Raw genomic sequence first — 144,179 nt, 5'->3', positions numbered from 1 at the left:
ACACATAAGCACCTTGCCCCCAGAGACCCTGACTCACGGGACACATGGTTCCCCCCGAGGAACACTCACCTTGCTCTGCCCTATTCCATAGAGCCTATTCCATGTGCCTGGAATGCTGCGATGTCCCCTCAGCACCTCCCTCCTCACAGCCCCCTCCATTGCCCTAACCACAGGAGCAGGCACCGTTACCCTGCCCTTCCTCCGCTAGGGGGCTCCACCCCTCTTGTGCCCCTCTTCCTCTGCTAGGGAGCGCCACCCCTATCCTGCCCTTCCTCCAATGGGTGGTGCCCTAGCTGACCCTCCTCCGCTATGGGGCGCCACCCCTATCCTGCCCCTCTTCCACTAGAGGGCGCCACCCGTGTCCTGCCCCTCTTCCACTAGGGGACGCCACCCCTGTCCTGCCCGTCTTCCGCTAGGGGACGCCACCCGTGTCCTGCCCGTCTTCCGCTAGGGGGCGCCACCCGTGTCCTGCCCGTCTTCCGCTAGGAGGCGCCACCCCTGTCCTGCCCCTCTTCCGCTAGGGGGCGCCACCCCTGTCCTGCCCCTCTTCCACTAGAGGGCGCCACCCGTGTCCTGCCCGTCTTCCGCTAGGGGACGCCACCCGTGTCCTGCCCGTCTTCCGCTAGGGGGCGCCACCCCTGTCCTGCCCGTCTTCCGCTAGGGGGCGCCACCCCTGTCCTGCCCCTCTTCCGCTAGGGGGCGCCACACCTGTACAGCCCCTCTTCCGCTAGGGGACGCCATCCCTGTCTTGCCCCTCTTCCACTTGGGGGCGCCACCCGTCCTGACCCTCTTCCGCTAGGGGGCACCACCCCTGTCCTCACCCTCTTCCGCTACGGGGCGCCACCCCTGTCTTGACCCTCTTTCGCTAGGGGGCGCCACCCGTGTCCTGCCACTCTTCCGCTAGGGGGCGCCACCCGTGTCCTGCCCCTCTTCCGCTAGGGGGCGCCACACCTGTCCTGCCCCTATTCCGCTACGGGGCACCACCTCTGTCGTGCCCTTCCTCCGCTAGGGGGCGCCACCCCTGTCCTGCCCTTCCTCCGCTAGGGGGCGCCACCCCTGTCCTGCCTTTCCTCCACTAGGGGGCGCGACCCCTGTCTTCCCCTCTTCCGGCAGGGGGCACCACCCCTGACCTGCCCCACTTCTGCTAGGGGACGCCACCCGTGTCCTGCCCGTCTTCCGCTAGGGGGCGCCACCCCTCTCCTGCCCTTCCTCCGCTAGGGGGCACCACCCCTGTCTTACCCCTCTTCCACTAGGGGGCGCCACCCGTGTCCTGCCACTCTTCCGCTAGGGGGCGCCACCCGTGTCCTGCCCCTCTTCCGCTAGGGGGCGCCACACCTGTCCTGCCCCTCTTCCGCTACGGGGCACCACCTCTGTCGTGCCCTTCCTCCGCTAGGGGGCGCCACCCCTGTCCTGCCCTTCCTCCGCTAGGGGGCGCCACCCCTGTCTTCCCCTCTTCCGGTAGGGGGCGCCACCCCTGACCTGCCCCACTTCTGCTAGGGGACGCCACCCGTGTCCTGCCCGTCTTCCGCTAGGGGGCGCCACCCCTCTCCTGCCCTTCCTCCGCTAGGGGGCACCACCCCTGTCTTGCCCCTCTTCCACTAGGGGGCGCAACCCGTGTCCTGCCCCTCTACCGCTAGGGGGCGCCAACCCTGTCCTGCCCCTGCTCCGCTAGTGGGCGCCACCCCTATCCTGCCTTTCTTCCGCTAGGGGGCGCCAACCCTGTCCTGCCTTTCCTCCGCTAGGGGGCGCCACCCCTGTTTTCCCCTCTTCCGGCAGGGGGCGCCACCCCTGTCCTGCCCCTCTTCCACTAAGGGGCGCCATCCCTGTCCTGCCCCTCTTCCACTAGGGGGCGCCACCCCTGTCCTGCCCTTCCTCCGCTAGGGGGCGCCACCCCTGTCCTGCCCTTCCTCCGCTAGGGGGCGCCACCCCTATCCTGCCCCTCTTCTGCTACGGGCGCCACCCCTATCCTGCCCCTCTTCTGCTAGGGGGCGTCACACCTGTCTTGCCCCTCTTCCGCTAGGGGGCGCCACCCCTGTCCTGCCCCTCTTCCGCTAGGGGGCGCCACCCGTGTCCTGCCCCTCCACCGCTAGGGGGCGCCACCTCTGTCCTGCCCTTCCTCCGCTAGGGGGCGCCACCCCTGTCCTGCCCTTCCTCCGCTAGGGGGCGCCACCCCTATCCTGCCCCTCTTCCACTAGGAGGCGCCAACCGTATCCTGCCCTCTTCCACTAGGGGGCACAACCCCTGTCTTCCCCTTCCTCCGCTAGGGGGCGCCACCCCTGTCTTGTCCTTCCTCTGCTAGGGGACGCCACCCCTGTCATGCTCTTCCTCCGCTACGGGACGCCACCCCTGTCTTGTCCTTCCTCTGCTAGGGGACGCCACACCTGTCCTGCGCTTCCTCCGCTAGGGGGCGCCACCCCTGTCCTGTCCTTCCTCCGCTCGCGGACGCCACCACTGTCCTGCCCCTATTCCGCTAGGGGGCGCCACCCCTCTCCTGCCCCTCTTCTGCTAGGGGGCGCCACCCCTGTACTGCCCCTCTTCCGCTAGGGGGCGCCAACCCCGTCCCGCCCCTCTTCTGCTAGGGGGCGCCGCCCCAATCCTGCCCTTCCACCGCTAGGGGGCGCCACCCCTGGCCTGCCCCCTCTTCCACTAGGGGGCGCCACCGGTGTCCTGCCCCTCTTCCACTAGGGGGCGCCACCCCTGTCCTGCCCCTCCACCGCTAGGGGGCGCCACCTCTGTCCTGCCCTTCCTCCGCTAGGGGGCGCCACCCCTGTCCTGCCCCTCCTCCACAGTTAGGGGGCGCCACCCCGGTCCTGCCCCTCTTCCGCTAGGGGGCGTCACCCCTATCCTGCCCTCTTCCGCTAGGGGGCGCCACCCCTGTCTTGCCCTTACTCCTCTAGGGGGCGCCACCCCTATCGTGTCCTTCCTCCGCTAGGGGGCGCCATCCCGTCTCGCCCCTCTTCCGCTAGGTGGCGCCTCCCCTGTCTTGCCCCTCTTCCGCTAGTGGGCGCCTCCCCTGTCTTGCCCCTCTTCCGCTAGGGGGCGCCACCCCTGTCGTGCTCTTCCTCAGCTAGGGGGCGCCAACCCTGTCCCGCCCCTTTTCTGCTAGGGGGCGCCACCCCTATCCTGCCCTTCCAGCGCTAGGGGGCGCCACCCCTCTCCTGCCCCTCATCCGCTAGGGGGCGCCACCCCTGTCCTGCCCTTCTTTCGCTATGGGGCGCTACCCCTGTCCTGCCTTTCCTCCGCTATTGGGCGCCACCCCTGTCTTCCCCCCTTTCCGGTAGGGGGCGGCACCCCTATCCTGCCCTTCTTCCACTAGGGGGCGCCAACCCTGTCCTGCCCCTCTTCCGTTAGGGAGCGCCATCCCTGTCTTGCCCATCTTCCACTATGGGGCGCCACCTCTGTCGTGCCCTTCCTCCGCTAGGGGGCGCCACCCCTATCCTCCCCCTCTTCCGCTAGGGGGCGCCACCTCTGTCTTCCCCTCAGCCGGTAGGGGGCGCCACCCCTATCCTGCCCCTCTTCCGCTAGGGGGCGCCACCCCTGTCCTGCCCCTCTTCCGCTAGGGGTCGCCACCCCTATCCTGCCCTTCCTCCGCTAGGGGGCGCCACCCCTGTCTTGCCCCTCTTCCGATAGGGGGCGCCACCCCTGTCCTGCCCCTCTTCCGCTAGGGGGCGCCACCCCTGTCCTGCCCCTCTTCCGCTAGGGGGCGCCTCAACCCTCTCCTGCCCTTCCTCCTCTAGGGGGCGCCACCCCTGTCCTGCCCTTCTTCCGCTAGGGGGCGCCACACCTGTCCTGCCCCTGTTCCACTAGGGGGCGCCACCCCTGTCCTGCCCCTCTTCCGCTAGGGGGCGCCTCAACCCTCTCCTGCCCTTCCTCCTCTAGGGGGCGCCACCCGTGTCCTGCCCCTCCACCACTAGGGAGCGACACCTCTGTCCTACACTTCCTCCGCTAGGGGGCGCCACCCCCGTCCTGCCCTTCCTCCGCTAGGGTCGCCCCCCCTGTCCTGCCCCTCTTCCACTAGGGGGCGCCACCCTTATCCTGCCCCTCTTCCACTATGGGGCGCCACCCCTGTCCTGCCCGTCTTATGCTAGTGGGCGCCTCCCCTGTCCTTCCCCTCTTCCGCTAGGGACCGCCACCCCTGTCCTGCCCCTCTTCCGCTAGGGGGCGCCACCCCTGTCCTGCCCTTCCTCCGCTAGGAGGCACATATGCTGACCGTCCTGTGCTAGGGGGCGCCAAGCCTTCCCGGCCCTTCCTCAGCTAGGTGGTGCCACCGCTGCTCTGCTCGTCCTCCGCTAGGGGGCGCCTTTGCTGACCGGTCTCCGCTAGGGGGCGCCATCACTGTCTTGCCCTTCTCTGCTAGGGGGCGCCACCCCTGTCTTGCCTTTCCTCCGCTAGGGGGCGCCACCCCTGTTCTGCCCCTTCACCGCTAGGGGGCGCCACCCATGTCCTGCCCTTCCTCCGCTAGGGGGCGCCACCCCTGTCCTGCCCCTCTTCCACTAGGGGGCGCCACCCCGTCCTGCCCCACTTCCGATAGGGGGCGCCACCCCTGTCCTGCCCCTCTTCCGCTAGGGGGCGCCACCCCTGTCCTGCCCTTCCTCCGCTGGGGGGCGCCACCTCTGTCCTGCCCCTCTTCCGCTAGGGGGTGCCACCCTTGTCCTGCCCCTTCACCGCTAGGGGGCGCCACCCCTGTCCTGCCCCTCTTCCGCTAGGGGGCGCCACCCCTGTCCTGCCCTCCCTCCGCTAGGGGCGCCACCCCTGTCCTGCCCCTCTTCCGCTAGGGGGCGCCACCCCTGTCCTGCCCTTCCTCCGCTAGGGGGCGCCACCTCTGTCCTGCCCCTCTTCCGCTAGGGGGCGCCAACCCTGTCCTGCCCCTCTTCCACTAGGGGGCGCCACCCCTGTCCTGCCGCTCCACCGCTAGGGGGCGCCACGCCTGTCCTGCCCCTCTTCCGGTAGGGGGCACCACCCCTGTCCTGCCCCTCTTCCGCTAGGGGGCGCCACCCCTGTCCTGCCCCTCTTCCGCTAGGGGGCGCCACCCCTGTCCTGCCCCTTCACCGCTAGGGGGCGCCAACCCTGTCCTTCCCTTCCTCCGCTAGGGGGCGCCACCCCTGTCCTGCCCCTCTTCCGTTAGGGGGTGCCACCCCTGTCCTGCCTTTCCTCCGCTAGGGGGCGCCACGCCTGTCCTGCCCCTCTTCTGCTAGGGGGCACCACCCCTGTCCTGCCCCTCTTCCACTAGGGGGCACCACCCCTGTCCTGCCCCTCTTCCACTAGGGGGCGCCACCCCTGTCCTGCCCCTTCACCGCTAGGGGGCGCCACCCCTGTCCTGCCCCTCTTCCGCTAGGGGGTGCCACCCCTGTCCTGCCCCTTCACCGCTAGGGGGCGCCACCCCTGTCCTGCCCCTCTTCTGCTAGGGGGCGCCACCCCTGTCCTGCCCCTCTTCCGCTAGGGGGCGCCACCCCTGTCCTGCCCCTCTTCCGCTAGGGGGTGCCACCCTTGTCCTGCCCTTCCTCCACTAGGGGGCGCCACCTCTGTCCTGCCCCTCTTCCGCTAGGGGGCGCCACCTCTATCCTGCCCATTCTCCGCTAGGGGGTGCCACCCGTGTTCTGCCCATCCTCCGCTAGGGGGCGCCACCCCTGTCCTGCCCCTCTTCCACTAGGGGGCGCCACCCCTGTCCTGCCGCTCCACCGCTAGGGGGCGCCACGCCTCTTCTGCCCCTCTTCTGCTAGGGGCACCACCCCTGTCCTGCCCCTCTTCCGCTAGGGGGCGCCACCCCTGTCCTGCCCCTCTTCCGCTAGGGGGCGCCACCCCTGTCCTTCCCTTCCTCCGCTAGGAGGCGCCACCCCTGTCCTGCCCTCCCTCCGCTAGGGGTCGCCACCTCTGTCCTGCCCCTCTTCCGCTAGGGGGCGCCACCCCTGTCCTGCCCTTCCTCCGCTAGGGGGTGCCACCCGTGTTCTGCCCATCCTCCGCTAGGGGGCGCCACCCCTGTCCTGCCCTTCCTCCGCTAGGGGGCGCCACCCCTCTCCTGCCCCTCTTCCGCTAGGGGCTCCACCCCTGTCCTGCCCTTCCTCCGCTAGGGGGCGCCACCTCTGTCCTGCCCCTCTTCCGCTAGGGGGCGCCACCCCTGTCCTGCCCCTCTTCCACTAGGGGGCGCCACCCCTGTCTTGCCGCTCCACCGCTAGGGGGCGCCACGCCTGTCCTGCCCCTCTTCCGCTAGGGGGCGCCACCCCTGTCCTGCCCTTCCTCCGCTAGGAGGCGCATATGCTGACCGTCCTGTGCTAGGGGGCGCCAAGGCTTCCCGGCCCTTCCTCAGCTAGGTGGCGCCACCGCTGCTCTGCTCGTCCTCCGCTAGGGGGCGCCTTTGCTGACCGGTCTCCGCTAGGGGGCGCCATCACTGTCCTGCCCTTCTCTGCTAGGGGGCGCCACCCCTGTCCTGCCCTTCGTCTTCTAGGGGGCGCCACTCCTGACCTTGCTCCGATAGGGGGCGCCAACCCCATCCTCCCTTCCGCACCGGTGGGTGTCGGCGCTGCCGGGGCCGGGGATCAGCTCCGGGGCCCTTGGGGCCGGGCCGCGCTGCCAGGACCTGACTGAGCCGGGTCCGTCCCTGCGCAGGGATGGACACAGGGCCCGGCAGAGGAGCCGCAGCCGCGCCGGGAGCTGTGTGGAGCCCAGCAGCAGCCGCACTGCCCGTGCTGAGGATGATGTGGGCACAGCCACAGGCTGGGATTTGGGCCCAGTTTTGCTTCTGGGTTCACTTTTGGGTTGGGTTTGGGGTTTGTTTTGCTGTGTTTGATGTTGGTTGGTTGACTCAGGTTGGGGTCTGGGTTGGGTTTGGTTTGTGTTGGGTCATGACCCCATCTCTTTCAGGTCCAGTTCTGTTCTTTTGCAGCTCTGGCTGGTTCCTGCTGTGGGTTCAGCTCCAAATCACAAACAGCTCTGACCAGTTTGAGCTCCACCACTGCCAGGAGCTGACTGTGCCACATCTGGCCCTGCACAGAGGAGCCCCAGACGCAATGTGGGGGGTGTGAAGCCCCAAGAAGCAGCTCTGGCACGGCTCCAGGTTGGGGGCTTGGGTCCCCCTTTCTTGGGGTGGGTGGGGGTGTTCTGAGGTGGTGTTTGGTTTGGGTTTGCTGGTTTCATTTTGGGTTGGTTTGGTTTATTTTGGGATTTGGATTTGGTTGGGTTTGGTGTTGGTTCAGCCACAGCTCCTGGACATCTCCAGTTTGGTTCTGGCTCTGGGTTCAGCTCCTGGCTGTCGTGGCTGCAGCTCATTTGCAGCTCCAGGGCTGTGGTTTCTGTCCCCACAACAGCTCCAGCTCATGCCCGGCTCGGGCTCGACTGCAGCCTCAGGTCTCTGCTCGTGGCCAGGTCCTAAATCAATCCCTGTCACGATGCAGATGAACAGGAGCTGTCAGAACTGCTCATGTCCAGCCCTAGAGTAACAAAGAGCTGGCCCCAAGCACACTGTGAAAAGCTCCTTTCGCCCCAGAGCTCCTTTCTCACCCGTTCAATTCGGCCTGGTGCATGCCAGGGTCCCGGCGTTGGGGACACCCCTCCGGAAGGGACCCATGCACCAGCCCCGTCCCCCCAGCCCATACCCCTGCCCAAGGCCCCAAACCCCCCTCCACAGCCTCACCCTCCCCAGCCCAGGCCCAGAAACCCCCAAGAGGGGCTCGTTTCTGGGCCCAAAGCCGCAGGACTCGGGCTCTGGCCCAGGCCCAGGGCTCCATCTGCGGCCAGGAAATTGCCCCTGGGACCGTGCTGCAGAGACCCGGCTCCGGGTCCCGAGCACCCTCGTGAGCCCCCAAGCACCCTCCTGTGCACTCAGACACATTCCAAAGCCCGCAAACCATCTCCTGAGCCCAGACCGGCACTGACTGAGCCGCGAACCGGCCGCGGCTGACCCCGCACCCCGTGCGCTGTGGGATGGCCCCGGAGACCCGGCGGAGCCCGAGTGTGCTTGGGAACCGCGTGTGGGACCTGCACCACGGGCCCTGCCCCGGTAGCCGCGGGCGGGGCCGAGGGGCGCCAGCGCGGGTCCTCGGGACTTTATTCCACGGCGCCCCGAGCCCCGCCACTGCTCCGAGCTCTCTCCGCGGGCCCGGCCCTCCCCGCTGTGCCCTGACACACGCCAGGCCGCAGCCCTGCCCCGGCTCCAGCTCTCAGCGCCAGCCCCGGGCCAGGTCCCCCCCCGCTCCTCACCTGGCCCCGCCGGGGGAACCCGGAACGGCCGCTGCAGCATCACCGGGAAACAGCTGGAGCAAGCAGAACGACAGCGGCCGCCGCGGCTCAAATCCCCTCGGCCCCGCCCCGCACAGGTGAGCAGAGGCCCCGCCTCTTCCGCCGGCGGTGAAGGTGGCTCCGCCACTCGGGATGCGGGGAGGAAGCCTCGGCGGGTTTGGGGCTGTGCCGAGCCTGCGGTGGTGAGCGGCGACCGGGGCCGGCTTGGTGCGGGCACCGCGGCGGAGCTGGGCCCAGGCCCAACCTCGCTTTCTCTGGCCCGGTGCCGGGCCCGCAGCAGGGAGCGGGGCCCAAGTCCCGCGCTCCCCGCTCCTGCTGTCTGCACCGGGCCTGGGCTCCCTGAGCAGAGCCCGGGAGCGGGCGAGGGCTCCGGCCGGTACCGCCTGTCTCGGTCCCCCGCTCCCCGTAAAGCGGCTCCGCGGTCCCGGCCAGGGCTGGGGCTCTGCCCCCCGGCCCCGAACCTCTGCTCGGAGCGTGGCCGCACGGGGCCGGCTGCTGGCGCCAAACGCAGCGCTGGGGCCCCGCGCCCGAGCCCTGAACGCGGCCGCATGACCCGGGTGTGAGCCCCCGGAGCGCGGGGCTGGTGCCTGGGTCAGGCCCCGTGCAGCAAGACCCAGATCCTGCTCTGGGCACCGGAGCACAGCCCTTGGTTTCTGTGCTTACTTCAGGTCCGGCTGCTCCTGCCCAGCTCCCAGCACACACAGAGGACGCTTGGTCTCTGTTTCAAGCCCCCCAAACGCAGCTTTGGGCTCTCCTGGGGAGCCCCAAAATGGACTGAGGGACCCTGGTGCTGAGCACCCACAATGCAGCGCTTGGTCTCAGTTTCCAAGCCCTAGGATGGGCCACATCATCCTCTTCCCAAGCTCCAAAACACAGCACTTGGTCTCCATTTCTCAGCTCTAAGACCAGCCCCAGGAACCCATTTTTAAACCCCCCAAACCACAGCATTCAGTCTCATTGTGTGCCCCAAAATGCAGGATTTAGTCTCTGTTTCTCAAATAAAACACTGGCCACCTGAGCCCAGTTCTGAGGCCCCCAGTGCAGCACTTGGTCTCTGTTCATGAGCCCTGCACCTGGCCCCCAAAATGCAGGACTTTGTTTCTGAGCCCTAAAACTGGCCAAATGAGCCTGGGTTTGAGCCCTCCAAACACAGCACTTAGTGGTTTTTTTGTGTGAGCCCTAAAACTGGCTGAGTGACCCAAGGTTCACACTCCAGAAACACAGCACTTGGTCTGTTTCTGAGCCCTGAACCTGGCCCACAAATCACGGGACTTAGTCTCTATGTCTCAGCCCTAAAGCTGGCCATATGAGCCCTCAAAATGCAGTACTTGGTGGGTTTTTTTTCTGTTAGAGCTGGCCAATGAGTCTAGTGTCAAGCTCCCCAAACTCAGGACTTGTTCTCTTTCTGTGAGCCCCAAAACTGGCCAAGGGAGTGTGGTTTTGAGCCCCCAAAGTGAAGGACTTGGTTTCTGGTGCTGAGTGCAAAAGGCAGGACTTGGTCTGTATTTCTGAGCCCCAACCTCAGCACCAGCTTTTGGTCCGGGCACCTGAGGCTTAGCACCAGGCTCTGGACCTTCACACTCAGGGAGCTGATTTCTGGGGCCCTTGATGATGCTCTCCAGAAAGGCTTTACCCGGATGCAGGTTTAGCGACTGGTGCCAGGGCTGCGAGAGCAGTCGGGGCCACATCGGCTCCTCACTGCCATGGGAAGCATCATCCCGTGCCCACCATCCCCAAGGAGCAGCTGTGGGCTGGGTTCCAGCGCTGGGACACTCCAGGATCCCTGATCCCCTGTGAGCCATCTCTAGAGTGTTAATTCTGCATCTGTAGGGCTGGGCTTAGGTTTCATGTGCCTGAAAAGGGTGGCTCCAAGTGGCAAAGGCATAATCAGTGTGTTCCAATCCAGATTTTCCTAAATGTCTCGTTCACCTCCACCCTGTTTGAACCCAGGTTTCACCCAAATTTGAAGGAAAAGGCACATGCAATTTGTTAAATCTTCTCTTTGCTAACAATGAAAAGCACCAGTTGGAGCAGCTCAGTGAGGGCTGGCAGGAGGGGCAGAAGCAGCTGTGCCCCTGAACACTCCTGTCTTCCATTCAGCCTCTGCTTCCCTGTGCCGGGTTCTCCCTGTCCACTTCTCAAGCACTGCTGGAAACAAGGCTCCAGCTGACAATCCAAGAGGCAGCAACAAGTGCTTCTTTACCCGGTGTTTGCACAGTGGGGTTAAAGCCTGCAGAAAACCATTCTCCCTTCTCCTGACAAAGTCCTCCTTCAAGCTCAGAACACTGAGGAGCAGCTGAGAATTGGAAGATTTTCACACCCACTTTTAAGCTTCTTACCAGAGCTTCTTCCCTTGCTATGGTTCAAACAGAAAACAGATTCCTCTTGCTGCTGTTAACTCGTAAAGGAATGGACTGAGCACCTCAGGGAAGGGACTGAAGGTTTCTAGGAGCACTGGAAATGGGTTACCACTGCACGTGTCCAGCTGAGCTGTAAAAGTCCTCCGAGTCATGCTGAAGTACAAGCTATGTTTGGAGCTGTGATAACCTGCTATCAGTCCAGCACCAAGGAAAAGAAAGGCACGGGTGGGAACAGCTAGAATGCAGCCATGTTTGTAACGGGGGCTATTTGGGGCTTCACGTGCTCTGAGTTCTTTTGAGAGTGTGGCCCTGCACTCAGGGACAGTGACGGGCACAAGAGTCGGAACAGGTCCCAGCGGAGGGGCTGCTCCTCTGCACTGAGTCTCTCAGGTGGTCACTACGCTGTGTGACAGCCTCAGGGACAATAACACACATGGTGTACACAGGGATTACTACTGCTCCTCAGACCCACCTTCTGTCCCACCAGCAGGATGCACCCCAGCCCTTCAGAGGCGACTCCCTGAGCACGAGGAGATTTCTGTTAACACTGAAGCAGTGACCTCAAGCAGCCTTTCCACGTTCCCTGCTCAGGACTGTTATAAATACAACATTTCCAATAAAACAAAACCCTACTTTAAATGGTTTAATGACCTGGCTGGCATTTGTGGCTTAAAACAAGGAAAGAATGTCCATGTGCAGATTTGACCTTGGCCTTTAATTCCCTCCTAAGCTCCAAAACAATGTGCTAGCAGCTCCTGGCTTTCCAGAAGTCCTGTTGCAATATGTGAGATTGCAGCTGAGTTTTAAGAAGCCTCTCACACACTTGTCTTTCTTGTTAACCACTGCTTTCCCAAATCCATCTGCTCATCCCCCCCTCTGGAGATACTTCATTATCTGTCAGTGTTCTGCTGAGTCTGTCACACTGGCAACTTCTGGCACAGTCGGTTTTAGCGCTGTTGCTTTTATGCCAATACATTCCTGCAGCAGAACACCACAATGAAGGAACTAAATAAAGGCTTATTCACAGAACTCACCTTGTCATGAGTCACCCCAATTAAAATTAGCCAAATGGAGCTTAGCACCTGCTCAGCCTAAGGAAATGGTGTATCTGGTTACATACATCTCTTCAATCGCCTCTGTGGAGGGTCCTTTTCCAGAGCAGCATTCCCCAAACTTTCTATTATCAAGCTTAAAAAAATCAGCTTTGATTTGTGCCAAACTCTAAAGCTATTTTAAAGCAGAAAACTGGCTCAGTCATGGAGGTAGAGTTCCCTATTTCTACCCAAGTAAACCAATCTCAGCAGTCTGAGTTTTGTCTGGACAGCATTGACCTGGATTTTCCAGTTCTGTTCTATTTTGGTGCAGCATCATGTAGGGATGCCACTTGTTGCCCAGAATGAGGGAAGGGTGGGTAAGAAGGATGTTGGTTTGTGGACAAGCAGAGTGGGGAATGGGCCTGGGCACTACAGCACCAGAGCTCCTTCTGCCAGGAAAAGCAATTTCTTTTCCTTTTCTTTTTGTATTTTGTTTCAAGATGAAACCAGTTTCATTTGATCCTTGAACATACGTGACAGGATGGGTTTCACAAACAGATTCGAGGAACCTGTAACATGCACAGCGATCCTGACCTTCCAAGTGAAGTTTAAGGCATCATTAATACAGGTCTGTCCGTATCCAGAGCACAAGCAAAAGCCTGGAACCCCAATACGGGAAGGGAAAACCAACCAACTGAAAACTCCTTGATCTGAGTAAGCATTATGTAGCAATATCTAAAACACCAGTGTGTTATCAACCCTGTTCTCAGGCTAAAGCCAAACCACAGCACTGCACCAGCTACTAGGAAAGAGAAAAGTAATTGTGACAGCTGAAGCCAGCACAATAAGAAATTAAATTAACTTTAAGATGTGTTACATAAATACATTATTTTGTAATGTATAATAAATTATAAAATTGGAAGTATCAATGATGAAAATATAATTTTACATTCATTCCATAAGAATATATTAGAAGGAATCTGAGCAAGTAAGAATGAACTGCAAGTGATACCATTCTAACCAGTCCATAGGCTCTTCACTGACTGCATCATCACAGAAAACAATGACTAAGATCCAAAGACTGTACACCAGGTATTTAAGAAATACTATTAAAAAATTACTTATGCAACATGAGGAAAGGGGTTCAAACTTTTCCATCAAAAGACTGTATTTATCTCACAGCTCATCTGTTCATAGAGCTACACAGAATTAACATTGTATGTAGAATTAACATTGTACCCCTTGTAGGAGTGATTTAGCATGACAACTTGTGTTCCCTTAACTGCTCGAGGCACTACCTTTGGGAATTACTCCTACCTACTCAAATACATTTCAGAGAGCAGAACATGTATTAGTCCAGCAACAGCTGTAAACAGGATAATCGGAAGAGGTTCTTAGCAACAGTCTCCCTGCTGGCAGCTCGACAAATAAGAGGCAAATTCTCCAGTGCCCTGATAGTCACATGGAGATTACAGTCCTCACTGAGGAAACGGCAGAGATGCAGAAACATCTACAACATGAAGCATGTTAAGAAAATAAATAATAATAGCAAAAGAGGAAACTACCAAATGAAACCTCCCTCAGTATCCTCAGGCCCTGTGCATTTTCCCCATCAGTTCAGAGTGCTTTCTCTTCCTGCGCTACGAACTTGGAGCTCTCCTGTTTCTCATGCAGCAGCTCCATCTGCTGTCCAAAAGGAAAGGCGGACTTTGCTTTCGGACTACATTTACAGGATAAAACAGGAAACGGACTTGACTAATTTGAAGTAACCCTAGAAAGTTTCCAAACGCTCCCCCAGTCAGTCCTCCTGCATAAACAGAACCAGCAGCCAGACTTCACCTACCTGTGTAAACCAACTAACCAAAACGGGTATGAGAGGAAATAACAGTGATGTGAATGTTGGGATTTTTCACTTGTACACCCTTCAGAACTAGTCTTCTCACAGCAGACTCTGATTCTTCATTATCTGCAGTCATTTAGTGCTGTGCTGCCCAAAGGTACCATGTTAGCAAATCACACTGGTAAGGCACTGACAATCACTTCACCCTATAGTAAATGTACCCAGGTACTCACAAACTATAAGATACTTATAGTGAGTCTTAGTTACTTAAAGTGGATTATGTCAATTGCATAAACATAAAACTATTCTGAAGATCAGCTCAGCTGCTAAAAATGAAAATTCTGTTTGTTTTATGCAGTGCAAGGCCTTGAGAACTTACCAGGAGCACTATGAAGAGTTCTGTCCATAACAGAACAGTTGTGGTAAGCCCATGGGGACCTAGCGCTTGTAAATGCAACCAAACCTGCTCTGAACCTTGCCTCATATTCTTGTCTTCTGGGGTTTCTAATATGCCTGCTCTTGCTTTAAAAGAAACAAAGACTTGTTTCAGACCATAATCACAGCTTTCAAGGAAAAATCTTGTTTCACTGAATCCACTGGGGGTTTTACTGTGATTTTAGAACAGATACAGTGCCGTTATTGCTCTCTTTAATGGATTTAGGAATAGGCATTCACAGTACTCGGAATAATGACCCCAGTAATACTGTAATCCTTTCACCCACATTGAAAATATTGTCACATAATAGAATATTATTTCTCTGATTTATTTTCCTTTTTTATTCTTTCCATTTACAAGAGGTTTTTAGTGTCTCCAAACTATTAGCAGTCACTAATTTCCAGGTGTGATTCCCACATCTTATTTCTCTACCTGTTGACTCATATAAGTTGTTGCAGTATCTAGCAGTGATTGCATAGATACAGTTTTACTGGTCACCTACGTCATGCCTTCCAGATTCCCAAACAGCATTTTTGTGCTGATGGCACTGGAAAGGCAGCAAAACGCTGCAGTGCATGGAATGCCCCATAAATATCACATCTTTCTAGGCTCCTTTCATTCAGATGCTGTTGTTTAACATACACACACCCCTCTTTAGACCATCCCTAAAAACCTACAGTGCTGGAAATCACCAATGTTACAATAATTTGGTTTCCAATAACTTTGGAACTGAAGCAGTGTTGTTTCTATATCTCCGATGCTGTGAGTGAAAGGTGGGGTTTTTTGCCTGGAAAGTTCCCCTTTACTCTGGGAATGGAATGCTCTTAAAAGCACATTATAAATAACTGCAATATGAGAAATGTTCGTATTTGTTAAAGCAAAATCATTTTATCTAATCCAGCAATGTTATCACCTTCATCTGTGTAACAAGGCTCAATCCTGTGGAGGAATTAAATCTTGCATAGAGGAATAAATCCTTATGCAAATTCATGACATTTGAACGAACAGTTCCCTATATAATGCAATTGTGGAATATAATTATATATATCGAAAATGCCAAAGTGAGATGGCGACGAATACTTTGTACTGATTTACCGATGAACGTAAAACAGAAAGTCAGTCTCTCACAAGAAATAAGGACATAGCCCTGTGGTGAGCACCTACCAGCAAGCTGTGGACCCCCCCGGGGGCAGAGCTCACAGGTGCACGCAGAGGCTGCCTCCAGACGCGGTTTAAAAGACTCATCCTATTCATACTGTTAAAAAAGAACCCAAAATAAAGGAATAAATAAAAGGAATAAGGAGAAAGCGCTCCCCACTCAGGAGTCAAACATGGCTCCCCTCAGCGAGGGTCCGGCCGCGCGCAGGCTCTCTGGGCGGTGCGCAAAGACTCCAACAGGTGGCTCCGTGGCGCAATGGATAGCGCATTGGACTTCTAGAGGGTTGAAGGGATTCAAAGGTTCCGGGTTCGAGTCCCGGCGGAGTCGTGTCATCTCTTTTTACCTTTTCTTCATGTTTTCCCCCCGCTTTGCGGCAGAGCCCCTTTTACCCCTCACTCCCGTCTCTTACCTCACTGCCGGAGTAATCCTGTCCACCGGCCTGGCGCTTCCCGGCGGCTGGCTCCCTCTCTCCAGCGATGCTCTGCGGTCCCGCCTCCCGGTGTGTCTGTCACAGAGCGGGCGGAGGAAACGAACCCGCCGCCTGCGCTCCGACCTCTGCGCGGCCCGGCGACGTCACAGGCCGCTCCGCCGCCAGCGAGACGGGCGCAGGGGCCGAGGGCGGGCGCGGAGGCGAGCGGAAGAAGGGCTCGCCTTATAGCCCCATGGCGGTTGTACGCGCACCAGAGGGCCGCCACAGCGACAGCCCCGAACCGGGCCGCCGGGCCTCCGGCACGGCCTGCAGGCAGGAACCGGGCTGTGCCTTTCCCGAGGTGCCGCAGTGAAGGTCCGTGCTCCGTTTATGGTTATTTTCAAGCCACAAAACAAGGCGTAGATAAACCTGAAGCATTTAACACCGGAATGAACACCATCTCTACTCCCTAACTTACCCGTGCCTATGGGTAGAAGATGAAGAGCAGTTTTAGCATCGGCAATCAAATAAAATCGGGTGGTAAAACACAGAACAGTAGCAGCACTGCTCGAACCCCCTTGATTTTACTCAGGGTTAAATCAATTATAAATGAATCTGAATTAAATAATTAATGAATAAAAAAATGAACCAATTTGGGTTTGGGCTTTGGTTGTTTTGGTTTTAATAAATTGATTTTCATCCTGTATTTGTGACTATTTAAAAGCAATGAAGGAAAAAGACGTAACTGAAACGGACCCATAACAGAAATTTCAGTCCGTGATTGAAAATGAAACACACCACCTCGAATATTAACTACCACTGTTTTGCAGCACAATAACCCACTCAAAAATGCTATTTAGCCATAACATATACAGCCCTTTACAGAAACATCTTTATCCTAATTTGCAGATAAACAGGAAACCCAAAACCTCTCTACACTAACACCAAAAAAGCAAGACAAAACATACCTCCTCATTCAGTCACTTTCAGTAATGTATTGCAGTCCAAATTCTCCTTCTACTTTTTGTATTTAAGGCTAGGTTCATAAGGTTTGCTTAGCTCCTAGTTAAAAAACATTTGAAGACAGAGTGTTTTACATACACATTCGCATGTTGCAAGTAGTATTTACACAATCAATACTCTAGAAATGCATTAGTTTGTTAAGGGCTTGTAGTAATAACGATTGTATCCAAAAGAGAAAACTGCAGGATCAAGGAGCAGTCCATTTCCTAGAGGTAAGCACAGGGGCAGCATCCTGCAATGCCGCCTGTGTAACAGATTCTAATGTGAACTCAATCCTTCAAGACCTGATTGTATAAAGCCCTGAGCACCCTGGTCTCACCCTGCCTTGAGCAGCAGACTGCGCAGGACAAGCTCTCGTAGTCCCTTCCAGCCTGTGTTATGTCAGGATCCCAAGTCTCAGCAGGACTTACCTAGGAAGGTGCCTGTGATAAAGACAGGACTTGTTAAAAAGTAAGAGATCAGAAAGTTTTATCATATAGCAATAGTAATGATAAGAAGACACCTTCAATTTCAAGGAGACCAAGTTGATGGTAGAGAGAAAAGATCCCTAAAGGAAAAATGATCGCACAACAGGGAACAGCGAGAAGCATTTTACTTCTGTTCCTAAACTAACCATGCCTACTAGGGGCAGCACACCAGCAACACCTCAGCCACTGTCAGCCTACTTTTCATTGTCTTTTGGATGTGACACCTAGGAGATGGACTGTGAACGCAATGGGCTGTACAACCATTGGATACTCTCTGCCCCAAAGGCAAGAGAAAAGGAATATTGTCAAGACCAAGGGGAGCAGAAAGGAATTATTACCGTCCATACAAAACATTCCAGTGACATCCAAAACAGCAGTAGGTGTATATATAAAAAACCCAGCATGGTACCTACTGCCCTTCAGTCTTAGGGAAATTTCTTGTTAATAACGATTTACGTCAATAAAGGCAGCATTACAAACTAACACAAGTATTTGTGACAGCCATTAAAAGAAAATATTCCTTGCAATTGACAGGCAAAGTTTCTGAAATGATGCTAGTATTTCACAAACCATTTGCTGATGGTTTTGAGTATTTTCAGAGAAATCTGACAAGCTTAAGCAACAAATACTGGGTTGTTACTTGCTGCTTAACACCAAAGCTTTTATTTCTCTTTTAAGGTCTTTCAGAGTTGTAGATTGCTTTCCCAAGTTGCACGTGAACATCCAGGACGCAACAGAATGACAGCTACTGTGGTGCCTTGTTTTCTTTCCTCGGCATCCAGTATTAATCTTTCTGTGCTTCCATGTCTCATCCACAGAACAAGACACCAGAGTTGGTTTTATTGGCTTTTGATCATTTACAGAGAATCGAGATACTAGCATACATGTCACTGCACTAGAATAGCATCTGCATGTCAGCTGAGACTTGCGGATAGTTGGTTCTACTTGTATGTGTTTGATACTTCTCAAGGAATTCACTTTACTTTGCAAACCATTCATCTCCAGGCAGTCAAGACTTCTTAAGGAATCTAGAATCCCATCTGGCAGCAAAACATTATAATCAACTTCAAAAGAATATAAAAACCCCTAGTGATCAGAGGAAAATTTCCTTCAAGATTCAGTTGGTGATCAATGCATACCATGATGCTCGTTTCATTTGAGCTACTTCCAGCACAAATAGCTAATCCTTAAAAAAACCACCACTTCTCAGGAATAGAAAATGTCATGGTCAAACACTGCTCAAGAGCATACCTCTCGCTTCAGATCTACAACCTGTAAGGTTCGATGTTTGTATGATAAGAATACATTCAACATCACTGGTCCTCCAACAATCACTTCTAAATTTCACCCAGTGCACCTGAGACAATGTAGTGACAGTTTTATTTCTTCTATTATGCATCTTTTCTGCTATCTAAGGGCAGTAACCGAGTTACACCAATTGTAACAGCAATATAATAACCAGGTCATTGAAAACCAATCAAATGCCACAAGAGTTCTAACTATCACAAAGGTTATGAACTGTCACTAAAGGGGAAATGAGCTATCTCTGGTTCTGTAATGGTAGCAGAAGCCTTCAAGCTCACTCTGTTCATTTACGTGAAGAACTACTCCAAGTCAGCTACCAGACTACAACCTGCATACTACAGCCTAGACAATGGATCCTGCTGCCCAGTGATTTTCTGAAAGCTCATCAGACAATAATTAAATGGCCCAAACTTATAAAAGCAACATGTGACAATGTAAAAATTGTATATATTACATATTTTGTTGTTTTATTCATTAAACAATATGTAATTTATATATTCTTTATTACTTGCCTATATTTATTTATAAATTATGTATCTCTACGTATTTGAAAGCAAGCATATGTGTATATGCTGATTCCAGGACATTCTCAATCCTATTATGGTCAGTGTTACAATAAACCTTTCGCAGCCAAACTATTTCTCAATATTTCCTATTACAGAATTGGCCAGCAGCACCTCTGACAAGACATGGAAAAATCTGTTCCGATATGTAACTGGTGCCCAGGTGAATTATGAACATGATTTTAAACTGAATATACCAATTCACTGATGTAAAGACTGAAGGCTGCAAAGACCACAATCCATGCAGTTGGGTTTTGTGCTCAGATTTAACCATAAGCTTCCATATCATTACCTTTCCGACAAAAACATTAATTTCAATAAAAAAAATTTTGATTTTTAAATCTCAAGTAATTTCAAATTTAGATATCTGATAACTGGATAAAGCTCCCTAACAAAACATTCTCACTGCAGGAAATCCCTTGACCCTCAATGTGCACATGACCTGCAATCTTCAGAAAGAAAAACCACCACAAGAAAAGCATTCTGTAAAAAGTTTTATACCAAGAAGTTGTTCCACCTTTGTTATTTTTCTTCAAGTCTTAATTGTGAAATTTCTTCTTTTTCCGATTCCTCTTCCCTGCTGCAAAAGCTGCTTTTTCACTCATGATCTCCTGATACTTCTTTTTATTATATCTGAACAAAATAGATAATTTACTTTTAAGCATGGTAAAACAAAGTTCAGGAAAAAAATAACAGGGAAAGTACTCTACTTTCATCATTTGCCAAACTCAGTTGTCTCATGTTTTCCAAGTCAGATTTGTTTAATTTTATACACTTCTGCATAGGTAAAAGGGAATCAATGCTTGGATTAATGCTAAATATGGGTAAATTTGTCGTGGAAGTAAATTTGAATAAAGGATCATTAATTTTGCAGTAACCAGGGCGTTGTTCATTGCACGTACAACCACATTTCAGAGAGTTACCCAAAACACTGCTGCTGCTCATCAATTCTGAGAATACCATGGACAAATTATACCCGTCTTTATACTGCCTTCTCAGCAAACTTAAGATAATCAACTTTACTCAATACTGAAAACACTAAACAATGAACAGGACATATTTACTGAATATGAGCTGCTAGCCCCTCTAATGCAGCTTCTTATGTACCTGTACCAATGACCACAATGGATCACTGCACAGTACTTAGGCTTTGAATCACAACACTGAAACCTGACTAACACCTGTACTAATGCTGACATATCTGGTGAAAGCCTTTAATGAGCCACACCATAAATTAACTGATCAAATTTCAGAGACATCAATTGTTTAAAATAGTTTCTAACAAATCTCTTATAAATCAGGTCAAGCTAGCTCAGTCAACTAGGTAAGAAATAGCTATACAAACTTACCTTCCTAACATAAATAGTTAATTTACAAGCCTGACAACATTAACCTTACAATCCCAAATCAGGCACTGCTTCCAAGACACACGTTCTTACGTGAGAAAAAAAAAATGCATGTTAACATCACGTAATAACCAGTGTAAAAATGTATCAACTAAGGGACCTACTCCAGAAATTGTAGGTTGGGAAGACATTAACAAATCCAATCTCTTCCTTCAGTAAGTTTTCTAGTGCAGTTTTGATTCCTATGACAGATGGCAGACTGATATGCTTATAAAAGGAAATCATACCAACTCTCATAGAATTACAGTCAACACTTTTCATTTGGATCAATTATGCCAAGAAAAACTGATCTTTAAACAATGAAAACAAGTGCATGCACAGGCATAAATCACTTAAGAGCCCTTGATCTTTGGTGTAAGCCTGTGCAGACACTTATTTTAGAGGTGAACCAGAATAGGGCTGATATGTTATCTCATCAACACTGATGGTATTTTAAGAGTGGCTGCCAATAGTGATGGCCTGTGTCGGAGGAAACCCTTTTTTGAAGATAAAGTATGCTGTCTCAGTCTAATTATCCCCTGTCCCTTAGATCTTCTCAATGGCAGTGCTGGTGAAGTGCTAAAACAGACTAAAAAGTTTTCTTTGAAATATTAGAAAAACCCATATAAACTGAGTAAACCCAAGTTATAGTTAAAAATACTCATCTCTTACACAGGATACTAGAACTACAAACCCATGCTTAAATACCTTCTGAACTCAGAATCCGCCAGCAGCTCTTCAACAATCGTTCTCTTCCTTTGTTTCTTAGGGATTCGACTATGGTAAAAGTCTATGGGAGAATCAACCACGGTTCCAACCTAGAAGGCAGAAACGAAACATTCGCACTGTACAGCAAGATGTTGATTATTCTGCCCTGTTGTTTTTTAATCCTCCATGACAAGTATAAAGGCACCTCCAGAGAAGGTCATTCTAGTAACATAAGGAAGTGCAAAATAGCAAAATCAAGAAGTTTTGGTTGCAGTATCTTTTGTGTCATTGTTCAGTGCACAGAGGAAGGTCTGAGCTTTATAACTCTACAGTTTTTAAACACTGGACTGCTGCATCAATGCTTGTATTAAAAAACAAACCCAGTTCTGAACTTTTAAACGTTTTCTCAAGGAGGGAAAGGAAACCCTTAACAACCATCGCAACTGTCTCTGTCACTGTGGTGAGTTTGCCTGATGGCTACATAGCAGTTAATCCAGCTCTAATACAAGGGCTTCATTCTGGAACGCATCACATTGTTTCCAACCAGCCATTCTGATGACTCAGGTTGCGAGTGGAGACAGATGGAGACCGTGTTCCATGCAGTGAAGGCAGACCTGCACAGATCTCATTATGTGGAATACTTCCACGTTAAGTTTTATTATGTCCAGAAATGTCAAACCATACATCAAGACCCACCATTCAGAGAGAAGTGCTAATATTTTGACAAGTTAAACCAATTTCCTCAAGCATGCTCCCAATTCAAACAGGCCTGAGCCAGTGGAAGCCCATTTCTATAGTTTCTTCATGTAAACCACCTCAAAGCTCTCAAGTTCCAGCAGCAGCAATTCTGGCTGATCACAAAGCTAGCTGTCTCCATTCAAACTGTGTTAGCTAGTAAGAAAATCAAAGCTACTTATTTTCTACACACTGGTTAAAAAAGGCTAATACTTGAAAAATCTAGTCCACTGAGGCTTCAGAATACAGATTAAGTCAGATGTTTGTTCTCTGCTATGAGATCAGCTGAAATTAAAAAACCCAGCATATACACATATGTAATACAGAGTTAAGAAGTTTTAAACTGCAGCCAAGTAATGAAAATACCTTAAGAATTAAGCTATGAAATTGTATCACCATGAAGGCTACCTATAAAATAGGCAGGGAAGAAGAACAGCTGTTTAAAACATCAGCAGTACAATGCCACCTTCTGCTGCTTCCTTACCTGGAAGTACTTGGGTAGACCATCTCTATCATTCTTCTTATAAAAATGCTTCGGATCCAGCGAAGCTCTCATCTTCAAGACTTTCAGATCATTCTTCAGTTCAGTTGTGATTTCTGGGGCTTTCATACCAAACCAACCATCACCTGTGGTCTTCTCTCGCTCTGCCTAGGATGCAATACCAAGAACAATAAATGTGCATTCAGCAACCAGGAGATGATAGAGCAGGGAACTCTCTCCTCCAAAAGATATTTAGAATATAGCTCTGTCCCTTTAAGAAGTATTTTTAATGGCCATTATAATAAGGTTATTAATGACAGATTTGTACCATCTGAGCACTTTCACTTCACTGTCCGTGCTTTTCACGGGACGGCTCAAGAAGACATTAAACTGCACCACTTCCAGTGTATGCACACAACCCGAGCATGGGCTTTCTCCCAAAGCTTGTGTTGTAATTTGAGGCATGATCAACTCTTCACTTACCCTGCGCTGTTTCTTTAGCTGGTGAAGTGATTCCCTGTAGGGTGGGACACATTCTTTCTTTTCAAAATCTGGAGTTATTACACTCTTCTGCAAGAGCTGTAAGATTTTTAACATTAGACACTGATACAAATCTACTGCGTAACAGTGGTACAGAACCTACTAAAGGAATCATGCAGAACCTAAGCAAGCATTGTAATACAGCACGTGAACTTCTTCTATCTACAATGAAAGTAGTAGGGATCTTCCCAACAGAACCCTGGCCAACAACAGAAAGCAGCTGGCTAGCTCTGGAGACAGCAAATGCTCTACAACAAACAGAGCTATCACAGTTGAGCCTACGAAGACCACCCTCACAAAAATAACATGTTTCCTTTATCTCAAAGGGTGCTTTTGAAATAAAACTGCTCATTCCAGACTGGGAAGATTACAGACCTTTATTTACTGAAATCCATTATTTCTACAGAATAAACACCTTGTTAGGAGACAGCCCATGTACCACTAGGCAAAACAGCAGGAATAATCAACTTGGGTTTATTTTACAAGATAATGCTGGTATTTGCACTGCTTTCAGTTTCCAAAGTGTCACATCTATTTAAATTCTTATCAATAAAAGTAAATGTAAATCCACACTTTGGCCAAAAAGAATGAAGTTCTCAGCAAACCATAAAACAGGATACTTCTTTAAATACAAGTAAACCCACCTTATTAAACGAACATCTTTGTGTTACTGTAGTCACATTAACTGCCTCAATTGCAAACACATTACCTCGTCCTTCTTTTTCTCCTTCAGTTGTTTAATTGTGCTCAATTTAGACTTCTGGGTTTCTGCATCAAAACTAATATATAAACCTCCAAGCTTCTTGATATTCAAACCAGGGTCTATGCTGCTGGAAAGATGTAAACTGGAAGAGAAATAGTTAATGATTAGTACATTGTAACAAGCATGCACCTGAACCTCCTACTGTCCTCTAAGAAAGATAAACTCATTCTTCTCACTTAGGTTTAGTTCTGCAATGATTTTAAGTCTCACTATTTAGTAAATAAGGTGACAGATTTCGGGGAGGGGGGTAATATAAATTGAGAAGCTATTCAAGAACAGTATCTGTGGAATCACGCCCACATATCTTCCCTATTAACTCTAATGCTGCATTCCTATCTTAGATATTACTATCTCCTATAAAAGTGAATTCTTCATTAGCTTCACTTTGCCAAAAGAACTCATGACCAGCATACTACTTCTATACACTGAGAAGCTTGCAAGCTAAAACTAAAAGGAAAACCACCACAAAAGCACAAACATATGGGTGGTAAAAATGTAGTCAGCTCTTAAGAGGAAAAAAAAAAGCAGCTAGATTTCCTCCTAAGAATGTTTATGACCTTTATTGTTTAAGAGTACCAGGAATAATGTCATTAAACATTTCAAAGCTGGTTTGTTTCAGTTTCTCATTACTTCAATTAGGCAGCCAAAGGAATGCATTCACAAAAAACAGACAATGGCTGACTCAAAAGGAGGTTTTTGATGACAAGAATGCTTAAAAGCTATAAAGTATTACAGGGAAATATGGCGTGGCAAATATTTCTTGTAGCCTGAATGCTTATTAGTACAAACATTAGTAGTACTTATTGAATGCTTATTAGTACAAACCCTTCACAACTTTCTAGTAAACTGTGACTAATCTTCTATAATGCCTTTACATTGAGTTTTTGTAAGACTTCCGGCCTACCTGAAGGTTTTTAGAAGCCTAATAAATAAGACTTATTTATCCAACCTAAACAGAGTATTATGCTTTAAATATATAAAGAATATAAAGAGGTTTTAGCAGGAGTTGGACTACAAGAGCTCAAGAGGTCTCACCCCACCTAAATTATTATGTGCTAGGCTGATTTCACTTGAAGTGTCATTGTTTCACAGCACAAGAACTGAAAACATTATTAAAGGATATGCGACTATTTAGGACTAAAAAGCATGACAGAATTAGCCAATGTGTAAGGAATTTACTGGACTTTTTGTTATTGATATCCAAACTAAACACACAATTAAGAAAACTGCAACCCAAACAAGCAATTAAGTCAGCCTGAGCAGTCTAACCCAGTTTCACATTCTGGTTTCTAAGCTGAACAGATACGATTTCAAACACTTCCGTTCTGCTACACACAGCACTGAAAAAAAACCCCAAACTCTTCAATTATGGACTAAATCGGTACGTTATAATCTGTTCAACCCCACTTCACACATCAATGACTTACATGATGAGACTACTCCCTCATTTATTCCACATCATTCAGCACTTAATGTACATCTCTTGCGCATATGCTTGAATGAAATGCGGATGCTTAAGTTATTGCCAAAAAGATACTTACACATCAGTCTTATTTTTCAATAAATCATCATCTTCTTCTTTCTCATCTTCATCTATCAATTCCTCTTCAGCCTCTTCCAGATCTGACAATTCTTCACCTTTTTTACTTCCTTCATGCTTACTTTCAGCATCACTACCTTGGTCTATCTGATCTAGGTAATACTTTCGGTCAGAACTTATGCCAGGCTTGGTATCAATTACAAAAAGCCCTTCAGCATCCAGTGAACTGGTTTCTAAAGATTTGCTGAGGGAAGGAGTCCTCTTATCTGCCTCTTTACAATACAGATTCTCTTCAATTGTATCTATGTCTGCCACATCACTATCTTCAAATTCATCACTTTCATCTTCGGCCAGAAACAATGCAAGGGAATTGCTTCCACTGCAGTGAGCTACAGGTTCAGCATATTCTCCTGGTTGATCTTCAGCACTGTCCACACCGCTTTCAGGCATCCCGCATCCGCTAATGCTGTCAGTTCCTTGTGCAACAGCTTCATCTTTTTGTGGGCTCCTCACTTCAGCAGCTTCCTCATCCTTTCCTAAGTTATCAGCATGGGTGAAAGGCTGCTGTGGAACTGCCTCAGCACCTTCTCTTTTGCATTCTGGATCTTTTTTATCTTTATTTTGTGTTATTTGCCCCTGGAATTCTACAAGTTGTTGGGGACCCATGCAATCAGAGAAATTAATGTGCTCTAACTTTTCCACCCTCACGAGGATTTTACTGTAGTCTTCTTGTATTTGGCCACGTGCTTCCTCTGAATCGTCAGCCCCAACAGACTGTGTATTTTTAATTGCCCTTTTCTCAGGCGATTCACTGTCACTTTGTTTCATTTCTGTAAAACTGCTGGGTGTCACATCATTCAAAGACTCTTCTTTCATGTCTTCACTCTGGGTTGTATTGGCAGATTTGAAGGAACATTTGCTTTTAGGTGAACTGGGTTCTTCATTTTTCTCAGTGACATGGGAAGCATCTTCTGTGTCAGAAACAAGCTCCGCAGCTGGTCTAGAACTGGAAATGACAGGCTCAGATTTAACAGTGTGCTCAGTTAAATTCTCATCTTCTGAAACAATTCTGTTTCCCTTCTCAGCCTGCTTAATATTTTCTGCTTGTGACCTGATCTGCATGCTCCTAGTAACTCGTCTGTTAGTGATGGATGATTCCATATGGGAGCTTAAGCAGCATGAGTCTGCATCAGAAATATCTTCACTCTGGGCTTCATGAACTGTATCTGGCTGCAATTCCTTTTTGCTTCGCCTGCTTCTCGTAGTTCTAGTAACACCAGAAACAGTGGAGGAACAAGACTCAGCTTCAGAAACATCATCTTCATCCAGAATCCCATTTAACTTATTTAGAAAAGCTGTCTTGTTATATCTTCTTTTGTCAGGAGAATCTGGCTGATAAGGAACTACAATTTGTCGTCGTCTTGTTATCCTTATAAACAAAGGTGTCTGAAGACCAGACGCAGCAGAGCAGTTCGATTCTGCTTCTGACACATCCCCATCAGCCTGCGGTTCAGCAACTGATTGTACTGAATGGACAGTTGTGTTCTCATTTCTAGTCATTTCCGCCTCTAAGCTATCTCCGACATTTGACTTTGTTTCTGCATGTTCCAGCTCTTCAAACTGAGATTCCTGAATTACCTCTGGCTTACAAACTGATTTAGTTCTTCTCCTAGTCATCCTCACAGACACAGGAGTACCGAGTTCAGCAGCTGCCATCTACAAAGGGAGTAAAAAAACATAAGTGCGCTATTAACAGATAAAATAACCCTATAAAAAGGATGCTATGCAAATCACTAATAATCTTCTTAAAGAACTCTGCTCAAGCTGACAACATATTGCATGTATCTATGTGGATGAAGTACTAACAAACCATCCTGTGCTCATGCTTGTCTACTCACTTTTGGTCGAAGCAGAAGAAACACATTTTTCCATTAAGAAATACAGACAAATATCTTCTAATTCTACAAGTTCCTGCAAGCTGTCAAGGGAAGGAAATTCAGAAGCCATGTGCAGAAACGTTACAAGACTTGCTTAACTATAAAACACTGAAGCCTAGCAAATGGCTGAATGTGCCCCAAAATGGTTTCTATAATCAGTTTTAGGCATAGACTGGCATCTCGACAACCGCAACACCAGGTACAGCCCGCTTCTTTAACGATGCTTCTAGCGCCCTGGAAAGCAATTCAGAATCTGGGAAAGAAAACACCGGCGACAGCACGCTCTTCCCAAAGCACAGAACCCCGCTGGTTCAACACACACCACGCTGCCTCCACATCAGTATTTACCAAGTGGAAAAGCCCCAGAGAACTGCTAAAACAGCAACAGTACAAGGCAGAACAACGTCATCCCCTAACCTTTACCCCTAAACCGCGCTAACAGCTTAACAACGCACCCGCTGCGGCTCCAGCCCCGCTCCGCAGCCACCCCGCACCGCGGGGCCGGCAGCTCCACCGCGTGTGGCAGGGTATGAAGATGGCCGCCACCGCGCTGCCACAGCCCGCACCGCGGCTGCCCGCGGCCCCGACCCGCTCACCTCCCCAGCGCCGGCGGGCTCACTCTCAGCCCCGGCGGCGCTGCCTCCGCCTCCGCCCGCCGGCGTCCGCGGCTGCCGGCGCCGCGCCCCTGCCCGCCTGGTGGCCACCATCTTGTCCCCGCGCCCGCCCCTTCCGCCCGCCCTTCCGGCGGCTGCCTCCGCCCGGTGCGTTGAGCCGCGCTCTGAACGCCGATGCCGCACCCATGGGCGCACCGCGGCGAGCGGAGGCGGGGACATATGGCCTTGGATCACATGAACCGCCGGGAGAGGTTGATGACCAAGTGTGAAATACCGTGATTGCGATGAGGAGAACTCATACACAGCACAGACGTAAAAGCCTACAAGAATTTCAACTTTTAATTCAAACTTTCACGTTATGGAAGGAAATCCCATCTCTGTGATGCAAAACAAGTTAATAACCTGACAAAATGTTATGCTGTCAGCAGCTCCCCAAAAAAATCATCTCTTAGAATCACCATGTCTCAAAAGGTGCTTTTCTACACAAGCAAACTGTCACCAGTTTACAAAAAGGAAATAAATAATTACCCCATTAGTGCAGCCTACACATTTGAGCACAATTCTTGTTTTGTAGCATCTCCATTTATAAAACTGAGCACACATGCGAGCGATACAATATCCAACATCAGCGGCCAAACAGAGACACAAGGTACAGGTAGTGGCTAGCAGTAGCAGCACACAACTCAAAGCTGGCAGAGAAGTTTAAATGACACTTATGTATTTGAGATAAAGTAACCCAGCGTTTTAAGAAGACCACATTTTGGTTAGGATTAAGAAACCAACCAACCCAACCCAAATGTTTATTGATGCATTACTAGTTCCAGTTCCCCATCTCTCTCATTGATCATAAGACCTGAAGAAGTCCAGGAAAATTTCCCCATATTTGCCACCTCCAGCTATTTAGGACTCAAAACTTATCTTGAATATTAAGCTTTTACCTTAGTGGAATGGTCTATAGGAAGCTGACACTCTGAACACTACATAGAGGCATTCAAATGCCACTAGCTGCCTACATGACAATTGGAAAGATGTTGGTGAAAAGTCATTCCCTTTAGAGCCTCAGTCTCAGAATATATACAAGTAAGTTAACGAGTACTACTCATACGAAGTCCTGCTCGTGCCTGAAATCAAAAGGAAAATCAGTATTTTAGACACTCAGTCTCAAGCTCCTGCTGAACTACAAGTTGAGCTTTTGCTACCTATTCTGATTCAAAGGCCTTTCCGATGGAAAGACTACATTAAACGAGAAGCCTTGCCTTAGCTGCAGCAATCTGTCTAGGATTCAAAAGCCAGTTTGCTAGGCTACTGCCACAGAAATACACCTAACTTCAAGCTAACCCTTGCTTGCATCACTCCTGAATGGCACTCCAGCAACAAAGTTTCCTGGGCAGCCTCAAAAGAAGTCATTTAGCAATGCTACCCTGAACAGCTTCAGCATTTGCTGTTCTGACTTGGCCCATCCTGATTGTGGAGTTCACAAGTGTCAAACACAGAAGACAGGCACAATTCAGTTTTTGATTAATAGATTTTGTCATCACTTGTTTGCAATGCTTATTTGAAACATTCACACAACACCACATTTTCTATTTCAAACAGCAAAGATGCCTTCACACGTATGCAAACACTAACCAAAGCATACTGAGGCACAGTGCAGCCAGAAGGAATTCAAGTAACAGACAAAGTAATTGGGAAGATGCATTTTTTCTAAGTCAGGAAGGCCTTTTACACTCTATTAAAAATAAAGCAGTTTTCCCACCACCCAAATTAAACAGCTGACTTGTCTATATATACATACCACATCATGAGATACCAGTTGCATTTTTCTGGGTAATTTTTCTTAAAAGATTATGATTTTCTATAAAAATCAGTCCTTGAATGCTTGAAATCCATGTATCTACCAGGCAAGTAATTCTTATTTAAGAGAAATTAATTCTTTTTAAATAAAAATATATGTTTCTCTCTACTACCTAATGGCAGCTACAATATTATGATAATTTTACAGTGAACTGGTCATAAAAAGTATTTTAAACTGTTTCGCTATTAACAATTCAAACTAAACCCAAATATTGCATCTTTTCAATTAACTGGTCAATAGGTTAAGTAAGAAAAAGTGTCAGAACACTGTAGACACTTCTGCTGACATTACATTGAGTAATTACAACTTTTGGTCTTTGTTACAAATGGTGTAAAAGTGTTTCTATGAAAAAAAGCAATGTTTCCCCCATCCCCAAGGAACTAAAAGAGTAAGCCATTAGAGAAAATAAGTGTTTTAAAAGGAATTCCTTTTAGCTTGCATGATATAGCCTTTGGACTTGATAATTCCTCTGCTTTTAACAATGACGGAATACCGGAGGAGCCATAAAGGAATCCACTCATGTGCTTTCGTGTCCTGGATGCTTTCCTGAAGAACTTCTTGGAAACTTGCTTCACAAAGTAATTCTGAAGTTAAAAAGGGATATTCATGCTTTAAATCATGTCATGTAAACAGCTCCAAAAAGCAACACTTTCAATGAGAGAAGCCTTTTTCTACAGTCAGAAATCTTAAGCAGTGCCAGATGCTCCACAGATCCACTCTTCTGGAAGGCACATATGGTGAAAGCAGCTGAATATTACTGAAGCAATCTCCAGGGCACCTTTGTTTGTTTCAACATTAAGTATATCCCCCAAAACTGAGATTTCTATGGTATCAAATGGAGTTGATCAGCACAGCCATTAGCAGGAAGAAAGTAAAATTTGAGAAGCTAGCTAGACAAACCATAGGTGGGTAAGATATAAGGCCACAATCAGCCAAGTACTGCACGTTCTCAGTTACCTCTGCAGTCACTGAAAGCTCAACACTTACAGCATCTCCCATAACTGGGCTCATAACAACTGCAAGCCCAGAAAGCATTAACAGAAATGGGCTTAAACACCACAAAATGGAAAAGGAAGTCAAACACAAATCTTCCTGGTTTCCTCCGGAAAGCCAGCCAAGGGAACAATCTCTTTGATTATGAGTGTTCCCAAAAGATAAGTCTGAATACTCTTCAGCTGACCATTACAGAAAAAGTTAAGCTTAGCAAACAATGCATAAGGGAATCATTACTTGCTTTGTTTTCTATCCAAATCCTCTTCAGGTCACGACTCTCATATTTATTAAATTAAAAGTTCCAACTTGGATTTCACAGGACATGGAAGTGGTCAGGCTGAATGGCAATTCATCTTGTATGCTGCCAAAGCAGTGCTGAGACATGCTCAAGTAGTGGTGAAATTCATCAGTTCTAACAGTGGTACTATAAAGCATGTAATTAATAAATAGCATTTCATACACTTTTTTTTTTTCAGGGGAGAAATGGGAAGAAAAAGAGAAGAAAGTATGATCAGCAGGAATAAGGTCATAAGGAAGAACACAGAGAAGGTATTAACTGAATATTGTTTCAGACCTCTCACAGTGCCAGTAAGCTATATAAGGTGTCATTATAGTAAAGAAGATTAGATGATGTTTGAGAGAAACTAATCCCAGAATATTCTTAGACAGCTAGTAACTCAGAATTGTTCAAGTCCTTCAATCATTCAGTAAATTAATGCTTTTATGCATTAATGACCAAGAATTTACACCAACTCTTCTCGTAACAATGGTATTTTAACAGATCACTACTTTGAGAGAATCCTGCTTAAAGCATAGTAATGTTACATGTCTAACATTACCAAACTACTCGAAAATCAACTGACCAACATTTCTGTGCAAGCTCTTTCCCAGACAAGTTCTGGACAAGTGGACTTTCATTTGTCATTTACTGACCTTCAGCAACAGAACTGTCATTTCATTCTATGCTTTGTGGAAATGAGCTATGCTAATTTTTGAACATATGTAGTACAGACTTCTCAGTAGTTTGTTCTTCTATTTATTTCAATAAACTATACAAGGGTGGAAGATTGCCCTTCCCCTCTTTTCCTGAAGGAAAAGCAAGAACTCAATGGAAATATTTTATAAAGGAAGATCTTTTAAAATCCTTGGTTCAATATTCAAATGCAATGAATGCTGAAATTCAGAGAAAGATTATTCCCAATTTTGTACTGAATAATGCACTCAGAAGTCTTCCTTCAATTTATTTGGCAAAGCCTTACCTTTTGGGTCATTGTGAGTTAACAGCTGTATGTCAAACTGTTTTGCAAATGCTGTGAGATCAGGTGGCATCACACAACAGGAAGCTAGGTTCACCTGATTACTACTCGGTTTTACCTGAAAGTTGAAAGTAATAAATACTTTTATAAGAAAAACACATAAATGTACTCACTTTAGTTGTTGCCCTTATGCCCTTTATTACAACAGAAAGTTTTCTTTGAACAATTTGTTTTGAGGTCTCAACAAGGCCAATTAAGTCAGCATGATGGTCAACAGGCAACTCCTGTATCTGCAATTTCCTGCAGCACAGAGCCCAGAACAAGAATAGGATCTAACTTCAGGTGCTGCATCAGCAAGATGAATACTAACCCATTCTGGCTTCCCATCTGCTGTGCTTCCTCAACAGCAGCATTTCCCCCCTTCCACCTCAGTAAAAACGTAACATGGGCACTAGTTTGATAAAGACTTTAAATAAAATGTCAATAAGCTTTTAAGGATATATAATTTGCAGTCTTCCATGCCCGCAGGGTTAAGTTAAAAGGGATGCTCTTCCACTGACTCTCTCTGGTAGTCACAAACTGCACTCATGACCACCATGCAGATGGCTATTAATCCCCTCAATTATCCTCCTCAGTACACGCAAAACAGCAAGGAGCACAAATGAGGACTCTCAGCAGGACCTCTTCTGCAGATACAGAATGTTCACAAGAAATATCATAGAAGGAGTATTCAAAGAACTAATAAGGCAACAATAAATACATGGGCATGGAGACATACTAGTACACACCTCCATCACTCTAATGGTAAGAGCAATTAGTCACATTGCACAACAAAATATTGTGCCACTTCATTCGTAACCTGTTTTCCTCCTTACATTTAAACTTAGCATTCAAACAGTATCTTTCTAAGGGGAAATCCCTCCATTCATAACACACCTTAAAGTGAAAATGGCCGTTTTCAGAGTCACTGGAATAAATCTGGAGGTTTAAGAGTACTGTTTATACTCATTCCTAAACATAAAAGCATTCAAAACCCAAACCTTCACTACATCAAAGAATCTGCTATTGAACAGACTTGTGGTTTCCAGCCTTTGCTGGCCTGTATCTAAGAATACCAAACAACAGACAGTCACACTTTGAGCCTCCCCTACCATGAACAAGGTTGTGACCATCCATAAGATGCTAAAAACAGGGCTAACAAATATTTTGTATATAGACACCTTTATAACAAAAGTTTATAACAATGTGGCAGTCAACAAAACCAACAGTTACTCTGTGCTAGAAATCCTACAAATAGGAAGTTTGTTCTCACCTGTGCCCAGAGATACAGCTGTTCTAACAGTGTTTTATCTAGGTCAGATGTACCTATGGCAACAATCTTGTTATTTTGAACTAGATTTTCAAGTTCTTGCCAGTAAGGCTGCAAGTACTCCAAGGAGAAGCTAGTTCCATCTTCAACAGGAGGTGGGGCAATAATGACCGAGTCTAACTGAGCCACGCCAAGGGCAGAACACGCTGAGGAAAAAGAAGAGACACTGCAAAGTCTTCAGTGAGATAACAACACAAGCATCATGACTCAGCAAAACCCATGCCTCCTGCCTCACTGTGCTAGCTTCCCTTTTACTGTTTCAAACTCTTCAGTGTATCAGCAGTCAAGGATAGCAACAGACTGCATTTAGAAAAGAAGCAAACATACAGCTGAAAGCCAAGGTTCAGTTGTAAGTCTTGGGAAAAACAAAAACATCACCAAAGCAAGCCTGAAGCTTTTTTTTTTCTTTTTCAGTGCTAAAACTGTTTTTCTCTTAAGGCAGTGGGGATGTGCAATTTTTGATTCCTTCACTCTCAGTTCCTTCCAAAATTTGTAACTTTCACTATGAACTCAAATACAGGGCATGGACTAGGAGGACTATTCACTCTATATGCAGAGTTAAGACTAAAGCACACTAAATCTGGGGATTTAAATTGCCAGAGAAGTGGCAAGTCTCAGAATATCACTGAGCTTTAGCAAAGATTAAAGTCATGAGGCCTTTTCTGCAAAGCAAAAAGAAGAAAACTAAGTAGCTAAATAAATTATTTTCTTCTGGAAGAGGAGCCTATACCTGCATTTTTAACAAATGGTACCACAACTTCCAATAAAGAGGCTATTAACTGGAGTATCGATAGAGAAGAATTACACCTGACCCTCTGTTCTTCGGTAACCCCGTATGCCCAACCATCTTCCAAAGTAATAAAGTTCAGTGCTGCTCATGATTAGTGCTACCGTAGACTAACAAAACTTTATGTATCACTGCAGCCATTATTTTCATTAAAACTTAATTATTTCAGCAGCTGATTGCAGTATTGTTTTATTTCTTAAATAATCTCTGAAATACTGCACAGTTAGTAGCAAAGTGCATCATGTTAAAAACAACTGGCAAATAACATCCAACTGGTAGGAACTATTGTATCACTGTTACTACAACATCACATGCTATTCATTTTTAACTTTAACAAGTTTTAAGTGAAAGAATAAAAGCTTGCTCCTGCTTGGAGCAAGCAATCAGATTTTGAGTTTGTGGATCCAAGGTTACAGTGATCCACATTTAATAAGTTTGCTGACTGAACTAATGCATATATAGACATTTATTACCCAAGTCTCTCTTAATTAGAAAAGAGGATATACTGTGGCAGTCACTAAACACACCTCTTGTATGGAAAAGATTCTGATTTCTAAAGTAGTGAAGCAAAAAGAAACCCTCCCAGAAGTTTGAGTTTCATACTTACCCAGGTCAACTGCATCTCTGATTGATGAAGAGTTTGATCCAACAATGAAAAGTTTTGCTGTTTTCAGAGAAATAGTAATCAGTAACTAAACACTATTATTAAACATATAGCTATTTACTTTAGCTATATACAATTCTTCTCGGGTAAAGGGTTCTTAGAATATACACCATTACTTTAAAAATTGGGGAAAAATAGCCTTCTGAAAGGTGACTGCCCATTAAATAAACTATTCTCAAATTTCAAGGTGGTTGTGCAGTCTCAGAACAAGAAATCATTTAGTTAGATGGTCTAATAAACTCTAAAGCTGGGACTTCAGCACCAAGACAGTAAGCAATAACCATAACAACCTGTATAAAACCCCAAATGTAATAATACAAATGGACCTCTTCACAACTTATTAAGACTTAAATGTCCTCGTGTTATGCCACTGTCTCCTTCAAGTTCATCATATTCAACCTGGAGAAATTATACAAATGAACATGCTTCCATTCCTATGTCTTAATTCCAGTGTTATCTGTAATATTTTGCTTCAGGAAAATCAAAGAATGACAGAATATATGTAAAATGTCTTGAAGGAATACAAGTTAAACTACAAAAATGCTGAGCTGCTTTAAAACCTGAAATATGAATTCAAGTCTTTCTTAGCCAACTTTTGGATTACCCAAAATACAACAGTATGCACCAATGTCATTTGACTTTGCAATTGCAAAACATGGGGGGGTAATATACATATATGAATATCCTAATAATGACTGCACATGAAAACTTTTTATGCCACCAGATTTTTTACTACATCCTTACCTGACACTTTCAACTCATCCCTTTCTTCAGGGTTTATTTTTTCTATAGCTTGAGCTACAGTACATTCCAGAACCTCCAGTATTTCCTGTAGTATAAATACACGAGACTTAGGAAAAAAAAAACTGGGGAAGTTTAGGAAAATTTCATCCTCTGACCTCATTTAAGACTAGGCTGACATCTCATGTTAGCTGGCACAAGGTGACTTTTTAAAGTCTTGCCTACATTAGATGTTATATTATACACAAAGAGAATATAGTCAGAGAATTCAAAGAATATTCAGAAAATTCTTAGTACCATGCACCACCTTGCCCCCAACCAAGAACACTCTGGCAATTTTTGCTGCTTTAAGAAGAAATCCTCAAGCAAATCCCTGAGTCATTCCACAGAGACAGCATTTTAAACAAAAGTTGTTTTGGTTTGGTTTTTTGTGGTTTTGGTGTTTTGTTTTTTAATTACTGGAAACCAATATAATCTGTAAAAGAATGTGGAATTATGTAGTTAGCATGTCTGGACAGTAAAACCTAGCTTACACTAAATATTAACTTCAACTAGATCACTACACCCTACAGAGATAAGTGTTTGTGTTCTCTTTTTAAGAATCATTAGATCCTCCACAAATCATTCAACAGTAACTGCCTCTCCACACTCATGTGGAAGGCAGCAACGTGCAGCTGATGCCACCATCACACAAGAACCAGTAACAAAACGTGCATACCACCTCTCCTACCTGATTTAGGTCTTGTCCAACCTTCGAGCTCCATTCAGTCAGCGTTTTCTGAATGCAGTCCCGCACCTACAAAATATTTGTTCATGTTGAAAAGAAGCTTCATGTTACAGCTGCACAGAAACACAATGATTCACAGGCATGTGAGACAGACTGCACAGGTGAATTAATGACACCATTCCTCCAACCACAGAAGATTCTTTCTTCATAGCTTCCATGTGAAACTTGTTCAAACTAGTTTACTTGCTTTCCTCTCCTCTTTCACAAAGAGTTTTAGCAGTAATACAAGTACTGTACTGAATTTATTTCTCAGACCAATGCCATCTTTAAAGCAAAAAACAATGCTAAGGAAGCAAGAGCTACCTATTCCACTGTGGTTTGCCACTAATGCTTTTAAATCCTTCATTAATGAAGGGGGAACCTTCAGACCCCACTCCACACTTGTATTTTCCTGCATCAAGAGATACAAAATAAACTTGCCTAGGACTCTGATCATGGATTTTCTTGAAACTAGTAAGGCGTAACTATTAAGCCAGCTAATTAGCTGCGTATTATAGCAGTGCTTCAGCTGTACCGATGCCCTAGCTTTCCTTTGATACATCTTGGGAATTGTTACCCTGCAGGCTGAGTAAATGTACTGTCAGGTCTGCTGTCTGCCACAGGTAGGAGCACTTTCATGAGCTGCTGCTTCACTTCACTTTTAGCAATACATTTTATAACTATGCAAATACCTAGTTTTTATGCTATTAAATAACAGTTTCCTGAGACACCTCACATGAATTCAGAGGGTTCTTAATACCTTACACAAACTAGAAGCCAAACACACCCCACTCCAAAAACACCAAAACCCCTAGAGATCACAAAGTTTAAGCCATAATACAGTAATAATACTTCATAAGCACAAAATCTGCACATTCTTTCCCAGTCATTTAAAATGGCATGAAAAAAAAAATAAGTCTAACAGCAAGAATTTACTCCCCCTACTAAATCCACAATGCTGGAACTTTTCACCCTATTTTGATGCTATTTTTAACATTATGTTTTTCCTTTCTGAAAGAAAGTGAGACAGTGTTAAATACGTATATTGAATATACTGCTACTCTGCAACTGTCACGCTTGATATTTCTATTGCAGTTAGCATGGACCAGCCTCTGTCTCTGACTGCTTTGGCCAGCTTTTCCAGATACAGCTACATCCCCAAACTTCTAACATTAGGGTTCACACTCTGCAAAATCTTAGCTTACATTCTACCACTGACAGTTATACACACACCACCTACACCAAACAGAAGAGTTAAAAACCAATTTAATTCTGATCATCAACACCAATTGTTCGCTTTTGGAACCCCAGCAACCCTGGAAAGCAGGCAGCCTTATGTTTAAGCGCAGATTTCCCTGTAAACAAGTTAATTTGAATACTTTAACTGCTCGGTTATGCACAGTGGCCACTCTTTATTTAGCGACCGTACAGGAGCTGCTCACACAAGCGTGCCCATTAGGATACAGCTACCTCTCTGCTGCAGGATTTAGCCCTATTTCACACAGCTCACACGTTGTAATAAGCAGCCAAGCTAAATAAAAATGTTATTACTGCACGACAGCTAAATTAAAGTATGATGAATCCTTCCTTGTCATTACATCACCCTTCCAATCACCTTTCTTACCGTTTGTGCAAGATTATTATGCAGTAAGCCAACTTCTAGACTATCAACAATGCCACTACATAGTGATAACCAGCCAAAACCACAGTTCTTCTGATTAGCTGTTAAATGCCCGTTTTCAAATGGCTGTGTCATTACGAGACAGCAAATACACCAGCTCTGAAGTTCATGGCCGCAGGATCTCCATGCATTTTATCAGGATGATTAAGTGTTGACACATACTGCTGAAGGTAACAGTTTTAAAGTGACAATTTAAAAGTTCTTTCAACTTCTTAACACAGAACGGCAGCAATACTCTTTTAAGAGGACAACAACGACTGATGTTCCCAGACCTTAAAGGAATTTCAGGTTAGAAAAAGCAACTCTGATCATTTGTAATGCAAGCTCGTATCTATTCCTATCTTCCTCTTGCTATACAGAAGTCTCGGATCTCTCTTTTGCCATTACGGACACCACTTGGACAGCGGTTTAACTCCCCATTTCCAAGCGCAGGAGAGCAGTCTGACCTTTGCTCTGCCCCACAGAGCCTCAAGAGCCGCGCTTCCGTGGGGAGCTCTTCCCTTCCATGGCGGACCCCAAGCCACGCCACCTAAAGCCACAAGAACGAACCCGGCGCTTGCCCAGAGCCCGCCCCTCTGTGGCGCCTCGCGGGGAGGCCCGGGCCCGCCGCGCTCACCTCCTCGCCGGGGGTGGCCGGGCACTTCTTGCGCAGGCAGCCCCAGTTGAGGAGGTTGCCGGTCTGCAGCGTGAGGGTGCTCGCCCGCTCCAGCAGGGCGCGAGCGCCGTCCGTCCCCATCGGGAAGCCGGGCACAGCTACAACAGCAGACCCGCTCCGCTCGCCACCGCACCAGGCAACGCCGCGCCGTGACTCAGCACAAATACCGGCGGGGAGATGCTTTGTAACCGTCCCCGGTCACATGGCACGAGCACAATGGGCGGCGGGGCGGGCCCAGAGCGGGAAGCAGCGTGACAGCCTGGCACAGCGCCCCGCCTCGCGCTCCTGCCTCACGGTTCCGCCGCACGGCCCCGCCTCACAGCACCTCTACACGGCCCCACCGTCCTTCGCCTCACGGCCCCGCCGCACAGACCCTCCTCGCCCCGCCTCACGGTCCCGCCTCACGGTCCCGCCCCACCTCACGGTTCCTCCACACGGTCCCTCTGCACTGCTCCGCCTCACGGTCCCCAAAGAGGCGGCTGCTCCCGCCGCGCAGCGCCCCCTAGAAGCCGGCCGCGGCGCAGCACGCGGGCAGCGAGGGGCGGGGCTTGCCGAGGGGGCGGGGCGATGGTGCCGGGCGGGTTGGCGGGAGGCGGGGCCGTGGGCGGGCCGTGGCGGCCGCTGAGCCGGGTTCCTCCATCCGTCTGCCTGCCTGTGCATCTGTCCATGCATCTGTCTGTCCATGCATCTGTCTGTCCCTCTGTCCATGCATCTGTCTGTCCGTGCATCTGTCTGTCCATGCATCCATCTATCTGTCCGTGCATCTGTCTGTCTGTCCATGCTCCCTCTGTCCATGCATCTGTCTGTCCATGCATCTGTCTGTCCATCCGTTTGTCCGTGCATCTGTCTGTCCCTCTGTCTGTCCATCTGATCCTGGGCATACTTCTCTGCTGGTACCACCCGCTGGTTTGGCTGATGCACCCTGAGCCGCCTGCCCTGCTCTGTGCCTGCGATGGGGCCCTGGTCACTGGTGGGACCATCGTATCACTGCAGAAACGTCACTCCTCAGCAGCTCTGCAGGCCTGGGTGTGTGAGTGCAACCATCTAAACTGTAGCCATGATGCTTTTAGGTGACAGACAGTCGTTGGTAGACCCTAAGTGGCCCAAAGGGAAACCAAACACTTACATGGTTGGGTTATGTTGATGGTGCTTAGAACCTAACACCTAAACCTAACTCCAGTTTTACACCAGCTGATCTCATTGCAGATACACCAACAGAAACTTAAAGGGTTAAAGCCTGGGGGTGTTTTTAAGAGTAGGCAGCCTCTGGGAGGCCACACAATGAACCTTAAATTCCTTCTGTATTGGAGATCTGGTGCAGTGGTGGTTGGTTTTAACTACAGTTACAGGGAACAGTTAGCCACAAACTGTAGTTGTGCTGTCGGCACAGCGATGTGAGTTGTGTTTCTAACAGATTTCCTTCTCCAGGCTACACATTGCGCTAACACAGGGAACCGATTTGCATAACTTCTGTCAGCCTGAAGCGTTGCCTGATCGCTTTTGGGTACAGAAGGTTAGTTTAAATGTTCTTTATATTTGCTTTCTGATTACTTTTCCATATTGGACAACTTTCATATCTTTGAAATGTTTTCCGCGCTGTATGAACACAGAGCATCTGGGAGTGCACACAGTGAGAGAGAAAAATGTCAGCTGATGGAAAAGCAGTAATAGTGCTTCCTTTGACGTAAACCCCAAAAGGTCCAGCTTGGCCCAAAGTTTGACCATTCAGACTTGTGGTCATCTCGAGAAGGCACGTACACCTCTCCATACACTTCCTAGGCTTGCCCATATTTACACTAGTAGTGAATCCTGTTCTGTTGGGCGCTCCTGATGGGCCTTCCAGCTTTCCAGCAGAGGCCTTTACTTTGAGTGAAACTTATTTTTTGATATTTAAGTAGCTTTGATAGTTAGAATTCCATGGAAGCAGGTTAAATTTAGGGATTGCAGAAGGTTTTCAAACAGCACATAGCATGTGTCTTTCTGTCTAATGGAAATCTATGGCAGTGGAAAAGCAATGTTCCTTTAGAGCAGAGTAGAATTTGCTGATATTTGATTACCTTAGCTCTAGAAAAAGGATATCACATAAGAAGACTGGGTGGAGGAAAAGCAGCATCAGCCTCTGTACTGCTTTATGCCATGCATTTAATTCTCAGCGGCGGCAGGAACACATCACAGGAGAGGAAGGAATCTCAGCAGAGTTCTGTTGTCAGTTCGATCACCCCCGAAACACAATGTTAACTACCAGAGGAAGAAACGAGGATGTTTCTAGTGCAGGTTATCTCACGAAGCTACTTCAGAGCTGCAAAAAAACCTGAAACACGATTGATTTCCTGCAGCAATTCTGCAACGTTCAAAGCAAAATAACCCTCCCCCCTTGACAGACAGGCCACAGAACCGACAAGCCAGGCGGTCGGTGAGCATCGCTCTCCCCTCCCAGCCGTGCGGGCAGTGCACGGAGCCGCCGGGGCCCCGCAGCATGGACCCGGGCGGGGCGGGGGGGTCCGGGCGCCGCCTGATTGGCCGCAGCGCGGTGCCCGGGGCCGGTGCCGCGGCGGGAGGCAGCCCGCAGGATGAGCACCAGAGCCGGCTTCTTCGAGGTGGGTGCTGGCCGTGCCGGGGGGGGGCGGACGGGGCGAGCCCGGGCCGGGCCCCGCAGCATCCTGCCGCCGACGGACGGGGCTGCACGGGGTCCCGGAGGGCTCCTCTCTTTTCCCCCTCCATCTGCATTGGAGCACCCGCAAGCCGGAGCCATCCGCTCCAGGGTCTGCTCAGCAAAGTGCCCGCCGCTGGCGCCGGGCGGAGGGAGCCGGTGGGGGGGGGCTTACGCCGCTCAGGATGGGGTTCCTCGGGGCGAGGGGGAGAAGCGGCTCCAGCCCGCCCTGTCCTTGCCTTCCCCGGGCACGCTCTCCTCGCCGCTCCTCTTCCCCGCCGCCCCGGTGGTCCTCGGACGTGGCCCCGGAGGAAGAGGAGCGAGGAGTCCGCGGAGGCGCAGGATCAATGGCTCTGGGCTTCCCGGGGCTTCTCCGGAGCTGTGCTCAGGCTGCCGCGATGGGTCTGGCAGCGCATCCCGGCCGTAGGGAAAGAGCGAGAGCGAGGAATGTTCTCGGCACCTTCTGTCCCCAACTTCTGGGAAGACCCCGCCGCCCGCTGCGTTCGAGTCTTGCATGGGAAACCATAAATCGCCAGATGGAGTTAAGTACAGTCAGCTCCTTGCTGTGTACACAGTGCAGAGTAACGTGCAGTGGCGAGTGTGAGGGGTCACGGATCTCACCAACTTCTATAAATAGCCACACCGACTCTCTGCTAGAATTAGTGAGGCTGGCGAACACAAAAATGCTTCAGAGTGGCTTGCGTTGCAGAAACAGGTCGGTACAATCTAAGCGGCAGCAACCCTGTGTTCCTGCAAGCTCACGCTCCAGTTTCTGCAGCACGACTTGCCTAAAAACGAACACACCTTCATCCCCCGGGCACAATACAAACCATGATAACATTCACAGAATTCAAAACCACCTGAAAAGTGGCTGCTCTTCTATTACCTACCATGGCCTAAAAGTTCTGATTTAGCTTTTCAAAGCTCTCATGGAATCCTAGGTTGGAAGGGACCCTAAGGATCATCTCCTTCAACCTTTCTAGGCAAAGCATGACCTAGACTAGATTTCCCAGCACCCTGTCCAGCCAAATCTTAACAGTGTCCAACACCAGGGAATAGAAATAGTATGAAAGTGTTCTGGAAATGACAAACAATTTAGCAAAATAAGCTGTCTCTGGCTCTGTCTCTTGTGGGTGCAAGGTAGGGACCTACAACCTGCCTTTTCCTCTGCAATGTTGGCATCCCTAGTTCCTAAAAGGAAAAGCAACCAAGCTTTTCACTGCCTCCTGCATTTCTACCAGTGTCCCAAGCTCTTGGGAGATCCAAATGGAGGAGCAAGCACATGTGTACTACCTTTCCAAATCTCTTTGGTCATTGTCTGCTCTGCAGGTTTGCTCTTTCGCCTAAACTTCTGAATAGCACTTGTTTCTGGAAGACATCAAAAGCACAGACATCATTATTGTCACCTGACTTTACAGATGTGGAAACACATGAAAGTAGAGTGATCTGCTCCATCTTGCTAGGCACAAAGACAGTCTTAGGTAGCTCTGAGCAGTGCTGTTATGTATCACTTTCTGCACTGGTCTCCCCACAGAGTTCTTTTCTGTTACAAATTCATTGATTTTGAATTCTGACTTGCATTTCCCCACCGTGCATTCAAAACTGAGCTTTCAAAAGAGAGATAGTAAGTGTCCCACCTCTCCCAATCTTTGTAGGTGTTACAAATGTTAACATTCTCTGTTTGAGGCACGGTAACATTCTGAACTTTCCCCCATACATATTTAAAACATTTACCCTCTATTGCTATTCTATGGCACTTCCTTACAGGAATCACGAGGCACTTTACGATCAGCAAACTGTGGCTGACCGAATTGTTTAGGATACAACTGTTGCAAGTTCAGCAGAGGTTCACTGGTGGAATGTTTCTTCCTGTTTTGTTGAGTTTGTGCATTTGATTTTGTGCATTGACGTTTAGTACACCATCAGTTTCATAGATTCCTGAGAACACAGTATGCATGGATAAAACTACTCTTTAGTGAACAGATGTACAAAAAGATGGGCAAGAACATCAGGCTGATTGTCAGCGTCCACTGGCTGTTAATTCCCATCCTTTTCTTTATCAGAGTCTTTCCCAGTGCAGCTAAGACAGAAACTCTTAAAAAATAGGCAACATGGTATTACAGTGACTACTAAGAAGCCAGTGAAAGGCAGATTCAACTTTGGAAGTACCTTTAACTCCTTATTTTGAATTAGCTGTGTTCAAACAGTACCAAGAATTAAGAGCAACCAGCCAATTCAGCCAAAGTATGCTGGGTGTAACGGATGGACAGCAAGAAAACCCAGAGCGTCTGAGTGATTTCCCTCTACTCATGTCTGTGGCAGAACCAGTGTGCAAACCCATGTCCCTGTACTCCTTCTTAGACTTATGTCTCCCTGACTGCCTCTACATTTCTTATTCTGTAATAATGCCAGATTAGGTCTTGTCTACTTCAAGTATTGGTATGGTTCTAATTTCACCTCAGCTTTTTTATCACTTAATCACATAGGAAAAGCTTAGGAAGAACAACTACAGTTCAAAGAAATACGTGCATACCTGAAAGTACTGCACCTAAGAATTTGAGGAGATTCACCTTCACAAATGTAGAGATTTATGATAGAGACCTGTATCTAGACAACTAATATTCTCTAGGAGTGCTCATTTCTCCAAATTGTTTAGAGCTCTTCTGACCTATTTCAGCTATGCTTCAGAGCTTATGATACAGTTTATCCTAAAAGTGCCTGCTTTTCTCCTTTCCATACAAAGGATGTCTATGTGCCATGCTTGGATGTAAATGTCTGTAGTGGAGAGCTCTGAAGTTAGGCTGATGAATTCTACCCTTTCTTTCTGCTTGACAGGTCCAGGTCTGCAAAAAACATTTCATATAAACAAAATGGTACGGTGCTCTGACTTACTAGGGAAAAGACACTTGAACAAATGCACTCATACTGTAGAAAATCAGTGTCATAAGAGCCGCAGTTGTACTTTTGCTTCCTTAACTGGTTTGGATGTGAAGTGCCTTTTGTGAGCAGTGATAGCCAAAAGTGTTTTGGAGCCTTCCCTCCCTGAGGATAGACTGAACTGACATGTGCAGTACAGTCTAAAAGCAATAATGTACTGCCCTCCCTTGCTGGCATTTAAAGATTCCCCCCTTCTGCCTGCCATGAAAACCCTCTGGATGGAAGGCGAGGGGGGGGTGCCAGCTGCCAAGCTGACATTGCTGAGATGTCTCAGCTCCTGTTACAAAGGCTTCTCCCACTCAGAGCTTTGCTGTCTAGAGCCTCATCGACTAAGAGCACTGAGAGCAAGTGCCAAAAGCAGGACTGCAGAGGAGTTTAAGAGTCTGTATCCTCCAAGAGCTGCCTGAACAAGACATGGCCACATGAGAGATACTTGAATGATCATTTAAAGGGACACTGGTGGAATTGTTGCTCCAATTTGGAGATGTTTGCTCTGTTCTGTTCTCACAAGTAACACATAGATTATTATCACAGAAAGAGATGAGATGATAGGGAAAAACATTCTCCCTTTTTCTTCGTTCACCACTTCTCCACACACTTACCAACACATTCTGACACTCAGTTGTGCTGCTTCACTTAAAAGACAGCAATTTGTCCTTTTTTCTCTATGGAGCTTGAGAGAGAAACCCAATTTTGTATAGGAAAATATGCTAGTAAAACATTACTTGGGAGGAAGTACTCAGAATTCGAAGGCTATGTTTGAAATCAAGTCCTATTTCAGAAAAAATAATGGACTTCCCTGAAGTATATTTTAACAGATTAATACAAACCTTGTAAGTTCACCTGTCAGTGTAAGGTCCCAACTTCCTAGGGCTTCCAGTCTTCCTGCCCTGTAAAAAACAGCAGACCCATCCTTGATACCAATGAGATAAAGGGAAAAATTAAAAAGGGGGGGGAAAAAACCTCTCTCTCTTCATTCTTTTCAATTCCATGTCAAAGCATATACTGGACATACATTTTTGACATCTATACACCAAATGATCCATGAACAGTAGTAATGGAACTATTGATATTGAAGTTAAACATTGCAAATCCCAGTGCAAAGAAATGATTATGATTTCACTAAGAATTTATAAAACTCTTCTACCTGAATATTATCACCATAAACTAAAGCCCTGAGGAAACAAACATTCTCTTGCACATGGAAAAGGCTATGCAGTGGTGTTGAAAAACTTGGATATCTACTTAGTGTTGACTCAAAGCTGGCTGAGGTTCTCAGATGGAGTTAATCCAGCCTGCTTCATAGTGACAGTGATACTAAGTGAATGATGTGACTCTTCAGTATGCCTGGGAAATTGGCAACGTGCGGCTCTCTGTTAGCCAGCGTAAGTAAATACCCGTTGAGTCAGTATTCACTGATGCAGGTTCCTTTCCCATCTTGTGTATCCTCCTGGAAGATGTCATGCTAGTAAAAGCTGGAAACCTTTCATAGGCTTTCAAGAGCCAGAATTCGCTGTGAAAGCACAAACCCCTATCAGATCTTTCTTTTGTCAGAAATAAACCAGCCTCCCACTTTGAGGGAACACACCTTCCTTTTCCTTCCTGACCATTCTTACACTGACTCCTCTTATTCCCTGCCAATTATATAAATGGATTTGTCTTTCTGAAGGATGACCATCTGTAGGTCTATGTCTGTTACAATCCTGGTCCAGGTCCACAAAACAGCTTGTGGTTTGCTATGCCTTCAGGTTAGGCACCCAGCTGCAAGAGCAGATTGGACAATTTGGTTAAGGTATCCAAGTTTACATCAACTCTATCCCTTCACTGTGTGGTATCCCAAATGGCATCCACTGCAGGGAAATGCTGAACAGAATTACAATGGAAAGGAGCAGTGCTTGAAGCAGCTCAGAGACAGGGATTCAGAATTTCTCTTTGTTAGGAGACTGCCCTTTTCACTGGAATACACTCCAGTCCTCTCCTGCCTGTACTTTTTGGTCTCTCTTGATCCTTTATTCCTTGATGGTGGCTCAAGCCAGTTGCGGGCAGAGTGGGGAATGGCAGAATGCCACTTCCTGGCAGTGTGTCTAACCATTATCTATACAGCATGAAGAAGTAGATAATCTCCTTTGCTAACAGTTTAGTTTCATTCAAAAATACTCTAACTGCTGTGCATTGTGCTGAGCTTGGGATAACGATGCTTACTGGATCAAGATCCTCCAGGATTTAGATGCAAGCATGCCTAACTAACAGATCTGAAACAGGTGAAAGAGCTAAAAATGTACCACAGTTCAGACAGTGGTGTTCCTTGGTTTGCATAGGTGCAGAACTTAGGAAGCTGAGGAGTAAGCACCTAGTGTATATCTTGTGAACCTGTAAATGTTAGACATCCAAATTCTACAAAAGTGAAATTTAATTGCATAAAACCTTCTGAGTATGGGTGTCACTGTATCCTTTCTCTTTAGACACAGTCAAACAATGTAATAAAGTTGTAGCCTCTTGAAATGTGAGCTAATTGCTTCAGAGAGGTAAGGCTCTACTTAGTTGGACTACTTACAGAATAAGGTACAGCCCTCCACAGGTAAGATGATGACATTTTGATTTGTGGTTAAACATTTGCCTTTGGTTCTGCTTTGGGATCCCTCATGCAGCATGTAGCTAAGCAATGAAATCCCCCGCCTCAGGACACTGTGCATGCAACAAGTTTACACGGGTTTAAAAGGCCCTTTGGCTTAACAATATTGACTTCAAGGAAGTTATTCCTGATATGCCCTTGTGTGAGATCACACTAAGGCATGCTTCCTTCCCTCAGGAACAAAACAATCTACCAGAAAAGTCTAAGGAGATAGAAAAACCGGCTAATTCCATAGGAAAATATAAAGGTTAGAAAAAGGTAGTTAGGACTGGGCAACTACTGGATTTTTTTAAGCGTTAAACCCAAGGAACCTGACTTGTGTAAGTACTCTAATAGCTCAGACAGAATGAATTCTGCATTACTCTTTCTCAGGCTGATTAGTTCCTTCAACTGTAAAATAAGCAGGGCTTTTCTACTGAGTGATTTAGAAAGAAATCAATACAATAAATGCTTATGTCAGTCTCACAACATCTCAGCTGCAGTTTACTCAATCTGTTGAGTACAAATGGCTGCAAATACAACTTCCAAGACATGATAAGTGTGTCAGTATTGCCATAATAGTTATCATATAATTTCTGAAGATCTGCTGATCCTTAAGCACTTGATATGGCTTTAAACTATTTAAACAGGAATTTGATCAACTCTATTTTTTGTAATCCTATTGCAGGGACACTGCAATAAAAATTCATTTTTAAATGCTCTTTGCCTAACTGTGTTTCCCCCATGAATAAACTTTTCCCCCTTTTGTTTTCTGAATTAAAGTTTAACTGTTGAAGGTACTTTTCTCTGCTTCTATCATCTATTGATAATATCCTTTGCCCTCAAGCTTTTCTAAGTAATAACAATTAAGAATTTTTCTGTTTTGAAAGCCACTATCAATCTTTAATCCTTATACAATAGATTTGTCATCTTAACATTGGAGATACATATTTATAGTCACTTATAAAAGAGTTTTAACATAGCTACCTTGCATAAATGTGCCTATTATTGATTAAGTTCTACTCAAAGTAGTTTTAGAGAAGCTGTAATTTAAAATTCCTTTAAAAATTCACACAAGAAATGGACTGTAAGTCATCCTGCACTAGTGCAGGCCAACAGTCGGTGTCTAAATGTGCTAAATGCTTAGAAAACTCATAGAAATTCAGCTTCTCTGAGCCAAAACATTTCTGTTTGAAAGAGATAATACCCATCAGTAAGTGTTCCAAAAACAGATTGCTGGGTATCTAAAAACTGTTGCCAACCAACACATTAACTGACTTGGTGCTGTGCCTGAAGACTGGAAACACTGTGTTCAGTGCCACCTGGGTTCATGTGGTTGGCCATTATGTTCAGAAAAGATAACAGTTCTTGATATCAGAAAAGATATAATCTCTGTCCCTTATGCAGGGAACATCTAAACTATGGGGGATGTTCTGATACAACTAAGAGGTGTGAAATCAGAAGAAGTGGTCACCTTGCTTTCAATCTGTCATTGCTTTCTATCGACTGGAGTGGAATCTGAAGTTGTTCCATCTTTCTGAAAAGGGAAAGAAAGGTTGATATTTGCTTAGATCTTGAAAGTAACTGAAAGTAATTGAAATGCCTGAAGTTCAGGAATGGGTGTCCAAAAAAAGCAAAGGAAAAATAAAAATAGAAACATTGGATAATTTAGGTTGCAAGGGACTTCTTGAAGTCATGTAGTCCAACTCCTGCTCAAAGCAGATACAACTAGATCAAACGGCACTGGGCCTTGTCCAGTCCAATTTAAAATACCTCCAAGGATGGAGATTCCACAGCCTCTCTAGGCAATATTTTTCCAATGTTTGGCCAAGATCAGGGTGAAAAATTTTCCTTGTATCTGATTGGATTTTCCCTTACTGCAACCAAACTCAGTGTCTGTTGCTTCTAACAATTATCGCAGAATGGTTTGCGTTGGAAGGGACCTTAAGCTCATCCAGTTCCAACCCCCTGCCACAGGGGTGTGAGGTGTGGACACCTTCCACTAGAGCAGGTTGCTCCAAGCCCCTGTGTCCAACCTGGCCTTGAACACTGCCAGGGATGGGGCAGCCACAGCTTCTCCGGGCACCCTGTGCCAGAGGCTCAGCACCCTCACAGGGAAGAACTTCTGCCTAAGAGCTCATCTCAGTCTCCCCTCTTTCAGTTTAAAACCATTCCCCCTAATCCTATCACTACATGCCCTTGTAAAAAGCCCCTCTTCAGCTTTCTTGTAGGCCCCTGTAGGTGCACATTATCACTGTGCACCTTCAAGAAGAGTCTGGTTTCATTATCTTTATAGACTTCCTTTAGGTATTTGAAGAAATGGGCCAGTACAGGCAGGTATGTCAGTTTGCCAGGTCAAAGAGACATGGTAGAATAGAACCAAAATCAGTATAGAAGATCTTGGATAATTTGTTTTCCACACTGATTCCAAGGGTTCACAGAAGTACCTAAATTTCTGCACAGCCACTCTCATGCAAACCACAGAGCAAAAGAAAATGCTCCATGATTTTCAGTCAGGCCTTGTGCATAATGAGAATAACCCTACTAAAAGAGAAGGAGTGGCAGAAAGACATCCAAACCCAATTTGTAATTGGCCTGGAGGAGGTTTCTCTAATACAGCCACTGAAGACCATAGAATAAAACTGCCCCTGGGGAATCCTGATCCAAAATATATATGCTGGGAGTGGATATGGAATGGGAAGGAGACTGCTAAAACTGTGGGCACTGCTGCAATCTGTACGGCAGCCCAACGGTATTCACTGACACAAGAGTTTTGAGATACACCAAAGGTTTCAATAATCCTTGTAGGAGCTCGGCGTCAGAAGGGACAAGAAATGTTTTACAGCTCCAACAGTACTTGTTCTGTGGACTGCAACAGTCAAAATGTAATGTTTCAAGAACCACCCTCTGGGAAGGGAGTTCACTTCATTTGCTTTCCCATGGAGATGATCCACAGGGACATTGAAACTTGATATTTGTGTTATTTCAAATATAAAAAATGAAGGGAAAACACATAATATCCAAAATAATGTATCACATATTCGTTACTTATCCCAAAGGAGGAAAATTGCTTACCTCCCTTGATGTCCCACTTAGAGCTTACAATGCACAGGTAGAAAATATCACTGCATTGGTATCCCTTGTGGAGATCAGATATGATAGTTCTGGCTGGAGCTGAAGTGCTCCATTGCGGCACCAACAGAGAAAGAACAATTTGGGACAAGTAAAACACAGAAATAAGATACTCTAACCAAGTGATCTCTTCAAAGCAACCCTATTAGAAAGATACTGGACTATGACTCCTATTTTTAGTAAGGAATCATATTTAGAGTCTAATGTTAATCCATCTTCTTGGCCAGTTAATACCAAACGTAATTCACGCTAGATGTTTATTTTAAAAACCCCCACAAATCCAAACAACAAACTCTTTCAGTACAAAGTAATGACAGTCCCAGTCACTTAGTGTGACAGATAAGCTCCGGACTTTCATTCTTAGCTCTGCCACAAAGTTCCATTACAGTGTTTGACGAGAACAAACGAAATCAAAGCACCACCTCTGTATTTTAGGTTTTGCTATCCTGCTGCAGCTGGGCTTTGAGACATCTGGGACCTTTTCTCCTTGGCTGTTGATTAAAATCATAACCTTTTGCCAAAGTGCCATTTGATCACGGAAACAAAGTGCTCTTTCCTTTTCAGAGCTGTAGCTAAACCATGGCTTGGAATGTAAAATGCTAATATGTAGTTACTAATACAGGTGATCTGAGAGGCAATACTAATGCTACAACAACCTCTTAAGGATCTCTGAAGTCCAGATCTTTAGCTGCATTTGTTCATTATGTCCACTAATGTTTTCCTATCTTTTTATAATTAAAATATTCTGGGAACAATGCACATTAATCTTCAATATGTATGTACTCTGAATATTGCTTACAGGCATATATATGCACTTGCCCCTCCCAACTCTTTCTACTTTTACAAATCATAAACATTGTGTTCCTTAGTGATTCCTGTGAATTCCTGTCTCTGCCCCTTATTTGTTCCTCTTGCTGTAGCATAATACCCCAGATCAGTGTGTTTCGATCAATAAGTTAGCTACTTCTGCTTCTGAATATATCCAGGGATACAATTTATTTAGCAAAAAGACTTGTTTATTTGCAAGTTGTGTGCTTTGGGAACCTGGCTATGATTAAAGCCATCTCTTGAGCACACGAGAAGTGTTTTTACCACAGTCCACAGATCTGAGAAAAATGGTGTCTCACCCTGAGCGATGACTGTGAATTTGGGAAGCAAGTGAGAGTTTAGAGATTATTCAGCTGATCATTAGTAATTCTAATTTTGTGCCCTATCAGGTGGAAATCCTTGACTGGAAGACAAAGGAACAGCTATGCTTCCTAGATAAGGTAAACCCAAAACCTGTTTAAAAGGCTAGGTGACTATTTAAAAACTAATACCTTTTTTTAAGTGAACTTAGTGTTTATGAAGGGTATCTAATCTCCTGATAGACTTCCTTTGGCCAATAAAGAGGCAACGATTATGCACACTTCGTACTCACTATAGACTACTTCAACCCTTTTCCAGAAGGAGCTTTTGGGCAAAGAGTACAACTTCAGCTGCTTCACTGAGATGGTGCCAGTTGTGTTTTACTCACTCATAAGCCACCAAAGTGTCAGTGCTGTTGTAGTAACTCTTGATGACTGGTAGAGAAGCTGCCTCTGAAGCAGATGTCACCAATTATCCTCCCTTTTTCCTGCAAGAAGTACCTTGAACTACCCATACCAATGCTGCCATCTGTTAAAGTTATGCTGTCACACTGTTTGAGTAACATTTCTGCTTGAATAGCCTCAGACCTAGTTATTGTCTTTCAAAATATGCATCTCACATATACCATATTTTTTTGTTGCCTAGGTGGAACCAAATGCCACGATTAGGGAAATCAGATTGATGTTCCATAAATTATGTGAGTATAACTTTTGCAGCAGTTTGCATCACAACAGAATAAGCAGCATATAAATAGGAGAAAATGATGTCATTTGAAACATGTGGTGTGCACACACATAATGCTGAGTAACCTGCATATGAATGTGATCACAGGGAGATTTCAGTACAGTTTTTTTATCCTGATATACCTTCGTCTTTTTTCTGCTGCAGAATTTCTCACAGATATTCCTATTGAATAAATACCCCTACAGATTTTAACTAGATCTTCTCTTGTTGTGTTGCACTCATTATAGTATTGGATGATCTAAAACACTGTGTATCACACAATTCTGTATGGTCTTACAGATCCTCGGTGGTATCCAGCAAGGCAGTCGATAAAACTTGATCCAAGTAAGTACTTGTGAGGAACAGAGTAACAAAGCTCTGAGCAAGGGCCTGCACAAAAGGTGTACTTTGCATGGGTATTAGCTCTTAGGAATGAGTTTCCAGCTATGTTAATTGGCACTACGAAGGCTGAAGAGAACCCAGAATAAATTGAGTACTTTGAAAGTATTGAACACATTTCCACCCATGTGCCTGGTGCTTGGTAATTAACTCAGGACTCTGCACATCGTTCCAATGCACTTTCTAACTACTGAGCACTTTTGTTCTCAAGACAAGCAGCACAGAATCGCTATACCAATTTCCCTTAGCTGCAGTGAAATGATCTCCACAGCGATGCTCAGCTGGGAGCACTAAAAAGGGCTATGAGTTAGAGCTCTCAATTCACATAATCCTCTGCTCTCAGGCAGGAATTACAGTTCTTTTGAGGTAAGTTAATGCAAAACACATTGCCATGGATGTAGGATTTGCTGACAAAGCTAATGCCAGCTGGCTGGCTTCGTTAATGCAGTAGTAGGTATTGCTACCAGAAGCCTCTTAGTACATGGCCTGGGTACACAAAAGAAAGTCTAATTGCCAAGCTGTGTTAATTCATCTTAGCATTCAGTATAAGAGGTGGCAAATTCTTTTACTTCCATTAAGTGTAATTTTATTTAAACAGTCCCTTACAAGTATACTGGTGAAAATTATAGGATCTGTCCATGGAAACAGGCCTATGAGTATCTTATTCCCTTCTTCAAAGATCTACCTTACCAGATCCCTCCATGGAATTCTGTTGTGACACTTGCATGAGAAAATGCAGGCTTTCTGGAAATTACCCCAAATCTAGGCATTAGAAACTTGAGAATGAGCTAAAGTGCTGTGGAATCACCTCCTAGCTGGTTGGCTGGCAAAAAAAGGAAACATTGAAAACATGTAGGAAAGCCTTCCTATCTCAGATTATCCTAGCTTCTGTTTGTATGACAGTGAGCAATGATAAGATATGGAAGAGATGGAGGTGCAGCTGACAAGGAGGTCAGTGAACGATGGTGAAGGTCAGTGACCCATCAGCAAATTCTGCTGTAGCAGTAATGAAGCAAGTCTACTAGACTAGGCAGGCACATAGCACCAAAAATTATCCTAACTGACCTAGAGGATCCAGGCTTTTATGTGATTACAGGAATAAATGGTAATTAAGTATAAGCATCCTTAGTTTGATTATCAAGATTCAAATAAACCCACATCACCTCAAAGACTCCCACAGATGGGTTAAAGCACAATATAAAGCTAATACACTGCCAAAGCTGACTTGAATTTCACTGATGTAATTACTTCTTTCCTTCTCAGAAGGAAAGTCCTTGAGGGATGAGGAAATCCTGCAGCACCTCCCTGTTGGCACAACTGCTACCTTATACTTTAAAGATTTAGGGCCACAGATAGGATGGACTACGGTGAGCTATGCTTTAAGCCTGAGCCATTTTAATGGCTATTTTTCCTTACATAATTTTTTGTTTCCAATATTTCTGCATGATGCCTGCTCTGATAGTGGATGCAGGCAATGAATCTTCATTGCTTCAGTTCATTTAATCAGGGAAAGCAGTAAGAAGATATTCTGCATGCCTAGTTCCCTGGGAGAGCAGCAGTGGAAAACTTGCTGCAGGGTAGGCTGGCTCTGATGAACTAAGCTTCAGGTTCTCAGATGAATTTAGATGTCTACTGCAACACCAGAAGGAACTAGGCGCCTAAATGCTTTCGGGGTTCTGCTTCACGGTGCCTGCGGAACTCTTCTGACAAAGATCAGGATTATACTCCTACAAGTCTGTCCTGAAGAAAGGCATGTGACAACTTCACATGTCAGTAACTGAAGTGAGTTCACAAAGTAAGATCAGTAAGTAGCTGTCTGCGTGTGGCTGCTGGTGGCAGGCGAGTGACAGCTGATAATTTCTGCAGCATTAGCAGCCATTCACAAAGACCTCACATATTTACTGTCTTAGCTCAAATGCAAATCCTGTACTTGGCAGGCAACTTGTTTATGCGGTGAGGAGATCAATGACCCTTCCAGTTCTTCAGAAGGCCCATGATGCACATATTACACTAGTTCTAAGGAAACAGTACAGAAGGAAAAAATACAACATAATTTAAAGGCATGTTTGCCATTTCTTAGCTATGAGACATTAATAAAAACTTGTGTTAATGACAAAGAGCAAAGACAACATTCATAGGAGGGAAAATAAAAGAAGTCAAATGTTCTGCAAGACTGAATCTTCACATCATTACTTTGCATGCAATGCTGATAAATCAGGCAGCTATTTCACAACAGTAAGACAGGCAAAAGCTTCTAATGGCCGTGTAGACTCCAAGACACACATACATTAATATATACCAAAATATCGCAGTGCAGAGTAACACCAAACTTCTGCCATTCCATAATCATTCCTTTCCATTCTGCTCTCCCTGGCCTTCAAGCTACCTCAAATGTGAACCAAGAAATACTTCAGTATTATAAAATAAAGAAGTTAAACTTGTCATCTACAATCAAACCCAATCTTCACTGCAGAAAATGCTGATTTGTACAGAAGTTGATAACACAACTTGTCTGAGAGTCAAAAGAACTGTAATACACTAGAAAACAGTGGTTGGGGTTTGGTTTCTGGCTTTGTTTTGGTTTTTATTGACACAAGTACAAGCAATTTCCCTTCTTTCTCCATAAATGAGGTATGGGCCTACCTTCCTCACCTGCAGAAGTGTGAATAATTCAACTGTTAACGTTTGGTCCAAGGTTAACTTGACTTTAAAGCGATGCTCCTCAGAAATGCACATCTATCTGAAATGAAACCTAGTTAGATAATAGCTTCTTAGCTTTCCTCTCTTTTTTTTCACTCTTTGTGTTCAAATTAGAGACTTTGAACACATAATGTATTGATTGTTTCCCAGGCTGTCTGCTGTGTTAACTGCTCATACAGATGGGGTCACCTGTGAACACTTACAAGCTGTGTTTCTAGTTTTAACAAAATTAATTCCTTAGAAGAAAAGCTCCTCTTTTCCAAGACAAATTCTTCATCAGATTTCATTTTAACCCAAAATAAAGCAATAGTTTTTCAGGGCTAGAGGAGGGTGAGAATTGCGTAAAAGTAACATGTATGTGTATTTATCATGATCTCTGGGCTGCTGTTACTACCTTTTCATGCCCACACTGTGTCAGCTGCACTGGCAATGGCTGTTTGTATGCAATGGAGGCAAATGCACTGCAAAATGTTTACATGCATGTCTACCAGTTTCATAGCCTAAGCCCAAACCTGCTGTTCCCTCCCTGCCTCTCTAAATGCCATCTTGGGTTGGTGGAGGGGTTTATCCCACTGCATTAGTTATCACTAAGAAACCAAAGCAAAATCATCATCTAATTCAGCTATCTAATGATTTTCTCTCTTTTTGCAGGTATTTTTGATAGAATATACAGGTCCATTGTTCATCTATTTTCTGTTTTATTTCCGCATGCCTTTTGTCTATGGACTGGATGAGAGGTTTACATCAAGTCCGCATCCAGTAGTTAAGTAAGTCTTTTTGCAGGCCTGAGCAAGTATTTCTTGTTAGCATTGTAGTCGTATTCCAAATGTCTTGCCATATTTGTTTTTTTAAGCACTCTTAAATGCTTTTGTCTTGCTGTTTCTAGCTTGGCATGTATCTGCCATTCTTTCCACTACATCAAAAGGTTGATTGAAACAGTATTTGTTCATCGGTTCTCCCATGGGACTATGCCACTGAGGAATATTGTGAAGGTAAATTGTGTCAGAATCTATCCATGGCCCCCCTTACAAATCCAACCTAGCCAACCTATGCTCTGCCTCTGCAGCACAGACCTTTTGGTGTGGCTTTTGCAGTAACACACAGCAAATCTCACCTGTAAAGCTGTAGTTCTACCAAGAGATTTCTTAATGTCGCTACTGTACAACTCACATGTTGCCATACTGTTATTCATGTTATAATAGTCTCATTGCTCTTTCAGAATCACTCAGCCAGCTCCCTGGCAGAGAAGGTTTTAGTAACAGCATGAAGTTTTAACATAGCACAGGCAGGCACAATGTTGAATGCTTTTGCCCTGAACATTGTCTTTGCTGTTAAGCAACTGCTAATTTACCTTGGATCCAGCACAAAGCAGTTTGGTTGTTCTGCATTTTCTTCTCCTGCAAGAGCACTCCCTAATGTTCCTACTCCTGCTGTGCCATAGGGCAGTTGTTGAGATGCAGGCCTAGACATCTGTGAAGTAGTACAGTAAACCGCATGGTTCCGCATGGGCTGTAGTTATTTTACAAATGGCTGCAACAGAATACACAAAGGTATTCAAATACATGTTTTATATTCAGGAAGACAGGGAATTGGAAAAGCATATAGTATCAGCATTTGGGTATCTAACACTTGGTATTTAGACAGACCCCTGGAATTTGCCTTATGGCCATCATACTTCCAGCAGCTGGAGCTCTGCCTTGTGGCTAACTCCTAATGGATGTGTTCTGGTAGTTCTGGTAGCAGCTTCATGCTTTCCAAACGGAGGGAGGGTCTGTAGTTGAGCAGCGGCCCTGGGGAAGAATCCTTCCTGGCAATTGACTGTGTTTTCTGCAGTGGAAGGGTGCAGGGGTTGTTAAAAGGCCAGTAGATTTCTTAAAGCCTTGTTCTTGACACAGGAGTAGCTAATGCATGCTAAACAGCAGAAAAATGAGCAACTTTACCTTGAAAAAGGATGTGTGCAGTGTGATAAGTTTTCATTTTCTCACTGCTGTCTCTGATAACTACTTGTTCCTTTCAAACCATAAAAACTGTTGTTGCTAAAATTGACATTTGTACCGATCATTCTGATTGCTTCAACTTTTCCACCTTCTCAGGTTGGTTGTACTCACTTTCATCTGTAAAGTTGCTCAACTGTAAAGTTCTTCTTCTATCTCTTTCTTAGCAGTGCTTGGGTTTGATTTGCTTTTATAATTTCATTGACTTCAGTGGTTTTACTTCAAAATGGTGCCAGTGAGAAAAGTATCATATCCTCTTCCTTTTTTTTCTCACATGCAGGTGGTAGATAAAGCTTCTTGCTTCAAGTGTTTGATCACATACATAGCAAATATACATAGCTTATTTCCTAAACACCTGGAATGTTATCTTTAATAAGACCCACTTCAGTCTCAGTAAGCAGAGATCTGAGACAAGAATTGATGAGATTTGTGATTTTCATCCTTTGTTTCCCAAATGGAAACAGGAATAAATGATGCCATAAAATGCAGCAGGGGTTCATCAAAAGCAGAAAGGTAGAACACCTGATATATGTGGACTTAATAAGCAACTGGCTTAGACTGAATAAGATAGGGGTGAATATAAAAATTGTGTGGTGATAAAGGAACTAACTAAAGGAAAGATGATTGTGGTTGTGCTGGAAAAGCACGTCAGGCCTTTAATAATAGGGAGGTACCAGTAGAATTCCTCAAAAATTATAGCCTTATGATTGGTCTTACCGAACATTTTCATGGGTAAATAGAAGGGATATTGCTGCTTTCTATAAAAACACCTGGAGGAAAAAAACCCTAGACCTAAAGAAATACCATTTAAACCAGAAGACAATATAATGAGACAAACAGAAGGGTAGATGCTAGTCATGAATAAACATAGGCAGGGCATTAAGAAATAGCTGTGGCCATCACAGGGATCATAGAGAAAACAAAAGTCCTAACCATAACTTTGTAAACTTAGGAATAATTTATTTATGGGATCCCTGCAAGATTTGATCTTGATCCACAATTAGTTTTTATTTTTTTTCATATAAGATTGTTGTAAAACTGTATTATTTACCTGGAGTATGACATAGTCACAGAAACAATTTCTTTCAAAAGTCTGCATGTAGTCTGCAGGTACTCTTCCCATCTGAACCTCACTGGAGGCTTTATGAGCAATAAGACTTCTAGTGGCAGCTAGACATTTGTAGTGTTACTGCTAAGGACCTTAGCAGTGGCAGACTCCACTCTTAAAGCTCCTTTTCTTATAACTGAGGAATACTCTTGCGGCAAAACATGTTCTTTGGATGAACAGTACTTGCTCAGCTTAATTACAGCGTGTATTGTTGGGAGCTGAGCCATGATAATTTATTTGTTTACTGAAATACATTGCCCTATAACCCATCCTGTGCCAAGCCCTGAAGGTAGGGAAAGGTTTTCCATAAGATGCCATTTCAAGATTACAAGAAACTGTTTCCTCCTAGGTTTGTACAGCAGTTAGTAAATTGTAGGTTATGCTGGAAGAAGCTAGTGTTAGGGAGGAAGAAGTAGTTTATGGATAGAACACCCACTGAACTGTTCCTCACTGGAGCCATTCTTCTGGCTCTGCTGCATTTCCTGAGGAAAAGGGAAGTAATCACAGGGCAGGGGGGTTGGAACTAGATGATCTTAAGGTGCTTTCCAACCCTAACTATTCTATGATTCTATAATTCTCTTATGTCCCACCTGATCTGTAATAACTGGTTAATAATTTGCTCTTTCTCATCAGTTAGCTATTAATATATAATCTCAGAGCAAGGACATACCATGTGCTTGTATTACAGCATACCCCAAAGGGTGTCCATTTTGCCTGAGGTCTCTGGGAACTTCAATGGTTCAATTAACTATGAAATGGAAGTGGGAAGACAACATAATGTTTGATAGCAACATTTGCAACAGATGGGAAGGCTTACCCTTCACCAGCATTTGCAGGAAAACACACCAGCAGACACTGCAGTCAGGTAGTATGGGCTGCAGATGCTGAGGTAATCACTTGTTTGGGGTATTATTACTAGAAATTCATTTCTGGTTTGTATAGGCTGAAAAATTCCAAGTAAAAAACCAGCCAGAACAGGAAAGAATGCAGCCTTAGATAAGGATTATGTCTTCATGAGCAGGAAAGGAAAGCTGTGAAGGAGAAAGCAGAAAGACCTAGAAATGTCTAAGGTACGTGAACCTATGGAAAGCCAAGAAAAAAGCATCACAAGAAAGAGTAAGAGGAGCAGTGCTTCACTTAAGTGAAAACATGAAGGAAGGAAAGATCAGAGAAAGGAAAAGAACAGGAGAAATGGTGAAAGGAAGATGAAGAGCTCAGTTTTGGTCTTGCTGAAGTGCAGGTGATGACCAAACGTGCCCTAAAACATGAAAAGCTGAGGCTCTAGGTTTGATAAAAGAAGAAATCTCAACTGATGAGAGGCAAATTTTGGAGTTGTTGGCAAGGGTTAAAGTCCATCTCTGCAAGACCTACAGGTGGGAGCATAGAGGAAGAAGAGGAATAGGCCAACAAAGGGCCTTCCTCCTACCTGTGGATATATATGGTGGGAGAAGATAACCTGACATCAAGATAATGAATGAGTGTCATAAGAAAAACCACAAACGGCAAGGCAAGGAAATCCAAATGAGAGGCAGAGATTGTCATTGTAAGTAGGTTTTTTTTCATGGATGAAGCCTGTGAACAAGCTTTGAGACTGGTCAGGAATGAGTCAGCCCACCCATGAGGTATTTCAGCAGAGTTTAGAGAATGGAAGCTGGGTCACAGAAAGCCATAGACAGCAGCAAAAGAGACAAACTAAAGATGCCACAGTGCAAGGGCAAAGGAAAGCATCAGGCACCATGACTGTAGGCAGGAAAAGTTAAAGCATGTGAAAGAAAGAAAGAAAACTGATGGAGTGAAGGAGAAGAGGAAAGGCAAGAGATTAGGCAGTACAAAGTAATAAGCAGAGAAGAAAGCACAGTGCCTAAATCTGGTTTTACAAAGTCTCAGTGGTCAGCATAACAGGTGTCTCTTCACCATAAAGCCTAGGTGGCACTTCACCTTTTGGCTTGCCAGACAAAATAGATTTGCTTTCAGTACTATGATCATACTTTCTAAAACTGTTTACAAACTTAACAGCTTCAAGATACTTGTCAGGAAATCTTACTGGATGAGCACTATGTCCTTCCTGTAATCTCCTGTTGTCTGCTCCCACCTTACCACACTTAGTACTGTCATTTTCCGTTGTATTATCAGCAGCTTGAAGAATCAGCCCAATTCATTGCTATCAGTGGTCCTTGCAGTGAATACTAGCCTAGAGGATTGTACTAAAACAAAGAAAAATTCCCTGTTTTTCAGAACTGCTTGTATTACTGGGGATTTGCAGCTTGGCTTGCTTATTACATCAATCATCCTCTTTACACTCCTCCTTGTAAGTAGTAAAACAACTCTCGATATGATTCAAGTACTTATGTATTTGCCTATTTGTGCTACTCACATGTAACCTCTTTTGTTTTTACAGCTTATGGGAAAAAACAGATAAATTTTGCTGTGATCATGTTTCTGGTAGGTTTGTTGTTCTTTTAATAAAATGACAAAACACATTGCTTTATTTCTTATGTTGTGTAAGTGGGGGAGTGAGTAGGATAAGCAGATATTTAGAACTTCAACAGCTGAGACCTACTATGAAGCTGACCACTTGCATAGTGAACAGATCTATTCAGTTTTTAATGTGATCTTATACACAAGGGAAGATTTTGATTCAGTATCCATTCCAAGAGTGGGATATTTATCTCTCATAACCTTTAAAAGAAGCCTTGAACTATCAGTTTGTGACACTGTGTTTAAAAGCCAGTGAGTTTGTTTTGTTGGAGTGTTAAGGATCACAACAGATCACAAAACTCAGAAAACTGGCCAAACTAAGCAAGTACATACCTGTTGCTGATCACTTCCAGGGGTAGGTGTTCATTTTGTTGGGCTTCAGAAGTTTTTTACAGCTTTCCTTAGGAAGAAAAAGCCTTAAGTCACTGCCTGTTCATTCTTATAATTCCTAGGAACATTTCACACATGCAGAAGCAACATTAGAGTAGCCAACAAGATGTACCCATTCTTTCTATGTATATGTAACTTGTTTAGAACATCAGCTGTTCACTTGCTTTGAGAAACTGTCAGTAACTACAGGATCTCATAGCAGCTTCCCAGTAGGAAAGTTCCGTGAGTTCATCATCTGTTTTCATTTTATAGAGAGACTACATAGCTGAAAGCACAGAGCTAGCAATAAAACTCAGGAGCTCTGATCACCAGTCATTGGTTTTAATCGTTATGCTTTGCAGATGCTGGAGACTGCCCATAATTGTGTAAATGGGTCATTTCAATACACTTCCTGCATAATTGATTGGTGAAGCATTATTTCAAACCAGTGGGGGAAGCTGGGTCAGTTATATTTCATGATTCTTATAAATTATACTCTAGAGAAGAAAACTTAAGAGTCCTTCATTTTCCTTAGGATTCTAGTAACTTTTGACAAACCAAAATCATCCAAATGAGGTGGGTTTTGGTGATTTTAAAGACATAAGTATAATCAAAAGATAAAGCAAGTTTTTATCAAAAGATAAGCAAGCTTTACCTTTATCCTCTTTGGTTTATTGCCTTTAGATCTCATAGGGATTATATAAGCAGTAAATTTGATCCTTTGGACAGAGAGTCCATGTTTGCTGGCAAATCTCATAAATATATGTGAGTATAATATACGTACATACAAGTATAATACGGGCTCATGTTTGAAACAGGACATTCCATCCCCTTGTCAGACAGCAACTGTGGTTAAGGATACTTATTATGCTTATAATAGATTCTTGCCTCCTATTCCCCCCTTTTTTGTAAGTACCCCAGGAAATAACAAAAGGAAGAAGAGTCAATAGAAGGGAAGCACATGTTTAACCCTGTCATGCTTTTCTCTTGCAGCTGTGTGAAGCTGGAAATTTTTCCATTCACGTTGCACTCAGTGACCTCCAGAGAAACGGTAAAAACTGCACTTTGGCGCAGCCATTCAGTACTTCTGCAGTTACTCTGCCTCATGAAAGAGTGATCCTGGAGGGTGTTGATACCTGCTAGCTGACTGCTATGGGAGCACAGGTTGCTCAGCGCTGTCGAGATTGGATCCTAGGGGAGATCAGACAGTGCAAGGAATCCAAGATTGTTAAACAGCACTTCCTATCTTACTGGCATTTTGATCAGTTCAGATTGTGTTGGGGGGAGCAGTTGGATTAGCTACACTGGTAGTGCAAAAGGAAACAGAGCTAGTATAAGCTATGCTTTGGTGAGCAAGGGGAAGTAATTTCACTGGCTTCTATAGGGGGCACAAGATCTCTGTTCAGGCCTGGATTCCTTAGGCAGGAGTCAAACATCTTACAGCTATCAACTGTGACTGCTCAAATCCCATTTTGTGACAACCTAAGAAAACCTTTAACTTCTAAATCGAAAACTTAAGGTACCTCTTCTTACAGGAGTGGCTGTGATCAAAGGCATGTGTAGATGATTTTCTAATGCCCAGAACATTTCCTCCCATTCCTTCTTGTGTGTCCAGAGGACATCCTGTTTTCCCCCCACATCTTGCTTGTCCCCGACAGTGATGTGACACAAGAGTAGGCAGAGTTGGGTTGTCTTTATAGGAAACAATATACTTAGGAATGTGAATATTTTGTGATTTGTTTTCTAATCTATAGGATCCAAAACCCGTAAGATCCCATATCCAACAAAGAATCCTTTCACATGGCTGTTTTTCTTTGTATCTTGCCCTAACTATACATATGAGGTATGTATTTTCAAACAAGATGTTCAGATTTTAGTTTGGCTGAATATGTTTTCATTTCTTTTGGAATGTTAAACTTGAAACAGTTCAGTTCAATACCTTTCCCCTCCTCTCCTAAACCCCGTGAAATCAGATTTCAGACAGGAACTTGCCTGTTCTTCCTCTCCTTCACAGAGGCAGTACTTACAGGGCTAACCGTAAACAGGCAGTCCAGACCCTGGGCCTGTGCTTCGGATTGGACTTGATCTTAAAGGTCTTGTCCAACCTAGTTGATTCTATGAGTCTAAAGCAGTGCAAATTTTGCAGACAAGAACAGGGAGAGTGCCACTGAATGTGTGCTGCAATGAGGGGATGGGGGCATCTGGTGGAGTTATAATATGAGGAATATCACAGACAAATAGAAGATACTGTGGTAGAAGAAAATAGACCCAGGTCATCCTCCCCATTTTCTTGTTATGCAGTTGCTTGAGTTGGTTGTGATTCCTTTAGAAGCTTGAATCATTTTATTGCTTCATATCCCTTAATCAGGAGCCAAACTCCTGCCTGAGGTTCAAAAGCAGTTAAAACCAGTGCAACTCAGTGTAAAATTCACTCTTGCACAGAAAGATAGCATCAGGTTTTAACTTCAGAGGTGATTAGCAGATGTTAATGAGAACAGAATTTGGCCTCAGACAGGAAGTTACTGTTCCTGGCACTGATGATAAATACAAAGCAGGCAGAGAAATGGAAAGGACACTATGTTGTAATGCTTACCTTTTTTTCACGACAATTGCTATGGAAGCAAACATGGAGGTTTTGTTTGTGATAAGGCGGCACTGTTCACCTTTTTGGCTAAAGGTTATTAACACTAGAAACTGATCTGGCTGACCTTGGCTTTTTTATTTACCAATACTAGGACAAGGTTGGTTTTGATCAATAGAGACATAAATGCAAATGCTGTCACCAGAAACATTTTAAATTTCCTTGGCCAAAACAGGTGGGGACCTGGATCAGTTTCACTATCATGACTCAGTGTGTTCCAGGTGAGTAATGTTCTGGTACTTCCTCCTGAAGTGATGTCAGCAACAAGAGCAAGTTTTTAATCGGATACTGAAACATCTTTTTCTCCCTTCTTTCCAGTGGGGCTGTTCACTTTGCTTTGCTTCATTCAGATGACAGTCTGGGCAAAGGATAAACACTGCACCTACCTACGAGAATTCAAGGATTATCCAAGTCTTCGAATGCCAATTATTCCCTTTTTGTTGTAAGAAAAAAGGTTTCATTTGAATATTGCACAGAATTCAAGAAGAAAAAGCTCATAAACCTCCTGCCAAATAAGTGAATAAATGTAAAGGGGTTTGATGCATGTTGAATCTCCATTGCTGAGGGAAACTGTATGCACTTGAAAGCTACACTTCTTTACATTCAAGAATTCTCAACTCAGAAGCACCTTCTAGAAATAAGGCCTCACTGCACAGCTGGCAGTCAAAAGCCCCTAGAGTTCACTGTAACCTAACTGACTTAGATTCTCATGTACAAGTCTATTTAGATTGATGGATCAGAGATACTGAGAAGTCTGTGCTGAAAAGCAGCTCCAAATTTAGCAGTGTCATTCTGCAAGACGTAAGTACATTGGAACGAGGACATACCAGCTAACTACTGGAGAGCTCAGTTCAGCCAGCATGGCCAGCTGGCCTGAATACAGTTGCATGATTTGCCTTCTTTGACTTGAAGAAGAGAGTGCTGCCTGGAGGCAGGTGCTTTGTAACACATAACATTACCAAAGAATATGAATGGTTTTCTGGAATAAAGAAATAGGCAATATCTGAAATACCTGATTTGGGTTTAACCCTTAATTTGCCAAAAGAATCTGAAGTGAGAAGCAATTTGTAGTATTTGAGGATGTAACACCCTGTGTTGATGGTGTTGATGGGGTTTCTGTTTGGTTGGTTTCAGTCTTCTTCATTAGTAAATTGCATACTAGTAAATAAGGTTCAGAAGATCTGATCTATGCTATATCTGTGATATTTGGCCTATTTTCATATAACAAGTCCTTATGATACTAAAGGACCTTTTACCATGCATTTTATGTCAGTATTCTCTGAATATTTTTTTATACACTTTGTAGATACACGAAGTGACTGCTAGTCCTCAGCTCCCTTCCTATTTTCAGAGCCAAGAAGAAAAATCAGCTACAATTTTGGACTTCCTGTGTTTTCTTTTTCACAAGATGTTCAGTGGGACTTAGTTGGGTTTTGTGCAAAACCTAGTAAAAAAAAAAAAAGACTATTGCATTCTATCTGAATTACATTTTCAAGAAGCTATTTTAGCATATGAAGAGAATGCATAGATACTGTTTTGTTTCATGATTCATTTATTTCTCTCTAATGGATGTATAGAAGGATTTTTTCAACTATTTGTAAGCGTGAAATACGCAATAAATTCTAGACTCTATTTTGAAATCAGTTGAAATAATTATGGCAAAAGAAGAAGATTACAGCTGGTTGCTGAAGTTTCATTATATTTTGTAGAGTAAAAAGTAAGAATGTGCTTAGATTAAAAAAAATCTACATCAAGTGATGGAAAAAAACCTAATAAAGCAAAAAAACCCCACATGACCCAGATTTTATTTCTATATAACGTATCTAAGAGAGGATTTCTTAGAAATGGTTAGACCTGGTAGGTAATTGAAGCAATACATCATCGTGAATTTGTTTTGTGTTGTCATTTTCCACTGGTTTAACTGTGAAGCAGAGAAAAGAACTAAATGCCAAATGGTTTCCCGCTGAGTGCAGTGTAGAGCACAAGCAGGTTGAAATTCTCCTTCTGAGCACAGAGAAAAGCACGTACCTTATTCACACTTTACACCCACTTCAGATCCAATTACAGGAAAGAAGGAAAAATTGATCCTGTTTAGTAACAAAGATACCTTTCCAGACCTCCATGAGGAAACAAAACTTTTGGCAGATTTGGACATACTTTCTTGCCTTTTAATCTCCATTTTGACATTATGCTTCTATTGGAGAAACTGGAAGATGAGTATGAGATCATTTTCATGAAGGTTTGGGTTTTTTTAAAAGCAAATTTCTTGCCTGGGTCTGAGATCTGAATTAATTCTTCCCATTCATGCTGAAACAACTGTCTGTTTTCACTGGGAGCCTGGTGAGACATGAAGAAGTCTCCTAGCGCTAGCCCCATCAGCCAGCACTGATGTTCTGACCTTGGTAGTCATGCACACTCAGGATGGCAGGAATCCACTTCTCAGCTGGGCAGTGCTCTCTGCACTGGGACCTGTCTGCTGACTGGTAGCACTTGACTTAAGAGTTAAACAATAAAACCCTACCAGCCTAAAAGGACCAGCTGGAGAAGAGAATCTATCTTTAATACTCTTTACATGTCAACAAGGAAGAGTAAGACATATCCTCTTATATCTTATAATGAAGATATATGTTAGAGGAAGATTTTGTTCTATAGCAAGGACCTGCCGTTCCTTTGACACTTTCAGCATATACTGTTCCATATAGAGCAGTAGAAGTTTGCTGTTGCTAGGGCTGTTGCTGTTGCAAACACAGTGCTCAGAAAGGTGCTAAAAAAAAGTCAGTATAATACTGAGCGTGGGGACCTTTCTTTGAGCCTTGTACCGCTCTGGTATGGCACATCTTTGCACTGTGCACACTCGAAGTGCTAGTGACTGTAGGAACAGTCTATGCAACTGCCTGCTGGTGCAAAGCAGGGGACACCTTTGCTTCTCGGCTGGCTCCAGCTGCACGGGGGTGCAAAGGGATTTCCTCATCCTCCATCTGCTGTTTAGCAAAGTTCACAAAAACCTGTGTGAGGAAAGCAGAAAATGTCACCATCTCATCAACTGAGATGAGTTTGTGGAATGTGTCTGTACATGTGCATCTTCTTGGCCTCTCTGTAGGGAAGAGACAGGGAATTTGTAGACATGAACTGAGACACTGTGTATCAGCAGAGATCGTTAATTCCTTCTTTATTTTGATAAACTTCCTTGCAACTTCCTTCCTTTGGATGCACTTGCTTGTCACTAAAATCCTTCTTCTTAAGCAGAAGACGGATTCAGCCAGGTTTGCCTGGCTTGCACAGCATGAGTAAGTTTGGTTGTGATGGGGAAAAGGAGACTGAATATTTTAGTAGGAATTGTAAGGCAGCCAGGAATCTCTCTAGTATTCCCAAAGACACCTTTGAATATGTGGACCCTCAGCTGCCTAGGAAAGCAGGCACATAGGGCTAATACCTCCTAGCAAGTGGGTGTTGCCAAAAGTCCCAGTGAACTTCCTAGGTTTTGTGTGTCTAATTGCTCCTGCATAACAGTGCATGACAGGGAGCTATCAACATTTAGTAGATATCACACTATCTCTGACACAACACAGTCCAAATCTCTTATTAATAAGCAAACATTATTCCCAGCTCAGCAAGCCTCATTCTGAATATCTGACCTTGCTCAGTCTACTGCTCCTGAAGGAATGGGTTATGTGAATTCTGTCATCTTGGAAACTGTCTTACCAACTTTCAAATGACACTTGTTTACACAGGGAATTAATTACAGGCCTCATATTTGATCCACCCTCCTTGAAGAGGGGTCTGGGAATTTTGCCTGAGAAAGAGGCGCAAGATAATTCTCTACTCTGAACAGTTTGATCCCTCAGTTGCTGGGATACAGCCCCATTGCATTGCCAAAGTCTAGCCAGACAGGCTTCCTCATGGATGCTTTATCTTTCACTCACCTGATCTAAAGTTGTTTGAGACACAGAATATTCTTCAATATGCAAGTTTTCCTTATTTGAGACTATTAACCGAAAAATCTTGGCCAGAGAGGAGGAGCAGATCTGATACTGCAGCATATTGTAGTGTTTCTCTCTCTGTAAACTCCCTGGGAAGTTCATGCGTATGAATTGCTCAGCAGCAGTAGGATCTGGAGGCAGCCCAGACTTCGGAGCTTTGATTTTCAGAGTGACAATGTAGCCATCTCCAAACCTGGGAAACACATGTGGATAAAGAGACAGTTTCATTCTTCAGGAAGGAAATTAATTTTCTGCAGCTATGAAAACATTAATAGTACCTCAAAGTTAATGCATAATATCTAGCTTTGTAGGAGGCCTGGCATTTGCCCTGCAGAACAGAGTTGAAATGATATCTGCTCAAATTGTCTAGGATACCACAGAGTTGCACGCAGAAATGGGTCTATTTAAACAACAGCTCTTTAGACTGGATTACTGTTTGAAGAATGGTACATGTCACATACACTAAGTTTTCCCATTAAAAACACTGTAAAAGTATTCTGCTTACTTGTATTTTAGTTGCTGAATTGTGCCCAGGCATTTGAAGGTACCTTTTACCATGATGGCTAAACGAGTACAGAGGGCTTCACATTCTTCCATACTGTCAAAACAGAGAACAGATACTTGAAGTAAAAGGCAGCAGATGAACTTCAGCTGCTCTGGAATTCTGAATTCTAACTGTTTACCTGTGTGAGGTTAGAACCACAGCTCTCCCATCTCTGAGCACACTGACAATAGAGTCCCATAGGAGGCGCCGGGACTGAGGGTCCATTCCAGTTGTTGGTTCATCCTGTAAGGGAAATGTTAAGACAGTCAGGCTTAGACACGCAGGTAAGAAAATCTGTTTTGAATCAAGTCATTGTGTGTTTAGGTCTTGGTATATTGCTGCTTCTGTGCTGAAATCTGTGCCTTCAGAAAGCACATGCAGCTTGAGAAGTATATGAGTAAATGGGTACTAATGTACTTGGCAGAAAGCAGGAAGGAAACAAGTACAAGAAACTGTAGGTAAGGATGTAATGCTGTCACTGTGTAAGGTGCAGCTACAGGGAAGAGAATGCAGTGACCATTACAACAAAGGCAGCATCCACTCTAGGTTCTTAGATATAAAAAATGTAAGCATTTGTGATACCCCATTATAAAACCATTTGGGACCCTAAATATAACTAAATGGGAAAAGGTTTATGCAGTTACATCAAATTGTGTCAAGTTTGGCTCCCATGTTTTGATGGACATTAGAGATGTAGGTCAATATGCTGGAGAAACAAAGAGAAGAATCTCATATCTGCAATACTAGCTTTGAAGCAGAGATGGACACTTCAAATGAAATCCTTCTTTTCTAGGGCAACAACTCTTCTAAGAGGAGAGTGAGTTCTCCCCACGTAAATTTCTTGCTTACAAAAACATATAGGACAGATTTCTCAACCCAGGAAGCCAGTAAAGTTACTCTGATTCACACCAGCTAAGGATCTGGTCCTGCATAAATCACTTAACCCAGTTAGTAACAAAAAAGGATTGAAAAAATCCTGGAGAAAAAAAGCATTCATTGAACATTTTGTCTTAAGAAATCATGAGAAGATATTTTAGCTGTTATGTACAGGCAGAATACCTGTAATGGCACATTAAATGGCACAAGGAACCGTACTATTAAAGTGTTATTAAAATGCTTCTTTTCAGCCTACAAAAAAGTGGCACAGTATAATCTAAATAAAGAACTTTTGCAGTAATTGCATTTAAAGTTCTCCTGAAGATACACAATTACCCAATATGTTATTTCATGACAGCTACATTTCAGCATTTCTATAGTTTAGTCAAAATTTGTATAATTTATTCCAAAGACATTAAAGGCTGCAAAACGATAGCTACTCTCCTCTGTTCCACTGGATAAAGCAGTAAGGTATATGTCATAAGATCATCTTTTACATGAGTGGTTCTAATCTGACAAAAAAAGGCAGACTGAAACCAAACATGGGTTTCAATTCAGATTTGCCTGGACTATATAGATTTTATCTCAAACCACTCTTTATTGAAGATCTTTTTTTCATAATCACTTGGGGTCGATTTGAAACAGTTCTGCATCCAAGCCTATCCCTGAAATTAAAGAGCTCAGAACTACACTGAAGTAGATTTAAGGTGAAGGCAGGAAGGAGCTTGCATGAACTGTCATAAACATCCTTGTACCTCTTTAGCATGTAGTTTTATGAGATGTTACATTTAACTATTGCAGAGCTATGTTACCATGACACTTACTAGCAAGATGAGTGGTGGGCAGCCTATCAGTGCAATGGCAGTGGAAAGCTTGCGCTTGTTGCCACCGCTGTAGGTACCAGCCAGATGGTCTGCATACATTGGAAGCCCCAGCTTCTGGATCCCCCATTCAGCAACCTACGAGAAAGACCATCTTTTTCACACAGCATTTAATGCATAATGGACAGGATTGTTGATACATCCCTCTTCTGTCAGACATGGCAATCCCCCTGGGTTTTAGTACATTCATCTTAGAACTGGAGCAGGGCAGACCAAAAAATTTATGATGATGAGGGGAATTCTAACTACTTGAGGGAAAGCCATAAATCAGCCTCAGCTGTAGACTCCTATCTGTGCAAGTATTTAAATTACTTTCTTCTGGAATCTTCTTTTTGTTTTCTTTCTTATGCATAAACAGCTTTAAAAACAAGAACAAAACAGCAATCAGTGCAGTTCCGAGTCATGGCAACTGCATCTTTAGACTTCCACAGTTGGCGACACTGTTTTGCAAGTACCATTAATGCTGAAGAACCAGCATTTATTAGTCTTGTACTTTACTGTCCAAATGACAGGAACCACTCCCAGAACTTCAACACACAAAATGGCAAGCCCACTTTGGAAATTCTGGCCCTTGGCATGTTATGAACCCAGTTAATAACCACAAATATTTACTGTAACTACATGTAAGTCAGAGGCAAGAATGCTTTACCCTTTCAATTTCTTCTGCTGGAACCCCTCGCAGACGTGCATATAAGTAGAGATGTTCTCGTCCTGTGAGAAGGTCATCGATGGCATCAAATTGAGGGCAGTATCCCATGTTTTGATGGACATTAGAAATGTGGGTCAATATACTGGAGAAACAAAGAAAAGAATCTTAGTTCTATACTACTACCTTTCAGACAGAGATGGACAGTTTGAATAAAATCTCTTTCTTTTCTGAGGCAACAGCTTTTGTAAGAGGAGAATTTATTCTTCCTGATACAACATCCCACCAGAATACCTGTCTGTACAGAATAGCAAGGAATGTATTCTCATCTAAGTCAGCTCAGTCCTGGTTAAGAGTGTAAGCCCATTTCCCCTCCCACATTTTCCTGTTTAAGTATAAGCTAACTGAATCACAAGTTATTTGAACAATCATTCAGATCTTTTTTTTTCCAAATTGTGCTTATTTCTAGAATTAAAAAAATCAGTCAATTTAATCTGTGAGTGTGGTCACTGGGAACAGACAGATTAACACTTCACTAGTAACAGAAGAGGTACAGAGTCACAGAATAATTGAGGTTGGAAGGGGCCTCTGGAGGTCACCTTGTTCACCCGTCCTGCTCAAGCAGGGTCTCCTACAGCAGGTTGCCCAGCACCATGTCCTGACAACAAAACAGCTGTTGTTCAATTTACATCAATGGACAAAGAATCAAATCCCAAATACATCTAACAAACCAAGACATAACCTGCAATTAAACTAATATAAGTCAATACCAGACCATGCTGTATGGACTCCTGACATTATGCCAGCACTGTGTAAACAAAGCTGCTAAAAACAGCCAGAGTAAAGTCCCAAAGCTCAGATGGAAGTATTGTGTTGGACTGGTTATCTTATGTTTGTGAGCTCCTGCCATTAGATCCAACTGCCTTGTCTCATTACTATAACCAACCACAGATCTTACAACAGAGCGTTAAAAGTATAAAGTGCCAGTGTGCATTAGCTGTGGTCTCTCCCAGTGCCATAAAACTGGAAAAGAGCTGCTAGGTCATTAAGACAATGATCCAGGCAGTTCTGCTGCGGTAAATGGACTGTCACAGTTGGTTTTATTGAGGTACTTACCTATTGCCAGCCACTACTGCATCTCCATATGTCACATCAGTATCTCCAGTCAGCATTTTGAATGTTGTTGTTTTGCCAGCACCATTCACTCCCAAAAGACCAAAGCACTAAATCACAAAATTTATCACACTCTTTAGTATTTCCATTTTAAATCAGCAGGGGCATTAAATCTGATCTGATGATGGAATGTAATCAGTGTTATTGAACAACCTACCTCTCCAGGACGGATGCCAACACAGAGTCTGTCCACTGCAGGCTTGTGCCTGCCTGCATAATTCTAAATTGACAGGAAAAAAAGAAAGAAAAATCCTATTTAAAGACATCTACAGCGAAGAAAATATTCTGAAATGTTTAGTTTAATGCTATGGGGATTAGGCAACTTTAGAACCAAGTATATAAAATTAAAATAAAGAGTAAGCATTCTACAAAGACATTTATTTACATTAAGTGTGATACGACCCCCAAAAATTCCTCATTTTCTGCATGTAGCCTTTCAATTCTTATCTTTAGCACTAGAAGGCAGAACTGACGTTTTGCTAGGACAAAGTATGTGTCAAACCAAAGTGGAAAAATACAGCAAGGTAGTCTGAAGAACGATACTCCAGTTCTCTATCCATGAGAACCCAACAACGTGTGTAATCTTTGTATTTCTGTAGTTCAAGCTTGCATACTTTCTCATAGCATAAATCAGATGCCTTCAATGTCTGAAAAGAAGACAAATTAACAACAGCTATAATCCTCAACATGAAAGCAACCAAATAGCTAATTTGAGATTGAAACTCACCTATGGAAAAAACAGCATTGCAGAAGAAAAGACTAATAGTAGGAGTGGACCAGTGCAATAGGTACCAGTCATGTCAGACAGCATGAGGTAAGAAAACCCAAAACCAAACCAACCAAACCTTGTTTTCTATGGCACAAGGTTGATTTTGAAAACAATACTATCTGAATCCACAGCTGAAATATTTTCTGAGAGAATAAACTGACACCAGGCTAATTTGTTTCATTCTTCTCAAAGTATTACCTTGGTCAGTTCTTGCAACTGTAAGATATCTGTTTTGTTCTCTCCATTCATAATTCTTTTTCTTTCTTCTGCAACATCCTCATCTTCATCAATAATAGGTGACATGACAGTCTCGGCAAACCTGGAAAAAACCCAAGAGATTGATTGCGGAATGAGTTGCCCTGCATGTAGTTAGAATAACAGTGGGGAAACAATAGCTGATTAACTGCTAAAAATATGACTGGTGGAAGCAGTGGGGTTGAAACTTCACAATGTGACACTGGCCAAAGCATTTGTGCTGTTGGGAGAATTCCTGACCTTTGAAAGTTAATCTCTAAATACTAAAAGGGAGGAAATGGCTTGCTCAAAAGAGCATGCTTTGTCAGTCACTGACATGACATAACCTGACCCTCAGCCAAAGCTTTCGCTCTTTGGCTGCTCTTCAGTAGCTAGTGATAGTCCTTTCTGCAGGTCTTTTGAGTGGACCTCCCTGTAAGCCAGTATTTTTATAACTGCATTGCAAGACAGTCTAAATGTACAATTAGTACTCTTGCTGGCAATGTTGAACAGACTGAATGACCCACTCACACCTGGAAAGTAGCTGCTTTCACTGAGATAGAGGCACATTTGTAAAGCAGAGAGGGGAAGCTTGCATAGTGTCCAGGCAGCCACTGTCCCGTCTCATTGACTAGAATTCCTGTCCTGGGGTGTCAAGCTAGTACCTCATGCCTGTACTTACGACATGACAAACTTTACAAGTCAGTCTGTAATCTCAGTATTACAGCGTCTTAATTTAAAAAGAAATTACATTAAAATCTTAATTCAAGAAAACTCATTTCTTTAATAATATGTTCCTAAATCCTATTAAGATAATGTAGATTTTTAACTGCTTTCTTGCACCAGGATATGAACAAATTAGGATGAATTCAAGCAAGTAAAAAGGAAAAAGAAAAAGCTGATCAATTCAGAGAAAAAGAAAAAAGGGACACAGATAATAACAAAGATATACTGCTAATAAAGGAACATTAATACAGGATTTCAGACATTACCATCTTGTGGAGAACAAACGGTGCTGCATAAGGAGGTTCAGAAAGTAGAATGCAACCCCTTGAACAGCCATGGCAACCAGGTTCTTTCCAACAAAGTCCCACTGAAAAGGACTGGAAACATGTTCCTCACCTTTGGAGAAAGAGCACCAGAAAGCAAGGTGAAATACTGCTGAAGAAACCCCACTACTCCTCAGAACAAAAGGAATAATCATAATGGTTTGGGATGAAAATCTGTACTTTATGTGATCGTGATCAAGCAATGTCTTCATTTTCCAGTGTCTTATAGAGATTCTTAAGAGGATACACTTCCAGCTCAGCTGCTGCATGGGAGTAAAGATGAATATAAGCTGTCTGAATATGCACTGATTTGGATATCATAACAAGAAATTTGCACGAATTGTGTGAAAGACACATGTTTTCTGAATAAAACCAGCTGAGTTCTGCTATATGAGTACTCTTCTAATAAGAAGTTGTCTGATATCAAGGACAGCCATATCCCAAGAGGGTGCATTTAAAGAGCAGAAGCCACTTTAAGAATTAACAAGAAGGCCACTGAAGTATTCAAATGAAATAACAAATCCTCCTGTAATGCCTAAGGGTTGTAGAACAAACAATAAAAGACAGACAAGTGGCTGGGCTGTAGAGTTCTGGCAGCTGTATCAGAACCTGTGATTCCTTCAAAGAGGTTGAACTTTCATACTCATCATCCACCTGATTATGTGAAATGGAAGTATTTCAGAAACAGCCACTAGTTTTCCAAGATAACACTTCCAACCATCCTATCCATAGTCAGGACACTTGACACAGATAAAACTTGTTGCTTATTGGCTTTACTTACCAAACCTGGCATATACTTCAGCTACAGCTTGGTTCACAGCCAAGTCAATGAGTCCACGGCCCAGGCAGAAATGTGGGAAGACCATCAGCACATTTTTCAACATTTTATTAAACTTCAGTAAAGACTGTAAAAAAGAGAAATAATAAGCAGTTGAAACTAGAAAACATAGCAACATGAGTGAAAAGTTCTTTGTCATGTCAGAGAAACTGGATGTTCTGCCTTCTTACAACAGAGAAAACAGACCATTTATCAAGTTACACCCAAACTTAAGCTTTGGTGCAATGTGGAGACACCCAAAACACTGTGCTAGTAGCAGCCTAGCTGCACCAACACCAAAACTCCCTCTGGAGACACAATGTCTGCAACAGAGACTTATTCTCCAAGGTAACAATACCAAAATATTTTGGTTAAGTTCATGGTTTCTCCTTTCTGGCAAATAACAATGCTTGATCAGCACATGGTGTTCGAAAACACACTATCACACATAATGGATTGCTGTCAGATGTAGAAAAGGTGTCAGTCACAGTGGAGAGAGTATCAGCAACTGTAGAGGTGTAGTTGTGAGTAGAGGATACTGATCTCTTAGCCTAAGAACTAATTTTGGCACTCGCTGTATTCTGTCTATTCTTGTGTTTTCTGTCACCTTCCTAGTGGTGTTAAACCATTTTTTGGCAATTCTCAAAACGTTACTATAAGCAGAACATATCCTCTAACAGCATAACTTGCAGGAGCATCTTTCTTTCCTTAGTGGTGACTCCATGATTTTCTACCATCTACACCTTCCTGTACAACCCAAGCTGTGGAGGCAAGCACAAAGTGCCATGTCCCTTCCTCCCCAGCTGTGAAACTGTACAGAAGTTTTGCTTATAGGGATGAAAAACACTCAATGTCACTTGTGTGTGTAGCCCAAGATATCAATTGCCCTGAGTTGCTTCTCTGGGTTATTCTGCTCATCCGTCCTGCAGTTACTCGGCAAGTTGCCCACTCATTTACTGCCAGAAGACATGGGAAGGTAAAGAAGGACAGTTACTGTTAGAGCTGGTTATGTCTGGACACCCTTTGCACAGCTCTGTAAAACAAGGTGTTAATAAAAACATTACTTACCGGGTTATTTTCAAATAACTCCAGGATGAATGTAATAGCACTGCTGTTGATCCCCACAAAGAGATTAATACAAGATAATGCAACATAAGCAGTGCTAGGGACATTGAAGAATGAAGAAGCAGGGTACATCATGGGAATTACTGCCCATCTGCATGCAAAAGATAGAAAAACTATGACAACAGCTCAGTATCCTCATGTCAGTTGACTTAATGAGAACACAAAGTTGAGCTTTGTTCTCATCCCAAGTGTAATGAAATGGTGCAACCCAACAGAGATGCCATCACAGCCTTCTTTCCCAGGTTACTAGACAAAAAGCTTTTTCTGCTTGGTCTTTTTTGCTGTTAAAATGCAGGGCAATAGAAACTGCTTTAACTGAGAAAACTTAACACTAGCAAGCTTATTATCACCCCAGGTATCCTTGCACATCTGACTGGATTGTACCCCAGGAGGGAGAAACAAAGAAATGTTAGCAAAAGCAAATATGATATACTACTTTGCTAGATATTCCTCAGCTTTTGGAACTGCCCAAATCAGGAACTCTGTAAATTTTCTATTCTTTAACTCCTACACCATTTTTTTCCGCTACTCCTGATGTGGAGCTTCACGTACTGTGATTTCTGGGACATAGCACATGCACATGCAGCAACACAAAAGGAGCGTTCCTCTGGAATAAACCTACAATGCTTAGCAACGATTAGTCCAACCAGGAAGAATTCAGTAACAACAACCTGAATTGTTTAATAGGACAACACAATGTGTTCAGAAAGAATCAGCCCAAGTTTCATCTTGTGAAAGCAGTTAGATCCAAGGGCTAGTAAGTGATTCTATGAATTTACCTTCCTTTCTGTTTTTCTGAGGACTGTATTATGATACTGTCATTGAAGTGACTGTCTTGTGATTGCATCTTGGTAGATGTGTTAAAAAATGCAAATACATTTTAAATGTCCATCCACACAGCCATGCATATACAGCCACGACTGTATTTGAGATAATATACAGAGCCACAGACAACTTATTAAAGATACCACTATTATTGCATTTTAAAAAGAAAGAGTGAAAAATTAAACCAAAAGAACATTCTGATCACATTTTTTAACACTGTGTACTTTCAGAGACCAAATGATGATCATGCTCTGCATTTTCTCAGCATTTTCATTCAAAGGACACAAAAACTTCAGAAAATTAACGGTAGTCTGTCCTGAAAAGAACTGTTCCCACTTAGGCTTAATTTGTAATATAGAATCATAGAATAGTTAGGGTTGTATAGGACCTTAAGATCACCTGATTCCAACCCCCGTATACATAGGAGGATGCAGAAAGCTTCATCTTTCTCTTTGATCGTAGAAATAAATCTGGTTGATTACTTTGCCTAGACCACAGTAGCTGCAGGGCTATCAGGAACAGGATTTTATAGATAAAAAGATACGATCACTAATTAAATGAGAGAAAGTAAATTTCAGTCAGCCTTATAAAATGGTATTTGGTAAGAAAAATGCTCATTTCAAGTCAAAAGAAGTTTTGATTACTCAGTGCTCCTTGCCCTTGGGTCAAATGCTGAAAGATACCTCAGTATGGGCTGTCAATGAGATGAATGAACAACCACTGAATTCCTACACAACGTACATAGAAAGCAGCAAACCAAACAAATACATTTTCCTGTAAGGATCACATTTAATGCTTAAAAATATAAGGCAGTGACAAAAAAAGTCTCCTTTAGAGCATGTGGCCAGAGTGTGTAAGTATCTTGCAGGAGGGACAGAATCCAGTTCTAACCTGTATTGTATCCACTCAGTTGTATTCTTTAAAGCTGGATTTCACTAAGTACTGAGCTCAGTAACATGAAATCATTTCCATGTGGAATACACACCCCATATGCAGGAATAACACTGAACACTCACCCATACAGAAGCAGCAGGGCAACAAGCACAGGGAGGTTAGTTGGTGAAGTGTATGCTTTCTTGTTGAAGCCAGCGAATACAACCACAACCAGTCCAGCACTCAGTGTATAATTCACCTGCCATATCACAGGGTGAAGATCAGTGTTTAAAACCTGAGAAGGTCTGCAACCATATCCAGATCCTACACATTAATCCAAAAGGATTTTGTGCTGAGGAATAGCAGAATTTATGAGCTAGACTAGTCACACTCAAGCTTTTGGATCAATGGGTCCTTGGCAGCACTCATCATTTTTCTGAGACATCTTTTATCAGTCTGTTCATCAAAAATACAACATATATTGTTTCTTAGATTATGGTTTGGGAGCCAATTATTTCATGGTCCTGTTGGCAAGCTGCCCACAGAAAGAGGCTGTAAGTATGCAAGGGAAGTGCAGTTTCTGCTGATGCAAAGGCTGTGTAGGAGGGGAAAAGCTGGTTACTTGAGCCACATTCCCGGGAAGAGGCTCAAGTGAGTGTGCTTGGCAACTGCTCCTCTAAACTTCTCTGGGTACTACTCTACTGCAATGCACAGAGCTCCTCACGCAGAATGGCATGTTTCATGGAACTGCTAACACCAATAAATACCTTTGTGTCATGCTGCCAAGGGCCACAGCCAAGCAGAATTCCTGCCAAGCTGCTGAGAGGCTGCTGTCACCAGCAGGGGACAGGAACTCAGAGACCTGCTTCTTTTTCCTCTTTAATAACTGAATGCTTTGCTTTACCTTCTCCTGAAAGAGCACCTCCTGAAGCCCATAGAGCTAGGGCTTTTCCTTTCTTTTTCATTTTTTCAATTCCATGTTCATGCTTTTCTTATTGCATAGCCCTTGGCCACTCTCTTTGTTCAGAAGGCATGGCTAGAGAACAAGCCCCTTGCTGTATCTCATCCAGGCAAAGAATTTGCTCCTTTGTGACAAAGTGGCCTGAAGAGTAATGGGAGGGTAACTGAGCCCTGTGTAAGCAAGAGTGGGTCTGTGGTCTAAATCCTTTTGGAACAACACAGTGTTCACAACACACAAATACATCTATGTCATTTTAGACACCCTAGCATATTTTGTCTGGGCTTCAGCTACTGTTCCAGCAGTCTGTGAATCTTCCTCACCTAGATTTCTTGAACATCTTGAAACATGTTATGGTCCTTCGAGATGGCAGAAATGAGGCAACTGGGCTTTCCACTGCTCTGGTAAGTTGTACTTTATTGTACATTTAGTTTTAAAGATTGGAAACCCTAAGATTACAACAGTTGAAGCTCCATTTGTTGAATAATGAGTTGTGCACCTGACTTAATTTCTACATCTGTAGAAATAAATCCTTATCCTGCTTTGCAATGCTTGGAATCACCTTCACTCAATTCACCAGTTAGTTCCCAGTCCATGCAAACCCAGGAATAACTGTAGACTACGAAACCAGACCAGCAGTTACTCACTATATCCCACATGAAGTTGGTTAGCCAGTAGACTGCAGGGCTCACACCACTGACAAACTGTAGATGCTTGGCTTGTGTTACACGTTCTTGAATCAGATATAAAACAAAACTAGCTGGTATAAAGGACATGGCAAAAATCACACAGATGGCAACAACAGCATCCACTGAAGTGGTCAGCCTAAAACAGCACAAGAAGGGACTGTGAGCAAGGGAATAGATACAACACAACACTATATTAGCAACCGGGGAATCTGGAAGGAATGTGAAGATCTAGAAGTAGCAAGGCTATTTTGTAAGCGGATTTCTCCAATTTCAAAATGTGCTGCTGTACTTTCCCAAGTTGTGCAGGAGACTATAGCTAACGAGTAAGGACTGTAGCTAACAAATATGGATGATGGTGGCACTATTCTGTGATTTTTCACTTGCTTTCATTCTCTGGGAACAGTTCAACTCCTATACGTATCTCAGTTTGAAAGCCTTCCCTGTATGGTATGTCTCAGACTAGACATTAAGGCACAATAGTCAAAGGCCTGGGAGCTGGGAAAAGAGGGGCTCAGAGAGGCAAGTTGCAGACAGTGAGATGAAGCACAGATCTTACCTCTGTGCTAAGGCAGGAGTTTTCAGTTTCACTGAATTCTGAACTTAACAAGAAACGTGAGTAGGAAGCCATGTCTTCTTATGGGTGTCTTTTCCAAGAAATCAGTGGCTTGTAGATTCTGGACTACACCAGCCCTACTACATGCCATTGAAAATCTACCTATGTGCTGTCCTTGGCACCAAGACAGAGGTTGTTGACTATTGACTACCTGTAGCCAAGTTAAGGACAATTTCTGATTCCTTTTTTGATTATGATCTCTGTGTTATTTCACAAGTAGATCTACTGGCTTTGGTGCATGAACAAAGACTTCACAATCTGTGCTTGGGAATCAACATACATGTGTAATCATGTATAACCAATGGTCATAGCTCCTACCCAGGACGGGAATGAACTCTTATAGGACTATAACGATCCAGAAAAGAATAGGCTGTATACGTAAATCTTGATTAGAATAAAACTCCAGGGAAAGGGCTTCAGGTTCTGTCAATTAAACTATTTCCCCACAGAGTAGGAGTACATTAGAGGCAGCAAGCTGCCAGGAGAGGGAGGGGTAAGAGCCAGCACCAGAGGACAGGCAGACTTACACAGTGACTTCAGAGAGTTGCTCTTTAGTGAGGTTCAGAGGATGGTTTACAGCAGTGATCCCAAATTCTTCAGGGGCTTGGCCAGTCCGCAGGTTAGCTCTAAGGACTGCATTATTGGCTACATTAAGGAAGCTAACCATGGCATGCCAGCCTTTATTGTTAAACCACACCTAAAAGAGTCAGAAAGCAGAGATTCATTTAAGAAGCCTTCATTAATAACCCTGAGTTGCAGGAAAAAACTTGGCTGCCTTTTATCTACTTTGGTGGGCACTGTAACAGGGAGGAATCCGGGACCAGGAATGCATAGCTCCCAGGCACAATCCAGCAGGAGGAGCTCGCATACTATGCTTTTAAGAGTTGGACAACCACTGTCAAGGGATTTTAGAGAACTACATTTTAAAATTTAGCAGAATGTGTCCTATTCAGCAGGATTTGGGAAAGGCAGAAGTACTAAAAACATGGTTAAACTATCTCAGATTACAAATAACTGCATTAACAATGTATCCCATCTTCATAATAATATTTCATCTGTGGTTGCATCTGAGAAAGTGACTAGCGATATTCTCACTATTTGAAGTCTCTGTCAGGAAAGAACGGGAGCTAGCAGACTACTTGCAGTAAAATACCTTAATATTATCTTCAGTTTCCATGTATTTAAGGAAATTCGTCATTTCTTTAGCAGCAGCCAGTGAAGTTTGTCCCTAAAATGAAAAAGAAACGGTTCAAGCTCAGCTGTCTGGGTGAAACCTCGTGCTGCAGATCTTCAGCTTCATAACAATTCTTTAGTAAGGGGACAATAAAACCAAAGGAAATCTTGCTTACTCCTGTGATATTCATCATTCGGCCGAGATCACTTAAAAAACTGACTACTTGATCTCCAGAAACATGAAGGACTGGGAGCTTTCCTCCTACAGAAATTCCTCCATATCTAACAAAGAGAACAGTATCATCAGTCACTTGTATCACATATCCAAAACTCTCTACTTTGATGGAAATACTAAAAACTCACTTAATATAAGTTTGTTTTCTATACATCCTATAATTCATGTATAGCAACCTTCACTCTTTTCCTAACAACTTGTATTAGGTCTTTTTAGGGCTTACAAATAATAGACATTCTATCAGTTGCTGAGGGGTTCATGCCAACATCCTGATTTAGATAGAAGATTTGGAGCAAGCAGTTATTTATACAGTGCAAAGTCTTTAAATCAAGATAATTGACATGTAAGTGTTCACCCAGCAAAGGAGGACTAAGGACAGCATGGACCTCACTTAAAATTGCAGTTGCCCTGAGAGGAGCAGGTAATCACCTACGTTGGTGCCAGCCAACACTCCATAATAATAAATACTACTGCATGAGATGAACCATAATCTAATCCCATATAAAGTAATGTTTGCACATGAACAAGCAGATATTCTCTGCTGGAAGCCAGTCACCCAGCTGCTACCTTTGAAGTGAACTCCTGCTGCTGAAAAACTAAGTATGTTCTTCAGGCTAATCAGTCATCTTTCTAAGCTTTTAGATACTACTACAGTGTAGACATCACACTGGGGTTGGCTGATGTCTCTACGTAAGTGTGGATCACTAGTGTAATCTGTTTTCTAACTACTGCATGTGTTCAGAGCAGGGATGAGAAATTGCAGTTGTTACTTCTGCATCTGATAGTCTGGTGCCCAGGTTTCGTCTTACCCTGGTCTTTTTCTTTCTTTTAAGGGTTCACATTTTCCTGCTGCTCTGTCACAGTGTATGCAGTATTGTATTCTAACTTTCCATCACTCAGATCCCACTAATCTGACTGCTGAGGTAATAAAAATTGTGATTGTTCCATTGTGTACTTCTGGTCTTCATCCTTGCGGGTGTAGTCCAGACAAATATAACCTAAATGTAAAGGGTCTTTATAAAACCCTTGCACACCCCCAACCTATTTCTCACTGAAGTCACGTTTGTTCTATACTATCTGCCACAATTCCCCTTGCCCATTCAGAGAAACATTGTGAGGCTCCAGCTTAAACAGAAATTCATTGTTCCTTTATTTACCCCCATAATCTGTGAATTGGTTTCTTACCTTTGCTCATTGACCCAGTATTTGCTCTTCAAGCTGAAAGAAACAAACAGAATCCCATCTCTTAATGCACAGAACCAGTCAATGGTATTGTCAGGCTTAAATGGAAATGGTTTCCCCTAGACAGCCTTTCTTCCCCCCCCCCCCCCCCCGCCCTTTTTCATTTCTTTTATTTGCTTTCTTTTTAAGCGATTGCTGATAACTTTGAGTTGTGGGGTTGTTAGGACTTTTGGTATTCCTTCCAGTGGTTTGGTTTTGTTTTCTGGCATGATTCATCTCCAGCTTATACAGAGATAAGAAAGATTTTGGAAGTGACAGATACTGGTTCTATCCTAAATCCATAATGAATTGATTTAAAAAGACATATCTAAGGCAGTTATGACATATGCTAAGAGGAATCAGACAAAGGCAGCCAGAACATAGCTAGTATAATGCGAAATTCAAGAACTTTGCTGGGAATTGAAAAGGTAGCAAGGCCTGAATCAGAAATAATAGGCCATGGACACTGCACAACCAATTACCATGCATGACACTCAGGCAAGTGAGCAGCTATCAGTAGGACAGATGGATCTAACATTATCTTTTGGCTCTTAAGCACTTTTGGGAAGCGAGTGACAATTCACTCAAGCAGATGGTCATGCTGGTGTGGCTACAGGTCTTCAGGGACACAAACCAGTATCTCTGCAAGGCAACTCTCCATGCTGTGCAGAGGCACCAGTTTTCTCACCACTGACACAGTTACCAGTAACACAGCATTCCATCAACATCAGAACTTAGGTCTGCCTATAAAAGAGTACCTGATTATAAAAATAGATATAATTAAAACAATTTAACTCCCCTAAAATGAGCATCTCTATTCTTACGTTAGGAATATGGACATGACGCTGAAGTCTACACAACACCGTGGCAAATCAGGTGCCTATGTTACTATTAAGTGAAAATACCACATGTGAAAAACAAAGGAAGATTCACCCCTACCTCCCTTTTATCAAAGTGGGGTATGTTTTCACCAGAAAATCTGAAATATTTCTGTGGGTGAGATCTTGAAGAATTTCTGTGCTGTGCTGCACTCTCTGAAAAGAAAAGAAAACCTCATCAACCACAGGAAACTTCACCATCTCTAAAGCTATTAAGCGTCTGTCAGGAAATGAGCAAAAGTAGCTTTGGTTCAGAGGAATTGCTCAGGTTCATAGTATCAGTGGAATGGAGTGGGTCCTTCACTTTCTAGCCCAAACATCTTTATTTTCCTAAGATTACGGAAGAAATCATGAAATCACAGAAGTTTGTGAGGGCTGACACAAATCAGTTGCACTTTACTCTGAAACTTGGCCTAAGTTATTTGCAACAAAGGCCAAGGTTGCTCAAGGCTTTTTCTTCACTGTGAAAGAAGGAAGCTTTTCAAACAAACTGAGGTCCCAGTGAAGATAAGGTGGTTTTCTATGATTTAACAAGTTGAAGTAAAAATTAACATGAAAACTTCACCTTCATTACCATGTTAGAAACTTTGAATGAAGATCATTCTCTTTTTTTTGTATTGAAAATGATGCCTTTGTGAGGCTTTTGCAAATACAGGGTCACTGTGAAATGCAAGACCGTAAACTCAATAAGTTTATCCCACGGTGGAATATACTGTGAAAGGTTCTTGGGCAGTTTCAAAAGCCAAAGTTTGCAACCTGAAATGACCTAGTAATGACCTCGAAAGTCTAATGAACTTTCCAGAAGTTCCTCCATTTGTCCACAGAGAGGCAGTACTGGAGGATACAGAAGATACATTACAGCTCCTTAGCTTATTCTAGACAATGCACAGGAAGACTGGTAGCATCCCCCCAGTTCCTTCACTGAATGAGCCGTCTATGCTTAGACATCCTTCACAATTATTTACATACCGTTGCTTCCCTGGAGACTCAAATGTGAACTGTTTCTTCCTGACAAGTTATACAAAATTGTCAGGATAATATTATAACCAACCCATTTCCCTTAGATGAGTAGAATCCTCATAAACAAGCAAAAAATTAGTGTTGTATCCTACTTGAATTTGAAGCTTTAGATTAAATTTGCTTCCTAAATCCACTAGCATGCACTTAGCAAAATTCAACTTTGGCTGTTGATTGGACATGGATTATTGGAAATCAGAAATAACTTGGGATGCTGTGAATAAAGTCATAATAGAACCTCTTTATTAACTTATTTTTTTGCTTCATAGACAGGAATTCTACAGATATTTAAACCAAGTTGCTTTGTTGTTTTGTGAATAGTGGAAGAGAAACCAAAGGAAGCCAGGTCAGTATTTCTTAAGAGATTTGGATTCAGAAACTTGTGACATCAATATTACAACTAGAATTATTTTAATCATTTGGCTAATGTGTGCAGCCTGGCAAAGAGGAGTATTAAAGCTGAGACATTAAATGAGTGAGCTATTCCTCTGGCTGTGCCTGCAGTTCTGCTTCCTTTAACTTGTTAGAAAAACACCTAGGGAATGTAAACACTAACAGGCTGTCATTTTCCTTTGCCCTTCAAAAAAAAGCAAACACATTTTATAAAGGGCACTACTGAGATTACTCATTGATCGGAGCAGGTAGGAATGTACCTCTCATCTCTTCTCCATACAGCACCAGCAGTTATTAAATCACTCCTCTTCATGCACATGCATAAAAACATTTGTTTTTCCAGCTTAGAACTAACTTTCTAGAACTAGAATGAAGGCATGCAGGAAAATTGTTACTTGGGGTCGACTCAATATTAATTTTTCCATGTTTAATGTGATGATCCTATTCCATGTTTTTCAAAACCATGACAGTTTTCTTTCCTTCCTCTCCTCTTCCTCCCTCCTTTACAGAAAGACAATCTTCTAAAAAGAATTTTCTTTGAGACAAAAAAAGGGATTTTTTTAAATTATTTGATAAATTGTTACTTTTTTGTGATTTTCTTCTAGATGAAAAGGTTGCAATTGAGATGAAAATCATGACCAATTTCATTGAAATGTGCAAGCTTTTCCGATACCTCTGAAACTGAATTCCAAATTCCAGCAATTCTTGCTCCATTAAGAAAACGTACTCCATTCCTTCCATGTCTAGTGGCATGGCAAGGTATTTCCATACTTATCCCTTTCCTAGCACTTGCCATGAAAGTTTTCTACAGAGCTTTACAGCACAAGGACCCAACCTGTGGTGGGGGGAGGCCTCCTGCTCCTGCAGGACATTCTGGCAGCATAGTGAGTTTCTTGTGAGTGCTGCACTTGCAGGAAGGCGATGGGTTCTCAGGGCTCCACTTGTGGCTCAGCAGGAGGCTGCTTAGGTTGGGATGAACAGCGGGTGTGTTCCAGGCGGTTGGCATATTGTTGCATGGGTAGTTCCTGTGTGGAGGAACATTCTTTAAGCTGTGCAGGGAAACTGCTCATGAGAGGTCACAGAATTGCTGAAGCGATTGCTTCCAAACACCCCAATGGGAACACGAGGAACCTGAGGGGACTCACGTGTGGAATGTGCCAGGGAAGCTGTAAAGATTTGGGTCTGATCTACTGACCTGAATTTTAAGGTTGCTTAATTCTCAACAGAAGGCTACATGAGCTGGTTTCCAGCTAGCCATATTGAGCACTGGTAATAATTCTTAATCCAGTGGCACTGTCATCTTGGCGTTTGTTTGTTAGTTTTGACCTGATACTAGATATTATTGCCAACAGTATATCTGAAGCATTGGCTGGAGTCCAAAGCCAAGCCAATTCATTCTTGTTTCACTACTCAAGACCCTGTAGGAACACCCTGTTAGAACCTTGCTCCAGAGAGGTTAGCCAGCAACTTACGGAAGAGGCTGATTCTTCATGCAGCGATTTCCAAATCCTGGTTTATTCAAGAAAGCATCAGTGAGGGAGACCATCTGCTCACTGCCAGGACGCTCATTGCTAAGGGAAGAACATAGGACTTTCTCTATAGAAATGTTTTGCAGACTATTGCACTGGAATACACATAGCAACTGGTGAAAGACACCCATATGGCAGAACCAACTGCCCCCCTTCCAAATGCTGCTGATTCAGTTGTCTTACTTATTTATGCAAAAACCCCAGAGCCTTCCAAGATGATTAACAGGCTAAAGCAATGGTCCTTTGCTCCTAATTTTAAAGCATACTTCTGACATAGACTGATAGCAACAGTTTCCAAAAAGGCTTGAATTTCTACCCTCTCAGCCCTGTCATAGTCAGTAATCAGAAGATGAGAAACATTCTGTATTTTCATTTGCTAAGGCCAAAGAGACAATGCTGCTAATAGTAAAGCGTCTGCAAGCAACAAAATAACACCAGGCTACAGAATATCGCTAGTACCAAGTGTTACAGAAGTATGAATATCAAATGCTGTTCCACACACTACAATGTATAACTTTAATTAAAGTTTCATGCAAATTTTCAGAAGGAAACTCAAGCAAAATGCTTCAGAATTACTGCCTTCAGTTTTGCTGCTTTCTACTAGTTGGGATCTAGTCTAGGACTATCCAGCCAAAGAATACTGTGTGGGGAGAAACTGCTAAGCAGCAGCACTAATAAAACCCAAGAGTCTCTGCTTTCATCTTGTTTTCATAACTTTGCCCAAATACTGTCCTGACTATAAATATATCTACCACAGGTCAGCAGATAGGCTTGAATCTCATTGTTCCCTAAGATTATGAACACAGGAGTAGTTCACTGGCATATCAGAAAGTTAGATTTCTTACTGTCCTGGATCTACTGTTAGGCAGGATATGTAACTTTGTAAGCACTGAGGTAATGAATTCAGGTAGGAAGAGGAGAGTACCAAAGATAGCAAGATATTTGAAGCACTCTTCATTTGACAAACTCACAGCTGCTTTCTCCACTTGCACCAATTTTATGCTATTTTGAATCCTTTTTTATACCATGTAGAGTGAGAAAAGCCCACTAAGACAGGGCCCCATAATCCTAAAAGCTAGGGAGAAAAGGGTGTATACATAGCAGTACTTTTACTCTATGATTCCTCTTACCTGAAGAAAGTAAACTGCTGTCCATACATCCAAGGGTGTAAGGTTAAGGCAGGATATTCTCCAAATGGAGGAATAATGACTGTAAGCATTAAAGACAGCAACACAAAACTAGCAGGGAGAACAATCTGCAGGGAACATGAAAACATCACACTAGGTTATTAGATGAATGTTGTACAGCAACACTATACAGACCTCATAAAATATGTAAACAAAGGAGGGACAGAGTGAGCACACAGATCAGATCTGGTTTATCTCCTGAACACCAAAAATTTAATCTCCAATGCTTTCAGTTCAGATTGTGTTTGTCACAGAACTGTATTATGTTACAAATAAAATGCCAGGCTAGTAGTGATTGAATCATGAACTTGGTGTGAGTGATAGACTCTAGGCAGGAAGAAATAGAGTAAGAGGCAGAACAGTTGGAATCATAATCAGAACAGTTAGGGACATTGTTACCCATTTGCAATAAATACCTGTGTTGCTTTGCAGAGAGACAATGCAGAGAAAGACACCATTTAGAACGTTGTGAGAGAGTCAAGAACAGCAAAGTCAGCCAGTACCTGGGCTAGGAAGTCCTTATGGCTGCGGGATGTGTGGTGGAACCGTTTGATGAGCAGTGCTTTGATCTGCTGAAGTACAAGCTGAAAACCTTTATACTGTCGGGATCCTTTGCCTTCATTTTGATCTCCTGCTGTGCCTACTGACATTCGAGAAGTGGCATTAGTTTTCAGTGTGGTTTGTTTAGCTGGTTTGTTCTCAGTAGAAGTTTTGCCGAGAGTAGAACCATTTTCTTGAGTGTCTCCTAGGTTAAGATGAAAAGGGGCAGAGAACACACTTTATCTTTCATATATGAAGGTAGCACAGACATTTTAGTGAGCTCCAGATTTTACCAACTGTATATATCACATCACCAGATTGCTTTAATTACAACTGTTGCACTGTGGCTGTATCTAGTGGCATCACACAGGTTAACATTCTTCTTACTCAGCAGGATGAACAAGTTAATCATGGATGTAGTTTCTGGACTAATGGTCAGCTTATGGACTAATGGTCAAGTACATTTTATAAAACTACTAAAACCACTGACATCTGGGGCCTTGACACTCCATTTACTTACACAGTTCAGAATCTCATCCAATCTAAATAGAAGTCTTTCTGCTGACTTCATCTTGTTTCTCAGGTATCATGTCAGGCCCTAAAAAAGGATATTTGCTGACCAAATTTGTTTTGGCAAGAACACCATACAAAGACTGAAGGTTCTGAGGTTCCTCTTTACTTGCAGTCCCAGGAAAAGTTTATCAAGTACTAATTCATGGATCTTTACCTGCTTTCTGCATTGCAGGGTCAGCTTCTGCTGTGACCTTTAGGAAAACCTGTCATAGACAAATACATCTCCTGGTTAGGAACGGAACAGGTACAATAACCTGACTTCTGGAGTGTATGCATCATCATTAGTGTAAAAGAAACCAGTGTAAAAGAAAATTAGTTTAAAAGAAATCAGATGGCTTTTCAGGACTGCTGCTTATTACACAACCAGAGGCTCTCTTATGAGATATCTCAGAAAATAAAAGACAGGAACAAGCTAAGATACAAAGACAGATTTCAGGCTAATGAGTCATGCTCCATGAGGCTAGCATGAAGTGATGCTTGGATCCTTTCTCTACGCCTATTCCAAAGACTTCCTGAGTGTGCCACAGCATATGTGAGTAGGTTTTGAAGGGGATATTATACATGCTTAAGAACAGGAACTGTCTCAGAAAACATTTTGAGGACTGCTGGTAAGATCAGCAGGTATCAGAGGTCTGTTACCTCTTCAAGTGGTGTGTCTGAAACTCCAAAACTGCTGAGTCCCAGGTCATCCAATGTTTCCTCCAGTTCTCTGAAGAGACTGGCATAAGATCGCTGTTTAAAGTGTTTACTGGGCAGAAGGTAAACTAGTTCTTGACCAATGCTTTCAATCAATTTTGCTTCTGGAACATGATGATGAATGACATCTGCAAGCTCATTCAGATCTCCTGTGAAAATTAAGAACAGTGTTTGAAGAATGAGTATTTAACCATGCTAAGCATGACTTCAAAAGCTGTTGTTTGCACTATATAAATGGGGACTCCTCTATTGCATAACTCAGATATCTCAGTTAATTCTGTACTAGGCTGGGCTGTGTTGGTAATTATGCTCTGGAACTACGTAGCAGAAAACTATTTCGGATCTGTTAAGAAAGCACAACAAAATCTTCAACAGTATCTACTTAAGGTCTTCTCTCATGTAGAAAAGTCGAAATCACCTTTTTCTGAGAAAGTCAGTTTCCTTTGCTCTAGATATGCTTCAGTTTTCATGAACAAATGAGACATTTTGGTGTAGAGTAGTTCAAAACTCAGCCTATACTTCTAAAGCACACCAACTTCCAACTCAGCATCTGTAGCTGAGACCATATATACATCAAAAAAGGGCAATAGTAAGCAAAGCCACAAAGAAGCCTTATCAAGTTCATGTTATAATGCAATACAGATGTTAGACACAAGCACTGAAGAAGTGGGCATCTGAAGCATTGATTGATACATAAAACGAGATCGCAGCATAACAGGAGACAGAACTGTGTTGGAATGCCAAACCATCCCACTTCTTACCATCCAGTTCCTGCTCTGGAGCTCCTTCTTTGTCCCTGTGTGCACAGCTGGAGCAGGAGCAGGAGCACTGAGATCCACAGCTGCAAAGTGACTAGCGCGGACAAGCAACAGATACAAAGACAAAAGTTCTTCAGATACATGCAAAACAGGCTGCAAGTAAAGGCTGTCAGCCTTTGAAGGCTGGAGTCAGTAAAAAATTGGACATATCTGGAGCACCTTGAATATATTATACTGAAAGTCATCTGAGGACTGGATTCAGCAATGCAGAAAACAAATCCACTTGCACAAAGCATATCTGTCAGTTCTAAATTGCATGCAAAAAACCTGGGGAAATGTGATCAGCAGCAACCATGAGCATACAAATCATGTTGTTACTAAGACCAGAAAGCACTACTAACAACAGAAACAATCCAGATCCCTATTTCAAGCTGTGCAAGGGGCTGGTTTCGCTATGGATAAATGTAGACTTTTCTGGTGTCTGAGCTAGTTATTAGACTACATCATGTTTACAACCAGTGTCCTGCAAACGCAAGCACTAGAAAGACCTGATCATAAAATCATGGAATGGTTTGGGTTGGAAGGAACCTTAAAGATCATCTAGTTCCAACCCCCCTGCCACAGGCAGGCACACCTTCCACTAGACCAGGCTGCTGAAAGGACAAAAGCAACTTGACTGGTAGAAGTTTAGACATACTTAACTGATGAGAGTGAACTACAGACCATGGAGGGCTTTCTAACCACCTATTATTTTCACCTGTCTGTCTGGCTGTATATTTATAATATATTTGTTTTTGCATTGCTTTCTTCATTTGGAGTCAGTTTTGTACACAACCTCCAGCAGCACTTAACTGCTTTCCACTCTGCTGCAGTGCACGACTACATGTGAGCATTTTTCACATTCCATGTGCAGGGGGGGAGCCACACACTTACTGAAGCCCTTCCAATTTTGGTGTTTTTCATCTTGCGAACAAGAGTGAGATAGAAGCCAGACCCAAAGCAGTTCTTTAGGAATACAGGAGAACCTGAGCAGAAGAGTTTCCCTTGGGATATGATCGCTACTCTGTCTCCAAGGATGTCTGCCTCATCCATGTGATGGGTTGAGAGGATGATGGTTCTGCCTACAAAGAACAAGTAGCAGTGTTCAAGGAATGGACTTTCTCTTGAACTCAAAACCGTGCTTAGTTTTTTGGCAATTAATGCAGGGTTTTCTCTGCACCAGAACCAAGTCCCAGGTTTGCCGCACCATAGGTATCTGTTCACAGAACCTTGGTTTGCCTGTATTCATACCCCACTACTCATGAGTTTAACCAGCAGCCACATGTTGCATCTTTGGCAGGTTTAAAAAACAAGAAACCCACACAGAAACAATTTCCACTCTCAGAGCTGTTACCTGAGCGATACTTCAGCAGGAGATCCCAAATAGATCGCCTGGAATATGGATCAACTCCAGATGTGGGCTCATCCAAGACTACCACTTTAGCTTCACCCACAAATGCAATGGCAACAGACAGTTTCCTTTGCATTCCACCTACCAGAGAACAGACACATCCAGGAGTCTTAGATGAGTTACATGAGTGGTAGGGGTGTAATAACACTGCTTTTCACTGGGGGACTGATACAAGTAAAACAAAACCCATCCTCGGGCAATTATCTGCAGCTAAGTCAATAGTCACATTTTTCCTCTGAAGTTCAGCACAGCTTGTTCAAAATTCTGTTATCTTTATTAAATGTAACTTTTTTATCTACAAATTGCATTTTCTGCTTCTTGCCAGAAGCAAAAGCATGAAGAGACAAGATTTTCATGTTTTTATGTGAATCAAGCCAACGTTTACAGTTACAATCAAGGATAAATTAGTATAAGCACAGCTGGCTGTTTATTCAAATCAGCTTTTGAATCTCAAAGTGAGATGAGTTCAAACACACTACCTGCATGTGTACATTTAGAATGAAAGTAACTACTTCTACCAAATAATACAGGAGTACAGAGTGGAGCAGCATGACAGTATACTATTTCATTTGCCCTTAAATAATAGAACATTGAATTTGGGGGTTTTTCTTACATTGGCAGATTTTCCTTTTTTATATACTTATTAAACCCCTCCCCAGCTTTAAGTATATTTTAATTTGTTACATATTTGAATTTGTGGTAGATTTAGGGACAGGTTGTGCCAGCTTTACTATTTGTATAGTCCCATTTACTCTTAAGAGAATAAAGACCTCCCCAGTGCACAGTGATGTGTCAGAATATGTCTTCAAACACGTAATTCAAACTATAGTTGCCCAAAGATAAAGAAAAGGCAGCAGAAAAAACATCTTAGAACAATCCTATGGGCACCTGACAAATTCTGAGCCTCTTCATTCCTTTTATGGGTGAGGCCCATGTCTTCTAGCATTGTTTCCAACTCTTGCTCAGCTTCATCCCTGGATCTCCCTTTCAGTTGAGAATAAAACAAGATGTGCTCTGCTACAGTAAGGCTGTGAAATCAGACAGAAAGGCACCAGGGCAATTTAAATGAATATGCAGATTTTTGTTCCCAAGCAGCAATAAATTCACTCTAGATAAACTTCTTTATCTTGCTAAAGGAAGAGAGGCTGCATTACCCTACATCTGGATCACAGATCTTACTAGGGATCAACATGCTTCCCTCAGATGTCATAGGCTCTTTCTCTGCCTTTTCAAAGCAGAACCTGCTCCCAAAGGAACAGGTATATCAGGCATAAGCCATCCATTTAAGCGTATAAAATGGGAGTTAATGTAAGAGCTGCATTAAGGAAAAGAGTCTGCTGTTGAGATGAACACAAACTAATGGCAGTGAAGCTGGAAATCACCTGAGAAGGTAGTAAATAGCTGGGTGGTAGTAGAAAATGGGCACTAAAATATCCTGCTACTGCGCTGTCGGCCTAGATTTTTATGCTTTAGCTAGCCTAAGTCGCATGAATCCCCAGAGGCTGAACTCATGCTAACTCACACTGCAACAGAAAACACCAACACCAGAAGCACTACCATTTTCCTTGGAAACTTCTCTGTTGCCAGCTAAATGATGAAGGAGATTTCTACTGGAGAAGGGCACTACCTACCCTATGTGAGTGCTAAGAGCTGGAGAAGCACCTCTGAGATATATCTACTGCCAGCACAGTAAGAGAAACAACACAGGCTTTGTGGCTTTGTCAAGCACGCAGACTGGAACCCCTACTCTGAAAAAGCTAGTATGGGATGATACTTACTGGTTGAATAAAATGTTGTACTGAGGGCACATGCCTAATCTGTGCCGAATGGAGTCCATGTGAGTCTGAATATCCAAGCCGCCGATCAGCACAGTGCCAGAAGTGGGTGGGAAGAGGCCTGTCAGTATCGACCTGAGAAAACAGAATGAGAACATTCCCACCCTCCTCTTTCCTTGCCACATTAGGAAGATGCATTGCACGATTCCACTAGATGGAGCATGATGACTTCTTACTATGGGCCTTGATGGAACAACTCCAGTAAAAAACATACATACAAATACTCTTGCCCTGCTACACTGAGAATCTTGTAAATCTGCAGATCAGAATGCTTTTGCTTTGGGTCAAACATACTTATTGTGGAACAATTACAAAAAAAAAAAAAAGGCAATTTAAAGTCCATTTGAAATAAAACTGATTTTTAACAGGAAACCCCTAAAGTGTTTCGCTGGGAAAAATCACAATGAAACATTTCAGTTCTTTCAACCTTTGTTGAAATTGTCACTGACTCATGAAATATATTGCTCACCAATTCATCCTATTTTGCTTTATTAGTAAAGCTCTGTATAAAGAGAATTAAATATTCCTAAAGTCCAGCTTTCTGAGATGTTAGGGTTCTAGGACTAGATGAACATCTTAATCTGGACATGGATCTTGCATATATATAATCTTTTTGTCTAAACAGGATCTGTATTTTATACTCCTTTGCACATAGATCAAAAAACATGACTGACAAATTCAGACAGAGAAATTAAGAACATGTGGAGTGTGGTGGCTTTCAAATCTTCAGTTCTTTCAGCCAGATCCTTCTCCCTCTCCACCTACTGGGAGTCTGGCCATGGGAAATCAATTATGAGGGAGAGAATTGCTTCCTTCTCTCCAGACTTTCACTTGTTTGTGTCATGCATTGCCTCTCTCCGTCAGCTTTAGCTAATCCAGGATATCTTCTCTTTGCCTAAGGGCAGCATTTCCCTGTTTGGAAAAAGCTTGATGCTGTGCATCAAGCTAGCTGCAGGGGTGGTAGAGAGACAACAGAAGAGTGAAAAGAGAAGGCTGCTCCTCAGGACACAGCAACAGAGCATTCCTTGAGTTTGCTTCTTCTAAAATACAGACTTACATGGTGGTTGTCTTTCCTGCTCCATTGTGACCAAGAAATGCTGTGATCTGGCCTTCATAAAAAGTAATATTCATCCCATCTACTGCTGGCTTGGGCCTGTTTGCAAAAATCTTCACTAGGTTCTGAATGCATACTCCAGGAATCAATCCTGCTGGCTCAGGTTCAAAGAAGGTATTTACTTGAAAGACAAGAAATCAAGAATGAAAAAAGAATAAAAGCACGTTTTAATCCTAGTTCTGATAATGACACATCAATAAGTGCAGAAGCAACAGCACACACCCAGCAAAATACAGCATCATGTGTCAGTGCCAGATTCTCCAGTCACACCACTACCAAACTGAGGCAAGATTTCTAACCACAGTGCAATTCAGTTACACTCACCCACAGATCAATAACAGAAGTGGAGCCCAGAACTGTAATAATCTGTGGAGAGATAACTCACTGGGTCAGGTGAAGCTGAATGTGCTTTCTGTTTTGTGTAGCAGGAAGATTATTTGGGAATGTTGTCTGAAAATACTTAGATAGGCTGAGAGATTAAACAAGCAGCAGGTTGCCTTTCTAGCCAGGCTAAAATCTGCCATACAAATCACGTGTCCAGCTGTGCATTCTTTTATCAGGCTGCTTTAAAACAAACCAACATTTGCCTTTAATCCTGGTAGGTGAAATTTACCCCCTTGCAGAGGCCAGCTCAAGATTTAGACAGTACCTAACATAAGCACTACATTGGATGGCTTTCTCTCCGGATTAAAAATGCATTATTGTAAATAGCACCATCAGGATGTTTTATTGCATCAGCTTCTCGACAAAACAAACTTCCTTTGAAGTAAATTAAGCCCTTAGGCAATGTGAATGATGGGAGTTGAGAAATTTAAAGACCCCGTCCACTTTTGTTTACACAGAATGCTTAAGGCTTGGTAGGGAGGCTTGTTTTGCAATTGGAGTTCAGTTAAATTGCTCAGTACCCAGCAGGCCTGTGTGGAGAGCAGCCAATGCCATCTGGCTGAAACCAGCCCCACCTCCAGCAGCGGCTACTATGACTGTCATTATAAACATACTCAGGAAAACGTTCCAAATATGTTGCACATGCCAGAGCTGTACAGAGCTGAAATAATTCATTTAGAACAGGTAGCTTTATTTAAAATAAAATTACATTTATGACAAACTCTTCTTTTGCTTTGTGAAGGAATTTAGGTTTCCTTTTGTCTTGCTAAACCAAATACATACATCCCTGTACTTACAGAAGTTCACATGCAGGCTGGCTAGATAGTTATGCATATATTGGCAACTGAGGTACCATCCTTTTACATGTATCATGAGCTCAATTCATATTTGCCTGCAAGACTCACTGACAAGTTCTGAGTCAAATTTCCTGATGATCTGCTTTGCATCACTTGAAGGACATTGGTGGAGGGCCGAGCTCCCTTTTTTTGTGATTCATATTTCTCCACTCTGATCCGATTCCCTCAGTGCAATTTTGGGCCATTTAAGTCTTCCTTCAGAGATGGCAGCAGTTGTTGAGGAGGTTAATGGGGCTTTGGTGAAGGCTCTGCTTAAAACCTATCAAGCAATTAGGACAAGTTTATAGTGTCTGCCCTGCTCCACTAACTTACTGGACTGCACTAGAGTTAAGCCATTAGAACTACTCTCCATTTCACATCCCATTATTCTTACATGAAGCTCTAGCTCTTACATGAAACCATTGTGGAAACTGCCCTTGGACCATACCAGGTCTGCTCTTGGCTTCTCTGTGTCTCTCAGATCCTGTGTGGCTGGCTGAAAGGGAAGGCAGGCTTTTTTGTGCAGTGACAGGCAAAGCCCTTCCTCTGTGGCCATGGAACAGCTGGAACCTGGGTGCTGATGAGTACAGCACCACAAAGATAAGACAGCACTAGGAGAAGATTGGCTAAAATAACCTTTGCCCTCTGCCTGTCTTTTTTCTTTTGATGTCTGTCCTGTTTCCATTCACCCTGAATGCACGTTTTCAGTGCCTACGTGAAGAGCTCTAATGACCCCACTTTTATCTCTCTCTTTTCAAGAGTCGGAGTGAGCTCAGAGCTGTCTGTAGCAGTTAGTTTTGCTACAGAATCCACATGCATTCCTCTGAGCATCACATTCAGAAAACTCCTCTGGCTCTCCACAAAAGACAACATAGGGACTTGAAAACAAGGCAGGTCATTCAGGAATTCTTAGGTGGTGGCTAATGTCAGCATCAGAAAAGGCCGCAGACAGACACACAGAGCACTTCAGATAAATCCCTTTGAAACCAGCCTTTCCCTACAGATGCAACACACACTAAAGATACGGGGATAAAAGAAGGAGGGAGGGTTGAAGAACATTCCTCTTAGCATTAAGTATTTGTATTGAAGTCTGTTTAATTCTAAGAAGTTAATGTATGTGTCTCTGAGGCTCCCCTCATAGGATGGACACTAACTTGCCATAGAAACAGCCTGCATTTGCATGATAAAAAACAATTACAGAGATCTTCTGGAAGGCAGCTCTCATATATGACGGCTAAAATATTCTCAGGAATTGTGAATGCAGAGGAATCAGTAAGAGGGTAGCTGGGAGAGTCAGTGCTTCTTCTGAGCTTAGCTCAGGCAGTCACATGCTATGCTCTGTAGCCTACTGGGCTCTTGTAGTTTGACTCCAATCAGTCCTACTTCTAGTTTGTTATGAAATACAGTAACCATGGTATCTCAGAAGTACTCAAGTTTCTCTCTCTCCTTACTATGAATTTCATCTTTGTCCAGGGCATCTGTCTGAGGCTTCCCCCGCTCACCAGATTCTCTTTCTCGTTTGTGTTTACACTGTTTGTTTTTACCATCCTTTTCCCCCTGGTTGTCACTCTTTTCTTCTGGCTTTTCGGGCTCTTCAGATTTCCTTGTGCTTTCATTTTTTTCCCCTTCCATGGCCTTCTGATCCACACAGCCTTCTGGCTCCGGGCTTTTATCTAAATCAACCAAAAGTAACCAAGATTTAATTAACCAAACTTGAATTTCCTCTTATCTATCTCTGGAGGTGCTTTGAGGAAAAGGAGGCAGTTCTTCCTAAGCCTTGAACTCTCCAAGAGCATTAATCATCAGTGATTTACTCAGGTTAGGTACAGCACTCAAAACCATTCACCTTAAAATCTTCAGTGTCAGGAACAGATGACTGACAATTTTGCAATTATAGACTCAGAGTAGAAGATCCTGACTAATATTAGGCATATGCTTTATATTTTGTCCACACAGCTGTAGACCAAATTCTTCACCACTTGCAGAGAGAAATGCCATACAGACATTTCCCAGACGTGCAGGGAGAGAGACGGAGAAAAACAAAACAACGAGGTTAAATGAAAAGCAAACTGCTACTTAGATTAAGAGACTTGCTCCAGGCTAGAATGAATGAATTGGTGTTAACTTTTGTACAAGTCACATAAAGTCACTAATGGGGACAGGCTTAAAGCAGGAAGAACAGTGATGATAGAAGAGGGAGCTCCTGAAGGAACTGTTTGCATTACACAAATTCAAGCTGACACCCTAGAGTGCAACGAGCACAATTGTGAACTAGCCCCTTAGGTCTTAATTTTGGTATGGAATTTCACCTTAACTTTCTGCTATAAGAAGTTTAAGCCTATAAAACTATGTAAAATTACACAAAGAGCAACATTAAAAAGTTCACTGCATCACCTTAAATGGCAAAGTGGCAGATACAAAAGTGCACTGACTTAAAAGTAATAAGATGATTTACCAGTTTAACTTCATTTTCAGCTGTGCGCTTATATTATCTGGCATTTTCTTACCCAGTTGCCTTGTTAGTTATGATAAATTAAGGAAATGCTTAATATTGTCCCTGAAGGAAAAATATAAGTTAAGAAAAGTTCTATATTGTTCATGTAAGCTGAGACACTGAAGAATCTTAGTTCTTCAAATAGGTAAGAATCACATGCCTCCTACAAAGGCATTAATCAGAAATGACCTTTCCAACTGTTCCTGCTCGAGAAAACACAAGGCAATCAGCATCTCCTTAAATGTTATATGCTCCAGCTCCTAAACAACGTGGCAGCTCTTTCCAGAAACTCTATCTTTCTTTCAATGAGGATCCCTAAACTGGACAACACAGTTCAGATAATCTCACAAGGCTAACTAGAAGGGAAGAATCACTTCCCTTGAACTGATGGCTATACTCTCGTAAATAAAGTTCAGGATGCATCTGGTGTTCTTGGCTACAATGGGCACGCTTGGTATCTCATGTTCAACATGTCAACCAGATCTTTACTACAAAGCTGGCTGCCATCCAGGTGGCAGCCAGTCTGTACTGTCCTGTGGAGTTATTCCATCCCAGACACAGTATTATGCATTTACTTTTGTTGAACTCCATGAGGCTCCTATAAAACCATTTCTCCAGCCTCTTCAGGTTCCTCTGTAAAGCTGCCCTGCACTCCCTGTTCCTTCCAATTTGATATCTTCCATTACCTTGCTTCCACTCAGGCTGTTAATAAAGGCTCTATACAGCATTAAGTCCAGTATCAGGCCCCTGCTACTGGTCACCAGTTATGTTTTGTACTGCTGATCACAATCCTTTGGACCCACCAAGTTCAGCCAATTTTCTTTCTTCCTTCCTATACAGTCACATTCTAATCCGGTGGGCAGCATTTGCAAAGCTGAAGCAGGTAGCAGACACCATAACATCTAGGCAAGCCTCTACCATTCTGAATACCCTCACAGCAAGGCCAAAGGAAAACCTGTTCATTCCCTCAGAATGTAACAGAAGGCAAAGCCTCTTAAAAATACCCCACTGTTACAACCTCTTTTAACCGTGAGCAGTGGACGTCATGTTCACAGAAAGGATTAACTCCTTTCTGATTTATATGTATCATCCTGAGATGCGACTGCCTTGTCAGCAGTCTGAGTTGACGAAGCAAAGGACAGTAATGAGATTATTTCTTCATCTGTCATTTTGACTGGTTTCACTGTTACCGTGTAAATTTCAGACAGATTTCAATACACCACCTTTAGGAAGCCTCTATTCTAAACATTAATTATTCTGCATTATTTCCTATTTAAATAGTCACCTACATGTTCTTAACTACTCCAGTATCCAAGCACAGGCAAAAATAATCCATAAAAGCAGGACTTTTGAGCTCATTTGCATTGTTGGTCTAAGGGTGGCATAAATTTTGAAATTGCTTAAAAACCCAAAGTAAACTGACAGAAATTAGTGCCAAACTAGGTAGAAAATAACTCATTTTAGAAAGATGGGAGAGCCTCTGTATAAGAAAGATCAATATTTCACAAATGTTCTGTTGAGCTATGTTCAAGACACTCCTCGAGTGTCTCAAAGAGTGTTGGTTAGAGAGTGGGGGTTTGATGTTGTTTGTTAAGCCCTGCTTTAAAGGCTCCCAGACTCACCTCTAATAATTCTAATAATAGCAGGCCACTGCAAGTTCAAAGGCACCTGCTGATGTTCCCAGTGCATGGCTGCCTCTAATCTTTGCAGCAGCTCAGGTAATGGAAATGTTATGTAGTCACCTCTAAGCGGATCAGTGGGTTTGAAGTTATTTAAAAGAACTCACCATCAGCAGTTGCTGTTTTCTCAGCTTTGGGGTTTCTAGGGCCAAGCCAGTAAGATTCCTGCACAGGGAAATACCAAGGCTGCGGTAGCCCATAGTCCCCTAAAACAAAAATAAGACGGCAAAGTGCACTTCATAAAAACATTCCTCAGTAGGCACAAATTCATCTAGGCAAAGTCTGAGCTATAATTATAAACACTTGCAGTCCTAGTGTTGCATATCAGAAGGGTAAACCATCCACCAAGTACCTAACAGAGCAGATTCTGTTTGCAGGTATTTTCTTTCCTTTCGGACAGGAGTAAAATATGCAGAAAATGTGTTATCTCATTGGCTTTACCTTGTCTGAAATAGAATGTGGTTTAATTACAGAATTAAGCTACTCCTTATATGGGACAATTTGAATCCTCATCAATAGGGCAGCAGCTGCCAAGGAACACCCTGACTGCTTAAGATGGGATTCCAGCTTCACTCAGTGTCAACACTGAACACTTGAGGGTTGACATGAATGAAAAGCTTATTATAGTTACACTTACCACCCTGGGCCTGAATTCACAACTGGCAATGAGAAAAGAGACTCTGGCTGTTATTTCAGCACACAGGAAAACTGACAACAGAGTAATCTATTTTTTTAAACAGAAATAGACTTTTTCAGGCGCAGATTAATTCTGCTTTGAAAAGAGAAAGTACAATAACATTATCAGTTGTCAGGCCACAGCAATGTTAGTGCAAGCCAACACTGCTTTCCTGGATTATACTGATACATAGAATGCAGAGATTTGAGCTGCTATGTTTAAAACATCTGTGAACCCAAATGATACTGGCCTTGTGCTACTTACTCAAAATAAGCTAAGGGAATTTGTGATGGTTGCTGAAAGGTGGTCAGTTTTTCTGTAATGAAGACCACTGTTGACAGAAGTGTCTATTTATTTCTCACTAACCAAAACCACCCTGTATTTCAGGCAACCACTTGTACACAAACACCCTGTCTCCATCCATAAGCAGTTCGTCTTGCACTTGTTACAGACTGGATTACCCCTCTTTGAAGCTGGTGGCTAAAACAACTGCTTCTCATTCAGGATGAATGAAAACCCCTCCATTATAGAGCAAAAAGCTCAAACATCCAACGGCCCAGTGTGCCAGTGGGTGGCTGGCTGCAGAGAAAGCTTGAGCAGGAGCTGAACCATACGGTTCAAAGGGCTGCCCAGGGTATTCATATAGTAAGCTCAGAGAGTACAGCACTGACTTGGTAGCTCTGCATGTGTGTGATGGAGAAATGCTATGGGAAATTCCACAGCAAGAGAGGAGTAGGAAGCAAAAGAGGAACTGAAGCTAATGAATAGAAGCTCTGAGAGGCATAACTTTTGTGTGAAGAACTGGCATGAAAAAAACTCAACTTGGATCTAGGAGCAAAGAAACTCCTGTTGCTGAATTCCTGCTGTGTTCATGGAAATAGTACATTGTCCATTCTTTTTTAAATAAACAGAGTTGCAACATAGGCTTCTCCAAAGAGGAACTTTGAGGAAAATTACTGCAAATAAGCTTTGAAAACAAGTGAAAACTGCTTTGTGAGGACACATTTATTAAAAACTGAATAGGCATGAATTTGGTGGAGCATAGCTCACTTTGGTAGGGACACAAAGCAGACTTCAGGTCATATTTTAATTCGAAACAAAATGCCCTCAGACACATCTAAAACCATTTACAAATCCTTATCTTTTCTTGCTTTGGGTTAACTACCGTAAGTGATGTGTGCAGATCAACACCATCTTATCTTATTCATCATTCATTTTCCTTCCTAGCTAGAAAATCTGCAAGATGTCAAATTCTGCAGAACCACTCAAGGGAGACAAAAGAAATAAAAGAAAAACCATAGACATCTGCCAAGAAACACATTCTGGAACTGTGGAACTGCAGTTCATGTGGGAGTAATAGATTAATGAAAAGAAAGCTCACTTGCTCCTACAGCAGAAGAGTCTGCATTTATTATACTGTAACAATGTTCTATAAAAAGGTAACTATTTAAGCTGCAAGGACAAACTGGTTTCTTACAAAGAAAGTTCCCAAACTTTGTAACTGATGATAAAGAAAATCCTTTCGTGAACTTGCACTAGAACCAGGATTCCTATTTAGCAATAAAATCAATCCACACAGGCTCTTTCACAGCTGCCTAAGACACAATATGAGTCTCAGGAAATAGTACCATCCTTCAAGAAACTAGTTGGCCTAATGCGGCCATAGTATATGTGTGAACTAGATCTGTTATTTCTATTTTCAAAATCTAAAGAATTCTCACTAGAAATGGTTAGAATGCCTCTAAAGAAACGTGTGTACACAAATTGGCTGTTAGCAAAAGGCATTTCTGTAGATTTATTTTCTATTTAAATATTAAATCAGGACCAGAAATTGCATCCTCCTCCTTACTCTTTCCTCACTTTCTATTTCTTTTCAAGACTAAAACAGGAGAAAGGAAAAAGAGAGAAAAGTGAAAGCCCTTACTAAAGCAGTGGTGCTATACTGGGTACGACTGATGGGCTACAATGCCAAATACCCTTTTTCTAACAAAGAAATGTTCAGAGGCTGATGAAACTGACAGTTTACAACAACTACCACTACTTTGTTTGAATAAGAAATAGACATACCTGGAAAAACGTTATCAAGATACCAAGAAAGTATTCCATAGAGAAAAGCATCAAAAAGCATCATTTTTATGGAAAAAAGAAAGCTATATTCATCTCCTTCCAAGGGACTGGTTCTGATGTTACCCCACTGTAGGCCAAGTCCTTGCTCTTCATAGCGTGACAAGTATTCTGTACCAAAGCCAAACGCTACTTGAGAAAGCAAACTCTGGAACAACAGAAAAATGACATTCAACTCAGAGGGGTATTTTGTAAAGAAAGCACAAAGAAAGACAACCTTTAAGGACTGGACTTCAAATCATAGAATCACAGAATCAACTAGGTTGGAAAAGACCTTTAAGATCATCAAATCCAACCGTTAAAACTTGATATTGAATGAATTATTCCCTAATGAACTCCCTTTTCCCTAATGAATCATTAGGGAAAAGTGGTTTCACTTTTATGTTGGACTGGGATGTTTAAGCCTCTGAATGGCAGCAATTCTAAGTAGTAGTTAGCCTTAATTGAGTTCAACTTTGGCTGTACTTTCTTTAGCTACCAGGTAACCTTCACAGCTTGTTTGTTTTCCATTAATGACTCTTTTGCAGTGTAGACCTTTGCCTATCTTGGAGAAACAAAGCATTTCTTGAGTGTATGGGGCAGTGCCACTATGACTTACAAGGCAGAAAGTACACCAGATGCTCAGGAGAAGAAAAACCACAGCCATCCCCTCTCCTCTGGTGTGTCTGCTACCTGCTTCTCACGCTATGAACTAATAAACCAGTACAGTATATCCAAACATTCTCTTCAATGTTGCATTGCAAAAATGAAGCAAGAAGTGATACACAGCTGTTTTATGGAATATCCATAGTTTAGCCAGGAATGCCTTAGGAAAATGAGAAGTCAAGAGGGATCCCAACTGCAACACCGTGAGGCATTCCCCTAGCGTGCTAAGTAAAAACTGTTTGGTTTTCAGCAATACATTTTTCATTCAATTATATTGTCCTTAAAACCTTTTCTTTTTTTGTTAGCCCCCCTCCACATCCATATCCTGCCCCTTATACCATCCCTTGTAATCAGCTCCTCTTCAGAGACTAACCTTTGAACAACAAATGAAAGAACAAACCTGTCAGGAACAGAGAAAAAAATTCATGGCTTTTGGCCAGCAAATATCTTTTCTTACACAGATGTTTCCCCCTTCACTTTAGAGTGCTTAAACTGTGTGCTAGTCTCAAGATTTCTTCACAAATCAGAATCAGGCCAAGCCTACTCCTTTCGTGGCTAAAGGACAGGATCAAGTCTGGCACATGATTGCCTTAACTGGTAGAACTAAAAACGTTATATATTATATCTGCATAGTATAGCAGTTAAGAAAGGTAACTCACAGCCATATTTACGCTTCGTTATAGCTTTTGAGGTGTTTTGTTTTCTTTTTCATTAGATTTCCGAGAGCATGAGAAGACAGGACTTCTTTTTTACCTAGGTTGTTAGAATGCTCACCAAGAATGGGGAGCCTGGATTCAAACACCTGCTCCCCTGCCTGACCCATTGAGTAACAGAAACTGATGTTGTAATTCCACAGTTCCATTTCACAAAACAGCAAGAAATTTCCAGCTCCACTGAATTATTAATTATCTTACGTATAACGAAGAGAACCAGCAAGGAAGCACTGCATGGACAATGTCTACAACTTCTTAGATGGAAGATAACTTCTCAGAGCTTTGGCCCTTGGGTTCAGATCCTAACTCTGTGTTCAGATAAATAAGGAATGTGAATTTGAGGTCTTCTTACCCTTTGAAACTACTCTGTTAACTAGGTTATAGCACACAGCTGTCTCCATTTTGTGAATTGCCTTTGTATTTATTAAACACATCACAATCTAGATTTGCTTTGACTTCTGAGTAAGTGTTCAAAACATTTTGCTGATTTCCTAGCATTTAGTAAGTAAAATAAATCTTGATGAACTTTCTAAAAGCCACGAAAATCTCTCTCAGTTTCTAGGCCTGCTAAACGCTTACTCACTTTCAAGCCCTAATTGTTTGAGAGAGATTCAGAGGTCTCCCTTTCTGAATCGAAAAAGCAACGAGGAAGAAGTGTGCAATTATTTGTTACTCACATATGCACCATGAGAAGGGCAGTTAAAATGTGAAGCCAAAGATACCACATAATCAGTGAAAGGCTTACTGCTAGGATCTTCACTTCAACAGTCATGCGGTCTTGCCAGGCGAAGCAGACAATGTGAGGCAGGTACAAGGTGAAGTAGATGACTCCACTGCAGGCAGCTGCCAGATTTGCTTTGGAGAAGAAGGTGCTGAACAGGAAACACTGCATGATGGTGGCTGTGGTGAATGTCAGAAGGAACAGAAAGAAGAGGAGTGGACTGCTATAATGTAGTACTTGTCCATGCTGCAAGGAAAAGGAAAATGGAAATATTTAGAAGTTTTGCCACTTTCTGAATTAGAAGAAAAGGTCAGAATTGCCACTGACATGTAACATGCAGTGAGTAATAAGGCAGCCTTTCTTACCTAACATGACTTCTAACTCTCCCAGGCAGTAATTTCAACACCTGAGCTCATTACAGTAACAAATCCTTCATCTAATTTTACCACTGCCCTTGAATTGTCACTTAATAGTCACTTAATAGTCAATAGTACAATAAGCTGTGGAGTTCATATTCACATTTGATGACTGAATTAAGATCTTAACTGATGGAAAGGAGACATTCTGTCCCTGCCCTAATAATAAATGATTCCAAGCAAGATGTGCCTGCTTGGAAATTCATACATTTGAAATAAAACTATTTGAACTACCATAATCAATCTTTGTTGACCTCATCTTCTCCTCAGTCCACTTGCTTGATGTGCAGGAAAAACAATGTATGGAACCCTGACAAAATGTATCTTAAAAAAGCCAAAGCAACTCAGGAAAATGAAAAAGCTTCTGCACCTAAATGATACTCAAACTCCAGAGGGGTATAACGGCTGAGGAATCCAAGTGCAGTTTGTCACAGATCCCTGTGTACTAATCAACCCACTGGTGGACTTTTATTGACCTTTCTTCCTTAGAGCTTTTGTAGATCAAACGCTCCCTCTCGAGAAGAGCATGGTCTGCTGTTGTATCTATTTACTATCTATTTACTCTTAAAAAACAATGTTGAGGCCTATTTATTAGGCTCAACTTTGTTTTGAGCCTTATATAAGGCTCAAAGGGTTTATAAGGCTATAAATAGGTTTCAATATTGTTGCAACATCCCACTGGGCCTCTGAGACTGACTTCTTTATGAACAGTGATACAACCTTTCGTGAGAATGTATTTACAAAGGTGCCCCACACTGGCAATGTGAAATCCAGAAGGAGAAGTGAATTACAGGTATAAGCACATTCCTCTCTCGCATTAACTACCTCCTGATTTTTAATTAAGCCAGCGTAGCAAATAAAGTAAGCTTTCTCTAGCCACCCAAGCTGTAAGGGAACACAAGGAACAAGAACAACTCATCAGGGCAGGCTGTTAAGATAGAGTAGATTGAAGCCTGATGGTGCATTTATGCCAATACCAGTTCCCCACATCAAAAAAGATGCAAGTGTATTCTTCCTTATCAAACTGCTTCACATTTATATAGTTAAATAGAGTAGCCAGGAGGAGCTTGGGTCTCAGGTAACAAAGAGAAGAGGCAGTCCTTCGAGACAACATCCAAATTGCCCTGAAAAGTTACAAAACACAGCAATTGGAGTCACAGAAGCAAAAAGGGTTTGTGTTTTAATTTTTTGGATCTGGTTTGGGGTTTTTTTGGGGGGTTTGGTTTGTTTTTGACATTGTCCTAAAACTACTGTCCTTGCAGTCTCTTTTCCCATTGAAATAGTGGCATAATTGCTAAGCAGGTAAGCACTGAATATTATAAATGAATCACATATGGTGAATTACAAGATTAAAATTCCTCATATTATGATCCCTTCTATTTAAAGCAACAATTCTTATTTACTGCAAGATCTGCCTCTGTCTACAGGAAACACTATACAGAGTAATCAGCTGGATGTATTGTTCTGTGCAGGATCTTGCACTAATACTTATTAGTGAATTCATCTTTCTGCCTCTGCCAAGTGCTGATGATGGCAGGAGGTCTGCTTAGCAGAATGTGCCTGCTACGTGCTGCTACCAGAACAAGCCATCAGCCATTCACATCTCCCTAGGAGCAGCCACTATTTTTCCTCACTATTTTACCAGCAAACTGGTATCAGCAGTGCAAACACAACAGTGAGTTGGAGAGTGGCAATCCTTACCATGATCAGGACTGTGAGGAGGAACGTGCTCACAGCCATCATGAAGAAGCTGTCTAGGAACCATGTGCACCAAATCACCCCATTAGTTATACCCCTGTTCTTCATAGCCTCTTTCAGACGCATTTCCTTCTCCAGCACTATACTCTTCACAGTCATGGAAACTGAATATATCCAAGCTAGCACCATGAAGATGGGAAAGGCGCGGTTTAAGGTGATCATGAAGCTACCAAAGCAAAAAGGGAGAGATGAATTAAATTTAGATAAACCATAAATATTGAGATGAGAAACAAGAATAAAAATGGAGTGAAGAAGAATGCATTTATTCAGCATGGCACTGGAAATTCTCAGTCTAAACGTCAATAACATGCTGCTAGTGAACTTCACAAGCCACTTAAATATTAATGAACTAAGGGTTGCTGCACTCCCACGAGATAGATAAATGTTACTGGTATTTTACAAAGGGGTTCTAAGAGTTACTGAAGGCTACAAAAACATGTGGTGGCTCAGGAAAATACATCTCTCTTCACAGTGAATTGCCATAATGCTTTTACTATGATGCAAAAAGACTATTTCAAAACATGCTAATGTTAACAGTTTGGGAGTGTCACTGTCTTTTTAAGCTCCCAAGATTCACTGGCAAAAGAATTAAACAAATTAAGCATTAAAATCATCAGATACTGCCAGCAAGGCTACTGAAATTCATACACTGATGGCTCTGGGAATGCGATGGGACTGTCCCACATAGTACAGTGCTGGAACAGGCTGCTGAGGGTGGCTGCAGAGAACTTTTGCACAGATGGAGTTTCTGCCCCTGCAGTATTCCCAAAGCAGGCTTGCAAGGGAGACATCTTGTCAGACTAACAGGTAATGACCGATGCAAACAACAGGTCAAATTATGTATGTCTGCATTATCTGAAGTACCAGCATTTGCCTGCACAGAACACACTGACAGAACTAGGAAATAATTCGTATAGTGCCTTTTTTTTTTTGATGAAACGTATACCAAGACACTTGCAGCAGCACAGATTGCAGCACTGGAATAGGCACACTGTTAACAGGGGAGAGGCATCACTTCATCGAATCTGGAGCACATGTGCTGGTTCAGGTAGTGCTAATGGGGGTCACAGCATCCACAGCCCCTCTGCCTCCACGGAGTCACAAAATCTCCACACCCAGGAGCACATTCTCTTTTTTGGTACAGAGCAACAAACTGCTTCTTTCTCCTTCAGCTTCTTTACTCTGTTCTTCACCAGCAAAAGAAACTTGTGGTGCCTACAATAACAAACTGCAGCCACAGTCCTGGAATCCTTTGCTAGAATCACATGAAACTTTAAATAAAACCCAGTCAATCTGCATAGAAACCACAGTCAGGAATTAGGGAGGTTAGAGAACATCAGGTTATTGTTAAAAACTATAGCATCTGCAAAGGAAGGAAAAAGACTGATGTTAACAGAAACCAATGCTACATAGCCTGTTTGATTGCAGATAAGAGTCATGTAGTTATAATTGAAATCCTATTTAGGGATGTGGTTAGGATTTTGGAAAGAAAGAGTTTCAAGAGCCTAAATTGTCTTGGGATTCTACAAGGGTTGTAGGTGTCTTCAAGGAACAAAACCTACAGCTTTGGGTATTGCTGTATCTATATAGGATTAAGTCTTGGTTTAAGGTTTGGTAATATAGTTGAAGAGACTGGGTTGTTTGATTCTTCAAGACTTACAGAGACAGCAAGACAGGTACAAATTCCATTGGGACATGCACTTTCTTTTCAATTATTCTTTAGGAAATAATTCTTTTGGTATAAAGAAAAGTGGGGTTTAGAAAAGCAGTTAGGAAAAAGCAGCTTACTACACTTCAATGGGTCCTGCACAGTTAACTGAAGGATGTGGTGTTTGTTTTAACATGGGTCAGTGCTTTGTGTTCTATTTTGCTCAGTTTTGCTACAGGCACTGATCATATGCTATAGCATGAGGCTTAGTTTTAGTTAGAGAAAACCTTTTTAAAAGCTCACAGTTTTGCTGGATCCTCTGTAATCCCAGGGGTAGTTCCAGGGCTGATATTGTTAGGCATCAAAGCCTTATAGTTGGGGTGCCATGCTGACAACAGATTCTGGGCTGCAATCAGTGTGAAAGTTCAGGTTAAGCTATTATCATTGCTTGGAAAAGCCAGAAAGCCCCAGATTATTTTATTTTGTGTGATATGCAAAATTGGAAGAAAACTACTGCTTGCAAAGGGCAGTGTTTAGCGTTCATTTTAGGTCTGGACACTGGTTGCCTTAGTACAACACAGCCCAGGACTGAGATTAGGGCTAGTAACTTGGCAAAGGCTGCTTCTGGAGTTTGGGTTAAGACAGGCTAAGTAAAAGAACAAATTCATTCAGTTATGTCTCAGTTATTGCTTTTGCATATATACCTTAGGGCTAGGGTAATAACTGGTGCTTGAGAGCCTTAAAGCACCCAGTAATTCAAGTATTCATAAGAATTAAGACAGCTTTTACTCACACATCATCCACAAAACACGGATATGGCATCTGCTGCAGATAAATTCCTATCGGCACTTCAGTGTTGGTCTGGGTCTTTATAATCCCATGCTCAATCATGTCTTGGAGATACGCAAAACCTCCCCAGATATAACGTAAATCATCCACAGGATCAGCTCTTGGACCAGGATCCCAGTACCTCAAAGAAAAATTCACATGGAAATCACTTGGGTAAGCAGTGGCTTCAGCAGAGGGGTAGAAGGGAAATGAATATACATAAAAATCTTACTACTGAAACTGTAGGAGCACTGCCTGCAGTTGTCTTTTCTAGATTTTGGTCTGTCAAACGATGCTGCTTGAGAAAGTTTCTGACCTGGAAGGTTCCTTTCCTTTAATTTGCTCTACACTGACACAGAATAGCAATTTTGGCCAAAAATCCACACTCATCATGTAACAGAGTAACTGTTCTAGAATAGAAATAACTGTATTTGGAGTACAGTATCCTTGGAGATTAAACTGCAACAACTGGATTGCAAACTACCAGACACCATTATATTCCTCTATGTAGACAAACCTGAGAAAGTATTTCTACCCCTTTGAGTAAGTCCATTTGAGGAGGAACAGCAGAGAAGTTCTGCTGTCCAGGTGGAGGAAAGCTGGGTCACAATCCACATAGGACTCCCTTGTCTGCCTCTCCCATTGATGGAGCCAAGTGAAAACTTCAGGTTACTGAATAGATTCTGAGCAGTCATTCCCTTTGCCATGTATCCATGCACCTACCCACTGCCTCACCTGCCAGAAGAGTGATACCACTTCTGGTACTGTTACCACCTGGTAACTGGAGATGCCCATGGCAGGGGAGTTGGAACTAGATGATCTTAAGGTCCTTTCCAACCCTAACTATTCTATGATTCTATGGCATTGCATTTACGTACTAACTATTGGTGAATACAGTTGGATTTCATGCATGTATCCAATGCAGGTTCTAATGTCCTTACATCTCTCATATTCATGCTATGGCAGGCAAGAACTGAGAAGGAACCATCACTTACCTGTCTTTGATTTTGTTTGTTTTCTGCACTGCATCTATGTCCATCCGGATCTTGTATTTCACATGTGGTGGAAGACTGCTGGCTGTAGGCTCTATGTCTGAAAAAACCACACCAGCCCAGAATTTGTTTTCCTCCAGCAGACGAAGGGCTTGATGAGTCAGTTGAGTTTCATTGGGATACCCTTCAAATTTATCCAAGGTCAAACACTACAAATAATCACAAAGATAAAAATCACATCAGAATAGACTAGTAAGAGGTATACATTAATGCCAACAGCAGTGGCTGAAAACAGAAAAGGGAGGTAAGTTCATTTGAAATATTTGCTATTTTCAATTTTAAAAGCTTACGCTGAAACTATTCAAAGACTCTCACTTCCCTCCTGAAACCTTGCCCAGTCTTAATCTAATTCTTACAACAAATTCAAACCACAGCATTACCAATACAAGCTCAGAAACATTGTTCTCCCTAAAAAGAACTCTACATCTCAGATTTAGCATTGCTGTGGTCAATGTGAGCGGATGGAATCATTTTGAAAGTAGCTTATTCCTGATATTTAAGGATCACCTTCTCCAAGCTCAAGAAATGTCCATTCTGATGAGCAAGAAATCAAGCAACAGTGGCCACTAAAGCAGGAGCTGCTGTTGCAGTCTAGGTGTGACAGGGCAGATTTGACGTATCTATGCAGAAGGTATAGCCAGTAGTAGGTTCAGCCAAAACCTATTCTGCCACATTCACTAATTAGATAGAATGAAATAATATTTCACAATATATTTATGTCACTGCACTCAGCCAGCCATGGACACATGAACTCTGCCACTCGGACTATACTTCAAAGATTCTCTCAAAAACGCAAATATCTGAATTGGAAGGGCTAAAGCTGTGGCAAAAATGAGATCCCACCATCCGGAACTGACTTGAATCTGCATCCAGGAGATAAATTAACTCAGCTATAAAATAAATCTCGCCACAAGAGCTTTTTACCAGTCCAGCTGAACCAGAACACTATCCTTTTTCAAGTCTGGGGACTTTTTTTCAGCCTAGGAAGTACCTGAGTGAATATCACGGAGCTAAAGGATGACTGATCCATAAGAAAAGCACATCAGCCATAGACTTCAGTTGAAAAGCACTTTGTCAAGCAAAGCACTGGGAATGTCAGAACATAAATTCAAATCTTGGGTATTTAGGCATTTATTCCTATTTAATGCCAGTCAACCAGTCAATTGATTTTACTGACAACATTGTGTCCCTACTGAATTCTGATACGTGATTAACCTGCTGGCTTAAGTTAACATGCTTTGGCTATCTCAATAACAAAATGTAGTTTCCACTTCACAGCACATTGCTGTGTTTTAGTCTCTGTCATTATTACAAAATGTATTACCAGTCCATATACAAAACACCAAGTCAACGAAATCTAAGCCCTTTATGTCCCCCCATTTAATCCTACTTAACAGGCACAGTAAGACAAAAGGATTGTGAACAAATTCTATCTTAGTTAGCTGTAAAATTACACACTTATGTTTGTCTGTTCAGCTTCTGCCCTTCAGAACTTGCAAGACATTACCGGAGAGTAGAAGAGTGCAACCCCCTGATGGACTGGGAAGATACTTAATTACCCTAACCCTTGCTTCATAAAATTCGGGAGGCTAAGTTGGTTGATCTGATCTTCTTGATTATCTCTTGCAGGTCAATAACCGAAAATTACTCTACATGAAAGTACTCATACAGGCAACTTGCTATTTAACGGGAAGACATCTTAAACGCTCCTTTATTTAACCTTTCCCTGAGAAAAATCATGCTCTGTTTCCTTTAAAACTTGAAGTATCACAATATAATGGGACCTATAGAAAAACGTATTTTTAACTGGCAGCAAAACAAAATAGCTTAAATTGATAACTATTTTGTAGCTTTACATTTCCTGATGTTTCACAAATGTTCATTCCCCTAGTTTGCTTCACAAGATTAAACTACATAGATTATTATATCAGAAAGCAAAACAAAGCAGAAAAGCTTCCTGATTTGCATGCCAGAAGAGAAATCAGACTGATGGGTCAGGTTGTATTAATTATTTTTACCCTATCCTATGTTTATCCTACATAGTTAATGGAGTTCTGGAACTGAGTTTAGTTCTTGCCAAAGCGTCAGTGTTTCCCAGCAAAGTCCTGCTGTGGAACTATGACTCTGCAGTGCCTGGAGGACTATTTGCTGTTTCTTTGTTGTGAGGAATGTTATTTTCAAGGTACTTATGGCAGCTGCAGAACTCATGTAGTTCTCCTGGGGAATCTGTGGGAGTGACACTGGCAAAGTACTGACAGACAACTGATAAGATTTTCACTGCAGAACAGACAGTTTTGGGACTGTGCTGAGGAGCAATATAGGCCATCTGGACATTCAGCTGAGGAAGCGGCAAGCTTTTGAAATATAAACCACAAACACTTGTAGATCTTCTGTGAGAGGAGTGAAACCAAAGCTTGTATAAGAACACAGGCTAAGACACCAGTGTTGCAATAACTCACAGAATTTGGAAGTGAAAAGAGATTATATATTGTAATCTACTAGCCAAAAGCTAGGATTTCTTTCTCTTAACATTAATTGTATCCAAAACAAAAGGTGTTTGCTCTGGGTTTTTTTTTCAGTGAATTGCAATTCAATTTATGAAGGCATTTATGTGCCTTCATAAACCTCACCATATCAAAATTCATTCAGCAACCACCTGGGGAAATTTATGTCATATTTTCTCCTGGTAACTATTTAGCAATTTAAAATGGTCCAGTGAAGATGGGAAAACCAAAACTGAAATACTAAGAACAGGCTTGGAAAAGAAAATAGAAAATAAGAAGTATAAAGAGGGGACTAGGTATGTCTCACAAACAGTTTAGCTCTTCTGTGGCCTAAAGTAATCTAAGGGAAGAACAAGAAATTCTTTGGGTAGTGAGGATGAAGCAGCCACTGCATAACCTGTGGGCTTCTCAGCTGCACTACAGCTTGCAGCAGAGATTTGGAGTCTCCAAAGATAGCTGCTGACAGCACACCTCTGCTCACTGCATACCTCACACTGTAAGGAGTAGGGTGTCCCTGAAAGGGACATTTTTTCCCATTGTGCTTGGCACAGTGTGAAAACATTCTCAATTGTTAACATCTCAGTGTAAGCGGCATTCTTAAAAGAATAAGCTCATTACAAAGAACTTTAGGACACAAAGATCTACCACCAGGTACAGTAACTGCCCTGATGTTGTGGATGTTCCAGTACTAACCTGCTGCAAGCAATATATTTCACTCAGGTTGAGCAGGAAGTAATTCTGCTGACATGAAGTAAAAAAAATGATCAGAAGAATCAGCAGAGCTTTGTGCAAAAGCTTTATTGTTCCCTCTTCTAATAGCTATATGAAGGCAGATAAACTCTCAGTTCTTGCCTTCTTGCAGGGGATGGTCTTTTAGGCTGAACTCCATTGGAACCAGGAGGGCTAGCTTGGTCCTTTTGCCTACAACTAGTACCAGTTTTCTCTGTGAGCTTGAGGCTTAGCTTATTTAATCATTCAATAATTAAATACTTACATTTCTTTCAGAAATGCTTGTAAAATACAATTAGTCTCCATAAAAACCTTGACCCTCATATGGCAGATGCTAAGTGTTGAATTCTCAAGTATTAATATTGCTGCCAACAGCAATAGCTTTTTTAACACTGAGTTAAACCGCAACACTGCAGGGTCCTCAAGTTTTGCCTGGGCTCAGAAATTTACAAGGAAGAGTTGGCATTTCATCTACCTAACTTAGCAGGAATCTGCTCTATCTCAGGTCTAGTTCCAACACATCGTTACTTGCAGTTTGAAATATACAGGATAAAAAAAACCCCAAAGCCTAAACCGAAAAAGCTCATAGGCTAATGAGTCTGATGAACTCATGGGTAGGATTGCCCACACCAGAGAAACTTCTTACTCGAAGTATCTTTCACAGATTTTTACAATGGCTTGATATTTTCACTTACAATTTTAGCATTTTTTAATTAATGCAATGAAACTTCACCTCTCTTTCTGCACTGTGGCTCTCAAAAAGCCTCATAAAGCCACACTACAAACCACAGCATCCTAGAGAAAGGGAGTACAGACTCCAGGAAAGGCACACAGACATCTCTTGAAAGTAGCTACAGAACAAGTGGAAACTCCCTTACTGGTTTCAAAGGAATTTTGATCAGGTGCTTGAAAACCTGGAGGGGGATTTACCAAAGAATTATCAGCTTCTTTGTCCCTGGGCTTGCTGAAATTAGTGGCCTGTCAGTTATTAGTACTTACAAAAAACGTTTCCTTGAGGTTTTGCATTCACTTTCTACCTCAGCATCAAAGTGTATTCACACATTCAACTAACACTCTGAACATAGAGTTTGGGGTTCAAACTCAAAATTCTTCAAAACGTTCAAATTGAAGGTTTGAAACAAATAAAGATGTCTTATGATTTTAACCTTGTCTGTTGCCACAGACCTTAAGTACTGCCTTAAGTACCGTACAAGGATTCCCAGCAGTGGGAAGGCTGCCCTTACCTCCAGATACTGACTGAGCAAACGCAGAGCTCGGTCCACAGCACTGAAGATGTTCCGCCAGTCAAAGTCTGCCATTCCCTTCTCTCGGCTTTCTGGGGACCCGTTGTGGAGAAAGTTGATTATGTGTTCAGCAGTTAAGCCTTCATCACCCAGTTGGCTGCTCAAGAAGTCCCTCACTGTAGGGTGCTTCAGAGAGTCCTGAGGAAACATATCAAGACAGCTTTACTACAATAGCCCTCTTTGTATGCCCTGTTTAGCTAGAAAGGTTTCCATTTCCACAGCTCTTTCTGAGCCATGAAGTAGTACAAAAGGTTGTGCCAAAGAATTAATTTCCTAAATCAGCAACTGCATAGCTGGAAGGGAGACTTGAAGAATGGATGAAAATAAATCTAACCTTGACTATTTCTGCATTGTTTCCTTATAAACAAGAGGATAAATGTAATAAATGTCTAATCTAAAATAGAAAAGTGTGGAAAACCACATATTTTCTCTAGTATAAACTGCTTTATAAACTTCAACTTCAGATATTACTTGCAGCTGATCAAAGTCAAATATAAGAGATGTGGAAATAGGTAATTTCCTAAGGTAGTAAATTGCTGGGCCCAGCAAAAACATGGTCCTACTGGCTTCTTTGCCTGTGCAGAACACAAGAAGATCAAGTTGTCTGTTCTTGAAAGACATTCTGGAGAGATGGAGAAGCAGCAATTGCTGCCTTTATTAAGAAGTCATTATCCAGATTCTGGAGTGTCCAGATCTGAGGTTTTGTCACATAGATGGTGTAACGCCTTCAAACCAAGCCCTGTAACCAGTCCAACAGCCTTCAAGGCCACAGGTTCCTTGCTGCAAAGGCTGTGCTTCCAGCCAAATCCCACCAATTAATTCTCTTCCCCCTTAGGAAAAATCAAGGATGGTGACAGGCTGCTCTTACTGAGGATCCCTGCTAAGTTATAACATACACGGATCATATTCATTTGCAGGCTGTTTTGAAAGAAGTACCACAGCTGAGGTCCCACTTCTTCCCAAGCTTTGGTCAACAGCCTGAGGCGTTCAAGTTCCTCAAAAGTGGAGTTTGCCTGAGGAATAAAACAGCAGAAAAGAGTGCTAGAAAGCTGAGATGATAAACAGAATTTATGAAGCAGCCATTCAGTGACAAAGAAACCTGCATCTGACAAATGCTGTAGTTTTTACTTTCATACTTGATAAACTCATTAAAATAGCAGAAAAGTTAATAATCCTTGGAAAAGAATTTGTAAAATCCAACTGGAATCAAAGTCACTTAGGATAAACTCGTATTTTATGTGTAATGGAAAAAACAAGTGCACATTAGCCCCAGCTAACTTTAATTCCTTTAAATACTCAGGTTTTAGGTAGACTGTTTCTCTCCTTCAAGAACTAAAAAGGAAGATGATGATGTGGGTAGACGGATAAATGGGAGGCAGCTGTAGAAGACAGATACTCTCATAGTTAAGATATTAGTTAAGATTTGAAATGTTGGGCTGCTCTAAATCTGATGTTTTCCTGTGTGAACTACAAGCAGCAGTTCTTCTGTGCCTTACATAGCTGTTGAGAGGTGGCCAAAACCTAGGTCATATGTGACCTTGATTTAATTAATCAAATTAATTTCACTCAAATTCAGGCACTTAACTGAAATATCCAGGCTCCATCCTATTTTCATGAAGTGACAATTACTTAGGATCTCAACATAATAGTACTAAACCACAATGTTGCTAATGGTTTGTAATCTCTCAGTGTTAGGCCTCAATGAGTCTATGGAAGTCTCCTAACTGCCCCATTTAAATATTTACTGGTACAGAGCTGCTGAAGTTCCTCCATTTGTAAAATATATATAAACATTACTATTTCTACTGGTGTAAGTGTGGAATCATGCCAACAACGAACAATTTAAGCTGAAAAAAGCATGTAGTGTAGGCCAAGATGGTCAGTGAAGATTTGACTCCTGGACCATCAGAACAAATGGAGTTCTGAGAATAAAATCTGAATAGGCTGATGTAGCTGGGTCACTGTTTTTCACAGGATGTTTCTTAGGATGCCATTTGCCAGGAATAAACAGTTTTGTATTTCAGAAGTGCTTACATTTTTTAGGATTTGCCGTACAGAAGGTGAATCAGGAGCAAAGAGGATTTTTCCCATTAGCAGGGGCTTCACAGCACTCCAGGCTATTCTGGTTAAAGGGTTTGATTCCAAGTTCTGGATCAATGCATTACAAAAGGGTGCTAAAGACAAAAAAGAAAGACAGTCTTTATGCAACCTTACTCAAATCCTATCATACAAAACATCCTGCAGGGTTTTTTACTGGCAATATGGTCAGTTTAAAGCATTTTGAAGCTGAATGGCTTAAGCACATTTTGCAGTGTAGAAGTACAGTGTCTGACCAGACGGAAAAGACTGTTAAGTAATTGTTGAAGTTGTAAAGTAGACAGCATGGAAATTAGAAGAGCAAACAAATAAACCTAACCATTTGAAAGTTGCTGTTACTTATAAGGTATTTCAAATGGAAGGAAATTAGACAGTTCAGATCTCACTGAAAAACTTTGAACTCTAACTGCTTTTCTCTTAATGACTTAGCTCCTTTGAATTGTAGTTGATACTGATACAAAACTATTTTTTCTCCTGTTAGTGGTTAATTCTTACACAGTGTAAACTATCGGACTGGAGATCCAGCAGGCTTGAATGTTGGACTCTGGAACAATTCAGAATTGGATCCTACAGTGATTTAGAACTAAACATTTTAATCATCATAATTTAATCATTCTAAATCAAAGATTTAGAACTAAACTTTTCTATCTTGCTCCTGCACTATGAAGTAATTAGTCTACTTGGACAGCATCCAACTATACTGTTCCCTGGCTGAAGAAATGAAGTACTGAGCCCTTTACAGGTCTTCTGAAGATTCAGATATAAATAGAGCCAAGTATTAATACAAACAATGAAAGCTAGGAATCTCTCATCAGGCAAAGTGCTTACCTGTACTCGGCAACCATGCAACCATATCTATGACAGCAAAATAGGCAGAGAAATCTACTGCCAGCTATAATATGGTTGTTAGTACAGAAAAAAATTGCTGGTGTAGAAAAAACCTAAACGGCAAACAGAAGGGGACATAATAAAACTATAAAATAATGAGTTGTAGAAAAGATAAAATGGGTTCCTCTTTCCATTCTCTCCTATTACAATAGCAAGAAGATAAGTGAGGAAATCAAAGCAACAAAAACTAGTAAATTGAAATACTTTCTATGTAAGACTTAATTATGCTGCAGAAGGTTACTGCTATAAAAAATATGTACGTTTATGCAGGAAGAGAACAGCTGCCATGTATCACATCTTGGAGAAAAGTGATTCCAGAATGCAGCACTGCATTTTCCAGAACCTTCTTCAGAAACACTTAGTTTTTCCTGATACCAGTAGCATATATTAGAAGACAGAGGGACTTATGCCTTAATGATGATGGTGACTATGTTTATCCCTTCATATTGAAACAAATGCATATTTCCGTTCTCAATTCCTGAGCTTCTTTGCTTCCAGCTATGAAATAAGCAGTAAGTAAAATAGTTTCAGCTGTCTCTAATTTCTTGCATTAACTGCTTAGAAGTCTTCTTTTATAACAGCAACAGTGGTATTCTACCAGAAGTTGTACCTGTCTACAATCTCTCTAATGGTTTGCTGGAAAAACTTACTGGTTGTGTTATCATAAAGATAACTGGATTTCTTCCTTGTTGAGTCAATCCCCAGGAAAGCTTTATAGTTATTATCTTCATACCAGTTGAACGAAAGCACTCTGGATCCACCTCCTTCTGGGTAGCCACAGAAAAGATCAGACAGGGAGCTCACCAAGTGGCCTAAGGATTCTGGCCTTCCATCTTGCACAAATGCTTGCAGAAACACCAGAAGGTCCTGAACACTTGGCTTCCTGGCTAGCTGCAGTAAAACAAGGCTTTGTTAATCACTACCCTCAAAGGAGGAACTGGTGAGGTCTCAGCTGTACCCACACTGCAAAAGCATGCAGTCACAACCTCATCCTTTTATCTCCTCTGTTATGGTCATAGGCACCATTTTCAGTTCTTGTTCTCCCATGTCTTTTCTGAAGAAAAGGCTATAGAATCATAATTGCCAATGCTTCCTTTTACATTTATTTTCTAATGAGAGAAGAATTAATTTCTAAGGGATCAGCTCTTTCCAAACAAGTTTACTTACTTTCTGATAAAGCAGGTAACTGGAACATAAAAGGAACAAGGAAAAGGAGGATTGTGTGCTACCTAGAAAAGTGATGCCATTTTTAATAGACAACTTACCTTTTGCACTGCCTGGGTGACACTAGACATCACCCTTCCCCAGGCCTTCAGGTCAGCACCTGGAGCATTTCTGTTCAGAACAGTGGGAAGCTGTAAATACATCAGAAATACAGATGAGTTTTGTATAGTCCCTACATGACAACAGCTCTTACAGTGAGAGAAGAAAATCCAAATGGCATCTCTTTAGCTCAAATACTTTGAGTTATTTGGAACAGTGTCTTGTAAGCCTGTCTTGTGGGGCCACAAATCCAGTACCCATGTGCAGATTCACACAGCAGCATGTGTAAGTGTTCTGACCAATATAAAGCTGAAACAGTCACAGGCCACTGAAAACATAAGCTTGGAATTTGTTCTGCTTATTTAAGCCCACCATTTCAAAAGGTGTAAAAATGGAGGAGGAATGAGGGAACTGGGATTTCTGAGAAGCTGCTTCTCACAGAGGCTACTCTTGGTAACCTGTGAACTCAGCTAAGGTTGTGTTACAGAAGACTCATTTACCATGAGAGTAAATAACAGGTAGCACTTTACACTTGAGAGATTTCCTGAGCTTGGAGGCAGCCTGGTTCTCACTGTCCTAAAAAGATTTCCCCAAAATGATGTAGCTACACACCCTGCTGATTGCCTGCCATTCCTTTCAGTCAGTAGGTGGTTAAGAAAGCAAGAGGCAGCTGCATTGTACCTGGCAGGAAATCACAAAGGCAAGAGTTTTTATGGAAAGCTTATGTTAGCAAGTTCTGATCTGTCACTTGCAGTTCAGGCAGGAAATACATACACACAGTGCTTCAAATACACTTTTCCTTAGGGGAACTAGTTTCTGGAAAGATTATACAGGATTCTTGGAGCATTTGCCTTAACTTGGCTCTTTTGCAACTGTAAGCAACAGGTATTGTGAACAATTTGAAGCAAATCAGAGAAAAGCCCGGGATAAACATGGAATTAAGACCTTGCTTCATGTAGCTAGAGAAAAATAAAGGAGAAATAGGGGCAAAATTACACATTTGCTCTTAAATACTACTTCTTGCAAGAGGCATTCAGTATGAATCAGATCTTACTAGAAACATCCTAAAATGACTCAATATGTACTCAGCTAGTTGATGTTCTCTAGAAGCATAAAACAGGATCAGCAGACTCTATATACAAACTACACTCTCATCTGACCTAAATACCAGAGCATACAGTTGGGAATGTTTATTGACCCTAAGCACAGAGGAGGATGAAAGTTTTCCCAAAAATATTTATCCAACAATCTTCATATTCACTGCAAATGAACGTGGTGTCATAAAAAAACCCAAAGAGCATAATTCTTGAAGAGTTTCTTTCCAGCAACAGAAGGCCCAGTTCTGGAATCCACAGTCAGCTAAAATAAGCCCTACTCAAACAAAACCAAATCGGGTATGTGATTGGTTATACTATACTGCTGGAGCCTGAAGACCATGAAGTAAGTGACTGACAGTGTAAGAGTGCAGAAAATTACCTGGGTCTTGAATACACAGGTACTTCCAGAAGTTTTAAAGCTAACAGAGAAGTTTCAAACAGTTCAATGAAGATTCATTCTGCATATGTAACTGGGTGTAGATCTACACTCTGTTTGATTATGTATCAAGCATATGTGGTGATACTGATCAAAGCAGCTGTTTCAGCAACATGTGTCTATGCTTGGTGATAAGAACTGCTTATCTCCACCCAAAATCACAATGAGGTATTACAGAATTCTATTTTAATTTATTTATAAGGTTTAAAGGACTTCAAACGAAGCTGAAAGAGGCAGGTTCAAGAACAGCACTGCTCCAGAAAGGGGCTCATTTTCCTTGTGGTGGCTGAGCCAGATAGTAACGTGTGGGCCTTATTTTTCTGTCTCTGCTATCCAAACTGTGCTTTAATTTCTGTCAAAAGCCCTAGAGGGTATACATGAGCACATGAAGGTTTTGAGTGGATGTTTATGCACGTGCCTGAATATGTTCAAGTATCACAAATTCAAAAAAGAACATTAATTTCAATGTGGTGGGGAAGCATTAGTGCATTACTGCAGCAAAAAGTGTTTATGCACAGTATACCTTTTAGGTGAAAAGGAGTAACCGAGATAGACTTTGATTTAAAAGGAGGACTTCTGCCTTGGAAAAACACAGAATTACATTAAAATTATTATTTAGCAACTATAATGATGGGAGTGTGGGAAAGCTTCTACCAACTTGAGGTCTTATCATGCTGGGCATCATGAAAAGATAAACTCTCTTTTCCACATTAAATGGGTGCACATTAAAATCCACTGGGAATCAGGCTTCTAATACTCAGGGGAAGTCTTGGCAGCCAGATCTTGTAGTAACAGACCAGACCATAAGCCTGCATCTGAACACCCAGTCTTTCACAACTCCAGGTTTTCAGTTCAGGTTTATGTTTCTATCTCCCATGTGAATCTATATTTTCTTTAAACATAGACAACTGCTTCATCCAATCTCATCTTTCCATTTTATTTGACATGGCAGCAAAATCATAATATGTTAGCAGCTTAATTTGAAACCTGGGCAGTGCAGTGTGCATCTTCACATGGAGTCCTTAAAGGCTGAAAACCTACCTTAGAAGTACTGTAGCATTAATTCTCTGCTACTTCCAGTGAGCATCAGGTATATGAAAACATCTGAGTGTATTTGCAGAAATGGAAACCAGCAGCTTTCAAAAGCTGACTGCAGACTCTTATCAGGATTGGCAAAATCACACAGGCACAATGAATGACTGCCAATGCTACAGTAATCTAACAGTAATGTGGCTGGTGAGTCAACTAAAGTTTCTGGCATAGCCTATTCTCAGTTCTGAGCAACTCAAAGCTGAATAAAATCCATGTTAAATTCATCATGATGTTACATTGCTGCAGCAGAAAACTCCAGTTAATAGTTTCTATATAACTTTAGCAACTGCTTATATATCCTGCCTGCTGTATACACCCAACTGATAATGTGATGGTCCCATGACATTCAGTTACAAGGTACAAAACAGCAAATTCAATTTGTTGTTGAAAATGTGAAGTCATGATCATGGGCAAGCAAACACAAAAGATGTATACACAGTGATAGCTTCTAAGGATCATGAGGAAAGAGACGCTGGAGTTCTATGAATAGTTCTATGAAAGCACCAGCTCAGTGTGCAGAATACAAATAGAGCATTAGAAAAATATTCGGCAAAGGACAGAGAGCAAAAGTAAACACCCCACTCCAGTATGCAATTATATATACATATCTCAATATATTAATGTTATCCATTTTAAATTTATATAAACACAAATAAGAAAATATATATCTGTAACTGGCACAGTATCTCTGTACTGAACCAAAGATGCAGTTGTGGTTAATTTATGGCAAGAAGGTCACAGCAGAAACAGGAACAGCACAAAGGGCAATGAAGATGAACAGAAGTGAGGGAAAGCTTCTACAGACAAATCAATGCAAACCAGTACAACTAGTTTGGTTGGGTTTTTTAGTTGGGTGGATTGGGTTTTTTGTTGTTGTTGAGTTTAGTTTGCTTTCGGGGGGTTTCTGGGGTGGTGTTTTTTGTAAAGGCTCATATGGCAATCTCAACTCAACCTGCACCATAGCTTTAACTCCAGCACTGAATTCTGCCATGTGGGGTAGAGCAAAGACAGAATGGGCTGGGTGGGTATTTTCAGAACCCTTAGTAAGGTCCCTATCGTTCTTGCCACACACTGTTTTGCTACACAGGCTGGAAAGCCCAGATAATCCTTCCACACACACTCTGACTTTGAATATTTTAGTCGTGATACTGTGAATTCCATCTGTTTCATCCCAAAGCATACTCAGAAGTGCCTAGTGTCCTGCTGACAGTAGGTTAATAATCACACATCCATAACCTTACATTTGCAGGGGTAAATAAACAAAGACCACTTGGAACATTGGTGGTGTATTACAAAGAAAATTCTTGAAGGGCAATGAAATATCAGCCAAAAAAAAATGACAGCAAAAGGCAGGATGATTGTGTTAACACTTACCAGCTGAAACAGCTTAAAGAAATCAACATTTGCATACAAGGCATCTTCCACTCTCTGCAGGCTTTCCTGGGACAGGGCACACATGGCCTTGTGCACCGAAGGGAGACCTCTTCTGCTGCTAAAGATAATAAAGCGGTCCAGGAGCATCTGACTGCAAGCAATGTCCTTCAGAGTCAAGTTAGGGACACCGTAGGCGAACTGCAACCAGAAATAATGGTTCATATACTGTTGTGGAACTCCATACTGCTCAGGAACAAAAGATTTATCAAAAGTGGACACCTTGATATCAGACCCTCCTAATATTTTCATGAATGGCAGAAGGATGTGGTCAGCTGAAGCATCAACTGTCAAGCCACCTTCACTCGATGTTATGCTAGACCACTTTGGCTTCAGTCATATTTTTTCTCTTCTCACGAGTGATTCTTTGTTTCATGGCAAAAGTTCATGTGAGTCTTCCCTTTATTATCTAAGCACAACTGATGCCATCCCACCCATCTTTGTGGTTAAGGAGGGATAGATATGGCTTGCTTGAAAAGTTATTTCCCCAAGCCCAACCAAGCATGCCACATCATTCTACCTTTTGTGTTTAGGTAGTTATATTTTTGCTGTCAGTTGCTCTAAGAGAGCAACGCCAACTCCACTGACTTTTCAGCTCCATTTCCCACTTATGACTATTCCACCCCAACGCTTTCCCACAGCCATTACTCACTGTCACTGTGAACAGGCATACACCCAGGCTTTACAACACCATTTTACATTAAACCACATCCACCTATTGCTTATCACTTCTAATAGAAACATGGGACAGAAAAAAACCACAATAATTATTATTATCTTTAGTGTTCAGCCATTGGAACAGATTAGTTTATAGTTAAACCAATGTAAATGCATAATAACCAATAGTTAAACCAATGTAAATGCATAATACTTCCACAGGAATCAGTAAGAGTTACCTAGGATTTATACTGCTGTAATTTAGTGCTCTTGGTAGTCTATAGTTCAGTTCTACTTGCTTTACAATGCACAGAATACATGGCAATATAATAAAAGTAGCACTGGAAATTGCATATAAGCTCATGTTCCCATGCTCTGTCCACCTCATTTCACAGTATGAATTGCAAGGAAAAGACCTCACAACAGTGTGATGACTGTAAATCTCTCCTGGGCTTGAGATGAACGCAGGCTTTCAGACAAACAAGCACTATGCACTGACACAATATCATTAGGCTAAATGAATTTCAGAAGCTGCATAGAAAAAGAAATTGTCAAAATCAGCTCAGAATATAATTGTCTTTAAAAAAATAATCTGCTGAGCATGCCAGTCTTAAAGACATTTGGAACAAAACAAACACACAACACTTATACCAGGTCAGACACAGGCGCACATTTATTTCCTATCTAAGTCAATAAGGCCATCTAAGAGATTCTGAACATTATCTTAATTTTCTATCTGCAAGTCTCCTACAGTTAGCAACTGAGATTTGTCTAGTGGTGCTTGTAAAGGGAAATACATAAAACCCCAGAGAGTAACGGTACAAAAAAGGGATGTAAATTTCTAGTAGAGTATCTGAGAGGTACTGTCACTCTGGTTTGCAAAAATCCTCCAAAATCAAACTGGAACATTTGAACTGGATTTAACTGACTTTATGTCAGTGAAAGAATTTGCTTATTTGCCCTGTCACTTATGTCCTGGGGATGTATGTGAAAAGAACAGCATTTTTAAACCATATACTCCTGATCTGGCATGGTCCTCATCACCCACTAGGAGCTGCAATAAAACTGAGCTGCACATGGAGGCAGCCCAGGAACCTTGTTTTGACTTGTGAAACGAGGAAACTGTGACATTAACATCACTGAGAAGGATTAAACAGAGAAAAGAAGAAAAAAGACCAAAAAACCAATAACAAGCAAAGAGAGATTATTTACAAACTGTAACTGCATTTCAAGAATGTTCATGAACAGATGGGATTAGGAAAACATTAAGCCTCCGCCCTTCCAATTTTTCCGGTAGGGTGGGCTGTTGCCAATCTTTCCTGAACTTCCTATTGTGTTTGAACATCAGTCTCTTACCCTTATCTGAGAATGACTCAAAAAAGCAGGCCCTCAGAGGAAAACTTCAATGCTACTTGGGGTTTTTTTAATCAATGTGTCACTGTTTGGCCCAAGCTGGCAAGATGAAGTCCAAATGATTTTTTCAGCTAGTTGGCTGTTTGATCAGGTTTAGCTTTTCAGCACTGTGTGTCATTTCCTGCACTCCCAGGCGGCTCAGATCTAGATCTGCAGCCAGCTGCTGGCAACAGTCAGGCTCCTGTAAACAAGTTGCTTTCAGGTTGATCAGTTCTGTGCTGTCAGAGCCAGGGGGAGAGGGTGTGCAGGATATGCAAGCAAACACAGGGTAGAGCAGCATGAAGAACTAGAGATGAAATACCATGGTTGAGGCTTAAGACAACCACAGATGGAGGTTCTAGTTATGGCTCTAGTCATGGCTCTGCAACTTCTACCTCAACCAACTATAAGTCCAGCTTGAGTAACTTGCTTATCAAGGTCTATAAGAATTAAATGATTTCTCCCTCATAGATCAAGTACTCAAGTTCTACTGAAAAGAATTCTCTTGTGGTCTTTTGAAAGTTAGTTTTTGTGCATCAGCACTTTCCTTCCTGATGGCTGTAAATCAGGTCTTGTTAGATGATCTTGCATCCCCTGTGATTACTGCTAACAAGAAAACTTCATGGAGGACAACGGAAGTGGTATTTAACACCAGGTCACCTCCAGCTCCCTCTCTAACTGTTCAGATTTCTTTCATTTCCAGCATAAAGAGAACTACATCTCTTTCCACATCAGCACAGAAAATACAGCAGAAAGACACCATGTTCCAGAAGGCTTCAATCATACTTTCAGCGATGGTGTTGAGAACTTCAGTCCTGCACACACTAGCAGGCAGAGTTTTTAACAGTAGATGAATGAATGCCACTGGGGAGCAAGCACACAGTTCTCCTGTTGCAACAGATCTCTGCTGAAGAAGAGGGTAGGGATGAAAGGGAAAGAGAAGCCCAGCAGGATATCTGTATATATTCTTTTTGTCACAAGCAGTAAGGAAGCAAATTTTCACCATCTCAGCTGATACGGAGGTGTGAAAATAAGTAGGATGTATCAATTGACACTGGCTCTGGTATGATCTTGTGATAATGTTTCATGATAAAGTCAGGAGAGTGCTTCCCCTGGTACTAATCAAGAACACTGCAGATAAGTAATCTGGCTACTGGTCACCCCAGCTGGAACCTGTGGTGCACTAAAGGAACTGCATTCAAGTTTATTAATACCCTCCCTTCTTTGTGGCCACACACAGTTCCAGCATTTGTATTTTATGTGGCAGTGAAAAAGAGGAATTGTGTCTTTCAGCCTCAGTTATACACTTGCTTCCACCCACACACTAACGCAGTGTAGAAATTGTTCCAGAGTTCTGATTCAGCAACATTCATTCATTAATACAGCATTCCTCACAGAGCTCCCAGCACCAGTACAATGCAGAGGCAGCCTGCACTTGGTCAAACAGTCCCCTGCTTAGAAGGGATTTGACATGGAGTTTTCACTCTGAAGTTTTTGAGTAGACCTATTATTCAGTCAGAATCCAAGAAAGTGGGTCTGCTTCTCCACTCCCTCTTATTCATGTGAGACAATGCTGTAAAGCCCCCATATTACTTGGCTGACATCAGGGCAGAGATAGTTCTCTGCTGCTATTCATCAGGACTGCTGTCTCAAAAGGATGCACAGCTGCTTTATGGTTTGAGCCAAGTCTTTAATCATGGGGATGGATGCACTGTTTGGCAGTATCATTTCTTACTGCTTGTTATTTGGGAACAATGGCAGCATCAAACCATCTGTATTTAATGAATATTCAAAAAGGTTTTTAAAAGACAAAACAAACACCTCTTCCTTTAGATTGACAAAACAAAAACAAACGGAGAAATTGCACAAGCAACCTATAAGGCAGCAGGTATTCTGGGAACAAGGCCCTCACTGAGGATGTTTTGCATATACAGCTCAAGAGATGGCATTCCACACAGGAAACAGCTTGGTAGCTGTTATACTCTACCTACCTGTTCAGGGCGCACTTGAGCATTAATAAGCTGGAAAACAACGATATCTGGGAGGCCAACATCTTCCAGTAAAAAGGAAGTGAGGGTCTCTCCATCTTTCAAAATGTCTAGAATTCGTATTCCTCTTCCTGCACAAAGAAATAAGTGCAGAGATGAGTGAGATGCCAAATGAAGGGAGTTAAAGAACACCTCATACCCTGGCTTAAACCTGCAAAAAGTGTGTACTTTGGCTCATATACTTAGTAGTGACTAATGGGGACCAAAACTACTTTTGAAATTCATTTCAATCCTTTGTTGGGGAATGATCATCAGAAATTGCTTGCTGTTCTGACTGTGCATGGCTGACCTCTCAAAGATGCTTCAGACTAGGGCTTCAGCAATGAAGTTTTGAAAGCATCCCTGACTGTGTTTGAAAGTCTCTGCCTCTCTTCTGAGGTCATGCTTTATCTTAAATGTTCAGCTGCTGAGGTTTGGGTCCTTTCTTCTGGACCTCTTGTAAATAACTTTAGCCAATGCTTTACATTTACATTAATCACTTGTTGTCAATTTAACTAGTCAATCTTATTCCACAGTGTTGCAAAACTGACCCTTTGAAAATCTTCCACAAGAAAAAACCTCCTTTTCTTTGGAGAAGCATAACTTGTTGGTAGTTTCATAGCCATATTAACCTGGATTACCAACGATTAAACTAAAATCTGGCAAATCTTCAGGCAAATCAATGAGACTACCCACTACTAAATTCAGCACATGTGACAGGCCACCTAATTTCCCTAATTCCATCTAGAACAATATGCAAAATATACTGCTCCTAAAGTCAAAAGTGCTAATCTTTTCTAACTTGTCTCTATTACATATCAGCATCAGACTGAGCTCTGTCTCAGTACGGTCCAAGTGAAAGCTTGGAAAGTGAATGCTGTTCATGTCCTTTGAATGTTACAGCCTTTATTAAAGGTAGTACACATAGCATCAACAGACTTGGGTGAAGAATGCTTGAAAAGCACTAGTTCTTCCAGTCTTTAGAACAGGCAATTGCAACTAATAGGAGCAGCATTTGGGGAGTTGGAACTAGATGATCCCAAGGTTCTTTCCAACCCTAACCATTCTATGATTCTATGTATCATACTGCCATGGGGCAGAACTTCTTCAATTGCTCCTCCATGTATTTATTCAAACAGTAGACACTGAAAACAGTAGGGGCCTGTCGCTCATTATCGCTGATGCCCTTCCTGGCACCCAGGTATTATTGTGCAAGAAAAGGCACACTACAGGAACATATTTTGTCAAATGTGTCAGCGCAATGGGAATGGCATGAAGAAGGAGGACTCAAAAGGTGGATCCGGTTTAAGGAATCAGCAGGAGAAACAATCCCAATTCTGACATTTGTTAATGTTTCATTGCTCAGTTTTGCAGCTATAACAATATTCTGTTGAGATTGTTACAGGCAATAGAAATAAGCTACAGAGAGAACGTAAAATGTCAATTCTGGCTTACTTCTTTATGTATGGAAAAAGGTGGCAAGTCACATTCTACTACTTTAGCTCCAGAACTGACTTTGTTACTTTGTTTTATGGAACAGGAAATTCCAAACTCTTTATTTATTTATTAACTAAAACACATTAACCCCCCCTGATTCTGAAGGAACATTAACATATTTCACAGGAGCAGGGAGGAATCTACTCTATTTCCCAACTGCTGAGTAAAGTTGATATAGGAGGCAAAGGCAACTTCCCAAACTATGGGGTGGGGTCCCTAGTATGTTGCAATCCCATGGCATGTCATGCTTTTCCTCACTTCTCAATTGGCAGGTTTGGTTTCTATAGCTGTGTACAAACCACAGCTCAGATTATACTCAAGTTCTTGTTGTTTGCATTCTGGGGCATTGTGATTGTCTCGTTATTTACAATCAGATAGTCCCTTTTTCACTTCTAGTTAGAAACTGCTGATAAGATAGTGGAGCATGCGTATCAGATGGTTTATACACTTCTTATTAAAAATATATGGAGAATGACTATTTGAATTTAGTAAGAATATTATTCCTGTGCCAAAGGACTTGAGAATGGGACAGATCAGTTCTCAAAGCCAGTCTATTTTACTGCCTTTAGTTTTAGGAGTATCTTCTCAGATTCTGTATTTAAAGTCTAAATATTAAATTTAAAATTTATTATTAAAACATTTTGTATTTTTTCCCCAGGATTGTGGTTTGAGTTGGGCAGATAGTTTTAGGTAAAAATTATCGGATTCATGTAATTCGCAAGCCTGTTTATAACACGTGTGCAACACCTCCTCTCTACACACATCATCAAAGTAAGCATTTTCTTCTTTAATTTCAGCTAACACTTGAAACAAAGAATCTCTAAGCTCTTCTCTGGGCTATGCTCCTAGTGTATATTCAGGTATATTCCCAGCTTCCATTTCTCTGCATCTTCCAGTGACGCTTTCTTACTGCTTCTGCCTCTACTGTAATAATAATGAATGAAATTGCTTTATCCACGTTTTACTCTGGATGGTGACATATCCATGCTTTTGTGTTTTGAGTTTTGTCTACTGTTATTTAAGGAACATGGTTGTAGAAAGGAGCTGATTGCCTGTGTTCTTCCTCTCAAATGAAAGGCATTTGTTGTAACACTGGATGAGTTTTAACTTACCCTAATGCTAAGCAAAATAACAGCTACAAGCGAAGTACCTTATAATGTTGTCAGTCTGCAGGGTAAGTTACTAGTCAGCTCTCAGAAGGGAAAATTCAAGAGTCTTAAGGGATCTAGACTAAACAATTACCTGCAATTCTTTCAGGATTTGTTCTCATTGTTTCCATAAACTGAGTCATAACAATCAGTTCTTCCCAGATTCTGCCAAGGTCACGGATTTCAGGGGCTTCCAGTACGAGCTCCTGAGCATCTTTATATACCCTCGCAAGGCTGAAAGAAGAAGTAGTGAACCAACAATAATTAAAGATGGATGGTTCTTGAGAACTTTTCATATAAAAAAAAGTTGATTTTCTCTGTGTTAGGGATGAAGGAAAAAAAAAATAAATAAAAAAACATTCCCCTCAGTTGTGAAACTCCAAACTCAGTTTTGTGATGAAAACAGAGCAGTTTCAGGTGGCGTGGGACTCAGTTAGTTTTAGAAGTCCACAGAAGGTTTAAGAGGGCTACTGGTATTGCAGAAGGTTGGCCACTCATACACTTCCTTCATTAGCAATGCTGATTTTGCTGGGGAGGCAGGACCTTCCCCAGACAGCATTCACCTCACAGCTATGGTGCAGATCTGCTCTGGTTCTATCCCAGGCTCAGCTCCAGCAGTTGGATGAGGCACTCTGGGCACATGCAGCCCTGCTCTGCGACATGACATGTAATCACTCAGACACAGAATCCTCCTCCCTCTCCCAGCCCAGTCTCCTCCAATATAAGGGTATTTTTTAGGCCCTTTCAAAATGCTTATTTTAGGAGAGGCAGGAAAACAGGAGTGCCAAATTGTCACAGGCAGCCATTCACATACTGGTTCTGGGTTAGAACAGGCGGTTCAAGCAAGGATACAATCAGGTCCTGTGTTTATAACCAGGTACAAAATAATTCCTATTAGCAGAGGGGAGACCATTACAGTTCTTTAACAGTCCTATGGTTTTCCATACATGGAATGGTATATCTCAGTCCTCATGACTTTTTTTAGCTTACAGGAAACAGCAAACAGGAAAGACTAAATTCTTTCAGAAAACACAATGTATTTGCTTCCTCTGTTATTCACTGAATTTACTCTGACTCACAGTTTGCTCTGTAATAAGCAACCTAGAAAAGCCAGAATGTATAGAGCAGAGAACCATCTAGCTTTAATGTGTGATTAAGCATACCCCACAAGAAAAGTCCAGCTGACTATTTTAAATCCTGTTCACTAGGAACAAAAGGTCAAATGCTACATTAACTACAAGCTTATGGGCCTTCATGTGACTGGAGCTTTAATGGCCTTAACATTGTTAGCATGTTAATTTTAATCACTGGATGCTCCAAGATGGACTAGGCAAAGGGAGCCTGGGAGCATTATTTATAGCTATTCTAACAGGTTTTTACTCTAAGGCTCTTTGTCCATTCTGCTGTCTTTCATGACTCAGCTATAACAATGTAATAGAGCACTCCCTCGGCAGTTTTTCACTAGCAGTCTGTAAATCTCCCATTCTCCTATTTTGTTAATAAGCCTAGTATCTGAAGGTTACTATGCTGATTAAAGTCTTACAAGTATATGACCAAAGTAGGTGCTACATAAGAAGTGGCAGTGTAGATTTTCCTTTGTTGCTACTTCATCAGAGCTCTCATTCAGAAGGGTCAACTCAAGTGAAAAGAAAGCTTAGGGGTTTCATACTCTTATATCAGAAAGATTTATCCTGAGACATTCACTAAGCAGTAGCCAATAGAAAGGATGCATTTTATTAAGCGTGTGTTCCCTCAAGACTAGTACTACTGAATTCTTCCTCAAAAAGGCCCAAACCTGCTATCATGAGCTCCGCTTCAACATTGCTGGAATGATGCGCTAGAAATGTGTCCATGAATGCTTAACAGGTGCCCAGAGCAGTCTATAAGCAATTGCCTAGCAGAACTGCATTATTACAACCCAGTGTCACACATACAGCTCTGCTTACATGGAACTGTTGTAATTGGACACAACACCTGGACCCTCTCCCGGGGTTGGGCTGCGGAAACAGGGGTTGTTCATGTTGCAGAAGATGCCATGTAACCATGGCAGTGTTCCTGCAGATGGCATTGCCTTGTTTGGGAAGTGACCTAGAGTATGGAAACACAAAATAATCAATGATTAGGTGTCTTTTCTAATGCAGCCTGTGGGAATCTAAATAGCAGGACAAGCTGGCTTACTACAAAAGGAACATGATAGAAAACATATAGGTTTCTCTTTTATTAAGCCAAAAAGTAAGTCAATATAAGCAATTTGGCTATTTTCAACTGAAATAAATTCTGAGCTAACTTTTTTAACAGATTTACGAAAATCTGTAACTGGATACACTCTTGAGACCTTATGTAAGTCTGATCACAAAACATCTCACAAGAAAATTAGAGCTTCCCCCCACATACTGATTATTCTTACAATCTATGGCTACAAATAACTAAACTACTTGAAGCAAAATCTATTCTTCTGCTGCTGGAGAATAACACCCAGCAAACAGGCCCCAGTTTGAGAACGTCTAGTCATTATCTAGCACAATTCAGAGCACGAAAGCATTTAAAATGTTCTTACATTCATGTTGGCGATAGAGTGGATTAGTTTTCCTCAGCCAGACAAGGGCAAGAAATAAGGACAGAGGCCATAGGAGCTCTACCAGGAAACGAAGCTGAGAAAAGAAGGAAAAAATAAATCCAAAGTAAATTTTACAGCTGAACAATGTATAGAGTCACTGGCTAGAAGGCTGAGGCCCGTTCTTGCAGCAGCAATGCTCAGTGCAGCATGTACCCATGGTTATTTCTTGCCTGTTTCATCACTTGGAAAGTACCAGGATTTCATCAGAGCCCCACAAAGCATCACCATTAACTAATACAGTGGCTTCCCCCCTCTTCTAAAGAAACATTCAAGCATCCTGACTGAGGTAAAGAGAGGTGGCAGGTAGTACTAAACTGCCAGACAGACCAGATGTTCAGTCCAAATAGTTTTTATACAAAGAAGATGACTACAATAATACAGGAAAACAGATGCAAGAGAGAGAGAAAGTGTAGGGTTTCTTTTTATCCACACTTTTGCAATGCTGGGCTCAGTAGCAGGCTGTCAGTGCACTGTGCTTACCAAAGGTAAAAGACCTTACATAAGCTTACATTCTTTGATCTTTACTTTAGCCTTTTTGTCATAATTCATTTCCACATTATTAGTTTTCTAATGCAGGTAGAAATGTATACATGAAGATCAAACACCTTATTCAGTAACATAGAAGACCCCATCAAAGGCCACTTGATTTCCCAGGTCGTTCAACACACTGGGAACAGTCACCAGCTCCCAGTCATGTCAGAAAATCAAGGGCACTGCTTTTACCACAGAGCAACATCCTGCCTGGTTTTTGGTCTGTTTCCTCCACTCCTGTGTTTCATTTTGTTTTACTGCCTCTGTGTGTTTTGGCAGAAGTTCGAAACTACAACCCTTTGATCCTGTGACACAGGCTTTGGGCTCTGAGGACTAGCTATGGGATTTCTGTGTCCAGCCACGTGGCACTTCTTTTCTCCTCCCTACAAGAGCCAGGACAAACCCTCCAGAACCAGGGTTGTAGCACACACACAGGAAAGCGCTCCCTGTCTCCTTTCCTTTGCTCCTGCCTCCCCGACTGGGCAACAAATATGTAACAATAATGCATAGAGCAGCAGAGCCAGAGACAAGGTAGGTCACATGTGAATTCCAACCAACCCCCCACCCCCACCCCGAACCAGTGCAGGGCAAAAGATACTCCACAGCTTAATTAAAAACAGGTTTTGGAGCTGCCCTGGTTTTTTCCACTGTAACTTTGTCTAATAGCTTTAGGTAAGCACAGCTTATGCTTACTACAAAAGGGTAGAAAGCTTTACACCAGGCAAACACTTCCTATTTCACACTTTTTCTCTTAAGGCTTTCCTTTTAAAACAGAACAACAACAATCCTCCCCACATACCTAGGAAGTTAAGCATGCCTGGTATTTTTAAAGGCAGACTAAATATTACCAGCAGCAAAGGGCAGATGACACAATCATTTGAGAAGGAAACCTGCCATTGTGCAACTCTTCTCCCGACAGCTGCTGTGCACAGCTCAGAACAGTGTTACAGACGATTCTCAGCAGGGGTCCACAAGGTCTTATCAACACCCATGGTCATCCAGTTGATAAGATGTTTGGGACAAGCACTACATACCCAAAAACTCAGAGGGGTAAGACCTGAGAGACTCCCTGGTTATTATCTTTGCTTCAAAGTTACTCTGGATTATTGCTCAGATGTCTACCCTTACTTCATTCCCAGGAAAGACAAAATCCTCAGGCTTGAATTCAGTAATTCCTTTCTGTCTGAGCTAACTAGTTTGGAAGGGATGAAGGCTAAAGTACAAAGGAAGCTTTCTTTCAAGCTGGTACACAATGTGTCATGCGACAAGGACAGAGCAAGTGCTATCAGCCCTCTGATTCTTTCCTCTGATCCTTGTCCTGAGGACACACAGGTGTCTCAGAACTCACTAGAAGGATCAGAGAGCAGCCCATAAGCCTGCAGAACCACAAGATAAACAGCCAGAAATCCCAGCAATATGCACAGAGAAATGTAATATCCAGATGGAGCTGTAAAGGACCAAGCAGAGTGATAGGATCATATAAATGTGACAAGCTTAACTGCCTGTGGATCAGCTCTTAACTTTGTAATGAAGCTTCTCCTCTTGTGAATTAGACTAAATGATAAACTTGAGTAGAAGACTGGATATGCCTCCATTTATGGTGCTACATGATGGTTAACATAAACCAGGCTGGTTTTCCCCAAACACATTTTCTAGCTATTTCTGACATTACGGGGTTTTGTTTTGGTTGCCTTGTTTCTTGGTGAGAACAAATAAGCAGGTAGGTTTATATACTTGGAAAAGGAAATGATTTTTACTGACTCTGTTGTAAAGTATTTTACTCTTCAGGGTGGAGAAAATATTTCTCTGTTGTGGATTAAATCACTGTGCTTACAAGCTAGCAGTGATCATCACAGAAAGGGATCTCTGGCAACAGCAGGAAACACCAAATTAGCATTTTTATAAGTTTTTATAGGAAAAAGAGAATCCCTGAAACCTAAGCAGGCACTCCGGGTCACATATATGAGCACGTTCACCCAAATGAAACAGTATTTCAAACACTAATAATACTGAAGAATTACATGAAGATCCATTTGCTAAAAATTAAATCCCAGTGACTGCCAATTCTCTCACATTTGAAGATCAGAAAACCACGGATTTTATGTTTGGTGAGGTTTTTTGGGTTTGTTTGTTTGGGAGTTTTCTCTTAACTTGAGAACTAAACTACTACAGCTCCCTGACAATCAGTAACCAAAGTCCAGCTTCAGAAAGGTGTAATGTAGCTCAAGTATGGATTGGTGACTTGATACTGTGTTAAATCATGAGCTAGCAAAGTTACATTAATAAGCTCTTGATGCATGTACACTGTGGAGAAAGTCTACTGAGAAGCTATGGAAGGACATTCAAATATGTCTATGAAGAAAATCAGATAATCCTTTGATCCTGGCAATTTCAGCATGTGAGTCATTCCTAATGACTAAAAGCAGGTCACACAGATAAGCACTGCAACTCACCCCATGGTTCAGCTTGACCCTATCGATCTCTTATTATGGCCAAATTGTCTGCATGACTGTTACAATCTCACAGATGCCCTAAAGTACGTTTCTATTATTTTTAGTTTGAAACAGGTAGTTATCTCTATGGAATCTCAAGAACACTTCCTTTGCTGGACAGAAGTAGTTGCAGTACAACAAATGACCAAGACTCTAGTTTGAGGTTTTGTTTGAGACTAAGGAAATTTGGCTTAAAGGGGAAAAGAGCAACAATATAGTGCAAAGTAACAGATAAATCTGCTCTAAGACAAAGTATAACAAGATCTAAGAGGATGTGAAAGGATTTAAAATACTTCTGATTTACGTCATTCAGACATACTAAAAAAGATAAAATGTGTCTGAATTTTAGGACCTTCACTGGATTCAACTCTAAGAGCAGCTGTATGTGAGAAGAAAAGCTAAAATTAGGAATGAAACCTCCCTGAGCTGAATGGTGTCCACGATGATTTCTAACGATAGATCTTTATATGTGGAAACACAAAAATATTATTACCCACAACTACTTCTTTTGGTCCCCAATACTATTTGTCAAAGAAACCCCTGATATGAGTATACCATGTTTAGACTGTAAAGAGCACCTTTGAAAACTGCACCAGACAAGATCCCAGACAGCAGGCCAAAACAACGATCACACTGGATCCTTTAAGGAACTGGTGATTTTTACACGCTGATGAACGTACCAGTCACTTCATCCAATGGAGCGCATGATCCAAAGCTGAAATCCAAAGATATTACTTTACCTTTTGTCTTTTCCGGAGGATCCAGTTCTTCCAGAGGAGAAGTCCAACTTGCCTGAAGAAGCTCATTCTTCTGCATCAACACTTCTGGTTAACCTGTTGCAAAGGTTGCATTGCCATTTCTCAGCTGACAGAAACAGACCCCAGAGCAAAGTAACAGCTTTCTGTTCCTAGTTTATGTTACCATAGAGATTGGTTCCCTTCATTGTCTGCACCATTTCATTTTGCACTTGATACACTATCATTCATGAAAAATCATGGTTTTCCTTTGTTTGGAGGCTGTTTCCTGTGACATGTTTATCAGCACTAAAAAGCAATAGAGAGGAAAGGCATCTCTTTCAAATGAAAAAAAGTCATTAACATTGAATCCAGCTATTCACTTGGACTTGCAAGTAATGAAAGCAGTTAGTTGTTGTATCATTTATCCGATTAAATCTGTGCGTTCAAACTATTTTTCACAATAAAAGGTGGATTTACAACTGGACATTAGTTTATCTAAAAATGGTTAGTTATTATGCTAAATATTGTAACTAGGTTTTCTATTCAGACATGGAACACAATATACAATAAATGTATATTGATTAACACAGCCTGGAATGGGTTTTGTAAAGGCAAATCCATTGTGTTGCCATTTTTTTAAAAAATATAAGATCTCGTATTTTTATGCCTTTAAATTTGGCAACTCCCATGGCATTTTTAGTAGGGATACAACAGAATTTAAAACCTTATATGCTCTGTTTTCTAGGTTCATGACTCATTTTGATCACCATGAATTCTGCCCTTCAAAAAGAAAAGGAGAATGTGACCTATAAATCTAAATACCAGGTACAGGGACCTGTTAAAAAATAAACTATTTGAATTTTCTACCTGTACCAGCTTCCTACTTAAGAGCTGCCTTACGGGATTCAAATGACTGAAGAGCAGTTTCTTCATGAATGGTTGGTAACTGGCAGAGTGTGGAAAAGGAAGTGAAGTCTTGACATTGAGGCCAAAGAAATGAATCCAGAGAAGTAAGAAATGATGTATTAACACGGTTAAATGCTAGTTCTCCTAGAGTTTGCCACATTGTATTTGTGCAAAATGTCATCCAAGCACATAGTAACAGAGGCCAAGTTTGCAGCCTAAGTGTAAGAACACAAATAACACTTTCACACTTTCACACGGCTGACACTAGAAAACCAATCTAGGTCGATTATTTGAGTGCTGAGTGTGCTCAGCAGACAGAAAAGGCTAAATTTAGACACCTTTTTGAAAAGAAGCACATCTAGTTCTTATTCAGATGTTTACACAATCCAGGGTCCTTCTGTGGAACTAGGCGCTGGGAGGGTTTAAGAATGCACGAATAAAATTGGCTGAGCATCAGCAAGGAAAGACCATACTTCTGCAGTTTCACTAGCAGCAGTACGTTCTGTATGTTTACAGACTGATGGCTCATAAGAACATTCTTACATGGAAACCTGTCCTATATTTGGCTGCAAGCAGCTCCCAGCAGTCACCTCAGGTGTTTCCAGGGAGGTTCTCTTCACAGAATCGCCAACTGTGGGCAGTCAGATGGCTTTCTGACACTGCTGCATAACCCAGGCTCTCCAACCTGCTGCTGTTCTGCTGAATGAACCCTGCAGCTGAACAAATGAGGAAAAGCCAGTTTATTTCCAACTTCCCTTGCCTTCCTCTAAATCCTAGATTGACATTGCAATCTTTCTACAACAGTTGTGAAAGGAAATTCAAGCCTTCATGTCAAGGCCATAAAATCTACAGTCTGCCAATGGCCTGGCCTCTCCTCTTCCTCCTGGCTCTTTACTGAGCCATCTATCATTAAGTTTCTGTCTCAATGAGAGATTCCCTAATGGCACAGAAAGTCTTCACTCATGTTCCTAACCTCTCGCTATGTATGACATACCTGCACAACTTTGTAACTGTCACTACCATTAGGAAGAAAATTTGTAGTGCAAGGCTAGAAATGGGATTAGGTTTGCCAGCTAAAATGGCTGTTAAGCATTTACTATGGGAAATCTAGCTGTTTCTCTGAGACTAAAATTATAAGTAGTAAAAAAGCCAAAACAAGTAACATTGTGGGGGGGAAAAGGGCAGTAAATAAGGTTATCCAGATTATGCTTGCTTTTTAACCTTCAAGGTTTTTTACATTAAACCTTGCTAGTTACATTTGCTGATAGATTGGGAGAGCTATTCCTTCCAAGAGAAGCAACTCAATCCAGACAACAAATTAATATGCATAAAGTGCCAAAGGAATTACTCTTTAGAAAAGTGACTACCAGATTCATTACCAAGGATAAGTTTCTGCTGAAACAGAGTTTAAAAGTACTTCTCCTTTTGGCCTAAACAAAACTACTTAAGTGATGGCATTCATACATGAAATGCAACCAACATATAAAACTTATAAAGAAAGATTAAATTTTTACTTGTCAGACACACTTTAGAATCACCTTTAATTTTAAGATGAACAAGAATACATTTGTATTTCCCCAGACTGCTTCATTTCACTAGGAGCTAAAGGGAAAGAACCTTGCTTTCATAAATGGAACAGCTTCACAGATAGAAGTGTTGAAGTGTACTAATCTTATACTGCTTAGAAATCTGAATTACATAGGTGAACATGAGAAAAAAGGGTAGGAAAAGAGTAACTTAATTCAATCAGAAGACACTGGACATACAAGCCTCAGATTCTGTATCAGCACAGAAAAAATAAGCAATGTTTAATTTTTAATCCTGACATATCCTTTCCTATCTGAGCATCACTTAGAATAACAAAATTGTGTGGTTAAGATTCAAGCTCTAGTAATTTAATTACAGCAAAACACTGTAGGTTAAAAATAATTAACTATAATAAAATAATGGAGTAGGACCATGGTAAAAGTAGTACCTATCAGTAACGTACTGAGAACTCGCCTTGGGATCAGGATGCACATGAACTTCTGGAGTGATTAGTCATGGTGGAGACCTATCTTCATTCTTCAAAGGCAGCACCCTGCTCACAAGATCAGTGGTGGCTTGATACACCTGCAATTAAAACCAGCACAGGCACTAGAAGAAATTCAGTTTCAAAAAAATCATTAATACAGATACTAAACCCCTCCTAAAACCAGAAAAAGCCCCACACACTTATGAACTGTTTTCCATTAAGAAGCTAATGCAAATGATGACTTACTATTTAGAATGGCTTTTACTTGCTGCCTGAAGACAACATGTTCAAGGCATGTGAATTCTATCCACGGCATATAAAACCTGTGTTTTGTTAGTTTTCCTTTTGCAGCAACTGATCGTCTTTCCAGAGAGCTGATTGTAAGGACCAACAAAAATAACTTGGTTCTAACATACTATTGAAGCATGGGGAAGACTCATACAAAGCCCCAACTTAAGAAATTGAAAACCAGCAATTTTTTACTTTTTCCTCTTTTTTTCCCCCCAGGAGTTCATGGCATAACATGGAAGAATGATTTGCTGCATACATTCAGAAAGAAAACTCATAGATATTGTTGACAGAAAACAAGAAAGTGAAGTAACTGGTTGCATCAGTCATTACCAGTAGTTTTAATACACAGTACAATAAATCTAAATACTGATTTTAAATCACCAGAATTAAATTAGTTTTTACATTTCAAAATAGCAAATTTCTCAAAGTTCAATCCCAGCTTATATACAACCTCTAGGAAAACATAAGAAAAAAACAAAGGTTAAAAATATCTTTAAGCAATGAAGTAATAAAAAAGGCCTTTTCTTCACTCTTTTTCTGGCTCTTGTACTTCAGCGGTGAAATATGGTGAAGTGATAGCTTCTATCACTTAGACCTTCTTGCTAGACAGCACATCTTGTAGTGTTACAAATGGAACCACAAGAAGGTGTCTAGGGTAGGAATGAAGTTAATAATTTCTTTTTCCAGCTGACACCACAGGAGGCTGAATATGGTCATGCAGCAAATCATGAATTTCTGTATTTACTTGGTGTGAGGTGAAGAACAGTGAGGCCTAGAAATGAGGTAAGCAAATAAGCATCATAGATAATAAAGATTCTGATTCTGACTGGCTGCCAACAACAAAAAGTAGTTCTTCCCTGATTTCATCCTGCAGGTTCAGCAGAACATTCCTGGCTTCTAGATTGTTAAGAGCAGCTAGCAAAGAGTCCCCTTACTCTGTTTATATTATATCTTTATTATCAAAAGCTATCAAGAATTTCTCCCAACTGAGTATTTCTTTAAGCCTGAATTTAATCATTACAATGATTACAATTATGTTCCTGCTTTTTTCTGAGGAGCCTGAGCTCCAAGGGTGCTAACATATCACAGCCATCCTCAAAGCATCAAGTAAACATCAGTGCAGTGTTCATTAATTCTACAAGTCTTTGATAGAATCAAACAAATACCATCCTGGGTAACTTTCTGAGCAGATTCTTTCAAACGTATGTCTGCTGATATAGCCTTAGAGAAGGCAGAAGTCCTTTCCACTACTTCAAAAATGAGTTCATAGGGTTTTCAAGCTTTCTCTAAACTCTACTTTTTTCACAAAGGTGGCACAAGTGGTTTTTTTCTATTGAAGACAATATTTCAGAGACTAGGATTTTTTTTTCTAAGCTTCCTAGACAAATCAGAACTGCAGGAACTGGAGAAGACAGGTTTTTTTCACCCCATTCACTTTCACAAATTATTCTAACAAAATTAATGTCCTTGCTATTGCTATAGTTACCCTGTGAAAGGCCAGGAAAGTTTGTTCTTGTAACATCTGCATGTGCAGAAATACAAGTAGTCCAGTATGTTTCTTCATGGACCATTACTCTCTAAGAACAGAAACAGCGAGACACAAAAGTAACTGTTTCACAACACCACTGCAGGAGAAGAAAATAATTCATTCTTCTCATCCGATCTTTGTTTTTTTATTTTCTAGAACTTCCAAAATATCAGCAAGCTGCAAGCTCACACAGAAATACATTAAGCTAAGTACAACATGACCTTATGTATGCTCAGGCTCAGACTCCCAGAGATTTATTCAGACAGCTTTTCAACAAATTCTGTTCTACATCAACTAATCCTCACTAAAGCAAGTTACATACTGGTATTAAATAGCTCATTTCACATCTCCAACCCAAATTACCCACAAGTAGTATGGTCTGATCCAGAAGCAAGAAAGCACTAAGTGAACATTGAATTCTTTATAGATTTTCATCTGTGAGGGTTGAAAGAGACTGCAATGCAGCAAAACCTCCCACCAGTGCTCATGCTGAGCAATGGCTCTGTGCAAGCATTACCACAGCTTCCCTCACTGCAGCTATTAGAAGCTGAGCACCAATCCAACCTTTGTTATTTAAAAAAATACATTAAAAAGGACATGGCACCATTTTGCCTGTTTCTTTCTCCTTCACAGGGCTTTGGGGAGCCCTTTGAGAATGCTCCATAAACCATTTTTTCACTGAATTTAACAATAGGTTTACACCAGACCACACTGCACTCTGCACACTGCTTCCTTCCCAGCACCACCTCAGGACCTTGAAGCCTCTGCACAAGTTGCCACCTAAACCACTGACTCTAACCTGACTTCTTTCACAAAGGATGACACAGAAACCTCCTCTTTCACAAGTGGCTTTGGTCTACTTTCTGCTGGACCTATGTTCATATCACAGCTGAGACTGACCCTGCTGCCATCATGACAGAGAAACAAGGGGCTTTACAAAGCCACAGAGGGTAGTGCACTCTAATGCCAGTGCAAAGCCAAGCAAATAATGCTGCTGCTGCTCGGCTGTAGACTGCATTTAAGCACCTCAACTATGTCCAAGGCAAGCAGACACTTTAACAGTTTTATTCAGAAGACAACCATTTTAAATCTAAGATCCTAAGTTGAGTTATTTTAAGAAAATGGATCCTTTTTTTATTTTTTTTTTCTGCTGCCCACATGTAGAGGGACACAGCTCTAATGGATTAAACTAATCTCTCCTAATCAGATTTTTCACAGCACAATTGGATGAGGGTAGGGTATATTTGTTTTCTATGTTCAGCTACATCAGCTGTGACCCATTTTTGCCCTGTGAAGCATGAGATCCTTGAAAGTAAACAGAGAAAGCTTATGTGGAGCCTATCATTTCACATGGGAGGGGAAAATGCTGCTTGGCCATCAAATTATGAAAACATCCCTAGTAAACTTTCTCACAATGCAAGTAAATATTTGCTAAAATTAACAGAATTTACAAATTACATGAAAAGATAGCTTAGAAAATATGCACCCATGTGTGCTGGGTGTACTCATGGGCCAACACTTCTCATTTTCAGGAATAATGCTTTCCAGCATACAGGCAATTTCTAAACCGGCGAGGTGTTCTTTCTTACACATGTAGCAGAGCATGTCCTTACACACAGCCTCACTGGAAAGTTAACACAATTGATGTTAATACAGTTTTGCCCAGGCAAACTGTAGGGTTGTGTGTGAATACTATATCTATATGTGTATATAGACATACACCCCTGTGTGCATGTGTGTGTAGAGAAACCTACACATGCACAAGCTGGGGTTTTCTGAGCTAAGTTTTGAACCCAGGTATCTTAAACTACTGGGGAAAACCCAAGCTCAAGGTTTTTAAATGTTCCCCAATGTGTTCCAGAGCTCTCCCTCCTTGAAACAGATAAGGAGCGACCTAAAGGACAAGAATGGGAAGTTCCGGTGAGCTGGGATCAAACCATACTTCTTGGATATAGCTACCAGTGAAACACATACAGAAAGGACACGGGAAGTGAGGATACAAGTCGCACTATTTGACTACATGGCAAAGAAGAAGCTGCAAAGAAATGAGTGCACAGAAATTGGCAGAAGCTCTATTATTCACAAGGTTGCTGATACAATGTTTCAAGGGGAGTGCTGACAAGAAATCAGAGAGAATAAAGGCCCAGTGAAACCTCTGTTTGAAATGTGTACTTCTAAGAATCAGACTCCTCCACACATTAAATACAGGGAAATGTGGCATCTTAACCAGATCCTGCTCACAGATCCTGGTGCAGACCCAGTGGTAGGCTAATCACCCAGATCTGTGGCTAAATAAGCACAAAGCACACCAAGCGCAAACTCAGAAAGCATGTTTACTGCTTCTGGTGTAATCCAGTTTACTTCGCATAGACACTCTTCTGTCATCTGGAAGCGTAAGAGCTGAGGAGTGAGGATTTTCCTCAAACGTTTCACATTTTGGAAGATGTAGGATCACTTTTTATTCTACTCATGAGGGAAAACACTTTTCAAGTATCCCACGAACCTCTGAATTAGAAACAGAACTCCCTTCTCCCTACAGAGATAAATGGGCATGCAGATAGAATGTTTTATTCGGAAAGGCTTGTCTCCAAAGTATCCTTCTGTGAAATTTATTTCCACATTGACTTATTTATATAAAACAGCACTGTTTGTTAATACCAGACATTCTCCCCCAACTTTACCAACAGAAGGTTGAAATGATTTGTCCCATTTTCCCAACATGTTCATTCTATGTGTACATTGAAAAGTGGGATGGCCCAGTAAGACCAGATCTATAGGGAAACAATGAGTGCTGAGGTCCCAGTCCCACATGCTGCATGTCTGGGAGTTATTCCAGATGAGCTCCAGTCTGGCCCTGGGGGCTGAACACACATTAGCAGTGGCAGCACATCAGGTACACTGCTGAAGCACAGGTTCCAGTTTGGTCTCATCCAGAAAGAATCAACTTTGAGTGATCAAAAGGTATCACTCTGTACTGTGAGCTACAGCAGCGTGTAGAGGAGTCACTTAAAAAGCACAAACATGCTCTGAATTAAGTTACCAATGTTAGCACACACACACTAGCTGCCTTTGGAGAGCATTTCAGGCATCTTTCAGATTAACTCGGGCCACTGCTACGCTACAGAAGCTAAAGAATTCATGGATTTGCAAGCAAAACTAGGACTCCTCAAACAGAAGCAATAAAAACGTGAAAACTGACTATAAAAGCTTACCTCATGTGCGAGCACTGCTGTGCTATGCGAAAGGTTTCTGAAGGAATGTTCAGCTTGGCAGCAAAGAAACACATATCTTAGATGCTGTTACCGCTTGCAGAGTAACACTGCTCAGTTGTAAGGAGATTGTTTTAATCCCCTGCTTGATACAGAACAGCTCGATCTGCAAGTTTAAGCACTCCTGAGTAAAAATCCTCCCAAACATCCAATATGACCAGCACAAAGACAACGAAGTCTGCACTAGGAGGCTGATACTTCTGAAGGTATTTCCTCGGATCTAAACAAACCGTGTATTTGGAAAGATAGCCTCAGAAGGGCAGTGCTGGTACCATCAGGGGCCTGCTAAACAAACAGCTGCCATGACTAATTAGGTCAGCAATTTATGAAAGTCAGTATGCTGCCAAAGCTTTAAGAGGGATGAGGCAGAGGGTTACGACTTCGGAAAACTCCATTACCAAGCAAATCTGACACAGAAAGGTTTTGCTCCCCTGAGGGA

General features: G+C 42.5%; 3 protein-coding genes across 30 annotated transcripts; 1 reads left to right on the top strand and 2 right to left on the bottom strand.

The window, feature by feature from the left end:
* Nucleotides 1-14,768: 14,768 nt before the first annotated feature.
* GCLM (glutamate-cysteine ligase modifier subunit) lies at nt 14,769-38,731 on the bottom strand. 28 transcript variants are annotated; one of them, XR_013957332.1, is made up of 9 exons: nt 27,373-29,792; nt 24,982-26,696; nt 23,387-23,522; nt 22,621-22,716; nt 22,141-22,305; nt 20,922-21,031; nt 16,813-19,461; nt 16,439-16,532; nt 14,769-15,954 (listed from the first exon to the last, which is right to left on the bottom strand). XR_013957332.1 is itself a non-coding variant. In XM_080622581.1 (9 exons), the coding sequence occupies exons 1-9, from the start codon at nt 37,716-37,718 to the stop codon at nt 26,683-26,685; spliced, it is 843 nt and encodes a 280-aa protein (XP_080478707.1). In that variant the 5' UTR covers nt 37,719-38,059; the 3' UTR covers nt 26,547-26,682. The 28 variants fall into 28 exon arrangements, 17 of the variants coding, with proteins under 17 accessions (XP_080478701.1, XP_080478704.1, XP_080478700.1 ...); XR_013957333.1 differs by having other exon boundaries at nt 14,769-16,532; nt 16,813-16,915; nt 19,330-19,461; XR_013957334.1 differs by having other exon boundaries at nt 14,769-16,532; nt 16,813-16,915; nt 19,346-19,461.
* Nucleotides 38,732-40,868: 2,137 nt separating this feature from the next.
* LOC308223651 (very-long-chain enoyl-CoA reductase-like) lies at nt 40,869-63,614 on the top strand (the record flags this gene model as incomplete). Its single annotated transcript, XM_080622976.1, has 13 exons — nt 40,869-40,895; nt 50,846-50,896; nt 51,402-51,453; nt 51,780-51,824; nt 53,142-53,245; nt 55,230-55,345; nt 55,465-55,570; nt 59,916-59,988; nt 60,079-60,122; nt 61,521-61,578; nt 62,282-62,370; nt 63,344-63,389; nt 63,487-63,614. The coding sequence occupies 13 exons, from the start codon at nt 40,869-40,871 to the stop codon at nt 63,612-63,614; spliced, it is 939 nt and encodes a 312-aa protein (XP_080479102.1).
* Nucleotides 63,615-66,050: 2,436 nt separating this feature from the next.
* On the bottom strand, nt 66,051-135,801 carry ABCA4 (ATP binding cassette subfamily A member 4; the record flags this gene model as incomplete). The annotated part of the gene is made up of 49 exons (XM_080622650.1): nt 66,051-66,173; nt 67,092-67,341; nt 67,654-67,746; nt 67,832-67,935; nt 69,393-69,527; nt 70,099-70,240; nt 71,212-71,318; nt 71,426-71,488; nt 72,236-72,356; nt 73,264-73,393; nt 74,102-74,225; nt 75,206-75,353; nt 77,104-77,219; nt 78,566-78,743; nt 79,748-79,917; nt 80,374-80,448; nt 80,570-80,675; nt 81,814-81,846; nt 82,789-82,883; nt 84,973-85,162; nt 85,610-85,708; nt 86,797-86,921; nt 87,357-87,598; nt 88,121-88,169; nt 88,606-88,811; nt 89,424-89,514; nt 90,354-90,541; nt 90,814-90,951; nt 91,759-91,898; nt 92,649-92,780; nt 93,763-93,940; nt 96,491-96,712; nt 99,320-99,418; nt 101,956-102,160; nt 104,116-104,337; nt 106,209-106,431; nt 108,707-108,883; nt 109,737-109,942; nt 114,271-114,468; nt 115,227-115,343; nt 116,365-116,504; nt 117,966-118,206; nt 118,581-118,670; nt 122,578-122,775; nt 126,675-126,802; nt 129,450-129,589; nt 131,302-131,443; nt 131,913-132,006; nt 135,736-135,801. The coding sequence occupies 49 exons, from the start codon at nt 135,799-135,801 to the stop codon at nt 66,051-66,053; spliced, it is 6,999 nt and encodes a 2,332-aa protein (XP_080478776.1).
* Between the last annotated feature and the right edge of the window lie 8,378 nt (nt 135,802-144,179).

Source organism: Psittacula echo, assembly GCF_963264785.1.
Source record: "Psittacula echo genome assembly, chromosome: 7".
Taxonomy (NCBI): domain Eukaryota; kingdom Metazoa; phylum Chordata; class Aves; order Psittaciformes; family Psittacidae; genus Psittacula; species Psittacula echo.
The sequence above is the reverse complement of the archived record's forward strand: the minus strand, read 5'-3'. Positions and strand labels throughout refer to the sequence as shown.

What these genes read in the sequence shown, in the direction of transcription:
- GCLM (XM_080622570.1), bottom strand. Translation starts at nt 27,750, where the DNA reads ATGTCCCCGCCTCCGCTCGCCGCGGTGCGCCCATGGGTGCGGCATCGG. An exon ending in CGGGGCTGGAGCCGCAGCGG is followed by an intron (nt 26,697 to 27,372) that starts GTGCGTTGTTAA and finishes CTCCCTTTGTAG; the next exon opens with ATGGCAGCTGCTGAACTCGG. An exon ending in TTGAAAAATAAGACTGATGT is followed by an intron (nt 23,523 to 24,981) that starts GTAAGTATCTTT and finishes TTTCTCTTCCAG; the next exon opens with TTTACATCTTTCCAGCAGCA.